General features: G+C 50.4%; 1 long non-coding RNA gene across 2 annotated transcripts; it reads left to right on the plus strand.

Moving 5' to 3' along the window:
* The first annotated feature begins 19,639 nt into the window (after positions 1-19,639).
* LOC144737510 (uncharacterized) lies at positions 19,640-100,979 on the plus strand. 2 transcript variants are annotated; one of them, XR_013589010.1, is made up of 10 exons: positions 19,640-19,841; positions 43,719-48,621; positions 48,851-48,937; positions 51,749-59,479; positions 59,771-59,837; positions 65,974-70,081; positions 70,452-70,518; positions 72,906-75,452; positions 83,479-83,545; positions 97,150-100,979. It is a non-coding gene; the product is annotated as an uncharacterized LOC144737510 (long non-coding RNA). The 2 variants fall into 2 exon arrangements; XR_013589009.1 differs by lacking the exon at positions 19,640-19,841 and adding an exon at positions 27,620-32,593.
* The last annotated feature ends 43,200 nt before the right edge of the window (positions 100,980-144,179 follow it).

The raw sequence follows: 144,179 nt of genomic DNA on the forward strand, positions 1-144,179 counted from the left end.
ACACACACAGCTCACTCACATACAGCTCACTCATACACACAGCTCACACTGACTCACACTGACTCACACACACAAAGCTCACACACAGCTCATTCTCTCAAACACACAGCTCTCCCTCACAGCTCAATCTCACAGCTCACACAGCTCACTCACACTGACTCACACTGACTCACAGCTCACTCACACACAGCTCACTCACACACAGCTCACACACAGCTCACACAGCTCACAGCTCACACAGCTCACACACACAGCTCACTCACACAAAGCTCACTTTCACACACAGCTCACTCACACAGCTTACTCTCACACGGATCACTCACATACAGCTCACTCATACACACAGCTCACTCACACTGACTCACTCATACTGACTCACTCTCACAAACAGCTCACTCACACTGACACACACACAGCTCACTCACACTGGCTCACTCACAGCTCACTCACACACACAGCTCACTCACACACAGCTCACTCACACAGCTCACTCACACAGCTCACCTTCACACAGCTTACTCTCACACACACAGCTCACTCACACTGACTCACTCACACAGCTCACTCACACTGACTCACACTGACTCACACACACAAAGCTCTCACACAGCTCATTCTCTCAAACACACAGCTCACCCTCAGCTCAATCTCACAGCTCACACAGCTCACTCACACTGACTCACACTGGCTCACAGCTCACTCACACACAGCTCACACACAGCTCACACAGCTCACACACAGCTCACACAGCTTACACACACAGCTCACACAGCTCACACACACAGCTCACTCACACAAAGCTCACTTTCACACACAGCTCACTCACACAGCTCACTCATGCACAGCTCACACACACAGCTCACTCACACAGCTCACACACACACAGCTCACTCTCACACAGCTCACTCACATACAGCTCACTCATACACACAGCTCACTCACACTGACTCACTCATACTGACTCACTCTCACAAACAGCTCACTCACACTGACACACATACAGCTCAGTCACACTGACTCACTCACACACAGCTCACTCACACACACAGCTCACTCACAGCTCACTCACACACAGCTCACTCACACACACAGCTCACTCACACTGACTCACGCACACTCACACGCAGCTCACACACAGCACATTCTCTCACACACAGCTCACACACAGCTCACTCACACTGACTCACGCACACTCACACGCAGCTCACACACAGTGCATTCTCTCACACACAGCTCACACACAGCGCACTCACACTGATTCACACACACTCACACGCAGCTCACACAGCTCATTCTCTCACACACCCAACTCACACACACAGCTCATTTTCACACACAGCTCTTTTTCACACACAGCTCACTCACACGCAGTTTCAATCACACACACAGCTCACACACACGGCTCACTCACACTGATTCACACACTCACGCAGCTCACACAGCTCATTCTCTCACACACCCAACTCACACACAGCTCACTCACACAGCTCATTTTCACACACAGCTCACTCACACACAGCTCAAACACACACAGCTCACTCACATACAGCTCACTCATACACACAGCTCACTCACACTGACTCACACACAGCTCACTCACACTGACTCACACTGACTCACACACACAGCTCACTCACACTGACTCACACACACATAGCTCACACTGACTCACACTGACACACACACAGCTCACTCTCACACACAGCTCGCTCACACACAGCTCACACACACAGCTCACTCACTGCTCACTCACACTGACACACAGCTCACACACACACAGCTCACTCTCACACACAGCTCAATCACACACACAGCTCACTCACACACAGCTCACTCACATACACAGCTCACTCACACTGACACACACAGCTCACTCTCACACACAGCTCACTCACACAGCTCGCTCACACACAGCTCACACACACAGCTCACTCACTGCTCACTCACACTGACACACAGCTCACACACACAGCTCACTCTCACACACAGCTCAATCACACACACAGCTCACTCACACACAGCTCACTCACATACACAGCTCACTCACACTGACACACACAGCTCACTCTCACACACAGCTCACTCACACAGCTCGCTCACACACAGCTCACACACACAGCTCACTCACTGCTCACTCACACTGACACACACACACAGCTCCTCACTCACACTTACACACACACGCAGCTCACACAGCTCATTCTCTCACACACAGCTCACTCACACACACAGCTCACACACAGCTCACTCACACACACAGCTCACTCACACTGACTCACGCACACTCACACGCAGCTCACACACAGCACATTCTCTCACACACAGCTCACACACAGCTCACTCACACTGATTCACACACACTCACACGCAGCTCACACACAGCGCATTCTCTCACACACAGCTCACACACAGCTCACTCACACTGACTCACGCACACTCACACGCAGCTCACACACAGTGCATTCTCTCACACACAGCTCACACACAGCTCACTCACACTGATTCACACACACTCACACGCAGCTCACACAGCTCATTCTCTCACACACCCAACTCACACACACAGCTCATTTTCACACACAGCTCTTTTTCACACACAGCTCACTCACACGCAGTTTCAATCACACACAGCTCACACACACGGCTCACTCACACTGATTCACACAGCTCATTCTCTCACACACCCAACTCACACACAGCTCACTCACACAGCTCATTTTCACACACAGCTCATTTTCACACACAGCTCACTCACACACAGCTCAAACACACACAGCTCACTCACATACAGCTCACTCATACACACAGCTCACTCACACTGACTCACACTGACTCACACACACAAAGCTCACACACAGCTCATTCTCTCAAACACACAGCTCTCCCTCACAGCTCAATCTCACAGCTCACACAGCTCACTCACACTGACTCACACTGACTCACAGCTCACTCACACACAGCTCACTCACACACAGCTCACACAGCTCACAGCTCACACAGCTCACACACACAGCTCACTCACACAAAGCTCACTTTCACACACAGCTCACTCACACAGCTTACTCTCACACGGATCACTCACATACAGCTCACTCATACACACAGCTCACTCACACTGACTCACTCATACTGACTCACTCTCACAAACAGCTCACTCACACTGACACACACACAGCTCACTCACACTGGCTCACTCACAGCTCACTCACACACACAGCTCACTCACACACAGCTCACTCACACAGCTCACTCACACAGCTCACCTTCACACAGCTTACTCTCACACACACAGCTCACTCACACTGACTCACTCACACAGCTCACTCACACTGACTCACACTGACTCACACACACAAAGCTCTCACACAGCTCATTCTCTCAAACACACAGCTCACCCTCAGCTCAATCTCACAGCTCACACAGCTCACTCACACTGACTCACACTGGCTCACAGCTCACTCACACACAGCTCACTCACACACAGCTCACACACAGCTCACACAGCTCACACACAGCTCACACAGCTTACACACACAGCTCACACAGCTCACACACACAGCTCACTCACACAAAGCTCACTTTCACACACAGCTCACTCACACAGCTCACTCATGCACAGCTCACACACACAGCTCACTCACACAGCTCACACACACACAGCTCACTCTCACACAGCTCACTCACATACAGCTCACTCATACACACAGCTCACTCACACTGACTCACTCATACTGACTCACTCTCACAAACAGCTCACTCACACTGACACACATACAGCTCAGTCACACTGACTCACTCACACACAGCTCACTCACACACACAGCTCACTCACAGCTCACTCACACACAGCTCACTCACACACACAGCTCACTCACACTGACTCACGCACACTCACACGCAGCTCACACACAGCACATTCTCTCACACACAGCTCACACACAGCTCACTCACACTGACTCACGCACACTCACACGCAGCTCACACACAGTGCATTCTCTCACACACAGCTCACACACAGCGCACTCACACTGATTCACACACACTCACACGCAGCTCACACAGCTCATTCTCTCACACACCCAACTCACACACACAGCTCATTTTCACACACAGCTCTTTTTCACACACAGCTCACTCACACGCAGTTTCAATCACACACACAGCTCACACACACGGCTCACTCACACTGATTCACACACTCACGCAGCTCACACAGCTCATTCTCTCACACACCCAACTCACACACAGCTCACTCACACAGCTCATTTTCACACACAGCTCACTCACACACAGCTCAAACACACACAGCTCACTCACATACAGCTCACTCATACACACAGCTCACTCACACTGACTCACACACAGCTCACTCACACTGACTCACACTGACTCACACACACAGCTCACTCACACTGACTCACACACACATAGCTCACACTGACTCACACTGACACACACACAGCTCACTCTCACACACAGCTCGCTCACACACAGCTCACACACACAGCTCACTCACTGCTCACTCACACTGACACACAGCTCACACACACACAGCTCACTCTCACACACAGCTCAATCACACACACAGCTCACTCACACACAGCTCACTCACATACACAGCTCACTCACACTGACACACACAGCTCACTCTCACACACAGCTCACTCACACAGCTCGCTCACACACAGCTCACACACACAGCTCACTCACTGCTCACTCACACTGACACACAGCTCACACACACAGCTCACTCTCACACACAGCTCAATCACACACACAGCTCACTCACACACAGCTCACTCACATACACAGCTCACTCACACTGACACACACAGCTCACTCTCACACACAGCTCACTCACACAGCTCGCTCACACACAGCTCACACACACAGCTCACTCACTGCTCACTCACACTGACACACACACACAGCTCCTCACTCACACTTACACACACACGCAGCTCACACAGCTCATTCTCTCACACACAGCTCACTCACACACACAGCTCACACACAGCTCACTCACACACACAGCTCACTCACACTGACTCACGCACACTCACACGCAGCTCACACACAGCACATTCTCTCACACACAGCTCACACACAGCTCACTCACACTGATTCACACACACTCACACGCAGCTCACACACAGCGCATTCTCTCACACACAGCTCACACACAGCTCACTCACACTGACTCACGCACACTCACACGCAGCTCACACACAGTGCATTCTCTCACACACAGCTCACACACAGCTCACTCACACTGATTCACACACACTCACACGCAGCTCACACAGCTCATTCTCTCACACACCCAACTCACACACACAGCTCATTTTCACACACAGCTCTTTTTCACACACAGCTCACTCACACGCAGTTTCAATCACACACAGCTCACACACACGGCTCACTCACACTGATTCACACAGCTCATTCTCTCACACACCCAACTCACACACAGCTCACTCACACAGCTCATTTTCACACACAGCTCATTTTCACACACAGCTCACTCACACACAGCTCAAACACACACAGCTCACTCACATACAGCTCACTCATACACACAGCTCACTCACACTGACTCACACTGACTCACACACACAAAGCTCACACACAGCTCATTCTCTCAAACACACAGCTCTCCCTCACAGCTCAATCTCACAGCTCACACAGCTCACTCACACTGACTCACACTGACTCACAGCTCACTCACACACAGCTCACTCACACACAGCTCACACAGCTCACAGCTCACACAGCTCACACACACAGCTCACTCACACAAAGCTCACTTTCACACACAGCTCACTCACACAGCTTACTCTCACACGGATCACTCACATACAGCTCACTCATACACACAGCTCACTCACACTGACTCACTCATACTGACTCACTCTCACAAACAGCTCACTCACACTGACACACACACAGCTCACTCACACTGGCTCACTCACACACAGCTCACTCACACACACAGCTCACTCACACACAGCTCACTCACACAGCTCACTCACACAGCTCACCTTCACACAGCTTACTCTCACACACACAGCTCACTCACACTGACTCACTCACACAGCTCACTCACACTGACTCACACTGACTCACACACACAAAGCTCTCACACAGCTCATTCTCTCAAACACACAGCTCACCCTCAGCTCAATCTCACAGCTCACACAGCTCACTCACACTGACTCACACTGGCTCACAGCTCACTCACACACAGCTCACTCACACACAGCTCACACACAGCTCACACAGCTCACACACAGCTCACACAGCTTACACACACAGCTCACACAGCTCACACACACAGCTCACTCACACAAAGCTCACTTTCACACACAGCTCACTCACACAGCTCACTCATGCACAGCTCACACACACAGCTCACTCACACAGCTCACACACACACAGCTCACTCTCACACAGCTCACTCACATACAGCTCACTCATACACACAGCTCACTCACACTGACTCACTCATACTGACTCACTCTCACAAACAGCTCACTCACACTGACACACATACAGCTCAGTCACACTGACTCACTCACACACAGCTCACTCACACACAGCTCACTCACAGCTCACTCACACACAGCTCACTCACACACACAGCTCACTCACACTGACTCACGCACACTCACACGCAGCTCACACACAGCACATTCTCTCACACACAGCTCACACACAGCTCACTCACACTGATTCACACACACTCACACGCAGCTCACACACAGCGCATTCTCTCACACACAGCTCACACACAGCTCACTCACACTGACTCACGCACACTCACACGCAGCTCACACACAGTGCATTCTCTCACACACAGCTCACACACAGCGCACTCACACTGATTCACACACACTCACACGCAGCTCACACAGCTCATTCTCTCACACACCCAACTCACACACACAGCTCATTTTCACACACAGCTCTTTTTCACACACAGCTCACTCACACGCAGTTTCAATCACACACACAGCTCACACACACGGCTCACTCACACTGATTCACACACTCACGCAGCTCACACAGCTCATTCTCTCACACACCCAACTCACACACAGCTCACTCACACAGCTCATTTTCACACACAGCTCACTCACACACAGCTCAAACACACACAGCTCACTCACATACAGCTCACTCATACACACAGCTCACTCACACTGACTCACACTGACTCACACACACAAAGCTCACACACAGCTCATTCTCTCAAACACACAGCTCTCCCTCCCAGCTCAATCTCACAGCTCACACAGCTCACTCACACTGACTCACACTGACTCACAGCTCACTCACACACAGCTCACTCACACACAGCTCACACACAGCTCACACAGCTCACACACAGCTCACACAGCTCACACACACAGCTCACTCACACAAAGCTCACTTTCACACACAGCTCACTCACACAGCTTACTCTCACACGGCTCACTCACATACAGCTCACTCATACACACAGCTCACTCACACTGACTCACTCATACTGACTCACTCTCACAAACAGCTCACTCACACTGACACACACACAGCTCACTCACACTGACTCACTCACACACAGCTCACTCACACACAGCTCACTCACACACACAGCTCACTCACACACAGCTTACACACACAGCTCACACAGCTCACACACACAGCTCACTCACACAAAGCTCACTTTCACACACAGCTCACTCACACAGCTCACTCATGCACAGCTCACTCACACACACAGCTCACTCTCACACAGCTCACACACACAGCTCACTCTCACACAGCTCACTCACATACAGCTCACTCATACACACAGCTCACTCACACTGACTCACTGATACTGACTCACTCTCACAAACAGCTCACTCACACTGACACACATACAGCTCACTCACACTGACTCACTCACACACAGCTCACTCACACACACAGCTCACTCACACACAGCTCACTCACACAGCTTCCACACAGCTCACTCACACTGACTCACACAGCTCACTCACACTGACTCACGCACACTCACACGCAGCTCACACAGCTCATTTTCACACACAGCTCATTTTCACACACAGCTCACTCACACACAGCTCACTCACACACAGCTCACTCACACAGCTTACTCTCACACACACAGCTCACTCATACTGACTCACTCTCACACACAGCTCACTCACACTGACTCACTCACACAGCTCACTCACACTGACTCACACTGACTCACACACACAAAGCTCTCACACAGCTCATTCTCTCAAACACACAGCTCACCCTCAGCTCAATCTCACAGCTCACACAGCTCACTCACACTGACGCACACTGACTCACAGCTCACTCACACACAGCTCACTCACACACAGCTCACACACAGCTCACACAGCTTACACACACAGCTCACACAGCTCACACACACAGCTCACTCACACAAAGCTCACCTTCACACACAGCTCACTAACACAGCTCACTCACACACAGCTTACACACACAGCTCACACAGCTCACACACACAGCTCACACAGCTCACACTCACACAAAGCTCACCTTCACACACAGCTCACTAACACAGTTCACTCATGCACAGCTCACCTTCACACTGCTTGCTCACACACACAGCTCACTCACACTGACTCACTCACACACAGCTCACTCACACTGACTCACGCACTCTCACACGCAGCTCACACACAGCTCATTCTCTCACACACAGCTCACACACACAGCTCACTCACACTGACTCACGCACTCTCACACACAGCTCACACACACAGCTCACTCACACTGATTCACACACACTCACACGCAGCTCACACAGCTCATTCTCTCACACACCCAACTCACACACAGCTCACTCTCACACACAGCTCATTTTCACACACAGTTCTTTTTCACACAGCTCACTCACACACAGTTTCAATCACACACACAGCTCACTCATGCACACAGCTCACTCACACTGACTCACTCATATTGACTCACTCTCACACACAGCTCACTCACACTGACTAACACACATAGCTCACTCACACTGACTCACACAGCTCACTCAGACTGACTCACGCACACTCACACGCAGCTCACACAGCTCATTTTCACACACAGCTCATTTCACACACAGCTCACTCACACACAGCTCAAACACACACAGCTCACTCACATACAGCTCACTCATACACACAGCTCACTCACACTGACTCATAATGACTCACTCTCACACATAGCTCACTCACACTGACTCACTCACACAGCTCACTCACACTGACTCACACCGACTCACACACACAAAGCTCACACACAGCTCATTCTCTCAAACACACAGCTCACCCTCACAGCTCAATCTCACAGCTCACACAGCTCACTCACACTGACTCACACTGACTCACAGCTCACTCACACACAGCTCACTCACACACAGCTCACACACAGCTCACACAGCTCACACACAGCTCACACAGCTCACACACACAGCTCACTCACACAAAGTTCACTTTCACACACAGCTCACTCACACAGCTTACTCTCACACGGCTCACTCACATACAGCTCACTCATACACACTGCTCACTCACACTGACTCACTCTCACAAACAGCTCACTCACACTGACACACACACAGCTCACTCACACTGACTCACTCACACACAGCTCACTCACACTGACTCACGCACTCTCACACGCAGCTCACACACAGCTCATTCTCTCACACACAGCCCACTCTCACACACAGCTCACACACACAGCTCACTCACACTGACTCACGCACTCTCACACACAGCTCACACACACAGCTCACTCACACTGATTCACACACACACGCAGCTCACACAGCTCATTCTCTCACACACAGCTCACTCTCACACATATCTCACTCACACACAGCTCACTCACACTGATTCACACACTCACACGCAGCTCATTCTCTCACACACAACTCACTCTCACACACAGCTCACTCACACACAGCTCACTCACACACAGCTCGCTCACACACATACACAGCTCACTCACACTGACTCAAACACACACAGCTCACTCACACTGACTCACCAACACTCACACGCAGCTCACACAGCTCATTTTCTCACACACAGCTCACACACACAGCTCACCCTCACACATTGCTTACACAGCTCACACTGACTCACAGCTCACTCACACTGACACACACACTCACACACAGCTCATTCTCTCACACACAACTCACACAAAAAGCTCACTTTCACACAGCTCACTCACACAGCTCACTCACACAGCTGACTTTCACAGCTCACACACAGCTCACTCACACACACAGCTCACTCTCACATACAGCTCACTCTCACATACAACTCACTCATACACACAGCTCACTCACACTGATTCACACTGACTCACACACACAGCTCACTCACACTGACTCACTTGCACTGACTCACATACACAGCTCACTCACACTGACTCTCACACACACATAGCTCACTCACTCTGAATCACACTGACACACACACAGCTCACTCTCACACACAGCTCACACACACAGCTCACTCACTGCTCACTTACACTGACACACAGCTCACACACACAGCTCACTCTCGCACACGGCTCAATCACACACAGCTCACTCTCACACACAGCTCACTCACATACACAGCTCACTCACACTGACTCACACTGACACACAAAGCTCACTCTCACACACAGCTCACTCTCACACACAGCTCGCTCACACACAGCTCACACACACAGCTCACTCACTGCTCACTCACACTGACACACACAGCTCACACACACAGCTCACTCTCACACACCGCTCAATCACACACACAGCTCACTCTCACACACAGCTCTCACACACACAGCTCACTCATACTCACAGCTCACTCACACACACAGCTCACTCACACTCACAGCTCACTCATGCACACAGCTCACTCACACTGACTCACTCATACTGACTCACTCTCACACACAGCTCACTAACACTGACTCACACACAGAGCTCACTAACACTGACTCACACACACACAAAGCGCACACACAGCTCACTCACAAACACAGATCACGTTCACACAGCTCACACACACAGCTCACACTCACAGCTCACTCACACACAGAGCTAACTCTCACATACAGCTCACTCATACACACAGCTTACTCACACTGACTCACTCATACTGACTCACTCTCACAAACAGCTCACTCACACTGACTCACACACACAGCTCACTCACACTGACTCACTCACACACAGCTCACTCACACACACAGCTCACTCACACACAGCTCACTCTCACACACAGCTCACTCACACACACAGCTCACCCTCACACACAGCTCAATCTCACACACAGCTCACTCACACTGACTCACTCATACACACAGCTCACTCACACTGACTGACACTGACTCACTCACACTGACTCACACACACAAAGCTCACACACAGCTCATTCTCTCACACACACAACTCACCCTCACACACAGCTCAATCTCACACACAGCTCACTCACACATTTCACTCACACTGACTCACTCACACTGACTCACTCACACACAGCTCACTCACACTGACTCACTCACACTGACTCACTCACACACAGCTCACTCACACAGACAGCTCACTCACACACAGCTCACTCTCACACACAGCTCACTCACACACAGCTCGCTCACACACATACACATCTCACTCACACTGACTCACTCATACTGACTCACACTCACACACAACTCAATCTCACACACAGCTCACTCACACAGCTCACTCACACTGACTCACTCACACTGACTCACTCACACACAGCTCACTCACACTGACTCACTCACACTGACTCACTCACACACAGCTCACTCACACACACAGCTCACTCACACACAGCTCACTCTCACACACAGCTCACTCACACACAGCTCGCTCACACACATACACAGCTCACTCACACTGACTCACACACACTCACGCAGCTCACACAGCTCATTCTGTCACACACACAGCTCACACACACACAGCTCACCCTCACACACAGCTCACTCACACACAGCTCACTCACACACAGCTCACTCGCACGGATTCACACACTCACGCAGCTCACACACAGCTCATTCTCTCTTACACACAGCTCACTCTCACACACAGCTCACTCTCACACACAGCTCACTCACACACACAGTCAGTGTGAGTGAGCTGTGTATGTGTGTGAGCAAGCTATGTGAGAGTGAGCTGTGAGTGAGCTGTGTGTGTGTGAGAGCTGTGTGTGTGAGCTGTGTTTGTGAGTGAGCTGTGTGTGTGAGTGAGCTGTGTGTGAGTGAGCTGTGTGTGAATGAGCTGTGTGTGAGTGAGCTGTGTGTGAGAGTGGGCTGTGTGTGAGTGATCTGTGTTCGTGAGTGAGCTGTGTGTGAGAGTGTGCTGTGTGTGAGAGTGAGATGTGTGTGTGAGTGAGCTGTGTGTGAGAGTGAGCCGTGTGTGAGCTGTGTGTGTGGGTGAGCTGTGTGTGAGTGAGTCAGTATGAGTGAGTCAGTGTGAGTGAGCTGTGTGTGAGTGAGTCAGTGTGAGTGAGTCAGTGTGAGTGAAATGTGAGATTGAGCTGTGTGTGAGTGAGCTGTGTGTGAATGAGCTGTGTGTGAGTGAGCTGTGTGTGAGAGTGGGCTGTGTGTGAGTGATCTGTGTTCGTGAGTGAGCTGTGTGTGAGAGTGTGCTGTGTGTGAGAGTGAGATGTGTGTGTGAGTGAGCTGTGTGTGAGAGTGAGCCGTGTGTGAGCTGTGTGTGTGGGTGAGCTGTGTGTGAGTGAGTCAGTGTGAGTGAGTCAGTGTGAGTGAGCTGTGTGTGAGTGAGTCAGTGTGAGTGAGTCAGTGTGAGTGAAATGTGAGATTGAGCTGTGCGTGAGGGTGAGCTGTGTGTGTGAGAGAATGAGCTGTGTGTGAGCTTTGTGTGTGTGAGTCAGTGTGAGTGAGTCAGTGTCAGTCAGTGTGAGTGAGCTGTGTGTGTGAGTGAGCTGTGTGTGTGAGTGAGCTGTGTGTGAGAGTGAGCTGTGTGTGAGGGTGAGCTGTGTGTATGAGAGTATGAGCTGTGTTTGAGCTTTGTGTGAGTGTGTGTGAGTCAGTGTGAGTGAGTGTGAGTGAGTGAGTCAGTGAGTGTGAGTGAGCTGTGTGTGAGTGAGTCAGTGTGAGTGAGTCAGTGTGAATGAACAGCTCACTCTCACACAGCTCGCTCACACACATACACAGCTCACTCACACTGACTCACACACACACACAGCTCACTCACTCACACGCAGCCCACACAGCTCATTCCCTCACACACACAGCTCACACACACACAACTCACTCTCACACACATCTCACTCGCACGGATTCACACACTCACGCAGCTCACACACAGCTCATTCTCTCACACACAACTCACACAAAGCTCACTTTCACACAGCTCACTCACACAGCTCACTCATACGCAACTCACTCACACTGACTCACACACAGCTCACACACACAGCTCACTCACACTGACTCACGCACTCTCACACACAGCTCACACACACAGCTCACTCACACTGATTCACACACACACGCAGCTCACACAGCTCATTCTCTCACACACAGCTCACTCTCACACATATCTCACTCACACACAGCTCACTCACACTGATTCACACACTCACACGCAGCTCATTCTCTCACACACAACTCACTCTCACACACAGCTCACTCACACACAGCTCACTCACACACAGCTCGCTCACACACATACACAGCTCACTCACACTGACTCAAACACACACAGCTCACTCACACTGACTCACCAACACTCACACGCAGCTCACACAGCTCATTTTCTCACACACAGCTCACACACACAGCTCACCCTCACACATTGCTTACACAGCTCACACTGACTCACAGCTCACTCACACTGACACACACACTCACACACAGCTCATTCTCTCACACACAACTCACACAAAAAGCTCACTTTCACACAGCTCACTCACACAGCTCACTCACACAGCTGACTTTCACAGCTCACACACAGCTCACTCACACACACAGCTCACTCTCACATACAGCTCACTCTCACATACAACTCACTCATACACACAGCTCACTCACACTGATTCACACTGACTCACACACACAGCTCACTCACACTGACTCACTTGCACTGACTCACATACACAGCTCACTCACACTGACTCTCACACACACATAGCTCACTCACTCTGAATCACACTGACACACACACAGCTCACTCTCACACACAGCTCACACACACAGCTCACTCACTGCTCACTTACACTGACACACAGCTCACACACACAGCTCACTCTCGCACACGGCTCAATCACACACAGCTCACTCTCACACACAGCTCACTCACATACACAGCTCACTCACACTGACTCACACTGACACACAAAGCTCACTCTCACACACAGCTCACTCTCACACACAGCTCGCTCACACACAGCTCACACACACAGCTCACTCACTGCTCACTCACACTGACACACACAGCTCACACACACAGCTCACTCTCACACACCGCTCAATCACACACACAGCTCACTCTCACACACAGCTCTCACACACACAGCTCACTCATACTCACAGCTCACTCACACACACAGCTCACTCACACTCACAGCTCACTCATGCACACAGCTCACTCACACTGACTCACTCATACTGACTCACTCTCACACACAGCTCACTAACACTGACTCACACACAGAGCTCACTAACACTGACTCACACACACACAAAGCGCACACACAGCTCACTCACAAACACAGATCACGTTCACACAGCTCACACACACAGCTCACACTCACAGCTCACTCACACACAGAGCTAACTCTCACATACAGCTCACTCATACACACAGCTTACTCACACTGACTCACTCATACTGACTCACTCTCACAAACAGCTCACTCACACTGACTCACACACACAGCTCACTCACACTGACTCACTCACACACAGCTCACTCACACACACAGCTCACTCACACACAGCTCACTCTCACACACAGCTCACTCACACACACAGCTCACCCTCACACACAGCTCAATCTCACACACAGCTCACTCACACTGACTCACTCATACACACAGCTCACTCACACTGACTGACACTGACTCACTCACACTGACTCACACACACAAAGCTCACACACAGCTCATTCTCTCACACACACAACTCACCCTCACACACAGCTCAATCTCACACACAGCTCACTCACACATTTCACTCACACTGACTCACTCACACTGACTCACTCACACACAGCTCACTCACACTGACTCACTCACACTGACTCACTCACACACAGCTCACTCACACAGACAGCTCACTCACACACATCTCACTCTCACACACAGCTCACTCACACACAGCTCGCTCACACACATACACATCTCACTCACACTGACTCACTCATACTGACTCACACTCACACACAACTCAATCTCACACACAGCTCACTCACACAGCTCACTCACACTGACTCACTCACACTGACTCACTCACACACAGCTCACTCACACTGACTCACTCACACTGACTCACTCACACACAGCTCACTCACACACACAGCTCACTCACACACAGCTCACTCTCACACACAGCTCACTCACACACAGCTCGCTCACACACATACACAGCTCACTCACACTGACTCACACACACTCACGCAGCTCACACAGCTCATTCTGTCACACACACAGCTCACACACACACAGCTCACCCTCACACACAGCTCACTCACACACAGCTCACTCGCACGGATTCACACACTCACGCAGCTCACACACAGCTCATTCTCTCTTACACACAGCTCACTCTCACACACAGCTCACTCTCACACACAGCTCACTCACACACACAGTCAGTGTGAGTGAGCTGTGTATGTGTGTGAGCAAGCTATGTGAGAGTGAGCTGTGAGTGAGCTGTGTGTGTGTGAGAGCTGTGTGTGTGAGCTGTGTTTGTGAGTGAGCTGTGTGTGTGAGTGAGCTGTGTGTGAGTGAGCTGTGTGTGAATGAGCTGTGTGTGAGTGAGCTGTGTGTGAGAGTGGGCTGTGTGTGAGTGATCTGTGTTCGTGAGTGAGCTGTGTGTGAGAGTGTGCTGTGTGTGAGAGTGAGATGTGTGTGTGAGTGAGCTGTGTGTGAGAGTGAGCCGTGTGTGAGCTGTGTGTGTGGGTGAGCTGTGTGTGAGTGAGTCAGTATGAGTGAGTCAGTGTGAGTGAGCTGTGTGTGAGTGAGTCAGTGTGAGTGAGTCAGTGTGAGTGAAATGTGAGATTGAGCTGTGTGTGAGTGAGCTGTGTGTGAATGAGCTGTGTGTGAGTGAGCTGTGTGTGAGAGTGGGCTGTGTGTGAGTGATCTGTGTTCGTGAGTGAGCTGTGTGTGAGAGTGTGCTGTGTGTGAGAGTGAGATGTGTGTGTGAGTGAGCTGTGTGTGAGAGTGAGCCGTGTGTGAGCTGTGTGTGTGGGTGAGCTGTGTGTGAGTGAGTCAGTGTGAGTGAGTCAGTGTGAGTGAGCTGTGTGTGAGTGAGTCAGTGTGAGTGAGTCAGTGTGAGTGAAATGTGAGATTGAGCTGTGCGTGAGGGTGAGCTGTGTGTGTGAGAGAATGAGCTGTGTGTGAGCTTTGTGTGTGTGAGTCAGTGTGAGTGAGTCAGTGTCAGTCAGTGTGAGTGAGCTGTGTGTGTGAGTGAGCTGTGTGTGTGAGTGAGCTGTGTGTGAGAGTGAGCTGTGTGTGAGGGTGAGCTGTGTGTATGAGAGTATGAGCTGTGTTTGAGCTTTGTGTGAGTGTGTGTGAGTCAGTGTGAGTGAGTGTGAGTGAGTGAGTCAGTGAGTGTGAGTGAGCTGTGTGTGAGTGAGTCAGTGTGAGTGAGTCAGTGTGAATGAACAGCTCACTCTCACACAGCTCGCTCACACACATACACAGCTCACTCACACTGACTCACACACACACACAGCTCACTCACTCACACGCAGCCCACACAGCTCATTCCCTCACACACACAGCTCACACACACACAACTCACTCTCACACACATCTCACTCGCACGGATTCACACACTCACGCAGCTCACACACAGCTCATTCTCTCACACACAACTCACACAAAGCTCACTTTCACACAGCTCACTCACACAGCTCACTCACACACACAGCTCACTCTCACATACAGCTCACTCATACACACAGCTCACTCACACTGACTCACACTGACTCACACACACAGCTCACACTGACTCGCACACACAGCTCACTCACACTGACACACACACTCACACGCAGCTCACACACAGCACATTCTGTCTTACACACAGCTCACTCACACACAGCTCACTCTCACACACAGCTCACTCACACTGACTCACACTGACACACACACAGCTCACTCTCACACACAGCTCAATCACACACAGCTCACTCTGACACACAGCTCACTCACACTCACAGCTCACACACACAGCTCACTCACACAGCTCACATGCACAGCTCACTCACACTGACTCACAAACAGCTCACTCACACTTACACACACTCACACGCGGCTCACACACAGCTTACACACAGCTCACTCACACTGACTCACACATAGCTCACTCACACTGACTCACACACACAGCTCACTCACACTGACTCACGCACCCTCACGCGCAGCTCACACAGCTCATTCTCTCACACACCAAAGTAACAGACAGCTCACTCACACATAGCTCATTTTCACACACAGCTCACTCACACACAGCTCAATCACACACACAGCTCACTCATGCACACAGCTCACACTGACTCACTCATACTGACTCACTCTCACACACAGCTCACCCACACTGACTCACACAGCTCACTCCCACTGACTCACTCACACTGACTCACACACAGCTCAATCTCACACACAGCTCACTCACATAGCTCACTCACACTGACTCACTCATACACAGCTCACTCACACTGACTCACTCACACACAGCTCACTCACACACAGCTCACGTTCACACAGCTCAAACACACCGCTCACACAGCTCACTCACAAAGCTCACCTTCACACACAGCTCACACAGACAGCTCACTCTCACACAGCTCACTTTCACACACAGCTCACACACACAGCTCACTCACACACACAGCTCACTTTCACACACAGCTCACACACACAGCTCACTCACACACACAGCTCACTCTCACACAGCTCACTCTCACACAGCTCATTCTCACAAACAGCTCACTCACACTGACTCACACACACAGCTCACTCACACTGACTCACTCACACACAGCTCACTCTCACACACAGCTCACTCACACACAGCTCACTCTCACAGACAGCTCACTCTCACACACAGCTCACTCTCACACACAGCTCACTCACACACAGCTCACTCACACACAGCTCACTCACACACACAGCTCACTCTCACACACAGCTCACTCACACACAGCTCACACACACACAGCTCAATCTCACACACAGCTCACTCTCACTCACAGCTCACTCACACACAGCTCACTCTCACTCACACCTCACTCACACACAGCTCACTCTCACACACAGCTCACTCACACACAGCTCACTCTCACACACAGCTCACTCTCACACACAGCTCACTCACACACAGCTCACTCACACACACAGCTCACTCTCACACACAGCTCACTCACACACAGCTCACTCACACTCACAGCTCACTCTCACAGCTCACTCTCACACACAGCTCACACACACAGCTCACTCACACACAGCTCACTCACACACAGCTAACACGCAGCTCATTCACACACAGCTCACTCACTCACATTGACTCACTCACACACACAGCTCACTCACACTGACTCTCACACACACACAGATCACTCACACTGACTCACACTCACATGCAGCTCACACACAGCTCACTCACACTGACTCACTCATACACACAGCTCACTCATACACACAGCTCACTCATACACACAGCTCACTCACACTGACTCACTCATACACACAGCTCACTCTCACACACAGCTCAATCTCACTCATTCTCACGCACAGGTCATACGCAGCACAACTCACACGCCGCCGCACACGCCGTTCGTGAGCACCTAACACAAAGATCCCTGTATAGCCTTAACAGACTGTAGGGGCAAGTGCTGTTAGCGAGCACCTAATAAGGGTGGGACGGCACACGAGGGGTGGGTGGCCAGCACAACGCCCGGCCGCCTTTGTCTCCCTCGTGGCGATGTTTACACACCGCACCGGGTCCTCGTTTGAGGCTGAGTCGACGTAGGGGAGGCTCAGGACCGGTTCAGAGACTCGTCACTGGCGGTGTTGGCCACGAGCCGGAATGGAACTCGGCTGGTCGGTGCGGAGCGCAGCGCTCACCACGACACTGCCGCTCCCCTTCTGTCAACAAACTTGAACTTTGACCCCGCTCTTTGACGTCACCGCTTAGCGTGACCTCATCGGCGTCAAACGCCCGCAGAAGTAGACCTTGCTAGTGACGTCATGTCACCCACTAACGACCATCGCGCTCTTGAGAGTGACGTCACCTCCGTTCGGCCACTGCCGATATCTGTTCCAGTGCCAATCCTTATTTGGGCATAGCTACGCCCAATTACTGGCCGCTCATTAACATAATATATTCGTGAAAGCCGTCGCGAGTTTATTGCGACGAGTTTGGCACCAGCGCCCCACCCCTCCGACGTATGGGCCGGGCTCATTAACATAATTCATTTAAGTTAACAGAGCCGCTCATTGTGGGAGGGGAGTGTATCGTACCCAGCAAGTGACGTCATGTCACCACCTGCTGCGTGACGTCACGCGGTAACAGGAAGTTTCCGCTCCGCCCGTCCACTGAAATCCGAGGTGAGAAATTCTCATCGCGGTTGTGGTTCTTGTGGTAGTGGTGGTGGTTGTGGTGGTGGTTGTGGTTATTTACCGAGGTAGAGCCTCGCTCTCTCTCGTAGGGATGTCAATTGAGTAGCAGCGAGCATGGAAGCGATGCCCTCGCCTGATCGCATTTGCTTCAATTCTCTCGCTTAAATTGAATTTGTCTTGACCTGGCTCACTACTTTGTAACTTTGTTTTACTTTAAATATTCACGCAGTTTTTTTCATATTTTACCAAGCCAAGCCCGCTTTAGCTGCTCTACCGCTCTTGTTTTCAGAAGCGACCTACCCACAACAACAACAAGGTGAGGCTTGTCATCAGCGTGGCGGTGTTCACTCTCTGCATGAGGAGTGGGGACAACAGGAGGATCCGGAGGGAAATCCACGCGACCACGGGGATAGAGAGAGACACGCAAACTCCAAATATACAGCAGGCTTCAGGGTCGGAGAGGTTGTTAACATTTCACCACGGGGAGATAAGAGAGACACGCAGCCTCGGCTGTGTTGATTGATCCTCAATGAATTACTTGGTGGAGTAAGGAAGCATTAATACTGACCGGAAGAAAGGTGGCCAGGCATGTGTCTGGACACACCACCACCTGTTAACCATGCCAGTGTGTGACAGCGTCAAGTGTGTGTTTGCAGTAAAGTCTATTAACTCTTGAACACGGAGGTTATATCAAAACAATTGTTTGTTTTTGTTTTCCTCTGGAACTCTTTGTAAGAATGGAAACAGTCAGGAAGTTAACACAGTACACACATGCAGCTGAAGTCAGATCTGTTCATCCCAGCATGCAAGGACATCGTGAGCCTGGCTGGCTTCACACCTCTAAGTTGCGATTGGACATTAATTTCTGCATAACACTATTAGTTTTATTTTCAACACCTTTTGCTATGTCAGTGGAATTTAGCTTTTAGAAATGTTTATTTTGTAGCCAGACAGCCAAAATTGTGTGCTTGGATTCATATTCTTAGGTGTTTTCGGTAAAGTCACGTAGGTAAAACATTAAAATTAATAAAAGTAAAATAAAATAAAAATCACGACGTTTCGGAGGCAACACAAGTCTCCGTCATCAGGTGGGACCGTCACAGCCAGATTCGCTGCATCAAGTGAGGCAATGATTTAAGATGTAATCCCTTAAAAGCAAGTTGAGGGGGGGAGGAGAGGGGGGGGGAGCTCATCAGAATGTGGTAGCCAATGAATGGAACGCATCGGGAGGGGGAGGGGGGGCGGGGCCAAAAGAATGGACGACGTGGTACACGAGAGCGGCGGCGTGGACGTGGTTGTGCGCAAGCAACTACTGCTGCACACGCCAACGCATTGGACAGAGAGGGGGAGGGGAGGCCAAAGGAGAGTTTGGGGTGTAAGTGTACGTTGACATGTGTGTGTACAAGCACCTGTTGATACACATGATAGAAAAGAACGAAAATGCCCATGTTTATACCAGTGCTGGCTGAACAATGAAGAGAGTACTGTTAAACACTGGGGATGTTAACACTCGGTAAAGTAAAATAGTGCCTGTCAGATAAGATGGTTCAAAAATGTGTAATTAAGTCTTTTTTGCGTGGTTGATAACATCTTTCCAATGATTACTAAGTTTGTACCCATCATCACGGTTGAAATTATGTCTGTGTTTGTATATTTGTATGGCCTCGTGTACAAACCTTTGATGGTAGCCAGGAGGTTTGCAGAGAACCTTGGTCTCGGAAAAGACAATTTCATGAGAGCCCACCGAGTTGTAGCAATGATCGGCAACGGCCGAAGAATCAGTTCTGCCGTGTTTCAGATCTAACTTGTGCTCGCGGACACGATCAGAAACATGACGTTTCGTTTCTCCAATGTAGCAATCACCACAAATGCAACTCAATTTATAGACTCCAGGATACTGTAAGTCAGGAACGACATACTTCACAGATGGAATCAGATCACGGATTTTATGCACTGTACTGAATCGGACTTGGATCTTATGTTTGTTTAGAATTTTGGAGATCTTTTTGGTCACGCCTGCTATGTAAGGTAATGTGATAGTTTTGGTCGGAGTTTCATGTGGCTGTTTCTGTGTGGTGGGAGAAACAGCTTGGCGGATAGTGCGGTCAGATTATCCGTTCATCCTGAGGGCCCAATGTACATGTCTTAATTCACCGGTCAGGTGGTGTTGGTCAGAAATGCCATGGGCTCTGTGGTATAGCGTTTTGATGAGAGAATTCTTTTGAGATGGGTGGTGGTGGGAATCCGGTTTCAAGTAAGAATCTGTGTGGGTGGCTTTCCTGTAGACAATGTCCCAAGGATCCGTCAGGCCTCCTCTCAAACAGAATATCCAAGAATGGTAGTTTACCGACTTTCTCCACTTCCATGGTGAATCTGATGGATGGGTGTCTAGAATTGATGTAGTCCAAGAAGTGGTTCAATGCTGGGAGGCCATGTGGCCAGATGACGAAAGTGTCATCCACATACCTCTTCCACAGGGAAGGATGCAGGGTGGATGTCTGGATGGCGTCTGATTCAAACTTTTCCATGAACATGTTGGCTATAACTGGTGACAAGGGGGAGCCCATAAGGGTACCCTCATTCTGTTTGTAGAAGGTGCCATTCCAGGTAAAATAGGTGTTTTACTTTAAATATTCACGCAGTTTTTTTCATATTTTACCAGGCCAAGCCCGCTTTAGCTGCTCTACCGCTCTTGTTTTCAGAAGCGACCTGCCCACAACAACAAGGTGAGGCTTGTCAACAGCGTGGCGGTGTTCACTCTCTGCATGTGGAGTGGGGACAACAGGAGGATCCGGAGGGAAATCCACGCGACCACGGGGATAGAGAGAGACACGCAAACTCCAAATATACAGCAGGCTTCAGGGTCGGAGAGGTTGTTAACATTTCACCACGGGGAGATAAGAGAGACACGCAGCCTTGGCTGTGTTGATTGATCCTCAATGAATTACTTGGTGGAGTAAGGAAACATTAATACTGACCGGAAGAAAGGTGGCCAGGCATGGGTCTGGACACACCACCACCTGTTAACCATGCCAGTGTGTGACAGCGTCAAGTGTGTGTTTGCAGTAAAGTGTATTAACTCTTGAACACGGAGGTTATATCAAAACAATTGTTTGTTTTTGTTTTCCTCTGGAACTCTTTGTAAGAATGGAAACAGTCAGGAAGTTAACACAGCACACACATGCAGCTGAAGTCAGATCTGTTCATCCCAGCATGCAAGGACATCGTGAGCCTGGCTGGCTTCACACCTCTAAGTTGCGATTGGACATTAATTTCTGCATTTCTGCATAACACTATTAGTTTTATTTTCAACACCTTTTGCTATGTCAGTGGAATTTAGCTTTTAGAAATGTTTATTTTGTAGCCAGACAGCCAAAATTGTGTGCTTGGAGTTTTGGGATAACATTCATTTTGAAGATACGAGGGCTTCCAGGCATGTTTGTGACCATTTGCCTTCTCATTGTGTGCCATAACAGCCCGTGTGATGAATTTGGGACACTTTTTCACTATATCATGAATATATGAATAGGTATAGACGTTTGACTGTATATATGCATTCCTCTGTGCATCGATACTGACGTGTAGATGGTGTTGATATTTTTTTTCTGTCTGCAGCTGTCACTTCTTCTGCATAATTAATCTAATGGAGCAAAGGCACTCTGCGCGGCTCGGTGCATACAGCACGGATCGTACTGGAAATTTGACACGGCACCAGAGAACTCGCACAAGAGAGAAACCCTTCAAGTGCAGTGTGTGTGGGAAGGCATTTTCACATCCATCTGCTCTTCAAAAACACCAGAGAACACACACAGGAGAGAAACCCTTCAAGTGCAGTGTGTGTGGGAAGGCATTTGCACGTTCATGTCCTCTTGTAATACACCAGAGAACACACACGGGAGAGAAACCCTTCAAGTGCAGTGTGTGTGGGAAGGCATTTGCACGTTCATGTTCTCTTGTAATACACCAGAGAACACACACGGGAGAGAAACCCTTCAAGTGCAGTGTGTGTAGGAAGGCGTTTGCACAGTCATCTACTCTTGCAATGCACCAGAGAACACACACGGGAGAGAAACCCTTCAAGTGCAGTGTGTGTGCGAAGGCATTTGCACATTCAATTTCTCTTGTAGCACACCAGAGAACGCACACATGAGAGAAACCCTTCAAATGCAGTGTGTGTGGGAAGGCGTTTGCACAGTCATCTACTCTTGTAGAACACCAGAGAACACACACGGGAGAGAAACCTCTCAAGTGCCGTGTGTGTGGGAAGGCGTTTGCACGGTCATCTACTCTTGGAAAACACCAGATAACACACACGGCAGAGAAACCCTTCAAGTGCAGTGTGTGTGGGAAGGGGTTTGCACGTTCATCTACTCTTGTAGACCACCAGAGAACACACACAGGAGAGAAACCCTTCAAGTGCAGTGTTTGTGGGAGGGCGTTTGCACTTTCATCTCCTCTTGTAGCACACCAGAGAACACACACGGGAGAGAAACCCTTCAAATGCAGTGTTTGTGGGAAAGCGTTTGCACAGTCATCTACTCTTGGAATACACCAGAGAACGCACACAGGAGAGAAACCCTTCAAATGCCGTGTGTGTGGGAAGGCGTTTGCACAGTCATCTACTCTTGTAGAACACCAGAGAACACACACGGGGGAGAAACCTCTCAAGTGCAGTGTGTGTGGGAAGGCGTTTACACGTTCATCTCGTCTTGTAGCACACCAGAGAACACACACGGGAGAGAACCCCTTCAGGTGCACTCCTTGCAGGAAGACGTTTGCACTTGCATCAAATCTTCATGCACACCAGAGAACACACAAGCATCAGAAGATCCAGAAGGAGTGGAGTCTGAAATTAGCTTGTGAAAGTCAAAGTGCCGCAATGAGCCCATCCCTCATTAAACAAGAACCGGAAGAAAATCCCAGCTTGGACACTTTTAAAGGTATCAAGGTGAAATATGAAGAGGTGAAGGTGAAATCTGAAGAAGTGTTGGTCAAGAGCGAAGAAGTGAAGGTAAAATGTGAAGATGAAGATTTAACTCCAAAATCAGACCTTCACATCGATAGAGGCAACATGAAGCAGGAGGAGAATTCTGACTGTGAGGCAGAGCGAGGCAACTCCCAGCAGTTTGTGGAAGTTGAGGTGTGGGTGGACTTCCTCTGTAACAATACAAAGTCAAATGTAGACCCGGTAGATGTGTAGCTTGAGATTATGTCGCTCCAATAGACGCACCTTTGTCACAGGCCTTTAATGACAATAATGTGAAGTTGAATGCACAATTCCTAGGTTCAACCTGCAGGGTAAGAGCGGCCAGTCTTTGTGGACCTGTGGGTTGCGTAGATCTCTAACCAGGAGCATTCGCTATGTAATCATAATTGCATTTACATGGTGCTTGTTTAATCGCCTCAGCAACTTGGAGTTTTGTATCGTATCTCGTCTCAAACACTCGAAGAGCATCCCCAAGTAGCAACTGCCCCTGTGTGGCACAAGGAGGTGGCCCTGCACCGGCCTGCATGTGGACAAGAGCCTGTCAGTAGGGGGCGGTGGTTGATGTGGCATCTTAGTTGTGGAGTTTGTAGGTAATGTTTTAGAATTTGATAAATTTTGACCCAGATGCCAGCATGCAATGGCCTCGTTTTAAATTACACAATATTATGTTGTACATATGTAATGCGGGCGAAAGCGACCTTCCGGATGTGACGTCACGAGGAGGCGGAGCCAGGTGACGTGGGTGAAAGGTAGGGGGTCCTTAAGCGGGTAAACCGGAAGGAGAAGTCAGTCGGGGTGTGAATGGAAAGGTGTGGGGCCACGCGGGCGTACGAGCCGAGGGGGCACCGTCAGAAGCGGGAGCCAACCCTGGGAACAGTAGGGAGCTACTGGGAGGTGTAAAGCTGCAGATAGAGATAGGCAGTAAGGCTGTGTGTGAGGGGCAGCGGGGTGGCTGCCAAGAGTCGCAGGAGCGACGAGAAGGCGAGACAGCACGAGGCTGTCAGAGCTGCAGCAGGAACAGCCAAGGGAGCTGTGTGAGAGTACAGCAGCGGAGCTGCTGTGGGGCTGCAAGAGCGACAAGAACAGCAGCGGGGCTGCTGATGTGGACTGGAGTGACATCGGAACCAGCACAGAGAGAATAAGAGAGACAGCCGTGTGGGAACGCAGTACGGACCGAATAAAGGACACCGAGCCAGAGATCGTGGTCAAGTCTTTTATTACACTGGGGTCAGAAGTGAAACGGCATGTCTAAGCAAGTAAGGAAGAAACTTCCCCCGGCGCCAGCATCGGCTTCTTCGTCCGACGACGACGAATTCCCTCCGACCACGGATTCTGCTGGGGTGGTGGAGGAGAGCCCTGCTGAGGCGAGCACGGGGACGGGCGTGGAAGATGTCGGCGCGATGGCGGGTCCGTCAACAACATCGGACACTGACCAAAGATGGCAACAGGTGGCAGAACAACTGGAGACACTCAAGGACGTCCTGGCGCATCTATGTCACCTCGTTACGCCAAGGACGACGATGGAACGAGAAGGTGCTCCACGGGCCGCCACGTTGCCTGCCCTGCCGCCGCCATTGGCCACGCGGCAAGAAGACGCCATCTTGCGCGCTCCGCGGCGCCAAACCGCCATCTTGGCCACGCCGCGGGCCGACGCCATTTTGAATTTGCCTCCAGAACAACCATCATTGGAAGACGGCGTAAAGAGGAGTCGGAGTCGCCACCTTACTACAGTTAAGGAATTCTCTATCGGGGGCGATTGGAGCGCTTTCGCCTGCCGATTTTTGGCGGCGGTTCGTTCAGCAAGATGGACCGATGCGGAGGCCTTGGAAGTGTTGCCGACTCTACTGGACGACGAATCTGTTCGATTTTTCCGTTCCATAACGGCCGATAAGAAGAAGACTTTATGTGGAGTTTTTGAGGAAATGGCCGACGCCTATGAGCCACCTGACGACGCGCATCGGCGATTCGCTCAACGACAACGAGCACCCGAAGAATCGCCCGTGGCGTTCAGGGGTGCGGTGTTGGAGCTGGCCATGGCAGCATATCCTGACACGCCACAGGATCTGCTCGAGCCTCTCATATTGGGAAAAATGCTGGAGCTGTCTCGGGATCTGGGGATCCCCATGCCTGTGTGTGGGCATGAGAAGCTCACGTCCCGGGCGGCAGCAAAGTGTCTGGATGCGCAGTTTAATCTCCGTCGCTGGAAGCAAGTGGCGGCATGGACGGGTGGGCCCGTCAAGGAAGGAGGCGCGATGGGGTGGGACCCCACAAGGGCGATCTATGTGCCGGATGAGCGGGGTCCACAGGAGCTGACGGCTGCCTCCTCTCCATGGTCGGGACGCGGAAGGCCGGGGCCGCGCGCTACGCCATCGGGACGGGGCCGCCGGGATGCAAGACCTGCGCTTCGGCGCAACGAGGCCGATTGCTTCCGCTGCGGCCGTAGGGGCCATTACGCCAAAGATTGCTGGGCCCGCTTCCCGGGTCCGCCGCAGCAGGAGCCCACAACACCGGACAAGCCGACCAAGGAACCTCCGAAACAGGCATGTCGGCACGCACCAGACACTCGGCAAGGCTTTACACCTCACCCACCACCTTTGTTGCGCGATCCTATTGTTGTTGTTAAAGAAAGGCCATCGACGGGGCCTTGTCATTCAGTTACGCAGTGGCGCAAATTGGCACGGAGAGTTGTCGCGGCCGCTACGGGTTCGTCCACTGTACCGGGGTCCATACAAGGTGTGGACGTGCGCATTTTGGTCGACTCGGGAGCGTCTGCGACTATTATATCGGATGTCATTTTCCATCTGTTGGGCATTCCGCCGGGGGCTGTGCGTCCGGTTTATGGGTCTTGCGTCGCTGCGAACGGGGGTAGTATGGGTATCGTGGGCCAGGTGGATGCTAAGATATCTATAGGGGATGTGTCGGCTTCGGGCGTTGTGTTAATATCGAGATCTTTGGCGGTTCCTTGCTTACTAGGCACGGATTTTTTGGCTAAGATGCCCATTTTGATTAAAATCAATGAGAATTGTATTGAATTGCCGGGGGGGCCGTCGAATCTCGTTTCTGCCGTCGCCCTGGGGGCGACCTGCTTCGGCCGTACAGGTGCAGGCGCTGTCCGTCGCATCTGTGGACATCCCACCTGGTTCACAGATGCTTATACCCTTGCGGTATCGGAAGCCCCTGCCCAATCGGCTAGGAGCATTAGGGGTCTTGTCACCATCCGCCACGATAACAACGGGATTGGCGTTAGTTGGGGCACAGACCATCGTCCGGCCGGATCAATTACCGGTTTTACAGGTGCTTAATGCGGGGGTGGAAAACATCCGTGTTCCGGCCGGTACGGTTGTGGCACATGCCACTACGGCGTTTGCGACGCACGATTGTCCGCATCGCCGGGGAGTGGTCGCTGGTGTTTCCGAGCCAAGGGGTTCGGATAATCGTTGGATCGCTACCTTATGTGACGAAAATTCTTCCCTGTCCGTGGGGCAACGTGATGCGCTGCGTAAATTGTTGCTGACGTATTCGGATGTGTTCAGCTCCGACGATTTGGATTTGGGACGCACATCGTTGCTTTCCCATCACATTGAGACGGGCGACGCTGCCCCTATTCGGTTAAATTCGCATCGGATGAGTCCAGCGGAGCGAGAACACGTTCGGGGGGCGGTGGAAGACATGTTGGCTGCGGACATTATATCGCCATCTAACAGCCCATGGGGCGCTCCTGTGGTCTTGGTTAAGAAAAAGGATGGCAACTTGCGATTTTGTGTCGATTTCCGGAAATTGAATAAGATATCGGTGGCAGATGCGTACCCCCTGCCGCGTATGGACGACTCCCTTGACGCATTGTCGGGGGCTAAGTTCTTTTCCACACTGGACCTCTCTTCGGGATTTTGGCAGCTTCCCCTTGACGAGTCCTCACGGGAGACAACCGCATTCCGTACGCCGCAGGGGTTATTTCAATTCAACTGCCTCCCGATGGGATTGAATGCGGCCCCTGCTACATTTCAAAGATTGATGGAGCTCGTTTTGACGGGGTTGCAGTGGGAGACGTGTCTTATATATTTGGACGATATTATTGTGTTCAGCCGCACATTTGAGGAACATTTAACGCGGCTGGAGACAGTGTTCACGAGGATGCGCTCTGCCAATTTGAAATTCAAACCAAAGAAATGCCACCTACTGCAACGGTCCGTCCGTTATTTGGGGCACATTGTGAGTGCAGAGGGGGTCTCCACGGATCCGGAAAAGACGGCGTGTGTCCGGGATTGGCCGACTCCGGCCTCTGTGGGGGATGTTCGGCGGTTTTTGGGATTTGCCTCGTATTACCGAAGATTTGTGCCGGGGTTTGCGACGATTGCGAGGCCCTTGCATCTCCTTACGGGTAAAGGACGGAAATTTGTTTGGGGAGAGCCGGAAGAGGCGGCCTTTCGGAGTCTGCGTGATCTATTGGCTACGGCCCCGACATTGGATTATCCCGATTTTGATCGCCCTTTCATTCTTGATACGGACGCGAGTGACACAGGTATTGGGGCGGTATTATCACAGTCTAAAGGGGGCGTAGAGCGCGTCGTGGCGTATGGTAGCCGAGTCTTGTCGCCTGCGGAAACACGCTACTGCGTCACTCGTAGAGAACTTTTGGCGGTTGTTTTTTTCCTACGGCAATTTCGACCGTACCTTTACGGTCGTTCTTTTATTGTGCGTACGGATCATGCGGCCTTGCAATATGCACTTAAAATGGACCAGCCATCGGGACAGTGGGCACGTTGGTTGGACACGCTGCAGGAATTTTCCTTCCAAATTCAACATCGGAAGGGAGTGCGCCATGCGAACGCTGACGCACTTTCCAGATTACCAGGGCGCGCCCCTTGTAAATGTGCGTCGGGGACGCATAGGTGTTCGCCGATTCTGAACCCCCCTCAGCCGCTTACGTTGGCCGTCGGGAAGTCGGATACTCCGATGGAACCGGGACCGACTGATGGGGTTTTGAATCTGCCGCGGTCTGTCTGGATTCGGGAACAGATGATGGACGAGTCGTTGTTGTCCATGCGGAAGCGGTCTATGAGGGACAATGGGAGTCCGAGTTCGGCTGTGGGGCCGCGAACCGCTCTCCGAGATGGTCTGCTTATGTGGCAAGAAAGGTTCCAGGAAAGCTGGCGTGTGGTGGTACCAACGTCCTTGCGATTTGAGTTGATTAGAACTCTCCATTGTGACACACTATTGCATTTAGGGGTGCAGAAGACCTTGTTGACGTTACAACGTCATTATTTTTGGCATGGCATGGCGACAGATGTCGTAGGGCACGTGCGCGCGTGCCCTGAATGCGCCCGGCGTAAGCCGCCTAAACATCCTTACGTGCCGCCTCTCCAGTCGATTCAGGTGTCTCGAGTCAATGAATTGGTGGCACTGGACATATTGGGACCCTTCCCACCATCGGCGAGGGGGAATAAATATTTGCTGGTAGGGGTTGAGTATCTCTCCCGTTGGCCGATGGCCTGGCCGTTGCCCGATCAGTCGGCCGCAGCCATCACCGACGCCTTTTTGTTTGGGTACATTATGGACAAGGGGGCGCCGGAGAGACTCCTCACGGACCAGGGCCGAAATTTCTCTTCTAAATTATTGGCTGAAGTGTGCGCAGGCCTTGGGACTAAGAAGATACGGACATCTCCATACCATCCGCAGACGGATGGTATGGTTGAGCGGCTGAACAGGACATTGTCTGCCATGCTTTGCCATACTGTGAGTGAACAGCAATCGGATTGGGATCTGCACATCCCCGGAGTGCTTTCGGCGTACAGGATGACGCCCCATGCGGCTACAGGGTATTCGCCGTTTTACCTTATGTATGGTCGGGAAAACGTGCCTCCGGTGGATGTGCAATTGGGTACTGGGGTGAAGGGACCTCGTAAACCACTCCCTGAATACATTCGGGACACGGTTCGCCGGGTTACGGAGGCGCGGGAAAACGCCCGCGTGGCTACGGCCAAAGCCCAGGCCCGGAACGAGCGGTATGCTCGGCGGTCTGAGGGGGAGTGCCCCTGGAAGGTGGGAGACCTGGCCTGGCTCCATTGCCCGCAGGTGCGGCCGGGGACCTCTCCTAAATTGCACAAACCTTGGCATGGTCCTGTGCGCCTCATTGAGGTTCCCAATCCACAGTCGGCGCGCGTTCAGTTTGGTTCTCGCCGTTGGTTTGTTCATACGTCGCGGTTGAAACCATATGTTGCTCCCCTACGTGATGCGTCATCTCCCAATGTTGCCTTGCCGGGGTCTGTTGCTGCTGACTCTGACTCTTCCCCGCCTGCGTCCATTGATCTTGCTAGAGCGCCTGTCGTACCTGTTCCAGACAGGCCGACCGTGACACCGCGGGGGAGGAGTGGGCCTGTTCGGAGGGCGCCTGCCAGGGCTGCGGTACCTTCAAGCCCGGCGACCCTTCCGACCCCGCTGCAGGCGCATTCGCGGAATACGACCAAGACTGATTCGTCAGGGACACGAGATGTCGGTGGACTTCCAATCGCAGCAGGGGAATTACCCCCTGTCATTTCTCGTGTTCCATCGCGTCCCCGTTCTACAAGTGGGCCGCCGACCGTCCGGGACGGGCCGGCGACCCGCACTCGTTCCAAATCGCTTACGTTTCGTTGATTGTATGTTGTTATTGTTCTTGTTCTTGCCGTCGTATTTATCGCATGCTTTCGTACGTTCGTCGATGTTACTTGTGTGTTGTTCTTGTTGTTATATTGCATGCTTAGTGTCCTTTAAGGGGGAAGGTCGGTTCACCGCATTACGCTTTGGTGTTGTTCAGCCGAGGTCGGCTGGGTTTTTTCTATGGGGGAGGGTGGTGTAATGCGGGCGAAAGCGACCTTCCGGATGTGACGTCACGAGGAGGCGGAGCCAGGTGACGTGGGTGAAAGGTAGGGGGTCCTTAAGCGGGTAAACCGGAAGGAGAAGTCAGTCGGGGTGTGAATGGAAAGGTGTGGGGCCACGCGGGCGTACGAGCCGAGGGGGCACCGTCAGAAGCGGGAGCCAACCCTGGGAACAGTAGGGAGCTACTGGGAGGTGTAAAGCTGCAGATAGAGATAGGCAGTAAGGCTGTGTGTGAGGGGCAGCGGGGTGGCTGCCAAGAGTCGCAGGAGCGACGAGAAGGCGAGACAGCACGAGGCTGTCAGAGCTGCAGCAGGAACAGCCAAGGGAGCTGTGTGAGAGTACAGCAGCGGAGCTGCTGTGGGGCTGCAAGAGCGACAAGAACAGCAGCGGGGCTGCTGATGTGGACTGGAGTGACATCGGAACCAGCACAGAGAGAATAAGAGAGACAGCCGTGTGGGAACGCAGTACGGACCGAATAAAGGACACTGAGCCAGAGATCGTGGTCAAGTCTTTTATTACACATACACTGTTAAGCAGACGGTGCGTATTTTTTTAAATAACTTATTGTTAATACGATATAACCTGATTCAGCATAATTAGGTGCAGTAATTAAATTTTGTTAAAATGACTCAATAATTTAGAATTAATACTTGTCTTATTTTGTCTATAAGGGTCAAACATTGATTAAGTGATGTTAGGACAAAGTGTGTGTTTTGGAAGTAACCTGGATAGTTCACTCTGGTGAGACCCGTTGTTTTTGTGATACAGGTCAAAGGGTACTTTTGTGTTTTCAGGAAGCATCTCCCTTTGGAGCAACTCATTGTCTTTGAAATAGGGAGCTCATTCGGATCATTCATCAGTTACAACGCATACCACTCAAAAGTTACACGAATAGGAGGTACATTCTCTACAACACTAATTATAATTTTGTATTACATGTTGATGTAGATTTTGTCGAACTAGGACTAGAAATTCTCCTTGCTGATTAACGTCTGAATGTTCACAACCATGGGTTGAAGCAAGCCCCTCACAACCTTTTACGGCCTTGGGCCAGGAAAGTCATGAAAAAAAACTGCGCACGAACGACGCATCCACGCAAGCTCCCGATGGTCCGTTTTGAAGTTTGAAAATGAAACAACGTTGAATTGTATTATATTTTGAATTAGATAATTGTATTTCTTCATTAAAAGCTTATATCATTTTACATCTGGTAGACTTAATCGAAAACGACATTTCGTGTAAATTTCCTCTCGTCGTTAAGTAGATGGCCTTGCCGGGGATTTGGTTCAATGCGGACTTTCACCTTGTTGGGATCGCGGGATCGAGATAAGGCGACACAGAGCTGGCTGTGCAATAAGACCGCCGTCCGTAGATAGATTCCAACGTGATCGAACGTCTGTCCCTGCGCCTCCGTCGTTCATACAGGGGGTGTGTAGGTTTCAGCGCCCCCTGCATGAAAACGACGGAAAATGCAGCGTTCGTCACAGATAGATGAAGTTGTGCGCTTATATAAGAGTATAGCCAGTGGGTTTCAAAGTACCTTCGTCTTACAGCAATCAATTTCGCGTGAGCCCAACGCATTAAACAATGCTCAGCTGAGCGGGGCAAGCCACGGTGTGGGGGGGGGGAGGCACCTTATATATGTCGCGTGCCGTAGCTCACGTGACTTCTGCCGCGAAAATGTCTGGATGTTTTAATCTGATGACGACTGCTTGTGTTGTGATCAAAACGTCGCGATTTATTTTATTATTTTATTTTTTCTATGTACGTGACTTTACCGAAAGAACCAAAGAGTATGAAAGACGTCTTGTCTGCTGATCTTGTTCATATCTGTGTACATCGATATCCCACATTGCTTATGAAGTACCGGTGAAGACGCTGGACACCCAGGTTGAGGCACACGTATATTTATTTCAGCTTGTCGGTACAGGACAACACTAGAGGGGGTAGCGGCCCCCTCACCCGGCTGACTGGGGATATCCCCTAGCTAACCTCACCTATCCCCAAGTCCTCCTCTAACGAGCTAGGGGAGGCTAACTGGCCCGACACTGGTGAGTCGGGCTACGGTCTCCGGAGTCCCAGGGTCTAACCCCGGTTCACGGAACCACGCCTCTGGCTCGATCCTCTGCAGCCCTGACAAGGGCGGCGTCGAGGGGAGTCCAGGGCTCTAGCTAGAGGATCTTCACTCTTCCTCCTTCGTTCCCAGACTGAGCCCCGAGCTCTCTCTGTCCTCCCCCTTTATACTCCTCACCAGGATCCCAACCCCCCAGGCTGCCTGACGCGGACGTCGTTGCGGGCACCCCCCGTGTACTCCCGTAACTCCGCCCACTGTGTTTGTTACCCATTGGATCGTATGCACTTACAGCCCTCCCGTAACAGCCCTACATCACCCCCCCCATTACAGCTCGCAGCCGTCCCGGCTGCAACAATTCCAAATAAAGGAACATTTACCCCTCGACCCCGTGTGTGCCTCATTTTTTTTTTTCAACAAAATGCAAATTGAAGAACAACAACAAGAACAACAACCATACCCCCGAAAGGAATGTCCGACGCACCCCCCCCCCCCGCATAAATACGAAATCCGTAAAAGCACGTATATACAACTAGCCAGGAACTCCCCCCAGCACACACACAGCACACCCACGACACACAACGCACCCACAACACACACACCGCGCCCACACAACACAACACACACAGTGTGCAAGGAGCACACCACCGACGCAGCATACAGTGACCATGACACGTGAAGGAAAATAAATAAAAAAAGTTTTTTTCTTTTTCTTCCTGCTGTATATCATAAGAGTCTGCGCATTTTAGCGCGCGTCCTTGCCGCAGGCCCGTCACACGGGGCAACCCCGGACGGCGGACCATCCGGTGGCGGCTGTCCCATTCGAGGTGAGGTCGCGATTGAAGTCGCGCGACTGTCGGCATCACCTGTGTGGGTTCCAGGGCGTGAGCCCGTCATTCCCGGTGCACCTGTGGGTGGGACAGCCGGCAACACATCAGGCGAGAGCAGCGACGGACCCTCCGAGTCGGTCGACCCCCCACATGCTTGGCCTCGCGTGCGTGGCGTGGGCCCCCGCACCGCAACAAACGGCTTCAGCCTAGAGGGGTGTACAAACCACCGGCGCCTCCCCCATTGGATTCGAACGCACTGAGGCCTCAAAACCTCAACAACCTCGACGGGGCCCCGCCACGGGCGTACGAGTTTAGAGGAGGTCGCGAGTGGTACCTGGGGACAGTGCAGCCATGCCCTGTCCCCCGGCTTCCACTGCAGCACGTGCGCGCGAGCCAGTCTGAGGCGCTCGTTCGCCTTCTGACGCCTGTCAGAATTTAGCCTCGCCGCATCCCGCGCCTCAGTCAGTTTGTCAAGGTTAAATTTAACGTGATCGTCCAATTTAGATTTGCCCAGCGGCACGGGGATCTGCAGCTGTGCCCGAACAGGTGGGTCGGGTTCGCGGCCATACATAAGAAAGAAAGGTGAAAACCCCGTCGCAGCATGGGGAGCCAATCTGTATGCCGCTAGAACCCCTTGAATTTGTAAGTCCCAATCAGCCTGTGAGTCCGAAACTTGCTGCGACAACATAGACGTGATGGTGCGATGCAGACGCTCGACCATCCCGTCCGTTTGCGGGTGATAGGGAGAGGTTCGAATTTTTTTCGTTCCTAGGAGATCACAGACTTGTTTTAGGAGTTTCCCCGAAAAATTTCTACCCTGGTCGGTCAACAACCGCTCCGGGGCACCTTTGTCCATGACATAACCTTGGACAAAGGCGTCGACGATGGCTGCTGCCGACTGATTCGCCAGGGGCCAGGCCATAGGCCAGCGCGTAAAATATTCGACCCCAGTAAGCAAATATTTATTTCCCCTGGAGGTGGCGGGGAATGGCCCCAGAATGTCCAGTGCGACCAGTTCATTTATTCTGGAGACCTGGATGGATTGCAAGGGCGGGTTCGACTCCCGTGCCGGTGGTTTGCGCTGCGCACACTGAGGGCATGCCGCCAACAGATCAGCGACATCCCTTGTCATACCCGGCCAAAAAAAATTCAGCTGGAGCAAGGCGAGTGTTTTCTGGGTACCTAGGTGGAGGAGGCGCTCATGAGCAGCCCACACCACCTTACCCCGTAGGCCAGAAGGGACCACCAGCCGGTGACGCTGGGATTTCCCGTCCCAATGCATAAGCAAGCCCGCATGGGTTTCCCATGCGTCGGCATGACCCGTCACACGCCCCCTCTCCCCGGCGCGACGACGCAACGCGAGGAGGGAGGCATCCTCCAACTGGAGGCGCCCCCATTCATCAACGGGCAATCCAAGCAGGGAATCTCTCCCCTGTTCGGCGATATCAATGGGGACTACCGTTTCATCGTCGGCGGCCGCCGCCAGGACCGGAACCATCATGTCCCCTACTGGCTTGCAACGCCCCGACCCCAGGAGGCATGCGCATTCGGAGGCGGTTGGCATCCGCGACAGAGCGTCAGCGTTGGTGTGGCGGACGCCCTTACGATAAGTGGTTTCAAAACTGAAATCCTGGAGGACCTCCAACCATCGGGACAATTGTCCCGATGGCTGTTGAACCTTCAGGGCGTACTGCAGTGCCGCATGATCTGTGCGGACGGTGAAATGCCGACCGTACAGATATGGGCGATACTGTTGGATGAAATAGACGATTGCCAACAGTTCCCTACGGGTGACACAATATCTTTGCTCCGTTGGAGACAACACCCGACTGCCGTACGCGACCACCCGTTCCACGCCGTCAACCACCTGGGAAAGCACGCCTCCAATACCTGTGTTGCTCGCGTCGGTGTCGAGCAAAAACGGCCTCGAAAAATCTGGGTAAATCAAGGGAGGAGCCTTCACCAGCGCGTCCCGAAGGGAGCAGAAAGCGGCTTCCTCATCCTGACCCCAGTGGAACCGGACCCCTTTTGATGTTAACGCGTGTAGGGGTTTTGCAATCGTTGCAAAATTAGCGACGAAGCGTCGGTAATATGATGCGAAGCCAATAAAACTCCTGACCTCTCCCACCGTGGTGGGAGTCGGCCAGGAGCTGACACACTGCGTTTTGGCGGGATCGGTAGCAATACCCGAGCGCCCTACGATGTGCCCCAGATAACGCACCGACTCGCGTAACAAATGGCATTTCTGGGGCTTAAATTTCAAATTAGCAGCCCGCATCTTTAGGAAAACCGCCCGCAACCTCTGGAGATGTTCGTCAAAAGTTTTACCAAAGACAATAACGTCATCCAAATAAATCAGGCACGACTCCCATTGCAATCCAGCCAAAACCAATTCCATCAATCGCTGGAAAGTTGCCGGCGCTGAGTGTAAGCCCATCGGCAACCGGTTGAATTGGAACAGGCCGTGCGGTGTACGGAAAGCAGTTTTAGGCTTAGAATCATCGTCCAGAGGAAGCTGCCAGAATCCCGAAAGTAAATCTAGAGTGGAGAAGAATCGCGCTCCCGCCAAGGCGTCCAGCGATTCGTCCATCCGTGGGAGCGGGTATGCGTCGGCGACCGAAATTTTATTAAGGCGCCGAAAATCCACGCAAAACCGCAACGAGCCGTCCTGTTTTTTAACCAGGACGATCGGCGCTCCCCAAGGGCTGGTGGAGGGAGAAATGATGTCGGCGGCTAACATGTCATCAACAGCCGATTTGACATGGTCCTTTTCGGCGGGACTTAACCGAAACGGATTTTGGCGAATTGGCGGGCTGTCACCCGTGTCAATATGGTGACGCAGCAGGTGAGTGCAACCCAAATCATATTTATCTCGACTGAAAACGTCGGAAAATTCCCTCAGTAGCGTTCTAAGCTGTTGGCGCTCTGAATTTGTCAGGTCCGTCGATCCCGCACAAAGCGCGTCGATCCACCCTTCATCGCTGTCCGAATGTGGGAGCATCCGGGAAGCAGTGTCAACGAGGTTCGCGACAGGTTCCTCGCAGGGCACTGGCGTCGCGTGAGCGAGCACCGTCCCTTGAGGAACCACCACCGTCTGCGATCCCACATTGAGGACCGCGATGAAAGGGTCCCCGTCCCCTCTTACGACGGTCTGGGCCGGAATCAAATGAGGCCCATTAACCCCGGCCCTAGACGGTCCCAGCAAAACACCCTGATCCCCTATGCCCTTCGCGAAGGGCTTACGAAGTTTCAGAGGCACTAGCATTTGAGCTCCCGGCGGCACACGAACAGTTTGAACGACGAACGCCGGTACCGTCGCGAACGCCGACCGAGCCGCCGCAGGGGATGGCAGGAACGCCATGCGCCGCCCCGATGGAAGCTCAATGCATCCTTGGTCGATCAAAATACGAATGGGCATTTTCCCTAAGAAATCCGTCCCCAGCAGGCACGGAACCGCCAGCGAGGAGGAAACGAAAATCGGCCCCGACAATTTGATGTCCCCAATAGAAATTTGCGCTCGAATCTGTCCCATGATGCCGAGAGAGCCCCCGTTAGCGGCATAGAATGGGACGTTAACCGGCAGTAAAGGCCGGCTTTGTACGGGCAGAATATTGTAAATTAATTCCGAAATGATTGTCGCCGATGCCCCCGTATCGACCAAGATGCGTACTTCTACCCCGTCAATGTGTCCGACCACGGCCGACGACCCTGACGACGCGGCTACCACGCGATGGGCCAACACGGACCACTGTTTGGGCTCGATTTGAGTCCCCGCAGTGATCCGCGTTGGCCCCTCGCAACGCGACATCGGCCCCCCGTTTGTTGCGGTGCGAGAGCGTGCAACGGGTAGGTGCTTTGGCCAAACATGTGTGGTGCCGCGACTCGCCGGGTCATGTTGCTGGAGCTTGGGAGGAGGAGGCCCGGCGTCCCGTCGAGGCGTCGTCCCGCGCTGTCGAGGAGAGCGGCACCCCGAGGCGACGTGGCCCCGGACGCCGCAGTTGAAACACCGCGGGAGCCCCGGTGGAGACGACGGGCGGTTGAAACGGCTTGACCCGTCCCGGGCCGACCGTACTTCTTGCGCCTGTTGCCGTCGATGGTCGACGGCGAAGAGCTCCTCCGTCGGAAGGGTGGCTGCAGCCACCGCACGCCCTGCCGATGCCCTGCTGGCTTTCCGCCGCAGGGACAGAAGGTTGGCGTGAAGGAGGCGCGCCGCCTGAAGAGAGGTCATCTCGGCGTCCTCCTGTGCGACGACAGCGATGTCCAGGTCGTCTGCCAGGAGGAGTATTTTCTCCGTGACCATCGCGTCCACGCCATCGTCGTCCATACGGGGAAAAGCCGTCTTAGCCAGCGCTAGGAGGCTCGTCCTGTATGCCAGGGGCGACTCCTTCTCACCCCGCTTGCGCTCGTAGAACTGCTCTCTGCATTCCGCTGAAGGTCCATAGACCCCGGCCAGCAGTTGTAGTGCCTTCGGCAGAGTAGACCGCTTCTCTTTCGGCGCCGATGTGAGGGCGGCGAGCGCGTCTGCGTCGAGGAGCGCCGGCAGCGCGCAGAGGGCTTCATCGTCGGACCACCTTGCCATTTCTTGGTGGGCGATGAAGCGTCGCTGGAAGCCGCCCCAGTCGCCCTCTGCACCAACAAATTCTTTCAGCGGAGGCAGCCGTTGTTGCAGCGCAGCGTTCGCCTTGGAAGTCCGTAGGCTGCTATCCCCGGGACTCGGCTGTGCGTCGGCGCGAATGGCAGATGGAATCGCCTGTCGCGGATGTGATGACGCTCCCTCCGCTGGAGATGACGCAGCTGTCCCAGCGAGAGCGGTGTCGGACCCGAGGTTGAGCCCGGCCACGCCCTCCGCAGCTGCCGTGACGTTGGCGGGAAATTCAAAGTTGGAGTCTTCAGAAATGGCGGGAAGGCGCTCAGGTCGACGACTCCCCTCGCCCCGTGGTGGACCACCAGCCCCCAGCCGCGTGATGTTTTCCAGTGTGGCGGCAGCGGCGTACAGTAGCTCCGCCAGTCTCTCGTGAGCCAGCCGTAGCGCGTCTGGCTGCGGCCCCTCTTCATGCCGATGCCCCGGTAGGAACGCGTCGGCCCCCGGCTGCGCCATGTCTTGGTGAGCCGCCTCGGGCTCAACGACTTCAGGAGTGTCCTCCTCCGGTACTCTGGCTCGAGCTGTCTGACGTGTTTCCATGTCCGTAGTACTTCTGACACCAGATGAAGTACCGGTGAAGACGCTGGACACCCAGGTTGAGGCACACGTATATTTATTTCAGCTTGTCGGTACAGGACAACACTAGAGGGGGTAGCGGCCCCCTCACCCGGCTGACTGGGGATATCCCCTAGCTAACCTCACCTATCCCCAAGTCCTCCTCTAACGAGCTAGGGGAGGCTAACTGGCCCGACACTGGTGAGTCGGGCTACGGTCTCCGGAGTCCCAGGGTCTAACCCCGGTTCACGGAACCACGCCTCTGGCTCGATCCTCTGCAGCCCTGACAAGGGCGGCGTCGAGGGGAGTCCAGGGCTCTAGCTAGAGGATCTTCACTCTTCCTCCTTCGTTCCCAGACTGAGCCCCGAGCTCTCTCTGTCCTCCCCCTTTATACTCCTCACCAGGATCCCAACCCCCCAGGCTGCCTGACGCGGACGTCGTTGCGGGCACCCCCCGTGTACTCCCGTAACTCCGCCCACTGTGTTTGTTACCCATTGGATCGTATGCACTTACAGCCCTCCCGTAACAGCCCTACACTTACATGTACACGCCACACTGAAATTAATATAAACTAGAACGACTTCCGGGGATGGGCAAAGATCGAGAAAACTCTTTCCATGGAGCGAGTTCAGTGTTTTCGATTCAACATCTCTGTCCGTCTTTGTCTCTGTTGCCTCTGTGTGTCTCTCTCTGTCTCCTCTATCTTTCTCTGTCTCTGTATTCATCTTGTCTGTGTCTGTCCGCCTGTCTTGTCTGTCTGTGTGTGTCTGTCTATCAGCATCTGTCACACCGGAGTCAACGACTGTCAATAGCAGCACACGCCCGTTTAACTCCCACGGCTACACGCCACTCAAACTTGCTCCGAACACACAAAGACAAAGATCCCCCGTATAGCCTGGACAGAATGTCGGGGCAAGTGCCCAATCCTTGTCCCTCGTTTTCATGAGCTTAGTAATCAAAGGATCAAACCATGGTGGGCGGTTCCCTTTAGTTTTAAATCTAACCAACGGAGCATGTTTGTCAAGAATTTGGAGAAACGTGTACCTGAAGATCTCCCAAGCCGTAGTCAGGTTTGGGATTTCAGAGACCTTGTCAATATCCAAGTGAAGCACATCATTAGTAAATGCCTGAATGCTCAAGTGTCTCATGGAGTGCTTCTCAAACAATTTAGGGGGGGCTTTGGGTCTGGCTGATGATCTCACCCCAAATATGAAGGAGTGATCACTAAGGTTATTACCCAGAACACCAGTCAGTGCGATATTGTGAGGGTCATTTGTCAATAGGACGTCAAGCAGACATGACTATCCCGGATTTTTTAGGTTGGGTCTTGTGGGGACATTTATTAATTGAAATAGGTTAAATTCATCTGTAAAATGTGTGGCCACAGCCTGCGATTTTAGCCAATTCCAATTTAGATCACCCACTAAAACGATTTCACCTTTAGGGAGGCCCCCAAGAAGCTCTCTCAGTGCAGACGCAGCTTCAACATCCCTACCACTAGGTGGTCTATAGCAGCACACTACCAATATCTGTTGATTATTTGGGAGAGTTATTCTGAGAGCAAGACCTTCAAAGCAAGTTTTTTTAAACAAGGAGTGAGCTGGTGAACATGCAATAGTATTACAAATATAGATGGCAATTCCACCTCCTTTAGATCCTCGGTCAAGCCCAAAAAGGTTGTAGTTGTCAATCGTAATCTGCAAGTCATTTACAGCAGGAGTGAGAAATGTTTGTTAGGCAAAAAATGTCCGGGTCCAGACTTGCCACTTCTAGTTTTAGTTGACTTAATTTAATCACAAGCCCTCTGATGTTGACGTGTAGAACACCAACACCTTTTCTGCCAGAAAAATCTACGTAATTATACGTTTTCTTTGAGCCAGGATGAAGCTCAATACCACACAGAAATACGAAAATTAGAATTAATAGTTTGCACAGGTATTTTCTGTGAAAGGATGAAGAGAACCTTGGACGAATATCAGCAACTCGCAGATGGTGATAGTCTTAAGAGCAGAATGAAGTTTGGAAGGAGTGCTGGTGAAGTAATGGGACAAAGATAGGGTTGAAAAGGATTCAATGGAGTGTATAATTGTCTATACGCTGTTTCATTAGCAGGTGTAGTGGCAAATTGAGCAACAAGTATGGACGCGAAGTAACGAGGGTAGCCGTTTGTAGAGTTGAGTGTGGCACTAGATATGGCCGGGAGGGACAACAGTAGGATATACAGCAGGAGAATTGCCATCTTTAAAATATCAGGGGTATACTCTTAGTTCTTTCGGTAAAGTCACGTAGGTAAAAAATGAAATAAAAATGTATAAAAATAAAACAATGAAAATCACGACGTCGTGCTTTTCATTGTTTTATTTGTATTAATTTTTATTTCATTTTTTACCTACGTGACTTTACCGAAATAACTAAGAGTATGAATCCTTGCAGTCACGAAAGCTTCAAATCTAGAATGAATATCAGGGGTACACACAGTTTAACACATAAGCGAAAAATATATATACTTGTAGGCCGAGCGCGAGAAACGTCTTGCCGCACTCGCCACACATGCACGGCTTCTCACCCGTGTGCTCGAGTTTTTGGAGATGAGCACCGCCCTCAATGTGACATCCGAGCAAGAGATCACTATTGGCCACAACATTGGAGGTGACGCGGAAGAGGTTGGCGCGCTCATTTATGGCCTTGAGCTTCTCGCTGCACTCGGGCGGCAGCTGAAGGTTTTCCAGGTCGTTGAACGAGCGCTGGAGGGCAGCTCCGTGCTTGCCGATCAGGTCGTTGCATGTGCTCATATCCTCGAGCTTGGAAGACAGCGAGCGGAGCGTGGTCTGCAGTTCCCTCTTTGCCGGCCTGTGCGCCTGATTTCTCATCGCCCGAGTCATAAGCTTGCAGCACGCTTGTAGAGCCAGCCCTCCTTCACCACTGTCACCTCTGCCATGGCGACGATGGCGTTGTAGTCCTTCTGCCTTGGCTCTCTCGGTCTGCTCAAGCACTCCGCCACAGACTCTCCGTGCACTTCACACGAGCATGAGCGATGCGTCACTCCTCACCACCACGACCACGGCGGTCCGTAGGGCCCTGGGTGCTGCTCCCTGTGACTTCGGGAGACAAAGGCGGCCGGGCCTGGTTCTACCCACACACCTCCTCCTGTGCCATGCCAGCCCCTATTTATATTACTCGGGAACAGCACGTTAAGGCTAAATGTGGGTCTTCGTCGAGTGTGGTTGTGTGCAAGTCAACCCGTGGCACCTGGGTCGTGCACATAGCCTGGCACAAGCGTCGTGGTGACATCACCGCCACTTAGCGGCAAATTGCGGTTGTCACCATTTGTGTGTGGGTGTTTGTGAGTGTTGAGTTGAATATCTGCGCTTTTTGTTACGTCCTGGGAGTCCTGCCTACAACCCGTCCTGGGTGTCACCAGGCCGCCTCGTGTGAGCAGCTCACAAACCTACGTTGAACTTCTTTCGCACCGTACACAGCTGACCGCGATAATCGGAGGTGCGGGGGAAGGACAACAAACTAAGCACGCAAACAAACTGTTCTAGAGAAAATAGTTTTCAATCTGCCCCAGTGGCTTCCTCATATTCATTCATAAACTGTAAAAGATAATACATTCGCAATATGAAAAGCTTGTAGCCTAGGGCTTTAGACAATGCGCTGGCGAACTAGCTGTTTTAGACTAATTTCCGGGTGCTGATTCCAAATCTGATCTCAGATTTGCTCTATCACATCTCATTTTTATGCTATCGGCATACCCCATTTTCATTGATTTTACCCGAAATTAACTCTGTCACTTATGATTGCAAGTTGTTGCGAGTCAGTGACTGCTTTAGTGTTAAAATATGGTGCTGTATTTTTAGGATAGTGTGTTTATAATATCATTTTATGTAGATATCCACATTTATTTAATATTTTTCTTCTGCAGGACGTGATCGAACAATGGCTACAACATCCGAAAGGAAATGCAGTAATGGCCCAGATATCTTCTACTACATCTGTGGCAGCTTCACTTTGCAGGATCAAAGGTGCAACATCAATACCTTTGTCAAGAAGGTTTATCTTGCCTACTTAAAAAATTGGGCTCCTCACAAAGTGTGTAAAATCTGTGTTGAAACTTTGCGATCATGGTCTAAAGGAAAGAATGCTAAGCTGAAGTTTGGTGTGCCAATGGTTAGGAGAGAACCTACAAACCATTTGGATAACTGCTACTTCTGCCTTGTCAATGTAAAAGGTTTCAATAAGAAAAACAAACAACATTTACAATACCCAGATATCCCATCTACCAGATGACCAGTTGAGCACTGTGAGGAAATACTTGTGCCTGTATTTACTGAGCTACCAGAGATTTATGCTGAATCCCTCAGTTTACCTGTTTATACAGATGATGATGATGCTCAGATAGAATATACGTCATCTGATGCAGATTGTGATAAAATGTATCTGTTTAGTCAGCCTGAATTGAATGATCTTGTAAGATATTTGTATTTGCCAAAGCAGTCTGCTGAATTGTTGGCTTCCAGGCTGCAAGAGAAAGGACTACTCAGACCTGGTACTACTGTCCCCTTTTATCGTAACAGAGAAGCAGTACTTCCATTCAGATGGTCAACTTGTTTATTGTAATGATGTTGAAGGGCTTCTTCTCAATATGGGACTGCCCGTATATGATTAAAGTGAATGGAGACTTTTTATTGACAGTAGTAAAAGGAGTTTGAAATGTGTTACTTCACAACAGAAATATATATGGTTCAATCCCAATAGGACACTGTAAAAATGAATGAAGAATATGCCAACATCAAGATTGTTCTGGATAGATTGGAATACCATGTTCATGGATGGCTAATTTGTGTTGATTTGAAAATGGTTAATTTTCTGCTGGGTCAGCAAGGAGGTCACACCAAATACCCTTGTTTCCTGTGCTACTGGGACAGTAGGGCTACATTAGAATACTGGGTTAAACAGAACTGGCCATCAAGAATCAGTTTGACGCCTGGTGACAAGAACATCAAGAATGAGCCTCTGGTTGATAGGAATAAAATTGTATTTCCCCCACTGCACATAAAACTTGGGTTAATGAAGCAATTCGTCAAAGCTCTTGATCACACTGGAGACTGCTTCAGCTATATATGTTCAACCTTTTGAAGTCTCAGTGCCGAGAAGAAAAGGCAGGAATATTTGTTGGCCCTCAAATAAGAACACTCATCAGGGATCCACACTTTGTTACAACAACGACTGCGGCAGAGGCTAGAGCTTGGAATGCATTATCTGATGTGGTGCGGAATTTCCTTGGGAACAGGAAAGTGGACAACTATCGAGAGATTGTGGAGGAGCTGCTCTTGAGTTTCCAAGCACTTGGATGTAGAATGAGAATCAAGGTTACATAGTCACTTGGCTCAGTTTCCAGAGAACATGGGTCACGTGAGCAAAGAGCAAGGTGAACGCTTTCGTCAAGACATTAAAGTTATGGAAGAACGTTACCAAGACCATATGGGACTCAAACATGATGGCAGATTAATGCTGGTCCTTGATGAGAGACATTCCACAAGCTGTACATCGGAGATCGTCAAAGAAGAGGTCGTTTATGGAGATGTAACATCACTATTGTGAATGACCTTTTTGTACATATTTTTATTATCTTCACAATTCAATTCTTACATCTATATATATAAAATCGCAAATCTGTCTGTCTGTCTGTGTGTCTGTGTGTCGCCGGACCATACGCAGTTTCATTGGACGGCGGTTGCCCCTGGCAACGGGTAGCGACGCATTCGCTGCGGGGTGGACGCCATTTTTAATTCCCGTTAAAATATGCGCACGCATTAACACGCGACTCTGAGGTAAATTCATCAAAGTTTCACGTCCTCTTCACTCCCCCCCCCACCACAATGTGTGCAATTACTATTATAGGGTCGGTAGATAATAAAATTATAGCGATTAGACAGTATTATTGTAGCGCAGGGGGGGGGGGGGGTACCGGACCCAGTACCCAGCCTCAGCCGGGTGGGCAATTTAGGCGAGGCCGGAGGCTCTGCACGGTACTAGGCCTCGACACCCCACCACACTATAGGCCGTACATATTACTGCACAGAGGCCCAGGAGATCGTGGCTGGTGGGGGGTGTGGTAGCAGCCCATCTGTGTATATATGTAAGGTTATTAAGAAATATATTTTTCACCCGGGCAACGCCGGGTACTTATGCTAGTGGTAATATACATTCACTCACATTGATATGCAGTCACTCTCACAACTTTGTGCTACGGCTCATTAAATGTTTGTTTCATTATTATTGTATCTTATCTTATTCTTGTATGGATGATTGAACATGCAATATTTCATATCCCAAAAATCTGATGTGATAGACAAAAACTGATGCCAGATTTGGAATCAGCACCCCAAAATTACCTTAAAACCGTTGGAATACCTTATGCCAGAAAAAGTGTGACCAGTGTAATTTTTTACTCAATAAACAAATAAAAATAAACCCAACATTTCAATAAATATCCTTGTATTTGTATTACAATAAATATAGACACGTACATTTATATTTGAAAGTGCATAAATGTACACAAATTAACAAAAAAACAATACAAAAGCGGAGTGCTTTAGTCAAGGCACTAACGGACTAGGCCCTAAATCACATTCAAACTCATTAACACTAAATAAACGTAATCTTGTTCTCTCTGCCTGTGTCCTTTCTTTGGAATTTTCACACTTAAATTCTAACTTAGCAATCTTTGAAATACGTAATCAACCGGGCTATGCGTTAATTGTGTGCTGACCGACTCTCTGTGTTGCATTACATTACATTTCGATATTTTACTAGGTTATTTAATTTTAGTGTGCCTTTCTAATTTTCAAGCTTGTGTACCGTACCACGTTGCCATCTTGCTTACCGCTGTCTGTTCTCTCTGCCTGGGTCCTCTCTGGAATTTTCACACTTAAATTCTAACTTAGCAATCTTTCAAATACGTAATCAACCGGGCTATGCGTTAATTGTGTGTTGACCGACTCTCTGTGTTGCATTACATTACATTTCGATATTTTACTAGGTTATTTAATTTTAGTGTCTTTCTCCTGATTTTCAAGCTTGCATGCCATGCCGCGTCGTCATCTTACTTGCAGCAGCATCACGTTGCCGTCCACTCATTGACATGCTAATTTTTTCTCTGCCCCCTCCCTCTCTCCGCCCCCGCCCCCCTCTCTATATTTAAGGCACCGTCACAGAAACGACCTCTCTCTTTGTGCCGATATGTGTCCTCTCTCTGTGTCCTTGTGATGTCTGTCTGCTTGTATGTCTATAGTTTTCTAGTTAGATTTTTGTTGCTATTTCTTTTATGCCTGATGATGATTGCTTGTGTTGCAATCGAAACGTCGTAATATGGTATTATTTAATTTATTATTTTATCTTTAGACGTGACTTAACCGAAAGAACCAAAGAATAAATAAACGTAGTTAATAAAACTTACAATTAGAATAAATAAACATTCATTTGTATTGTAATGAATACCGTAATGAATACAGACACGTACATTTATATTGACATTCACGAGAGAGATGAAGGAAAGTCATGATTACGGACAAATGGAAAAAGAACACGATTAAACCCCCCTGCACGCGCCAATGTAAACACACACAGCTCACTCACACAGCTCACTCACACTCACTCACACTGACTCACTCACACTGACTCACTCAAACTGACTCACTCACACAGCTCACTCACACAGCTCACTCACACTGACTCACTCACACTGACTCACACTCACTCACACTGACTCACACTCACTCACACTGACTCACTCACACAGCTCACTCACACAGCTCATGCACACAGCTCACACAGCTCACTCACACAGCTCACTCACACAGCTCACTTACACTGACTTACTCACACTGACTCACTCACACTCACACAGCTCACTCACACACAGCTCACTCACACACACAGCTCACTCTCACTCACAGCTCACTCACACATGCAGCTCATTCTCACTCATTCTCACACACATGTTATACAGTTATACTCACGCAGCACAACTCACGCCGCCGCACACGCCGTTCGTGAGCACCTAACACAAAGATCCCTGTATAGCCTTAACAGACTGTAGGGGCAAGTGCTGTTAGCGAGCACCTAATAAGGGTGGGACGGCACACGAGGGGTGGGTGGCCAGCACCACGCCCGGCCGCCTTTGTCTCCCTCGTGGCGATGTTTACACACCGCACCGGGTCCTCGTTTGAGGCTGAGTCGACGTAGGGGAGGCTCAGGACCGGTTCAGAGACTCGTCACTGGCGGTGTTGGCCACGAGCGGGAATGGAACTCGGCTGGTCGGTGCGGAGCGCGGCGCTCACCACGCCACTGCCGCTCCCCTTCTGTCAACAAACTTGAACTTTGACCCCGCTCTTTGACGTCACCGCTTAGCGTGACCTCATCGGCGTCAAACGCCCGCAGAAGTAGACCTTGCTAGTGACGTCATGTCACCCACTAACGACCATCGCGCTCTTGAGAGTGACGTCACCTCCGTTCGGCCACTGCCGATATCTGTTCCAGTGCCAATCCTTATTTGGGCAAAGCTACGCCCAATTACTGGCCGCTCATTAACATAATTTATTCGTGAAAGCCGTCGCGAGTTTATTGCGACGAGTTTGGCACCAGCGCCCCACCCCTCCGACGTATGGGCCGGGCTCATTAACATAATTCATTTAAGTTAACAGAGCCGCTCATTGTGGGAGGGGAGTGTATCGTACCCAGCAAGTGACGTCATGTCACCACTTGCTGCGTGACGTCACGCGGTAACAGGAAGTTACTGCTCCGCCCGTCCACTGAAATCCGAGGTGAGAAATTCTCATCGCGGTTGTGGTTCTTGTGGTAGTGGTGGTGGTTGTGGTTGTTTACCGAGGTAGAGCCTCGCTCTCTCTCGTAGGGATGTCAATTGAGTAGCAGCGAGCATGGAAGCGATGCCCTCGCCTGATCGCATTTGCTTCAATTCTCTCGCTTAAATTGAATTTGTCTTGACCTGGCTCACTACTTTGTAACTTTGTTTTACTTTAAATATTCACGCAGTTTTTTTCATATTTTACCAAGCCAAGCCCGCTTTAGCTGCTCTACCGCTCATGTTTTCAGAAGCGACCTACCCACAACAACAACAAGGTGAGGCTTGTCATCAGCGTGGCTGTGTTCACTCTCTGCATGTGGAGTGGGGACAACAGGAGGATCCGGAGGGAAATCCACGCGACCACGGGGATAGAGAGAGACACGCAAACTCCAAATATACAGCAGGCTTCAGGGTCGGAGAGGTTGTTAACATTTCACCACGGGGAGATAAGAGAGACACGCAGCCTCGGCTGTGTTGATTGATCCTCAATGAATTACTTGGTGGAGTAAGGAAGCATTAATACTGACCGGAAGAAAGGTGGCCAGGCATGGGTCTGGACACACCACCACCTGTTAACCATGCCAGTGTGTGACAGCGTCAAGTGTGTGTTTGCAGTAAAGTCTATTAACTCTTGAACACGGAGGTTACATCAAAACAATAGTTTGTTTTTGTTTTCCTCTGGAACTCTTTGTAAGAATGGAAACAGTCAGGAAGTTAACACAGCACACACATGCAGCTGAAGTCAGATCTGTTCATCCCAGCATGCAAGGACATCGTGAGCCTGGCTGGCTTCACACCTCTAAGTTGCGATTAATTTATGCATTTCTGCATAACACTATTAGTTTTATTTTCAACACCTTTTGCTATGTCAGTGGAATTTAGCTTTTAGAAATGTTTATTTTGTAGCCAGACAGCCAAAATTCTATGCTTGGATTCATATTATTAGGTGTTTTCGGTAAAGTCACGTAGGTAAAACATTAAAATTAATAAAAGTAAAATAAAATAAAAATCACGACGTTTCGGAGGCAACACAAGTCTCCGTCATCAGGTGGGACCGTCACAGCCTGATTCGCTGCATCAAGTGAGGCAATGATTTAAGATGTAATCCCTTAAAAACAAGTTGAGGGGGGGAGGAGAGGGGGGGGGAGCTCATCAGAATGTGATAGCCAATGAATGGAACGCATCGGGAGGGGGAGGGGGGGCGGGGCTTAAAGACGGCACGAAGTGCCAAGTAGAACGCATCGGGAGGGGGGGCGGGGCCAAAAGAGAGTTTGGGGTGTAAGTGTACGTTGGCATGTGTGTGTACAAGCACCTGTTGATACACATGATAGAAAAGAACGAAAATGCCCATGTTTATACCAGTGCTGGCTGAACAATGAAGAGAGTACTGTTAAACACTGGGGATGTTAACACTCGGTAAAGTAAAGTAAAATAGTGCCTGTCAGATAAGATGGTCCAAAAATGTGTAATTAAGTCTTTTTTGCGTGGTTGATAACATCTTTCCAATGATTACTAAGTTTGTACCCATCATCACGGTTGAAATTATGTCTGTGTTTGTATATTTGTATGGCCTCGTGTACAAACCTTTGATGGTAGCCAGGAGGTTTGCAGAGAACCTTGGTCTCGGAAAAGACAATTTCATGAGAGCCCACCGAGTTGTAGCAATGATCAGCAACGGCCGAAGAATCAGTTCTGCCGTGTTTCAGATCTAACTTGTGCTCGCGGACACGATCAGAAACATGACGTTTCGTTTCTCCAATGTAGCAATCACCACAAATGCAACTCAATTTATAGACTCCAGGATACTGTAAGTCAGGAACGACATCCTTCACAGATGGAATCAGATCACGGATTTTATGCACTGTACTGAATCGGACTTGGATCTTATGTTTGTTTAGAATTTTGGAGATCTTTTTGGTCACGCCTGCTATGTAAGGTAACGTGATAGTTTTGGTCGGAGTTTCAAGTGGCTGTTTCTGTGTGGTGGGAGAAACAGCTTGGCGGATAGTGCGGTCAGAGTATCCGTTCATCCTGAGGGCCCAATGTACATGTCTTAATTCACCGGTCAGGTGGTGTTGGTCAGAAATGCCATGGGCTCTGTGGTATAGCGTTTTGATGAGAGAATTCTTTTGAGATGGGTGGTGGTGGGAATCCGGTTTCAAGTAGGAATCTGTGTGGGTGGCTTTCCTGTAGAAAATGTCCCAAGGATCTGTCAGGCCTCCTCTCAAACAGAATATCCAAGAATGGTAGTTTACCGACTTTCTCCACTTCCATGGTGAATCTGATGGATGGGTGTCTAGAATTGATGTGGTCCAAGAAGTGGTTCAATGCTGGGAGGCCATGTGGCCAGATGACGAAAGTGTCATCCACATACCTCTTCCACAGGGAAGGATGCAGGGTGGATGTCTGGATGGCGTCTGATTTAAACTTTTCCATGAACATGTTGGCTATAACTGGTGACAAGGGGGAGCCCATAGGGGTACCCTCATTCTGTTTGTAGAAGGTGCCATTCCAGGTAAAATAGGTGTTGGTGAGGCAATGCCTAACCAGCGCAGGTACATCAGAATTCAATCCATGTTGGACTAAGTCCTCAAATATTGTTAGGGTGTCCGGTACTGGGACTTTGGAAAACAAAGATACTACATCAAAGCTGACGAGGATGTCATCAGGAGATAGTACCATGTCTCTAACCATAGAGACCAATTGGGTTGAGTTGAGTACTGCCGAAGAGGTCTTGCCTGTGAAGGGGAGCAGAGTATCTGATAGAAAACGGGCCAGTTTGTACGTAGGAGAGTTTATCGTCGACACGATGGGTCGTAGCGGGGTGCCTTCTTTATGGATTTTGGGAAGACCATAGAGTCTGGGAGGTCTTGCCGCCGATGGTTTTAGAGAGGGCTTCCAGGCATGTTTGTGACTATTTGCCTTCTCATTGTGTGCCATAACAACCTGTGTGATGAATTTGGGACACTTTTTCACTATATCATGAATATATGAATAGGTATAGACGTTTGACTGTGTATATATGCATTCCTCTGTGCATCGATACTGACGTGTAGATGGTGTTGATATTTTTTTTCTGTCTGCAGCTGTCACTTCTTCTGCAGAATTAGTCTAATGGAGCAAAGGCACTCCGCGCGGCTCGGTGCATACAGCACGGATCGTACTGGAAATTTGACACGGCACCAGAGAACACACACGGGAGAGAAACCCTTCAAGTGCAGTGTGTGTGGAAAGGCGTTTGCACAGTCATCTACTATTGTAATGCACCAGAGAACACACACGGGAGAGAAATCCTTCAAGTGCAGTGTGTGTGGGAAGGCATTTGCACATTCAATTTCTCTTGGAGCACACCACAGAACACACACAGGAGAGAAACCCTTCAGGTGCAGTGTGTGTGGGAAGGCGTTTGCACATTCATCTACTCTTGTAATACATCAGAGAACACACACAGGAGAGAAACCCTTCAGGTGCAGTGTGTGTGGGATAGCGTTTACAATTTCATCTACTCTTGTAACACACCAGAGAACACATACTGGAGAGAAACCCTTCAGGTTCAGTGTGTGTGGGAAGGCGTTTGCACAGTCATCTGTTCTTAAAACACACCAGAGAACTCACACGGGACATAAACCCTTCAAGTGCAGTGTGTGTGGGAAGGCGTTTGCACAGTCATCTGTTCTTAAAACACACCAGAGAACTCACACGGGACATAAACCCTTCAAGTGCAGTGTGTGGGAAGGCGTTTACAGTTTCATCTGCTCTTGTACAACACCAGAGAACACACACAGGAGAAAACCCCTTCAGGTGCAGTGTGTGTGGGAAAGCGTTTGCACAGTCATCTGCTCATGTAGAACACCAGAGAACACACACGGGAGATAAACCCTTCAATTGCAGTGTATGTGGAAAGGCGTTTACAGTTTCATTTGCTCTTGTACAACACCAGAGAACGCACACAGGAGAGAAACCCTTCAAGTGCAGTGTGTGTGGGAAGGCGTTTGCACAGTCATCTGCTCTTGTACAACACCAGAGAACACACACAGGAGAGAAACCCTTCAGGTGCAGTGTGTGCGGGAAGACGTTTTCACAGTTATCAAATCTTCAAAGACACCAGAGAACACACAAGCATCAGAAGATTCACAAGGAGTGGAGTCTGAAATCCGCTTGTGAAAGTCAAAGTGCCGCAATGAGCCCATCCCTCATGAAACAAGAACCGGAAGAAAATCCCAGCTTGGGCACTTTTAAAGGTATCGAGGTGAAATATGAAGAGGTGAAGGTGAAATATGAAGAAGTGATGGTGAAAAGCGAAGAAGTGAAGGTAAAATGTGAAGATGAAGAGTCAACTCAAAAATCGGACTTTCACATCGATGGAGGCAACGTGAAGCAGGAGGCTAATTCTCACTGCGAGGCAGAGCAAGGCAACTCCTAGCAGTTGGTGGAAGTGGAGGTGTGGGTGGACTTCCTCCGAGACAATACAAAGTCAAATGGAGACCCGGTAGATGTGTAAGTGTGAGACGATGTCGCTCCAATAGACGCACCTTTGTCACAGGCCTTTAATTACAAGAATGTGAAGTTGAACTCAATTTCTAGGTGCAACCTGCAGGGTAAGAGCAGCCAGTCTTTGTGGACCTGTGGGTTGCGTAGATCTCTAACCAGGAGCGATAGCCAATAAGCTCCCAAGCTTTTGCTATGTTATCATGATTGCATTTTTATTGTGCTTGCTTAATCGCCTCGGAAATTCTGAGTTTTTTTTATCGTATATCGTCTCAAACACTCGAAGAGCATCCCCAAGTAGCAGCTGCCTCTGTGTGGCACAAGGAGGTGGCCCTGCACCGGTGGCCCTGCACCGGTGGCCCTGCACCGGTGGCCCTGCACCCGCCTGCATGTGGACAAGAGCCTGTCAGTAGCGGGCAATGGTTTGTGGCATCTTGGTTGTGGAGTTTGTTGGTAATGTTTAGAATTTCATCAATTTTGACCCAGACGCCAGCATGCAATGGCCTACTCGTTTTGAATGACACAATAGTATGTTGTACATATACTGGTAAGCAGACGGTGTGTATTTTTTTAAATAGCTTCTTGTTAATTCGATGTAACCTGATGCAGCGTATTTCAGTGCAGTAATTAAATTTGGTTAAAATGACTCAATAATTTAGAATGAATACTTATCTGATTTTGTCTATAAGGGTAAAACATTGAATAAGTGATGTTAGATTTGAAGTTTTCGTGACTGCAGGTATCCATACTCTTTGGTTCTTTCGGTAAAGTCACGTAGGTATAAAATGAAAATAAATTAAATCACAACGTCTTGGGCTCAACACAAGCGTCCGTCATCAGGTGGGACAACCACAGCAAGAAGCAACTGCTGAAGTGGGCAAAAGAGGTGCTATTGTCTTCCTAAGATGCGTAAAGAAGGCTCTTCATTTCGGCCCACACACAAAGCTCACTTTCACACAGCTCACACACACAGCTGACTTTCTCACAGCTCACTCATACACAGCTCACTCACACTGACTCATACTGACTCACTCTCACAAACAGCTCACACAGCTCACTCACACGGACTCACACACAGCTCACTCACACTCTCACAGCTCATTCTCTCACACAGCTCACTCACACTGACTCACACTGACTCACACTCTCACAGCTCATTCTCTCACACAGCTCACGCTCACGCAGTTCACTCTCACACCCAGCTCACAGCTCGCTCACACTGACTCACACAGCTCACACACAGCTCACTCACACAGCTCACTCACATACACAGCTCACTCGCACAGCTCACACAGCTCGCTCACACACAGCTCGCTCACACACAGCTTGCTCACACACAGCTCGCTCACACACACAGCTCACTCACACTGACACACACGCAGCTCACACTGACACAGCTTACAGCTCACACTGACACAGCTCACTCTCAGACAGTTCACTCACACAGCTCACTCGCACTGATTTACACTCATGCAGCTCGCACACAGCTCATTCTCTCACAACTCGCACACACACAAAGCTCACACACAGCTCACTCACACACACAGCTCACTCATACACACAGCTCACAGCTCACTCTCACATACAGCTCACTCATACAGCTCACACTCACTCATACTGACTTACTCTCACACACAGCTCACTCACACTGACTCACACTGACTCACAGCTCACTCGCACACAGCTCACTCACACACAGCTCACTCACTCAGCTCACCTTCACACAGCTCACACAGCTCACTCAAACTGACTCACACACAGCTCACACTGAATCACGCACTCTCACATACAGCTCATACACACAGCTCACTCACACTGACTCACACACACAGCTCACACTGACTCGGACACACGGCTCACTCACACTGACACACACACTCGCACGCAGCTCACACACAGCTCATTCTCTCTTACAAACAGATCACTCTCACACAGCTCACTCACACAGCTCACTGACCCTGACTCACACACAGCTCACTCGCACTGACTCACACACTCACGCAGCTCACACAGCTCATTCTCTCTTACACACAGCTCACTCACACACAGCTCACTCTCACACACAGCTCACACACACAGCTCACTCACACTGACACACACACAGCTCACTCTCCCACACAGCTCAATCACAGCTCACTCTCCCACACAGCTCAATCACAGCTCACTCTCACACAGCTCACACTCACAGCTCACTCACACACAGCTCAATCACACACAGCTCACTCACAGCTCACATGCACAGCTCACTCACACTGACTCACAAACAGCTCACACACACTCACACGCGGCTCACACACAGCTCATTCTCTCACAGCTCACACACAGCTCACACTGACTCACACACAGTCACTCACACTGATTCACACACACACACACGCAGCTCACACAGCTCATTCTCTCACACACCCAAGTCACACACAGCTCACTCAAACACAGCTCATTTTCACACACAGCTCACTCACACACAGCTCAATCACACATACAGCTCACTCATGCACACAGCTCACTCACACACCTCTCACACACAGCTCAATCACACACACAGCTCACTCTCACACACAGCTCACTCACACACAGCTCACTCACACTCACAGCTCACATGCACAGCTCACTGACACACGCAGCTCACACAGCTAATTCTCTCACACACAGCTCACTCACACACACAGCTCACCCTCACACAGCTCACTCTCACATACAGCTCACTCATACACACAGCTCACTCACACTCACACAAACAGCTCACACAGCTCACTCACACTGACTCACTCACACTGACTCACTCACACACAGCTCACTCACACTGACTCACTCACACTGACTCACTCACACAGCTCACACACACAGCTCACTCTCACACACAGCTCACTCACACACAGCTCACTCACATACACAGCTCACTCACACAGCTCACTCACAAACACAGCTCACTCACAGCTCACTCTCACACATACACAGCTCACTCACACTGACTCACACACACAGTTCACTCACACTGACACACACACACGCAGCTCACACAGCTCATTCACACACACAGCTCACTCTCTCACACAGCTCACTCCCACACACAACTCACTCACACACAGCTCACTCTCACACACAGCTCACTCTCACACACAGCTCACTCACACACAGCTCACTCACACACACAGCTCACTCACACTGACTCACACACACACACAGATCACTCACACTGACTCACACACACTCACATGCAGCTCACATACAGCTCATTCTCTCACACACAGCTCACTCACAGCTAACTCAAACACAAAGCTCACTCTCACACACAGCTCACTCTCACATGCAGCTCACTCATACACACAGCTCACTCACACTGACTCACACTGACTCACTCACACACACAGCTCACTCACACTGACTCACTCACACTGACTCACTCACACTGACTCACTCATACACACAGCTGACTCACACTGACTCACACACACAGCTCACTCACACTGACTCACACTGACTCACTCATACACACAGCTCACTCTCACACAGCTCACACACAGCTCACTCACACACACAGCTCACTCACACAGCTCACTCACACTGACTCACACTGACTCACTCATACACAGCTCACTCTCACACACAGCTCACACACAGCTCACTCACACACACAGCTCACTCACACACAGCTCAATCACACACACAGATCACTCACACACAGCTCACTCACACTAACACACACTCACAGCTCATTCTCTCACACACACAGCTGACTCACACACACAGCTCACTCACACACAGCTCACTCACACACAGCTCACTCACACACAGCTCACTCACAGCTCACTCTCTCACACACACAGCTCACTCACACACACACAGCTCATTCTCTCACACACACAGCTCACTCACAGCTCACACTGACTCATACACACACACAGCTCACTCTCACACACAGCTCACTCTCACATGCAGCTCACTCATACACACAGCTCACTCACACTGACTCACTCACACTGACTCACTCACACACAGCTCACTCACACTGACTCACTCACACTGACTCACTCATACACACAGCTCACTCACACTGACTCACTCACACACACAGCTCACTCACACTGACTCACACTGACTCACTCATACACACAGCTCACTCTCATACAGCTCACACACAGCTCACTCACACACAGCTCACTCACACAGCTCACTCTCACACACAGCTCAATCACACACACAGCTCACTCACACTGACTCACGCACACTCACACACAGCTCATTCTCTCACAGACAGCTGACACACACACAGCTCACCCTAACACACAGCTCACTCTCACATACAGCTCACTCACACTGACTCACACAAACAGCTCAAACAGCTCACTCACACTGACTCACACTGACTCACTCGCACACAGCTCACTCACAATGACTCACTCACACACAGCTCACTCACACACAGCTCACTCACACAGCTCACTCACACACAGCTCACTCTCACACACAGCTCACTCACATACACAGCTCACTCACACAGCTCACTCACACACAGCTCACTCACACACAGCTCACTCTCACACACAGCTCACACACATACACAGCTCACTCACACTGACTCACACACACAGTTGACTCACACTGACTCACACACACACGCAGCTCACACAGCTCATTCTCTCACACACACAGCTCACTCTCTCACACACCTCACTCCCACACACAGCTCACACACACACAGCTCACACACAGCTCACTCACACACACAGCTCACTCACACACAGCTCACTCTCACACACATCTCACTCACACACACAGCTCACTCACTCACATTGACTCACTCACACACACATCTCACTCACACTGACTCACACACACACACAGATCACTCACACTGACTCACACACATATGCAGCTCACATACAGCTCATTCTCTCACACACACAGCTCACTCACACTGACTCACACTCACTCATACACAGCTCACTCTCACACACAGCTCACACACAGCTCACTCACACACAGCTCACTCACACACAGCTCACTCACACACAGCTCAATCACACACAGCTCAATCACACACACAGATCACTCACATAGAGCTCACTCACACTGACTAACACACACTCACAGCTAATTCTCTCACACACACAGCTGACACACACACAGCTCACCCTCACACACAGCTTACTCACACACACAGCTCACTCACACACAGCTCACTCACAGCTCACTCTCTCACACACACAGCTTACTCACACACACAGCTCACTCACAGCTCACTCACACTGACTCATTCACACACACAGCTCACTCACACTGACACACACACTCACACGCAGCTCACACACAGCTCATTCTCTCACACACACAGCTCACTCACACACAGCTCACTCACACACAGCTCACTCTCACACACAGCTCACTCACACACACAGCTCACTCACATTGACTCACACACACAGCTCACTCAAACAGCTCACTCTCACACACAGCTCACTCTCACATACAGCTCACTCTCACATACAGCTCATTCTCACTCATTCTCACGCACAGGTCATACGCAGCACAACTCACACGCCGCCGCACACGCCGTTCGTGAGCACCTAACACAAAGATCCCCGTATAGCCTTAATAGACTGTAGGGGCAAGTGCTGTTAGCGAGCACCTAATAAGGGTGGGACGGCACACAAGGGGTGGGTGGCCAGCACCACGCCCGGTCGCCTTTGTCTCCCGCGTGGCGATGTTTACACACCGCACCGGGTCCTCGTTTGGGGCTGAGTCAACGTAGGGGAGGCTCAGGACCGGTTCAGAGACTCGTCACTGGCGGTGTTGGCCACGAGCGGGAATGGAACTCGGCTGGTCGGTGCAGAGCGCAGCGCTCACCACGACACTGCCGCTCCCCTTCTGTCAACAAACTTGAACTCTGACCCCGCTCTTTGACGTCACCGCTAAGCGTGACCTCATCAACGTCAAACGCCCGGGGAAGTAGACCTCGCTAGGGACGTCATGTCACCCACTACCGACCACCGCGCTCTTGAGAGTGACGTCACCTCCCCTCAGCCGCTGCCGATATCTGTTCCAGTGACAATCTTTATTCGGGCAAAACTACGCCCGGTGACTGGCCGCTCATTAACATAATATATTCGTGAAAGCAGTCGCGAGTTTATTGCGACGAGTCCGTCACCCGCGTCCCACCCCTCCTACAGATGGGCCGGCTCATTAGCATAATTTATTTAAATTAAACCGCTCATTGTGGGAGGGGAGTGTTTTCGTACCCCGCAAGTGACGTCATGTCACCTCCTACTGCCGCGTGACGTAGTAAGGTAACAGGAAGCTGCCGTTCCGCCCGTGCACTGAAATCCGAGGTGAGAAATTCTCATCGCGGTTGTGGTGGTTGTGGTTGTTTTGATGGTGATGGTTGTTGTTTACCGAGGTAGAGACTCGTTCTCTCTCTTGTTGGGATGTCAATTGAGTAGCAGCGAGCATGGAAGCGATGTCCAGGTAGTAACTTTACAACGCGGGGCCTTGCCTCCTGCCCTCGCCTGATCGCATTTGCTTCAATTCTCTTGCTTAAGATAATTTGTCTTGACCTGGCTCACTACTTTGTAACTTTGTTTTACTTTAAATATTGACACAGTTTTTTTATATTTTACCAGGCCAAGCCCGCTTTAGCTGCTCTACCGCTCTTGTTTTCAGAAGCGACCTGCCCACAACAACAACAAGGTGAGGCTTGTCAACAGCGTGGCGGTGTTCACTCTAGACGCGTGGCGGTGCTCACTCTCTACATGTGGAGGGGAAACCGGGGGATCGGGAAGGAAATCCACGCAACCACGGGGAGAGAGAGACACGCAGCCTCGGCGATGTTAATTGTACCTCAATGAATTACTTGGTAGAGTGAGGAAGCATTAATACTGAGCAGGTGAAGGTGGCCAGGTGTGGGTCTAGACACACCACCACCTGTGAACCATGCCAGTGTGTGACAGTGGTGAAGCCAGTGGGGGTGGGGTGGCACATGCCCCCCAACGATCCGATCGAAATCCCAAATTTCGATTGGATCATTGGGGTTTAATAGTAACTAGCGTCACTACCCGGCTTCGCCCGGGACTTGGATTCTTGTCTTGAATTCATTTAATATTCCCTTATTTCACTGAAATATTTTTTTATTATTGAAAGAATGAAAAAAGCCAAAACAAATCAATTTACCTAAATCGGATATTTTCACTCAATTCAACCTTGACCCACTTTTACGTAAACTCGATTTGGCCACTCGGTAAGGGAATGACAAGGTGAGCTGAAAATAGTCGCGTTCACTTAGAAATTCCAGACAGTAAATGCTGTGAAAATTTCATGATGCCAGAGCTCAGCGTTGTAGAGGTGTTGCTGCTTCAAACAAACAGATGTAAATTCTGCTTTATATTTAAGACTAGCAGTCGCCGCCCGCTTCGCGGGCGGTGTGCATATACTTGGTTGGTGGGGAGTTGAAAGTGGCTGGACACAATATACATATTTTGGTGATCGTTTTATGTTTATTTTTGTGAGGTTATATTATTTTAATGAGACGCTCAATCGACGGTATTCAAGAATACAACTTATTCAAATATAGAATGCAACTTATTCAAATATATCTGGCGATACACGATATTCTTCGTGTACACTCCGTCTTCCTCCTCGTCGTCAGGTCCCTCAATAAGCGCCTTGATGTTGGATCTTGCCGTGACTCGCGATAGTGCCACGTAAAGTTGGCCGTGCGAGAAGCATGGCGTTGGTAGATATAATCCCAGGTTGTGAACAGTTTGCCCTTGCGCCTTGTTGATGGTCATCGCGAAGGCTGGGACAATGGGGAACTGTTTGCGCCGAAGTCGAAATGGGAAGTCCTTCATGTCCAATTCGCGGCGGATATGGTTGTTCTCAAGCAGTGAGTCCAAGACCAAGTGTGGGTACTCGGAAAGCTGCAGGGGGTCGTCAAAGTCCGACAGAGCGATCCCACCTGCCGTGAGGAACTCGTGGAGGCTGTGAAGAGTCTTGAACTTTACCATTTCTTTTATTTTCTTTGATGCTGCTAATCCTGCATAATGCACGGGTATAAGTAGTACTAATCACATACCTGCATTTCCCATATCCCCTCCCTTTGATGCTGCTAATCCTGCATAATGCACGGGCATAAGTAGTACTAATCACATACCTGCATTTCCTATATCCCCTCCCTTTGATGCTGCTAATCATGCATAATGCACGGGCATAAGTAGTACAAATCACATACCTGCATTTCCCATAAATATGCTAAATTCCTCTTGATATGCACATTTTATTGTGAAGTCGCCATTTCCCCCCCTTCCAACCCAGCTTATATATATGCTCCAAGCACGTGTGCTGTTTCATTCAGACGCTGTCGCCTCGACAGATCTGGTTTTCACCTGAGGACGGCTGCTTGCGTTGTGGCCGAAACGTCGTGAGAATTATTTTATTATGTTTAAATTTTTTTATTGTATTACTTCCCTTCTACGTGACTTTACTGAAAGAACCAAGAAGATTTACCATTTCTTCTTTGTTGGTCAGCTGGCGGTACTGGTACTCGTAATCCCGAGCCAATTCGTCGTAGAATTTATCCCAGAGAGCCTTCGTATCTGCTGGCATGGAATACAGCAGTATCGTAGCGAAGAGTTGACGAAGCTGGTACTGCATCTGAAAGAGCGAGGCTTCTTCCAGACACGCAACCCATTCGGAGGATGCCCCTGCATCCTCCGTCTTTATGTACACACACACAGACAGATGCGCTATGGGGCCACCTATTTTTTTCTTATATTAAAATGTATTTTGTTGGTGTGTTTACGTTTACGTATTCCCATTGTGGGTGTTGTACGCATGCATCAGATTTTTGGGTTCCTCACATATGGTATCAGAGGTGTGGGTCACTCCATTTCTCAATCGAACAATAACGGGGATCGTTTAAGTTATGGCAGCTTGCAGATAGAAACATTGCATGATCGTATATTAATAATGACAAAATTTGTACCCCAGTGGAGGGCATCCCCCACCCGGCGCTTCTTACCGGTACTGTGAGACTTACAAATCCAGACCTCTCCTCCTCCTGAAGCGTTCACAATACCCTGTGGTAGTACCATAATCATCTCAATAAAGCGATCACTTTCCAATGCCAATTTTGATCCCGGGAGTTACCCGGGTGGTGTCACACTGTACTCATTGTTTTAGCATGTCGCAAATTCCGATATGGCTTGTGCAACGGCCAGAGAGTGACAGCGGCGGGGGGCGGGCTGCAACCTTTTTAGACAGTGTATTACATTTCAAAGTGCATGGGATTGGCACTCCAAAACATGAAAAATGTACAGTAATGCCAACTGCATCCGTGGCAAACATGATACGCGGACACATGCTGCATATTATGCAACACATGCCCTTACCAGCAGCAGCATGCCGTCCATGGAGACGTGATGAACGTCAATACATAATAATGGTTATAAGCCGGATAGTACCCATTGTACCCATGAATCAGTCAACTCGGTTGCCCCATGGGGGTATTGACCCATGGGCGAAACTATAGGGGGCGCTACGCAACTGGCCGTGGTCCCGGCAGGTGAAGCTGGCAGCTCAGTCCGCTAAGACTCACTGTATAGCGACCCCTGCCTACTCGTAAGGTAAAGTTGTTTGGTGACTCCACTAATCGCAACACGCAGCACCCATTTTTTACATAAATAAACGTAATATTAGCGTAAATACCATTCGCACACTTGCATACACACCACACTCACACAGCACAGGGTCTGCGCCCACAGTGCACTGCAGCACTGCGGCGCAGACCTTGCCAAACATATGATATCGCTCTCTTTCAGGCGTGTTAATTATTTATTTTTATCGAATCAAAGTGAGCTGTGGCTTTTTGCCGGCTGTTTTATTTTCATCGAATCAGAGCGAGCTGTTTGGACGGGTCCGTAAATAAATTAACGTCCAGATACGCACGCAGACGACCAAACCACCGTAGTTGTTTAAGATAGCAGTTGTACCCGTTCTTTGCACGGATATGTATTGAACTCCAGGGGCGGTTTCTTCATTAGGGCGATTGGGCGACGCACCACCAATGTCATTCAACCACAGAGTCACGCTAGCCGTCACTGTCAGCCTCTGGATATAGTCCAATCAGCGTCATGTCACGTTCTGTGGAGTACCGCCTCTTTTTGGGCGATTTCACTCCGGCTGAGAATCGCCCCGAGTGGCCCCATAGACTTACATTCAAAGATGTTTTTTTTGAACGGGGGCACTGCAATGCATTCTCTATTGCTTCCGGGAGGACATGCACTAACGTGCTTACGTCATCATACGTGCTAACGTCATCATACGTAAGCACGTTTCATCCAACAATATAATTTATCGCCACCTAGTGGAATCTTTAATAAAATAAACTTGAGTGGTTTGTTTTAATAGTGAGTATATAAACAAATAAGATGTATTGTAAGAGTCACTTTATTTTTCATTAATATTAAAGAAGTGAAGTTGCCTTTACATGCTTAAGCTGTTAATTTATTCATTGCATGGGTGGACCTTATCCTTATCAATCATCCAGACATTTGCCCCCCCTGAGAGATTTTGCAGGAGCCGCCACTGTTGAACTCCGAGAAGCCAATGGCCTCATCGGCCAGGAGCGAAACGCCACCTAAAATCTCCCGGCACGCTGTTAACAGCTCTATGCATTGCAGAGCGCTTAACTCAGGTGTGTTGCGGGTTGATGCCACACACTTCATGGTCATTCCCCCCCCCCCAAAATACAAAAGTCTATTATTATGCTTTTTACATTGTGTATAGTATGGAACCTACCCACATGCCAAATTTCAAGTGTGTTGCATGTTGGGAACTATGCTAAACATTTCGAAAAGACACACGTATCCACACATTTCCATTTTATATATAGACTAGCATAAGTACCCGGCGTTGCCCGGGTGAAAAATATATTTCTTAATAACCTTACATATATACACAGATTTCATTGTTATGTAATGTTTGAAAGTTTTCAGAAGATTTTAAATGTATTTTCCCCCCGGGCAACGCTGGGTATATCGAGTTTATACCACAAAGTCGTCGCTTGACACGGGTGGGGTGTCGAGGCCTAGTACCGTGCAGAGCCTCCGGCCTCGCCTAGATTGCCCAATCGGCTGAGGCTGGGTACTGGGGCCGTTACCCCCCCCCCCGCGCTACAATAATACTGTCTAATCGCTATGAAAAATATATTTCTTAATAACCTTACATATATACACAGATGGGCTGCTACCCCTGCCCCCCCCCCCCCCAGCCACGATCTCCTCGGCCGCTGTGCAGTAATATGTACGGCCTATAGTGTGGTGGGGTGTCGAGGCCTAGTACCGTGCAGAGCCTCCGGCCTCGCCTAGATTGCCCACCCGACTGAGGCTGGGTACCGGGGCCGTTACCCCCCTCCCCCCCGCGCTACAATAATACTGTCTAATCGCTATAATTTTATTATCCACCGACCCTATAACAGTAATTACACACATTGTGGTGGGGGGGGGAGTGAAGAGGACGTGAAACTTTGATGAATTTACCTCAGAGTCGCGTGGTGGGTGTCGAGGCCTAGTAGCGTGCAGAGCCTCCGGCCTCGCCTAAATTGCCCACCCGGCTGAGGCTGGGTACGGGTGCCGTCCCCCCCCCCCCCCCGCGCTACAATAATACTGTCTAATTGCTATAATTTTATTATCTACCGACCCTATAATAGTAATTGCACACATTGAGGTGGGGGGGGGAGTGAAGAGGACGTGAAACTTTGATGAACTTACCTCAGAGTCGCGTGTTAATGCGTTCGCATATTTTTTACGGGAATAAAAAATGGCGTCCACCCCGCAGCGAATGCGTCGCTACCCGTTGCCAGGGGCAACCGCCGTCCAATGAAACTGCGTATGGTCCGGCGACACACAGACAGACAGACAGATTTGCGATTTTATATATATATAGATAAATCGGCATTTTGCGACCCCCACTGCCACCGTGTGGCATATTACGTGCCAGGGACTCTAAGAGAGGACAACGGTCTGAGTCCATAATTGGCAATAAGTAACGGCAAAGCAGTTGCAAGCGACTCAGAATTGTGCGCAGTTGCGTATACAGTACACGACTTCCCTGAAGGCAAACACCTTCAGCGAGCGCCATGCCGATCACACGCTTCGAATAAAAAGCATGGGATAAGTCCTTGCTTAATAACAACTCCTTACATACTAACAACTCCTATCATTTTTCATTGCTGGAGGGGTTGCCCCCCCTACTTGAAAATCCTGGCTCTGCCTATGAGTGTGGGACAGTGTCAAGTTTGTATTTGCAGTAACGTCTATTAACTCTATTGAGCATGGAGGTTATATCAAAATTGTAGTTTGTTTTTATTTTCCTCTGGAACTCCTTGTACGAATGGAGTCAGGAAGTTATCACAGCACACATGCAGCTGATGTTGGAACTGTTCATCCCAGCATTCAAGGACATCTGTGCCTGGCTTCACACCTCTAAGTTGCGATTGAACATTAATTTATGCATTTCTGCATAACACAAATAACACAAATAGTATTATTCTCAACACCATAGGCTATTCCTTTTGGAGCCAGACAGCCGAAATTGTGTGCTCGGAGTTTTGGGTTAACATTAATTTTGAAGATACGAGGGCTTCCAGGCATGTTTGTGACCATTTGCCCTCTCATTGTGTGCCATAACAGCCTGTGTGAGGAATTTGGGACACTTTTTCACTATATCATGAATATATGAATAAGTATATACACGTGTGACTATATATATGCATTCCTCTGTGCATCAATACTGACGTGTAGATGGTGTTGATATTTTTTTCTGTCTGCAGCTGTCACTTCCTCTGCAGAATTTGTCTGATGGAGCAAAGGCACTCGGCACGGCTCGGTGCAAAAAGGCAACAATGCGACCAGCGTGCATACAGCACGGATCGTACTGGAAATTTGACACGGCACCAGAGAACTCGCACAGGAGAGAAACGCTTCAAGTGCAGTGTGTGTGGGAAGGCATTTGCATATTCATCTCTTCTTGTAATACACCAGAGAACACACACGGGAGAGAAACCCTTCAAGTGCAGTGTGTGTGGGAAGGCATTTGCAGAGTCATCTACTCTTGTAGAACACCAGAGAACACACACGGGAGAGAAACCTTTCAAGTGCAGTGTGTGTGGGAAGGCATTTGCACATTCAGATTCTCTTGTAGCACACCAGAGAATGCACACAGGAGAGAAACCCTTCAAGTGCAGTGTGTGTGGGAAGGCATTTGTACGTTCATCTCCTCTTGCAATACACCAGAGAACACACACAGGAGAGAAACCCTTCAAGTGCAGTGTGTGTGGGAAGGCGTTTGCACAGTCATCTGCTCTTGTACAACACCAGAGAACACACACAGGAGAGAAACCCTTCAGGTGCAGTGTGTGCGGGAAGACGTTTTCACAGTCATCAAATCTTCAAAGACACCAGAGAACACACAAGGAGTGGAGTCTGAAATCCGCTTGTGAAAGTCAAAGTGCCGCAATGAGCCCATCCCTCATGAAACAAGAACCGGAAGAAAATCCCAGCTTGGACACTTTTAAAGGTATCGAGGTGAAATATGAAGAGGTGAAGGTGAAATATGAAGAAGTGATGGTGAAAAGTGAAGAAGTGAAGGTAAAATGTGAAGATGAAGAGTCAACTCAAAAATCGGACCTTCACATCGATGGAGGCAACGTGAAGCAGGAGGATAATTCTCACTGCGAGGCAGAGCAAGGCAACTCCCAGCAGTTGGTGGAAGTGGAGGTGTGGGTGGACTTCCTCTGAGACAATACAAAGTCAAATGGAGACCCGGTAGATGTGTAAGTCTGAGACAATGTCGCTCCAATAGACGCACCTTTGTCACAGGCCTTCAATTACAAGAATGTGAAGTTGAACTCAATTTCTAGGTGCAACCTGCAGGGTAAGAGCGGCCAGTCTTTGTGGACCTGTGGGTTGCGTAGATCTCTAACCAGGAGTGATAGCCAATAAGCTCCCAAGCTTTGGCTATGTTATCATAATTGCATTTTTATTGTGCTTGCTTAATCGCCTCGGAAATTCGGAGTTTTTTTTATCGTATCTCGTCTCAAACACTTGAAGAGCATCCCCAAGTAGCAGCTGCCCCTGTGTGGCACAAGGAGGTGGCCCTGCACCGGTGGCCCTGCACCGTTGGCCCTGCACCGGTGGCCCTGCACCGGTGGCCCTGCACCGGTGGCCCTGCACCGGCCTGCATGTGGACAAGAGCCTGTCAGTAGCGGGCAATGGTTGATGTGGCATCTTGGTTGTGGAGTTTGTTGGTAATGTTTAGAATTTCATCAATTTTGACCCAGACGCCAGCATGCAATGGCCTACTCGTTTTGAATGACACAATAGTATGTTGTACATATACTGGTAAGCAGACGGTGTGTATTTTTTTAAATGGCTTCTTGTTAATTCGATGTAACCTGATGCAGCATATTTCAGTGCAGTAATTAAATTTGGTTAAAATGACTCAATAATTTAGAATTAATACTTATATGATTTTGTCTATAAGGGTCAAACATTGAATAAGTGATGTTAGATTTGAAGTTTTCGTGGCTGCAGGTATCCATACTCTTTGGTTCTTTCGGTAAAGTCACGTAGGTATAAAATAAAAATAAATTAAATCACAACGTCTTGGGCTCAACACAAGCGTCCGTCATCAGGTGGGACAACCACAGCAAGAAGCATCTGCTGAAGTGGGCAAAAGAGGTGCTATTGTCTTCCTAAGATGCGTAAAGAAGGCTCTTCATTTCGGCCCACACACAAAGCTCACTTTTCACACAGCTCACACAGCTCACTCACACACAGCTGACTTTCTCACAGCTCACTCATACACAGCTCACTCACACTGACTCATACTGACTCACTCTCACAAACAGCTCACACAGCTCACTCACACTGATTCACACTGACTCACACTCTCACAGCTCATTCTCTCACACAGCGCACTCTCACAGTTCACTCTCACACCCAGCTCACAGCTCGCTCACACTGACTCACACAGCTCACACACAGCTCACTCACACAGCTCACTCACATACACAGCTCACTGGCACAACTCACAAACAGCTCACACAGCTCGCTCACACACAGCTCGCTCACACACAGCTTGCTCACACAGCTCCCTCACACACAGCTCACTCACACTGACACACACGCAGCTCACACTGACACAGCTTACAGCTCACTCACACAGCTCACTCACACAGCTCACTCGCACTGATTCACACTCATGCAGCTCGCACACAGCTCATTCTCTCACAAATCGCACACACAAAGCTCACACACAGCTCACTCACACACAGCTCACTCTCACAGCTCACTCTCACATACAGCTCACTCAAACAGCTCACACTCACTCGTACTGACTCACTCTCACACACAGCTCACTCACACTGACTCACACACAGCTCACTCGCACACAGCTCACTCGCACACAGCTCACTCGCACACAGCTCACTCGCGCACAGCTCACTCGCAAACACAGCTCACTCACACTGACTCACACACAGCTCACACTGAATCACGCACTCTCACACGCAGCTCACACACAGCTCATTCTTTCACACACACAGCTCGCTCTCAAACACAACTCACACACAGCTCACTGTCACACAGCTCGCTCACACACATACACAGCTCACTCACACTGACTCGCACACACACAGCTCACACACGCAGCTCACACAGCTCATTCCCTCACACACACAGCTCGCACACACACAGCTCACTCTCACGCACAGCTCACTCACACAGCTCACTCTCACATACAGCTCATACACACCGCTCACTCACACTGACACACACAGCTCACACTGACTCGCACACACAGCTCACTCACACACACAGCTCACTCACACTGACACACACTCGCACGCAGCTCACACACAGCTCATTCTCTCTTACACACAGATCACTCACACACAGCTCACTCTCACACACAGCTCACTCACACACAGCTCACTGACACTGACTCACACACACAGCTCACTCGCACTGACACACACTTACACGCAGCTCACACAGCTCATTCTCTCTTACACACAGCTCACTCACACACAGCTCACTCTCACACACAGCTCACACACAGCTCACTCACACATAGCTCACTCACACACAGCTCACTCACACACACAGCTCACTCACACACACAGCTCACTCTCACACAGCTCACTCTCACACACAGCTCACTCACACACACAGCTCACTCACACAGCTCAATCACACACACAGCTCACTCTCACACAGCTCATTCACACACACAGCTCACTCACACACAGCTCACTCACACACAGCTCACTCACACACACAGCTCACTCACACAGAGCTCACTCTCACACACAGCTCACTCACACACACAGCTCACTCACACAGCTCAATCACACACACAGCTCACTCTCACACAGCTCATTCACACACACAGCTCACTCACACACACAGCTCACTCACACAGAGCTCACTCTCACACACAGCTCACTCTCACACACAGCTCACTCACACTGATTCACACACACTCACACGCAGCTCACACACAGTTCATTCTCTCACACACACCTCACTCCCACACACAGCTCACTCACACACTGCTCACTCTCACAAAGCTCACTCATACACAGCTCACTCACACTGACTCTCACACACAGCTCACTCACACTGACTCACGCACATACATTAACATAATATATTCGTGAAAGCCGTCGCGAGTTTATTGCGACGAGTTTGGCACCAGCGCCCCACCCCTCCTACGTATGGGCCGGGCTCATTAACATAATTCATTTAAGTTAACAGAGCCGCTCATTGTGGGAGGGGAGTGTATCGTACCCAGCAAGTGACGTCATGTCACCACCTGCTGCGTGACGTCACGCGGTAACAGGAAGTTTCCGCTCCGCCCGTCCACTGAAATCCGAGGTGAGAAATTCTCATCGCGGTTGTGGTTCTTGTGGTGGTGGTGGTTGTGGTGGTGGTTGTGGTTGTGGTGATGGTTGTGGTGATGGTTGTGGTGGTGGTTGTGGTGGTGGTTGTGGTGGTGGTTGTGGTGGTGGTTGTGGTTGTTTACCGAGGTAGAGCCTCGCTCTCGTAGGGATGTCAATTGAGTAGCAGCGAGCATGGAAGCGATGTCCAGGTTGGAATATTACAACGCGGGGCCTTGCCTCTTGCCCTCGCCTGATCGCATTTGCTTCAATTCTCTCGCTTAAATTGAATTTGTCTTGACCTGGCTCACTACTTTGTAACTTTGTTTTACTTTAAATATTGACACAGTTTTTTTATATTTTACCAGGCCAAGCCCGCTTTAGCTGCTCTACCGCTCTTGTTTTCAGAAGCGACCTGCCCACAACAACAACAAGGTGAGGCTTGTCATCAGCGTGGCGGTGTTCACTCTGCATGTGGAGTGGGGACAACAGGAGGATCCGGAGGGAAATCCACGCGACCACGGGGATAGAGAGAGACACGCAAACTCCAAATATACAGCAGGCTTCAGGGTCGGAGAGGTTGTTAACATTTCACCACGGGGAGATAAGAGAGACACGCAACCTCGGCTATGTTGATTGATCCTCAATGAATTACTTGGTGGAGTAAGGAAGCATTAATACTGACCGGAAGAAAGGTGGCCAGGCATGTGTCTGGACACACCACCACCTGTTAACCATGCCAGTGTGTGACAGCGTCAAGTGTCTTCTTGGTTCTTTCGGTAAAGTCACGTAGAAGGGAAGTAATAAAATAATAAAAATAAAACATAATAAAACAATTCTCACGACGTTTCGGCTACAACGCAAGCAGCCGTCTTCAGGTGAAGAATGAGACACTACCAAGCTAGGAGCTTATATATAAACTGGGTTGGAGGTGGAAGAGCGCCTTAACAGAAGGAATGTGCATATGAAGAGGAATTTAGCATATTCATGGAAAATGCGTAGGAGGTGGGAGGGGGGGTTTCAAAGTCATTATCAAGAAGGATCCTGTTGAGGAGCCTTTCAAGACCATCACCTTACCCTACATTGCTGGGGTCACTAAAAAGATCTCCAAAATCCTGATTAAACACAAGATCCAGGTCCGATTCAACACAGTACATAAAATCCGTGATCTGGTACCGTCTGTAAAAGATGTGGTTCCAGACATACAGTACCCTGGTGTCTACAAACTAAGTTGCCTCTGTGGTAGCAGTTACATTGGGGAAACTAAACGACATGTCTCGGACCGCATCCGTGAACATAAAGCTGACCTGAAACACGGTAGGACAAACACCTCAGCCGTGGCAGATCACTGTTACAACTCAGTGGGCTCACATGACATTGACTTCTCCAAGACAGAGGTTGTCTGCAAGCCATCTGGCTATCATGAGAGATTCGTTCATGAGGCGATCCACATATACAAACACAGAGACAATTTTAACCGAGAAGATGGATTCTGGCTTAGCAATCACTGGAAGGACTTAATAAACCATTTCGATACACATTAGGGTGGGTAGAATAATACATAGTGTTATGTTGAAATGTATAAGGTATAGGGTGGTTTATAGCAATACAGTATATAATTTAACGTTGGGTTTATCTATGGCAGTATATAGTACGGTATATGCTCGTGTGATGTAAGAGAATAAAGTTCAGATGGAAGCATATATAATTTTTACGACGTAGAATTGTAATGTATTACTTGCTGTTAGTAACTCAGCTTATTGTAGAGTATAGTAAGTATACTGATGGTGCTATGCAGTTTATACTTGAGTTTTTTATGTAGTTCATACTTTAGTTTTCTACGTGGTTGTTTAGTAACTGCAGCTACATTTCATTAACATTCCTTTCCTTTGTTAATGCTACTCCCTGCACCCCCCCTTGGTGCTGTTGATCCTGCATAATGCATAGGCATAATGACTTTGAAACCCCCCCTCCCACCTCCTACGCATTTTCCATGAATATGCTGAATTCCTCTTCATATGCACATTCCTTCTGTTAAGGCGCTCTTCCACCTCCAACTCAGTTTATATATAAGCTCCTAGCTTGGTAGTGTCTCATTCTTCACCTGAAGACGGCTGCTTGCGTTGTAGCCGAAACGTCGTGAGAATTGTTTTATTATGTTTTATTTTGATTATTTTATTACTTCCCTTCTACGTGACTTTACCGAAAGAACCAAGAAGATGAATCCCTGCAGTCACGAAAGCTTTAAAGCGTCAAGTGTGTGTTTGCAGTAAAGTCTATTAACTCTTGAACACGGAGGTTATATCAAAATAATAGTTTGTTTTTATTTTCCTCTGGAACTCTTTGTAAGAATTGAAACAGTCAGGAAGTTAACACAGCACACACATGCAGCTGAAGTCAGATCTGTTCATCCCAGCATGCAAGGACATCGTGAGCCTGGTTGGCTTCACACCTCTAAGTTGTGATTGGACATTAATTTATGCATTTCTGCATAACACTATTAGTTTTATTTTCAACACCTTTTGCTATGTCAGTGGAATTTAGCTTTTAGAAATGTTTATTTTGTAGCCAGACAGCCAAAATTGTGTGCTTGGAGTTTTGGGTTAACATTCATTTTGAAGATACGAGGGCTTCCAGGCATGTTTGTGACCATTTGCCTTCTTATTGTGTGCCATTACAGCCCGTGTGATGAATTTGGGACACTTTTTCACTATATCATGAATATATGAATAGGTATAGACGTTTGACTGTGTATATATGCATTCCTCTGTGCATCGATACTGACGTGTAGATGGTGTTGATATCTTTTTTTCTGTCTGCAGCTGTCACTTCTTCTGCATAATTAATCTAATGGAGCAAAGGCACTCTGCGCGGCTCGGTGCATACAGCACGGATCGTACTGGAAATTTGACACGGCACCAGAGAACTCGCACAAGAGAGAAACCCTTCAAGTGCAGTGTGTGTGGGGAGGCATTTTCACATCCATCTGCTCTTAAAAAGCACCAGAGAACACACACAGGAGAGAAACCCTTCAAATGCAGTGTGTGTGGGAAGGCATTTTCACATCTATCTGCTCTTCAAAAACACCAGAGAACACACACAGGAGAGAAACCCTTCAAGTGCAGTGTGTGTGGGAAGGCATTTGCACGTTCATGTCCTCTTGTAATACACCAGAGAACACACACGGGAGAGAAACCCTTCAAGTGCAGTGTGTGTGAGAAGGCATTTGCACGTTCATGTTCTCTTGTAATACACCAGAGAACACACACGGGAGAGAAACCCTTCAAGTGCAGTGTGTGTAGGAAGGCGTTTGCACAGTCATCTACTCTTGCAATGCACCAGAGAACACACACGGGAGAGAAACCCTTCAAGTGCAGTGTGTGTGCGAAGGCATTTGCACATTCAATTTCTCTTGTAGCACACCAGAGAACGCACACAGGCGAGAAACCCTTCAAATGCAGTGTGTGTGGGAAGGCGTTTGCACAGTCATCTACTCTTGTAGAACACCAGAGAACACACACGGGAGAGAAACCTCTCAAGTGCCGTGTGTGTGGGAAGGCGTTTGCACGGTCATCTACTCTTGGAAAACACCAGATAACACACACGGCAGAGAAACCCTTCAAGTGCAGTGTGTGTGGGAAGGGGTTTGCACGTTCATCTACTCTTGTAGACCACCAGAGAACACACACAGGAGAGAAACCCTTCAAGTGCAGTGTTTGTGGGAGGGCGTTTGCACTTTCATCTCCTCTTGTAGCACACCAGAGAACACACACGGGAGAGAAACCCTTCAAATGCAGTGTTTGTGGGAAAGCGTTTGCACAGTCATCTACTCTTGGAATACACCAGAGAACGCACACAGGACAGAAACCCTTCAAATGCCGTGTGTGTGGGAAGGCGTTTGCACAGTCATCTACTCTTGTAGAACACCAGAGAACACACACGGGAGAGAAACCTCTCAAGTGCAGTGTGTGTGGGAAGGCGTTTGCACGTTCATCTCGTCTTGTAGCACACCAGAGAACACACACGGGAGAGAACCCCTTCAGGTGCACTCCTTGCAGGAAGACGTTTGCACTTGCATCAAATCTTCATGCACACCAGAGAACACACAAGCATCAGAAGATCCAGAAGGAGTGGAGTCTGAAATTAGCTTGTGAAAGTCAAAGTGCCGCAATGAGCCCATCCCTCATTAAACAAGAACCGGAAGAAAATCCCAGCTTGGACACTTTTAAAGGTATCAAGGTGAAATATGAAGAGTTGAAGGTGAAATCTGAAGAAGTGTTGGTCAAGAGCGAAGAAGTGAAGGTAAAATGTGAAGATGAAGATTTAACTCCAAAATCAGACCTTCACATCGATAGAGGCAACATGAAGCAGGAGGAGAATTCTGACTGTGAGGCAGAGCGAGGCAACTCCCAGCAGTTTGTGGAAGTTGAGGTGTGGGTGGACTTCCTCTGTAACAATACAAAGTCAAATGTAGACCCGGTAGATGTGTAGCTTGAGATTATGTCGCTCCAATAGACGCACCTTTGTCACAGGCCTTTAATGACAAGAATGTGAAGTTGAACGCACAATCCCTAGGTTCAACCTGCAGGGTAAGAGCGGCCAGTCTTTGTGGACCTGTGGGTTGCGTATATCTCTAACCAGGAGTGAGAGCCAATAAGCTCCCAAGCATTCGCTATGTAATCATAATTGCATTTACATGGTGCTTGCTTAATCGCCTCAGCAACTTGGAGTTTTGTATCGTATCTCGTCTCAAACACTCGAAGAGCATCCCCAAGTAGCAGCTGCCCCTGTGTGGCACAAGGAGGTGGCCCTGCACCGGCCTGCATGTGGACAAGAGCCTGTCAGTAGGGGGCGATGGTTGATGTGGCATCTTAGTTGTGGAGTTTGTAGGTAATGTTTTAGAATTTGATAAATTTTGACCCAGACGCCAGCATGCAATGGCCTCGTTTTCAATTACACAATATTATGTTGTACATACACTGTTAAGCAGACGGTGCGTATTTTTTTAAATAACTTATTGTTAATACGATGTAACCTGATTCAGCATAATTAGGTGCAGTAATTAAATTTTGTTAAAATGACTCAATAATTTAGAATTAATACTTGTCTGATTGTGTGTGTACATGTAGCATTTTGTCTAAGGGTCAAACATTGATTAAGTGATGTTAGGACAAAGTGTGTGTTTTGGAAGTAACCTGGATAGTTCACTCTGGTGAGACCCGTTGTTTTTGTGATACAGGTCAAAGGGTACTTTTGTGTTTTCAGGAAGCATCTCCCTTTGGAGCAACTCATTGTCTTTGAAATAGGGAGCTCATTCGGATCATTCATCAGTTACAAGGCATACCACTCAAAAGTTACACGAATAGGAGGTACATTCTCTACAACACAAATTATAATTTTGTATTACATGTTGATGTAGATTTTGTCCAACTAGGACTAGAAATTCTCCTTGCTGATTAACGTTTGAATGTTCACAACCATGGGTTGAAGCAAGCCCCTCACAACCTTTTACGGCCTTGGGCCAGGAAAGTCATGAAAAAAACTGCGCACGAACGACGCATCCACGCAAGCTCCCGATGGTCCGTTTTGAAGTTTGAAAATGAAACAACGTTGAATTGTATTATGTTTTGAATTAGATAATTGATTTCTTCATTAAAAGCTTATATCATTTTACATCTGGTAGACTTAATCGAAAATGACATTTCGTGTAAATTTCCTCTCGTCGTTAAGTAGATGGCCTTGCCGGGGATTTGGTTCAATGCGGACTTTCACCTTGTTGGGATCGCGGGATCGAGATAAGGCGACACAGAGCTGGCTGTGCGAGAAGACCGCCGTCCGTAGATCGATTCCAACGTGATCGAACGTCTGTCCCTGCGCCTCCGTCGTTCATACAGGGGGTGCGTAGGTTTGCAGCGCCCCCTGCATGAAAACGACGGAAAGTGCAGCGTTCGTCACAGATAGATGAAGTTATGCGCTTATATAAGAGTATAGCCAGTGGGTTTCAAAGTACCTTCGTCTTACAGCAATCAATTTCGCGTGAGCCCAACGCATTAAAACAATGCTCAGCTGAGCGGGGCAAGCCACGGTGTGGGGGGGGGCACCTTATATATGTCACGTGCCGTAGCTCACGTGACTTCTGCCGCGAAAATGTCTGGATGTTTTAATCTGATGACGACTGCTTGTGTTGTGATCGAAACGTCGCGATTTATTTTATTATTTTATTTTTTCTACGTACGTGACTTTACCGAAAGAACCAAAGAGTATGAAAGACGTCTTGTCTGCTGATCTTGTTCATATCTGTGTACATCGATATCCCACATTGCTTACATGTACACGCCACACTGAAATTAATATAAACTAGAACGACTTCCGGGGATGGGCAAAGATCGAGAAAACTCTTTCCATGGAGCGAGTTAAGTGTTTTCGATTCAACATCTCTGTCTGTCTTTGTCTCTGTTGCCTCTGTGTGTCTCTCTCTGTCTCCTCTATCTTTCTCTGTCTCTGTATTCCTCTTGTCTGTGTCTGTCCGCCTGTCTTGTGTCTGTGTGTGTCTATCAGCGTCTGTCACACTGGAGTCAACGACTGTCAATAGCAGCACACGCCCGTTTAACTCCCACGGCTACACGCCACTCAAACTTGCTCCGAACACACAAAGACAAAGATCCCCCATATAGCTTGGACAGAATGTCGGGGCAAGTGCCCAAGCCATGTCCCTCGTTTTCATGAGCTTAGTAATCAAAGGATCAAACCATGGTGGGCGGTTCCCTTTAGTTTTAAATCTAACCAATGGAGCATTTTTGTCAAGAATTTGGAGAAACGTGTACCTGAAGATCTCCCAAGCCGTAGTCAGGTTTGGGATTTCAGAGACCTTGTCAATATCCAAGTGAAGCACATCATTAGTAAATGCCTGAATGCTCAAGTGTCTCATGGAGTGCTTCTCAACCAATTTAGGGGGGGCTTTGGGTCTGGCTGATGATCTCACCCCAAATATGAAGGAGTGATCACTAAGGTTATTACCCAGAACACCAGTCAGTGCGATATTGTGAGGGTCATTTGTCAATAGGACGTCAAGCAAACATGACTATCCCGGATTTTTTAGGTTGGGTCTTGTGGGGACATTTATTAATTGAAATAGGTTAAATTCATCTGTAAAATTTGTGGCCACGGCCTGCGATTTTAGCCAATTCCAATTTAGATCACCTACTAAAACGATTTCACCTTTAGGGAGGCCCCCAAGAAGCTCTCTCAGTGCAGACGCAGCTTCAACATCCCTACCACTAGGTGGTCTAAAGCAGCACACTACCAATATCTGTTGATTATTCTGAGAGCAAGACCTTCAAAGCAAGTTTTTTTAAACAAGGAGTGAGCTGGTGAACATGCAATAGTATTACAAATATAGATGGCAATTCCACCTCCTTTAGATCCTCGGTCAAGCCCAAAAAGGTTGTAGTTGTCAATCGTAATCTGGAAGTCATTTACAGCAGGAGTGAGAAATGTTTGTTAGGCAAAAAATGTCCGGGTCCAGACTTGCCACTTCTAGTTTTAGTTGACTTAATTTAATCACAAGCCCTCTGATGTTGACGTGTAGAACACCAACACCTTTTCTGCCAGAAAAATCTACGTAATTATACGATTTCTTTGAGCCAGGATGAAGCTCAACACCACCCAGAAATAAGAAAAGTAGAATTAATAGTTTGCACAGGTATTTTCTGTGAAAGGATGACGAGCAGCGAACATTGGACGAATATCAGCAACTCGCAGATGGTGATATTCTTAAGAGCAGAATGAAGTTTGGAAGGAGTGCTGGTGAAGTAATGGGACAAAGATAGGGTTGAAAATGATTCAATGATGGAGTGCATAATTGTCTATACGCTGTTTCATTAGCAGGTGTAGTGGCAAATTGAGCAACAAGTATGGACGCGAAGTAACGAGGGTAGCCGTTTGTAGAGTTGAGTGTGGCACTAGATATGGCCGGGAGGGACAACAGTAGGATATACAGCAGGAGAATTGCCATCTTTAAAATATCAGGGGTATACTTTTAGTTCTTTCAGTAAAGTCACGTAGGTAAAAAATGAAATAAAAATGTATAAAAATAAAACAATGAAAATCACTACGTCGTGATTCACTTTGCAGGATCAAAGGTGCAACATCAATACCTTTGTCAAGGTTTATCTTGCCTACTTAAAACATTGGGCTCCTCACAAAGTGTGTAAAATCTGTGTTGAAACTTTGCGATCATGGTCTAAAGGAAAGAATGCTAAGCTGAAGTTTGGTGTGCCAATGGTTAGGAGAGAACCTACAAACCATTTGGATAACTGCTACTTCTGCCTTGTCAATGTAAAAGGTTTCAATAAGAAAAACAAACAACATTTACAATACCCAGATATCCCATCTACCAGATGACCAGTTGAGCACTGTGAGGAAATACTTGTGCCTGTATTTACTGAGCTACCAGAGATTTATGCTGAATCCCTCAGTTTACCTGTTTATACAGATGATGATGATGCTCAGATACAATATACGTCATCTGATGCAGATTGTGATAAAATGTATCTGTTTAGTCAGCCTGAATTGAATGATCTTGTAAGATATTTGTATTTGCCAAAGCAGTCTGCTGAATTGTTGGCTTCCAGGCTGCAAGAGAAAGGACTACTCAGACCTGGTACTACTGTCCCCTTTTATTGTAACAGAGAAGCAGTACTTCCATTCAGATGGCCAACTTATTCTAGATTTGAAGCTTTCGTGACTGCAAGGAATCATCTTCTTAGGTTTTTTCGGTAAAGTCACGTAGAAAGTAAAACTTGTTTATTGTAATGATGCTGAAGGGCTTCTTCTCAATATGGGACTGCCCGCATATGATTAAAGTGAATGGAGACTTTTTATTGACAGTAGTAAAAGGAGTTTGAAATGTGTTACTTCACAACAGAAATATATATGGTTCAATCCCAATAGGACACTGTAAAAATGAATGAAGAATATGCCAACATCAAGATTGTTCTGGATAGATTGGAATACCATGTTCATGGATGGCTAATTTGTGTTGATTTGAAAATGGTTAATTTTCTGCTGGGTCAGCAAGGAGGTCACACCAAATACCCTTGTTTCCTGTGCTACTGGGACAGTAGGGCTACATTAGAATACTGGGTTAAACAGAACTGGCCACCAAGAATCAGTTTGACGCCTGGTGACAAGAACATCAAGAATGAGCCTCTGGTTGATAGGAATACAATTGTATTTCCCCCACTGCACATAAAACTTGGGTTAATGAAGCAATTCGTCAAAGCTCTTGATCACACTGGAGACTGCTTCAGCTATATATGTTCAACCTTTTCAAGTCTCAGTGCCGAGAAGAAAAGGCAGGAATATTTGTTGGCCCTCAAATAAGAACACTCATCAGGGATCCACACTTTGTTACAACAACGACTGCGGCAGAGGCTAGAGCTTGGAATGCATTATCTGATGTGGTGCGGAATTTCCTTGGGAACAGGAAAGTGGACAACTATCGAGAGATTGTGGAGGAGCTGCTCTTGAGTTTCCAAGCACTTGGATGTAGAATGAGCATCAAGGTTACATAGTCACTTGGCTAAGTTTCCAGAGAACATGGGTCACGTGAGCAAAGAGCAAGGTGAACGCTTTCGTCAAGACATTAAAGTTATGGAAGAACGTTACCAAGACCATATGGGACTCAAACATGATGGCAGATTAATGCTGGTCCTTGATGAGAGACATTCCATAAGCTGTACATCGGAGATCGTCAAAGAAGAGGTCGTTTATGGAGATGTAACATCACTATTGTGAATGACCTTTTTGTACATATTTTTATTATCTTCACAATTCAATTCTTACATTCACTCACATTGATATGCAGTCACTCTCACAACTTTGTGCTACGGCTCATTAAATGTTTGTTTCATTATTATTGTATCTTATCTTATTCTTGTATGGATGTCTGTTTAGCTATTCGTATATGAGCATACATTTGCTGATTTGATTGAAAATGCAATATTTCATATCCCAAAAATATGATGTGATACACAAAAACTGATGCCAGATTTGGAATCAGCACCCCAAAATTACCTTAAAACCGTTGGAATACCTTATGCCAGAAAAAGTGTGACCAGTGTAATTTTTAACTCAATAAACAAATAAAAATAAACCCAACATTTCAATAAATATCCTTGTATTTGTATTACAATAAATATAGACACGTACATTTATATTTGAAAGTGCACAAATGTACACAAATTAACAAAAAAACAATACAAAAGCGGAGTGCTTTAGTCAAGGCACTAACGGACTAGGCCCTAAATCACATTCAAACTCATTAACACTAAATAAACGTAATCTTGTTCTCTCTGCCTGTGTCCTTTCTTTGGAATTTTCACACTTAAATTCTAACTTAGCAATCTTTCAAATACGTAATCAACCGGGCTATGCGTTAATTGTGTGTTGACCGACTCTCTGTGTTGCATTACATTACATTTCGATATTTTACTAGGTTATTTAATTTTAGTGTCTTTCTCCTGATTTTCAAGCGTGCCGCGTCGTCATCTTACTTGCAGCAGCATCACGTTGCCGTCCACTTATTGACATGCTAATTTTTTCTCTACCCCCTCCCTCTCTCCGCCCCCGCCCCCCTCTCTATATTTAAGGCACAGTCACAGAAACGACCTCTCTCTTTGTGCCGATATGTGTCCTCTCTCTGTGTGTCCTTGTGATGTCTGTCTGCTTGTATGTCTGTCTATAGTTTTCTAGTTAGATTTTTGTTGCTATTTCTTTTATGCCTGATGATGATTGCTTGTGTTGCAATCGAAACGTCGTAATATGGTATTATTTAATTTATTATTTTATCTTTAGACGTGACTTAACCGAAAGAACCAAAGAATAAATAAACGTAGTTAATAAAACTTACAATTAGAATAAATAAACATTCATTTGTATTGTAATGAATACCGTAATGAATACAGACACGTACATTTATATTGACATTCACGAGAGAGATGAAGGAAAGTGATGATTACGGACAAATGGAAAAAGAACACGATTAAACCCCCCTGCACGCGCCAATGTAAACACACACAGCTCACTCACACAGCTCACTCACACTCACTCACACTGACTCACTCACACTGACTCACTCAAACTGACTCACTCAAACTGACTCACTCACACAGGTCACTCACACAGCTCACTCACACAGCTCACTCACACTGACTCACTCACACTGACTCACACTCACTCACACTGACTCACACTCACTCACACTGACTCACACAGCTCACTCACACAGCTCACGTACACAGCTCACTCACACAGCTCACTCACACAGCTCACTTACACTGACTCACTCACACTGACTCACTCACACTCACACAGCTCACTCACACACAGCTCACTCACGCACACAGCTCACTCACACAGCTCATTCACACACACAGCTCACTCTCACTCAGCTCACTCACACATGCAGCTCATTCTCACTCATTCTCACACACATGTTATACAGTTATACTCACGCAGCACAACTCACGCCGCCGCACACGCCGTTCGTGAGCACCTAACACAAAGATCCCTGTATAGCCTTAACAGACTGTAGGGGCAAGTGCTGTTAGCGAGCACCTAATAAGGGTGGGACGGCACACGAGGGGTGGGTGGCCAGCACCACGCCCGGCCGCCTTTGTCTCCCTCGTGGCGATGTTTACACACCGCACCGGGTCCTCGTTTGAGGCTGAGTCGACGTAGGGGAGGCTCAGGACCGGTTCAGAGACTCGTCACTGGCGGTGTTGGCCACGAGCGGGAATGGAACTCGGCTGGTCGGTGCGGAGCGCAGCGCTCACCACGACACTGCCGCTCCTCTTCTGTCAACAAACTTGAACTTTGACCCCGCTCTTTGACGTCACCGCTTAGCGTGACCTCATCAACGTCAAGCGTCCGGGGAAATAGACCTTGCTAGTGACGTCATGTCACCCACTACCGACCACCGCGCTCTTGAGAGTGACGTCACCTCCCCTCATCCGCTGCCGATATCTGTTCCAGTGACAATCTTTATTTGGGCAAAACTACGCCCGGTGACTGGCCGCTCATTAACATAATGTATTCGTGAAAGCAGTCGCGAGTTTATTGCCTGATGATGATTGCTTGTGTTGCAATCGAAACGTCGTATTCTATTATTTTATTTAATTTATTATTTTATCTTTAGACGTGACTTAACCGAAAGAAACAAATCATAATTCCTGCAGTCACGAAAGTTCTAAAATTAAGATTGAACCACTTCTACGGGGAAGTTTTAAGCTTATCTTTTTTCTCTCTCTCTCTGGCGACTTGTTTTCTCTGCCTGTGTCCTCTCTTTAGATTGTTCACACTTAAATTCTAACTTAGCAATCTTTGAAATACGTAATCAACCAGGCTATGCGTTAATTGTGTGTTGACCGACCCTCTGTGTTGTATTACATTACATTTCGATATTTTACTAGGTTATTTAATTTTAGTGTGTCCTCCTGATTTTCAGGCTTGCTTGCCGTGCCATCGCATTCGCAGCACCACGTCTGTTGACCACTCATTGATATGCTAATTTGTTCTCTAACCCTCCTCCCTCTCTCTGCCTCCGCCCCCCCCCCTCTGTCTATTTAAGGCCACCACACAGAGACGATCACCCCTCTCTGTTACCTGTGTTGCTCTCGCTATGTATCTTGGTGATATCTGTCTGCTAATATGTCTGTCTATAGTTTTCTGGTTAGATTTTATGTCGCTATTTCATTATACCTGATGATGATTGCTTGTGTTGCAATCGAAACGTCGTATTCTATTATTTTATTTAATTTATTATTTTATCTTTAGACGTGACTTAACCGAAAGAAACAAATCATAATTCCTGCAGTCACGAAAGTTCTAAAATTAAGATTTATTGCGACTAGTTCGGCACCCGCGCCCCACCCCTCCTACAGATGGGCCGGCTCATTAGCATAATTTATTTAAATTAAACCGCTCATTGTGGGAGGGGAGTGTTTTCGTACCCCGCAAGTGACGTCATGTCACCTCCTACTGCCGCGTGACGTAACGAGGTAACAGTAAGCTGCCGTTCCGCCCGTGCGCTGAAATCCGAGGTGAGAAATTCTCATCGCGGTTGTGGTGGTTGTGGTTGTTTTGATGGTGATGGTTGTTGTTTACCGAGGTAGAGACTCGCTCTCTCTCTTGTTGGGATGTCAATTGAGTAGCAGCGAGCATGGAAGCGATGTCCTGGTAGGAACTTTACAACGCGGGGCCTTGCCTCCTGCCCTCGCCTGATCGCATTTGCTTCAATTCTCTTGCTTAAGATAATTTGTCTTGACCTGGCTAACTACTTTGTAACTTTATTTTACTTTAAATATTGACACAGTTTTTTTTATATTTTACCAGGCCAAGCCCGCTTTAGCTGCTCTACCGCTCTTGTTTTCAGAAGCGACCTGCCCACAACAACAACAAGGTGAGGCTTGTCAACAGCGTGGCGGTGTTCACTCTAGACGCGTGGCGGTGCTCACTCTCTACATGTGGAGGGGAAACCGGGGGATCGGGAAGGAAATCCACGCAACCACGGGGAGAGAGAGACACGCAGCCTCGGCGATGTTAATTGTACCTCAATGAATTACTTGGTAGAGTGAGGAAGCATTAATACTGAGCAGGTGAAGGTGGCCAGGTGTGGGTCTAGACACACCACCACCTGTGAACCATGCCAGTGTGTGACAGTGGTGAAGCCAGTGGGGGTGGGGTGGCACATGCCCCCCAACGATCCGATCGAAATCCCAAATTTCGATTGGATCATTGGGGTTTAATAGTAACTAGCGTCACTACCCGGCTTCGCCCGGGACTTGGATTCTTGTCTTGAATTCATTTAATATTCCCTTATTTCACTGAAATATTTTTTTATTATTGAAAGAATGAAAAAAGCCAAAACAAATCAATTTACCTAAATCGGATATTTTCACTCAATTCAACCTTAACCCACTTCTACGTAAACTCGATTTGGCCACTCGGTAAGGGAATGACAAGGTGAGCTGAAAATAGTCGCGTTCACTTAGAAATTCCAGACAGTAAATGCTGTGAAAATTTCATGATGCCAGAGCTCAGCGTTGTAGAGGTTTTGCTGCTTCAAACAAACAGATGTAAATTCTGCTTTATATTTAAGACTAGCAGTCGCCGCCCGCTTCGCGGGCGGTGTGCATATACTTGGTTGATGGGGAGTTGAAAGTGGCTGGACACAATATACATATTTTGGTGATTGTTTTATGTTTATTTTTGTGAGGTTATATTATTTTAATGAGACGCTCAATCGACGGTATTCAAGAATACAACTTATTCAAATATAGAATGCAACTTATTCAAATATATCTGGCGATACACGATATTCTTCGTGTACACTCCGTCTTCCTCCTCGTCGTCAGGTCCCTCAATAAGCGCCTTGATGTTGGATCTTGCCGTGACTCGCGATATTGCCACGTACAGTTGGCCGTGCGAGAAGCATGGCGTTGATAGATATAATCCCAGGTTGTGAACAGTTTGCCCTTGCGCCTTGTTGATGGTCATCGCGAAGGCTGGGACAATGGGGAACTGTTTGCGCCGAAGTCGAAATGGGAAGTCCTTTGTGTCCAATTCGCGGCGGATATGGTTGTTCTCAAGCAGCGAGTCCAAGACCAAGTGTGGGTACTCGGAAAGCTGCAGGAGGTCGTCAAAGTCCGACAGAGCGATCCCACCTGCCGTGAGGAACTCGTGGAGGCTGTGAAGGGTCTTGAACTTTACCATTTCTTTTATTTTCTTTGATGCTGCTAATCCTGCATAATGCACGGGTATAAGTAGTACTAATCACATACCTGCATTTCCCATATCCCCTCCCTTTGATGCTGCTAATCCTGCATAATGCACGGGCATAAGTAGTACTAATCACATACCTGCATTTCCTATATCCCCTCCCTTTGATGCTGCTAATCATGCATAATGCACGGGCATAAGTAGTACAAATCACATACCTGCATTTCCCATAAATATGCTAAATTCCTCTTGATATGCACATTTTATTGTGAAGTCGCCATTTCCCCCCCTTCCAACCCAGCTTATATATATGCTCCAAGCACGTGTGCTGTTTCATTCAGACGCTGTCGCCTCGACAGACCTGGTTTTCACCTGAGGACGGCTGCTTGCGTTGTGGCCGAAACGTCGTGAGAATTATTTTATTATGTTTACATTTTTTAATTGTATTACTTCCCTTCTACGTGACTTTAACGAAAGAACCAAGAAGATTTACCATTTCTTCTTTGTTGGTCAGCTGGCGGTACTGGTACTCGTAATCTCGAGCCAATTCGTCGTAGAATTTATCCCAGAGAGCCTTCGTATCTGCTGGCATGGAATACAGCAGTATCGTAGCGAAGAGTTGACGAAGCTGGTACGGCATCTGAAAGAGCGAGGCTTCTTCCAGACACGCAACCCATTCGCCATCGCTCCCAAGGTAGCCTGCTCGCATGGCTGCTTCCAGCGGTTTGTTTTATTTTATTTTATTCGTAACGCACCATCCATATGCGCTCCACCATCCACCATGCCCTTGCATCGCAAAGACACAGCTCCGGTGTGCGTCAGCGTGTGCGCCATCCACAGTGACATTGGTCAGCAATTGCACCGTTCCGATCGCACACAGGTTGGCCCCTGCATCCTCCGTCTTTATGTACACACACAGACAGATGCGCTATGGGGCCACCTATTTTTTTCTTATATTAAAATGTATTTTGTTGGTGTGTTTACGTTTACGTATTCCCATTGTGGGTGTTGTACGCATGCATCAGATTTTTGGGTTCCTCATATGGTATCAGAGGTGTGGGTCACTCCATTTCTCAATCGAACAATAACGGGGATCGTTTAAGTTATGGCAGCTTGCAGATAGAAACATTGCATGATCGTATACTAATGAAGTATTGGAAAATGACGGCAGGAAACTCCTTGACGGGAACACACTTCTTTTATTAAATCTTGACTTGTAACAATACAACGCGTGGCCTCTCTTCTTCACAATGCGTTTCTCTTGACTCTGAATTCTGTGCTGCCGGCTCTCTGTGCCTCGTGTAGACTCCGCGCCTCGGCTACACTCCTCTCTCGCCTCGTGTAGACTCTGCGCCTCTGCTACACTCTCCACTCGCCTCGTGTAGACTTTGCATCTCTCTCTCTGGCTACACCGTATGCATACTCGGCTCGTGTAGACCTTCCTCTCTCGCTGGCTACACCGTATGCATACTCGGCTCGTGTAGACCGTTCTCTCTCGCTGGCTACACACTATACATTACTCAGCTCGTGTAGACCGTTCTCTCTCGCTGGCTACACACTTATACCTTACTCTCCTCTACTCTCCATTACTCTCCTCTCCGGGCTCTATCTCTGCACCTTCGTCTTCATTCTTAGATGGTTCCACTTCCCCCCTGCTCCTCTGTGCATCACCTTATATACCCCTTCTTCCCGGGAGACGGAGCGGATGCGGACCTCAACGTCGGCACCGCTCCTCAGTTACCCAATCCCCACGCGCTATCCCTACGATCCGGTTCCGCTCAGCGCGTGTTTCCACTCCCCGACCAATCACACCGCGCTGCTACCCGATCACTCCCTCTGGGCGCGTCACCGGCACACAGCCAATCAGCAGCACTACCCCCACCCGCGCACTGACGCCTGCTCCTCCCCGTCAGCGCGCGTCACCACACACACACCCGTACATACGCGCTGGCACACGACATATACACCCAGCGCGTATCACCACTACATCACCCCCTCCCACATAGCTCGCAGCCGGCCCGGCTGCTAACAACAACCAACCGCGACGATAAAACGACAACCAACAAAAAAAAACCCCGTAACCCCCCGAGTGTGCCCCGTAACATAACACAACAACAACAACAACAAGAATAACTATGTACAGATTGACAATGAACCCGAAAAGTCAACAATAACACGATACGAGCAAATTCGAAACGAACGCGCCCCACGTCCCTGCGACTACACGCAGTGACGAGGCGCTCCAACTGCCCCGACTCCTCACGAGGCAGGTCATGCAAAGTAGCACGACCTGGCGCGAGTCCGTCTGGCTGGTCCATCGTATGGGGCGGGACACTGACGACCGTCCGGCGGTTCCGGCTGCTCCAGACGGCGCGGAACGGGCCTGAAAGGGCCGGCCCCGCCGCGGAGATCCGGCCGCCGGTGATCGGCAGCTGTCAGTTCCGAGACACCTGGGAGCAGATCAGGCGAAAATACGTGTGGATCAGGCAGAGACATTTCCCCCTCTGGGTCGCCGGTCACGTCACACGCCCGGCCATCACGACACAAGGGGAGGCCATATGGAGGCGAGAACGGTTTCAGTCGGGAGGGGTGAACGTACCACCGGCGCTTTCCCCACTTTATCTGAACGCACTGGGGCCGTGCAACGCGCACGACCTCCACGGGTCCCCTCCACGGTCTCAACAATTTAGGCGACGTAGCCAAGGGTGCCTGAGGGCAATGCAGCCAGGCCCTGTCACCTGGTTTCCATTCGTGCATGGACACCTTCCGTGCCCGCAACCGTTCATTAGCAATTTGGCGAGCCCGCGAATTAAGCCGCGCGGCCTCCCTCGCCTCTGTCAGCTTGTGAATATTAAACTTAATATGTTCTACCAAATTAGAATTAGTTCGTGGAGCGGACAGGCCAAGTTGCGTTTCTATTGGCGGGTCAGCTTGCCGACCGTACATCAAATAGAATGGGGAAAACCCCGTAGCTGCATGGGGGGCCATTCTATACGCGGCAAGGACTCCCGGGACCTGCAGGTCCCAATCTACATGTGCCTCGCACACCTGCTGGCACAGCATGGAAGTCAAGGTTTTGTGGAGTCTCTCCACCATCCCGTCAGTCTGCGGGTGGTACGGGGAGGTACGCACCTTCTTGGTACCCAACAGATCGCACACCTCTTGCAACAATTTACTCGAAAAATTTTTACCTTGGTCGGTCAGCAGGCGTTCGGGAGCCCCCTTGTCCAGGACATAGCCCTGGACGAAGGCATCCGTCACAGCCGCTGCCGACTGGTTAGCGAGAGGCCACGCCATAGGCCATCGGGTAAAGTATTCGACCCCCACTAACAAATATTTATTCCCTCTCGGCGTGACTGGGAAGGGCCCCAAAATATCGAGTGCAACGAGCTCGTTGGTACGCGAGACCTGAATAGATTGCAGCGGTGGATTAGCTGCCACGGCCGGTGGTTTACGCCTGGCGCACTCAACGCACCCCTTCAGAATATGCACCACATCACTTCCCATTCCCGGCCAGTAATAGTCACGCTGAAGCAGGGCAAGCGTCTTGTTAACTCCCAAGTGCAAGAGGCGTTCGTGTGCCGCCAAGACAACCCTCCCCCTCACAGCGGAAGGCACCACGAGTGCGTTCCGCCGGGACAAACTGTCCCATTTCAATAACACGCCCCGCTCAAGTACATAGGAGCCGGTACGCTCCTGGTCCCCCTCGGGACCCCCAACCTTGCGGCGCAATGCTAGCAGCGAGCTGTCCGCCATCTGGAGGCGGCCCCATTCGCTGAGCGACAGCGAGAGCAGCGAGTCCCGACCCTGAGAGGCAGTGGAATCATCCCCGATCGGTGCGCCCGCTGTCGCAGCCAGTGCCCCCATCTCCCCCGCAAGCGTCGGTTTACAGCGCGCCGATCCCGACAAACACGCGCATTCATCACAAGGCAACAACCGCGACAAGCAATCGGCATTCGTGTGTCGCAACCCCTTACGGTACGTAGTCGTAAACTGATAGTCCTGGAGGACTTCCAACCAACGCGACAACTGGCCCGAGGGCTGGGCGACCCTCAATGAATACTGTAGCGCCGCGTGGTCCGTTCGGACTGTAAAGTGACGACCATAAAGATATGGCCTAAACTGCTGCACAAAAAAAACAATGGCAAGCAGCTCGCGACGGGTGACACAGTAGCGCTGCTCCGCCGGAGACAACACCCTACTACCGTAGGCGACAACTCTTTCGACACCCCCAACGACTTGGGATAGCACCCCCCCAATGCCCGTGTTGCTAGCATCCGTGTCCAGCAAAAAGGGACTGGCAAAATCGGGATAACACAAGGGTGGGGCACCCACCAAGGCGTCCCGGAGGGAGCGAAACGCGGCCTCCTCCTCCGGTCCCCATTTGAACTTCACTCCCTTCGCCGTTAGAGCGTGCAAGGGTTTTGCAATAGTGGCGAAGTGCTCAACGAACCGCCGATAATAAGAAGCAAACCCGATGAAACTACGCACGTCGGAAACGGACGTAGGTGTCGGCCACGAACCGACACAATCCGTCTTCGCGGGATCGGTGGAGATCCCCGAAGAATCGACAATGTGACCCAAGTATCTAACGGACCTACGAAGGAGGTGACATTTGGCCGGTTTAAATTTCAACTTAGCCGATCGCATTCGCAAGAACACCCCTCTCAATCGCCGGAGGTGTTCCTCAAACGTTTTACTGAAAACAATGACATCGTCCATATAAATCAAGCATGTATCCCACTGCAAGCCCGACAAAACCAGCTCCATAAGTCGCTGAAACGTCGCTGGAGAGGAGTGAAGTCCCATGGGTAACCGGTTAAACTGGAACAGCCCCCCTGGAGTCCGAAATGCTGTCTTAGGTTTCGACTCTTCGTCGAGCGGCAACTGCCAAAACCCCGATAACAAATCAAGAGTCGAAAAATATCGCGCACCAGACAATGCATCGAGGGACTCATCCATCCTGGGGAGCGGATACGCGTCAGCCACAGAGATCTTATTCAGGCGACGGAAATCAACGCAGAATCGCAGGGACCCGTCCTGCTTCTTAACCAGCACAATAGGCGCTCCCCACGGGCTAGAGGAGGGCGAAATAATATCGGCTTCTAGCATATCGTTAACAGCCGACTGAACATGTTCCTTCTCCACGGGACTCAGTCGGAAGGGATTTAGCCTGACCGGCGCCGCATCGCCCGTTTCAATGTGATGGTGCAACAAATCCGTGCACCCAATGTCATACTTATGTTTACTGAATACATCAGAGAATTCAATGAGCAACTCGCGCAGCGCACCCAACTGCGCCGCCGACAAATCGTCCGAGGCGGCACATAACGAATGGACCCACTCAAGGTCTTCCCTTGGCTCAACGTTCCGCGCGGGGCTCGAGCCCACCTGCGCAACCAACCCATCATCCCCAGGGACCTGCGCCGCGTGAGCCAGCACGGTGCCCTGCGGAATGACAGCTGGTCGCGACCCCGCGTTCAAAACCATCACAAACGGATCCCTGTCAGCCCGCACCAAAGTGTGAGCCACCGATAAATCAAGACCCCCGACAGCCTTGTTAGAAGGACCCAAAAGCATACTCTGTCCCGAAGCCTCCCTCACCCATGGTTTCCGCAACCGGAGGGGAATCAACATCTGTGAACCCGGGGGCACTTGCACTGTCTGCGTCGCCACCGCTTGTATCGTAGCGCACGCCGTCCGAATGTCAGTAGGGCCCGTCAAAAATGAAATCCGGCGACCCGATGGCAGTTCAATGCATCGTTGATCGATAAGAATTTTAATGGGCATTTTAGCCAAAAAGTCAGTGCCCAAAAGACACGGAACTGCCAAAGAAGACGAAACGAAAACGGGTCCCGACAATTTGATATCTCCAATGCAAATGGACGCCCTAACCTGACCGATAATGCCCAACGATCCCCCATTAGCGGCGTAAAATGGCACATCCACTGGAAGCAGCGGACGACATTGGACCGGAAGAATATTATAAATGAGGTCCGATATAATAGTTGCCGATGCCCCCGTGTCCACTAACACCCTAATCTCAACCCCATCAATAGATCCCGTAACAACGGACGAACCCGCCGAAGCAGCCACAATTCTATGCCCCAATTCCGCCCATTCAATGTCTCCCTGGTCCCGGCCGAACCCCCCTCGCCGAACCGAATCCCCGAACCTTAACCGGCCCTCCTCCGCCGCAACGCGGCGTCCCATGTGTGCCGAATAAACAGGCCGAGCGTGTGAGGTGCCGCGACTTGCCGGGGATTGTAGAGATGACTTGGGCTCTCGGTCGTCGTCCAGCCGAGCTCCCATGGCGCGCTGCCGCGGAGCGCGGCACCCGGACGCCACGTGGCCCCGGAGGCCGCAGTTATAGCACGTGACGAGGGTCGGAGTAGATCTTGGTTGCTCCGACTTTCGGCCCGATCGCAGAGGCGACCGGGCCCCCGGCCTCCAGTCCCCTGGTCGTCCCGTGGCGAACGCCTCCTCTCGTGGGCTGACGACTTGGGGTTCGGCGACCACCAAACCCGGGGCTGCGACGACAGCAGCGTTGCAACCAACGCCTTGCTTCCGTTGTAGGGCCTCGTGCGCTTGAATACTCGTGGCGACTCTCAAAGAAGAAATATCAATCTCGTCAGCTGTGTTGATAGGGACCCCCAGGTCCTGCGCCAACTTGAGCAGCTGCTCCAAAACCATCGCGTCTTGGCCCTCCTCGTCCATCCGAGGGAACGCAGCATCAGCAAGAGCCAGCAACGCCGTGCGATAGGCCAGCGCGGTCTCCGTGGCCGCTTTCCGTCTTGCGTAGAACTGATGGCGGCACGTAGAGGGAGGCCCGTAGACCCTGGCCAACAACCCCAGCGCATCCTTCAGCGTGGAGCGGTCCGACTTCCGTGCAGCCCTGAAGGCCGCGAGCGCATCGTCGTCCAGCATGGCGGGCAATGCCCGCAGCGCCGTAGCATCGGACCACGCTGACATCTCTTGATGGGCCAAAAACCTTCGCTGAAATTGGCCCCAGTCTCCGCCTTCCGCCTTGAAGGCTGACAACGTGGGCAGGCGCTGCTGAAAAATGAAGTCATCCGCCTCGTGGTTCCTCTCCGCCTGTCCGTCGGTGTCTAAGATGGCGGCTCCAGCAGCAGACGTAAGATGGCGGACCCCCTCGCGCGCTGATGACGTCGATGCGCGCGCTTGGGAACCCACCACCACGTGGCGCTCGCCGTTCCCGCCAAAAGTAGGCCCAGGCGCAATGGCGGGAATCCCCCATTCGTTTTGGCGGGAATCTGCGGGGCGACCTTGTAAAATGTCCCCCACCGTCCCCGCTCCTCCCGACGAGCTGATCTCCGCCAAGATGGACGCGGCGGCGAGCAGCAGCTCCGCCAGTCGGGAGTGCGCCTCACGAAGCCCGGCGTCTGTCCCCGGTCGCTCGGCCGGCGCCGTCGACGGACCCTGCAGCGTGGGCAAGTCCTCTTCCTCACCCCCCGCCACCAGCGGCCCCGAGTCGTCCAGGTCTTCCTCGCGGTCAATCCCGTGGGTCCTACGGGTCTTCCTCGTCTCCATACTTGGAAGCCCGTTTCACTTCTGACGCCAGATGAAGTATTGGAAAATGACGGCAGGAAACTCCTTGACGGGAACACACTTCTTTTATTAAATCTTGACTTGTAACAATACAACGCGTGGCCTCTCTTCTTCACAATGCGCTTCTCTTGACTCTGAATTCTGTGCTGCCGGCTCTCTGTGCCTCGTGTAGACTCCGCGCCTCGGCTACACTCCTCTCTCGCCTCGTGTAGACTCTGCGCCTCTGCTACACTCTCCACTCGCCTCGTGTAGACTTTGCATCTCTCTCTCTGGCTACACCGTATGCATACTCGGCTCGTGTAGACCTTCCTCTCTCGCTGGCTACACCGTATGCATACTCGGCTCGTGTAGACCGTTCTCTCTCGCTGGCTACACACTATACATTACTCAGCTCGTGTAGACCGTTCTCTCTCGCTGGCTACACACTTATACCTTACTCTCCTCTACTCTCCATTACTCTCCTCTCCGGGCTCTATCTCTGCACCTTCGTCTTCATTCTTAGATGGTTCCACTTCCCCCCTGCTCCTCTGTGCATCACCTTATATACCCCTTCTTCCCGGGAGACGGAGCGGATGCGGACCTCAACGTCGGCACCGCTCCTCAGTTACCCAATCCCCACGCGCTATCCCTACGATCCGGTTCCGCTCAGCGCGTGTTTCCACTCCCCGACCAATCACACCGCGCTGCTACCCGATCACTCCCTCTGGGCGCGTCACCGGCACACAGCCAATCAGCAGCACTACCCCCACCCGCGCACTGACGCCTGCTCCTCCCCGTCAGCGCGCGTCACCACACACACACCCGTACATACGCGCTGGCACACGACATATACACCCAGCGCGTATCACCACTACACTAATAATGACAAAATTTGTACCCCAGTGGAGGGCATCCCCCACCCGGCGCTTCTTACCGGTACTGTGAGACTTACAAATCCAGACCTCTCCTCCTCCTGAAGCGTTCACAATACCCTGTGGTAGTACCATAATCATCTCAATAAAGCGATCACTTTCCAATGCCCATTTTGATCCCGGGAGTTACCCGGGTGGTGTCACACTGTACTCATTGTTTTAGCATGTCGCAAATTCCGATATGGCTTGTGCAACGGCCAGAGAGTGACAGCGGCGGGGGGCGGGCTGCAACCTTTTTAGACAGTGTATTATATTTCAAAGTGCATGGGATTGGCACTCCAAAACATGAAAAATGTACAGTAATGCCAACTGCATCCGTGGCAAACATGATACGCGGACACATGCTGCATATTATGCAACACATGCCCTTACCAGCAGCAGCATGCCGTCCATGGAGACGTGATGAACGTCAATACATAATAATGGTAATAAGCCGGATAGTACCCATTGTACCCATGAATCAGTCAGCTTGGTTGCCCCATGGGGGTATTGACCCATGGGCGAAACTATAGGGGGCGCTACGCAACTGGCCGTGGTCCCGGCAGGTGAAGCTGGCAGCTCAGTCCGCTAAGACTCACTGTATAGCGACCCCTGCCTACTCGTAAGGTAAAGTTGTTTGGGGACTCCACTAATCGCAGCACGCAGCACCCATTTTTTACGTAAATAAACGTAATATTAGCGTAACTACCATTCGCACACTTGCATACACACCACACTCACACAGCGCAGGGTCTGCGCCCACAGTGCACTGCAGCACTGCGGCGCAGACCTTGCCAAACATATGTTATCGCTCTCTTCCAGGCGTGTTAATTATTTAATTTTATCGAATCAAAGTGAGCTGTGGCTTTTTGCCGGCTGTTTTATTTTCATCGAATCAGAGCGAGCTGTTTGGGCGGGTCCGTAAATAAATTAACGTCCAGATACGCACGCAGACGACCAAACCAGCGTAGTTGTTTAAGATAGCAGTTGTACCCGTTCTTTGCACGGATATGTATTGAACTCCAGGGGCGGTTTCTTCATTAGGGCGATTGGGCGACGCACCACCAATGTCATTCAACCACAGAGTCACGCTAGCCGTCACTGTGCCTCTGGATATAGTCCAATCAGCGTCATGTCACGTTCTGTGGAGTACCGCCTCTTTATGGGCGATTTCACTCCGACTGAGAATCGCCCCGAGTGGCCCCATAGACTTACATTCAAAGATGTTTTTTTTCGAACGGGGGCGCTGCAATGCATTCTCTATGGCTTCCGGGAGGGCATGCACTAACGTGCTTACGTCATCATACGTGCTAACGTCATCATACGTAAGCACGTTTCATCCAACAATATAATTTATCGCCACCTAGTGGAATCTATAATAAAATAAACTTGAGTGGTTTGTTTTAATAGTGAGTATATAAACAAACAAGATGTATTGTAAGAGTAACTTTATTTTTCATTAATATTAAAGAAGTGAAGTTGCCTTTACATGCTTAAGCTGTTAATTTATTCATTGCATGGGTGGACCTTATCCTTATCAATCATCCAGACATTTGCCCCCCCTGAGAGATTTTGCAGGAGCCGCCACTGTTGAACTCCGAGAAGCCAATGGCCTCATCGGCCAGGAGCGAAACGCCACCTAAAATCTCCCGGCACGCTGTTAACAGCTCTATGCATTGCAGAGCGCTTAACTCAGGTGTGTTGCGGGTTGACGCCACACACTTCATGGTCATTCCCCCCCCCCAAAATACAAAAGTCTATTATTATGCTTTTTACATTGTGTATAGTATGGAACCTACCCACATGCCAAATTTCAAGTGTGTTGCATGTTGGGAACTATGCTAAACATTTCGAAAAGACACACGTATCCACACATTTCCATTTTATATATAGACTAGCATAAGTACCCGGCGTTGCCCGGGTGAAAAATATATTTCTTAATAACCTTACATATATACACAGATTTCATTGTTAGGTAATGTTTGAAAGTTAAATGTATTTTCCCCCCGGGCAACGCTGGGTATATCGAGTTTATACCACAAAGTTGTCGCTTGACACGGGTGGGGTGTCGAGGCCTAGTACCGTGCAGAGCCTCCGGCCTCGCCTAGATTGCCCACCCGGCTGAGGCTGGGTACTGGGCCCGTTAACCCCCCCCCCCCCGCGCTACAATAATACTGTCTAATCGCTATGAAAAATATATTTCTTAATAACCTTACATATATACACAGATGGGCTGCTACCCCTGCCCCCCCCCCCCCCCAGCCACGATCTCCTCGGCCGCTGTGCAGTAATATGTACGGCCTATAGTGTGGTGGGGTGTCGAGGCCTAGTACCGTGCAGAGCCTCCGGCCTCGCCTAGATTGCCCACCCGACTGAGGCTGGGTACCGGGGCCGTTACCCCCTCCCCCCCCCGCGCTACAATAATACTGTCTAATCGCTATAATTTTATTATCTACCGACCCTATAATAGTAATTGCACACATTGTGGTGGGGGGGGAGTGAAGAGGACGTGAAACTTTGATGAATTTACCTCAGAGTCGCGTGGTGGGTGTCGAGGCCTAGTAGCGTGCAGAGCCTCCGGCCTCGCCTAAATTGCCCACCCGGCTGAGGCTGGGTACGGGTGCCGTTCCCCCCCCCCCCCCCCCCCCGCGCTACAATAATACTGTCTAATCGCTATAATTTTATTATCTACCGACCCTATAATAGTAATTGCACACATTGAGGTGGGGGGGGAGTGAAGAGGACGTGAAACTTTGATGAACTTACCTCAGAGTCGCGTGTTAATGCGTGCGCATATTTTTAACGGGAATAAAAAATGGCGTCCACCCCGCAGCGAATGCGTCGCTACCCGTTGCCAGGGGCAACCGCCGTCCAATGAAACTGCGTATGGTCCGGCGACACACAGACAGACAGACAGATTTGCGATTTTATATATATAGATAAATCGGCATTTTGCGACCCCCACTGCCACCGTGTGGCATATTACGTGCCAGGGACTCTAAGAGAGGACAACGGTCTGAGTCCATAATTGGCAATAAGTAACGGCAAAGCAGTTGCAAGCGACTCAGAATTGTGCGCAGTTGCGTATACAGTACACGACTTCCCTGAAGGCAAACACCTTCAGCGAGCGCCATGCCGATCACACGCTTCGAATAAAAAGCATGGGATAAGTCCTTGCTTAATAACAACTCCTTACATACTAACAACTCCTATCATTTTTCATTGCTGGAGGGGTTGCCCCCCCTACTTGAAAATCCTGGCTCTACCTATGAGTGTGGGACAGTGTCAAGTTTGTATTTGCAGTAATGTCTATTAACTCTATTGAGCATGGAGGTTATATCAAAATAGTAGTTTGTTTTTATTTTCCTCTGGAACTCCTTGTACGAATGGAGTCAGGAAGTTATCACAGCACACATGCAGCTGATGTTGGAACTGTTCATCCCAGCATTCAAGGACATCTGTGCCTGGCTTCACACCTCTAAGTTGCGATTGAACATTAATTTATGCATTTCTGCATAACACAAATAACACAAATAGTATTATTCTCAACACCCTATGATATTCCTTTTGGAGCCAGACAGCCGAAATTGTGTGCTCGGAGTTTTGGGTTAACATTCATTTTGAAGATACGAGGGCTTCCAGGCATGTTTGTGACCATTTGCCCTCTCATTGTGTGCCATAACAGCCTGTGTGAGGAATTTGGGACACTTTTTCACTATATCATGAATATATGAATAAGTATATACACGTGTGACTGTATATATGCATTCCTCTGTGCATCAATACTGACGTGTAGATGGTGTTGATATTTTTTTTCTGTCTGCAGCTGTCACTTCCTCTGCAGAATTTGTCTGATGGAACAAAGGCACTCGGCACGGCTCGGTGCAAAAAGGCAACAATGCGACCAGCGTGCATACAGCACGGATCGTATTGGAAATTTGACACGGCACCAGAGAACTCGCACAGGAGAGAAACGCTTCAAGTGCAGTGTGTGTGGGAAGGCATTTGCCTATTCATCTCTTCTTGTAATACACCAGAGAACACACACGGGAGAGAAACCCTTCAAGTGCAGTGTGTGTGGGAAGGCATTTGCACATTCATCTTCTCTTGTAATACACAAGAGAACACACACAGGAGAGAAACCCTTCAAGTGCAGTGTGTGTGGGAAGGCATTTGCAGAGTCATCTACTCTTGTAGAACACCAGAGAACACACACGGGAGAGAAACCTTTCAAGTGCAGTGTGTGTGGGAAAGCATTTGCACATTCAGTTTCTCTTGTAGCACACCAGAGAATGCACACAGGAGAGAAACCCTTCAAGTGCAGTGCGTGTGGGAAGGCATTTGTACGTTCATCTCCTCTTGCAATACACCAGAGAACACACACAGGAGAGAAACCCTTCAAGTGCAGTGTGTGTGGGAAGGCGTTTGCACAGTCATCTACTCTTGTAATGCACCAGAGAACACACACGGGAGAGAAACCCTTCAAGTGCAGTGTGTGTGGGAAGGCATTTGCACATTCAATTTCTCTTGTAGCACACCAGAGAATGCACACAGGAGAGAAACCCTTCAAGTGCAGTGTGTGTGGGAAGGTGTTTGCACAGTCATCTGCTCTTGTACAACACCAGAGAACACACACAGGAGAGAAACCCTTCAGGTGCAGTGTGTGCGGGAAGACGTTTTCACAGTCATCAAATCTTCAAAGACACCAGAGAACACACAAGCATCAGAAGATTCACAAGGAGTGGAGTCTGAAATCCGCTTGTGAAAGTCAAAGTGCCGCAATGAGCCCATCCCTCATGAAACAAGAACCGGAAGAAAATCCCAGCTTGGACACTTTTAAAGGTATCGAGGTGAAATATGAAGAGGTGAAGGTGAAATATGAAGAAGTGATGGTGAAAAGTGAAGAAATGAAGGTAAAATGTGAAGATGAAGAGTCAACTCAAAAATCGGACCTTCACATCGATGGAGGCAACGTGAAGCAGGAGGATAATTCTCACTGCGAGGCATAGCAAGGCAACTCCCAGCAGTTGGGGGAAGTGGAGGTGTGGGTGGACTTCCTCCGAGACAATACAAAGTCAAATGGAGACCCGGTAGATGTGTAAGTCTGAGACAATGTCGCTCCAATAGACGCACCTTTGTCACAGGCCTTTAATTACAAGAATGTGAAGTTGAACTCAATTTCTAGGTGCAACCTGCAGGGTAAGAGCGGCCAGTCTTTGTGGACCTGTGGGTTGCGTAGATCTCTAACCAGGAGCGATAGCCAATAAGCTCCCAAGCTTTTGCTATGTTATCATAATTGCATTTTTATTGTGCTTGCTTAATCGCCTCGGAAATTCGGAGTTTTTTTTATCGTATCTCGTCTCAAACACTCGAAGAGCATCCCCAAGTAGCAGCTGCCCCTGTGTGGCACAAGGAGGTGGCCCTGCACCGGTGGCCCTGCACCGGCCTGCATGTGGACAAGAGCCTGTCAGTATCGGGCAATGGTTGATGTGGCATCTTGGTTGTGGAGTTTGTTGGTAATGTTTAGAATTTCATCAATTTTGACCCAGACGCCAGCATGCAATGTCCTACTCGTTTTGAATGACACAATAGTATGTTGTACATATACTGGTAAGCAGACGGTGTGTATTTTTTTAAATAGCTTCTTGTTAATTCGATGTAACCTGATGCAGCATATTTCAGTGCAGTAATTAAATTTGGTTAAAATGACTCAATAATTTAGAATTATTACTTATCTGATTTTGTCTATAAGGGTCAAACATTGAATAAGTGATGTTAGATTTGAAGTTTTCGTGACTGCAGGTATCCATACTCTTTGGTTCTTTCGGTAAAGTCACGTAGGTATAAAATAAAAATAAATTAAATCACAACGTCTTGGGCTCAACACAAGCATCCGTCATCAGGTGGGACAACCACAGCAAGAAGCAACTGCTGAAGTGGGCAAAAAAGGTGCTATTGTCTTTCTAAGATGCGTAAAGAAGGCTCTTCATTTCGGCCCACACACAAAGCTCACTTTCACACAGCTCACTCACACACAGCTGACTTTCTCACAGCTCACTCATACACAGCTCACTCACACTGACTCATACTGACTCACTTTCACAAACAGCTCACAGCTCACTCACACTCTCACAGCTCATTCTCTCACACAGCTCACACTGACTCACACTGACTCACACTCTCACAGCTCATTCTCTCACACAGCTCACTCTCACAGTTCACTCTCACACCCAGCTCACAGCTCGCTCACACTGACTCACACAGCTCACACAGCTCACTCACACAGCTCACTCACATACACAGCTCACTCGCACAACTCACAAACAGCTCACACAGCTCGCTCACACACAGCTCGCTCACACAGCTTGCTCACACAGCTCGCTCACACACACAGCTCACTCACACTGACACACGCAGCTCACACTGACACACAGCTTACAGCTCACACTGACTCCCACAGCTCACACTGACAGCTCACTCTCACACAGCTCACTCGCACAGCTCACTCGCACTGATTCACACTCATGCAGCTCGCACACAGCTCATTCACAACTCGCACACACACAAAGCTCACACAGCTCACACACACAGCTCACTCCCACACACAGCTCACTCTCACAGCTCACTCTCACATACAGCTCACTCATACAGCTCACACTCACTCATACTGACTCACTCTCACACACAGCTCACTCACACTGACATTGACTCACACACAGCTCACTCACACAGCTCACTTGCACACAGCTCACTCGCACAGCTCACAAACAGCTCACTCACACAGCTCACCTTCACACAGCTCACACACACAGCTCACTCTCACGCACAGCTCACTCACACACACAGCTCACTCTCACATACAGCTCATACACACAGCTCACTCACACTGACTCACACACAGCTCACACTGACTCGCACACACAGCTCACTTACACTGACACACACACACTCGCACGCAGCTCACACACAGCTCATTCTCTCTAACACACAGATCACTCTCACACACAGCTCACTCTCACACACAGCTCACTCACACACAGCTCACTGACACAGACTCACACACACAGCTCACTCGCACTGACTCACACGCAGCTCACACAGCTCATTCTCTCTTACACACAGATCACACACAGCTCACTCTCACACAGCTCACTCACACACAGCTCACTCACACTGACTCACACTGACACACACACAGCTCACTCACACTGACTCACACTGACACACACACAGCTCACTCACACTCAGCTCACAAACAGCTCACTCACACCTCACTCTCACACACAGCTCAATCACACACAGCTCACTCTCACAGCTCACATACACAGCTCACTCACATTGACTCACAAACAGCTCACACACACACACGCGGCTCACACACAGCTCATTCTCTCACACAGCTCACACACAGCTTACACACAGCTCGCACACAGCTCACTCACACTGACACACACAGCTCACACTGACTCACGCACACTCACACGCAGCTCACTCACACTGATTCACACACACACACGCAGCTCACACAGCTCATTCTCTCACACACCCAAGACACACACAGCTCACTCACACACAGCTCATTTTCACACAGCTCACTCACACACCGCTCAATCACACACACAGCTCATTCATGTGTAATAAAAGACTCGGACGCTTCTCTCTGTCCTGTGTCCTTTATTTGGGTTCGATCTCTTTTCCGTCACGGCACTCCCCCTTACTCTTCGCTCTGCAGCCCCAGGCTGCTATCGCTCACGTAGCCCACTTCCCTCCTTGCAGACCCGCTGCTGTCTCGTCGTGCAGACCCCGCTGCCCAACTCCACCCTTGCAGACCCGCTGCTCTCTCTGCAGCCTCCTCGCTGCTCCTCCAGCCCCGGGGTCGGTCACCGCTGGCCGACGGTGCCGATCCTCGGGGTCTGTGTGTGTGGCGATCTCGCCACCCTCTCTCTTCCCCACTCCGCCCTGCGTGGCCTTACACTTTCCCAGTCTCCGATCACTCCCCTACTGCTTCCGGTTTCTCCCCTTATAACCCTGAACCCTTTCCCCCACGTGACGTAACTCCTCCCCCCATGACGTCACTTCCGGGAGGTCGTTTACGCCCGCATTACACCACCCTCCCCCGTAGAGAAAATCCAGCCGACCTCGGCTGAACACAACTCCAACAAGCAATGCGAGCGAACACGACCGAATACGAAAAAGGACACAGAACACACAATAAAATACCGAAAGAACAAGAACACAACACAATAATTAACAAAATGTGAGGGATTTTGAGCGGGTGCGGGTCGCCGGACCGTCCCGGACGGTTGGCGGCCCTCCCGCCGAGCGGGGACGTGGCAGGATTTTAAGAGCGACAGGCTGAAGTTTGTCTGTCGCTATTGGAGGCCTGGCAACGTCCCGGTCCCCTATTCTCGAAGGCGCAGTATCAGAGGCGTCCCGCAATCGCGTCCGCGGCGGGGTTGGAAGGGCTGCGGGCCTCAAGGGTTCCGCAGCCGTGGTAGGCGCACCCTGAGCTTAGTCTTCTTTCCCCTGCCGCGTCACGGCCGGCTCGTCTGTAAAAGGCACGACAGGCGCTCTTGCAAGGTCAGCAGGCACAGGCAAGGGCGAGTCGGCAGCAACAGACCCCGGCAAGGCAATCTCAGGAGATGACGCATCAGGTCGTGGGGCCACATATGGTTTCAACCGAGATGTGTGGACGAACCAACGCCGAGATCCAAACCGAACACGCGCCGATTGTGGGTTGGGAACCTCGATGAGGCGAACCGGCCCTTGCCATGGTTTATATAACTTAGGAGAGGTACCTGGCCGCACCTGTGGACAATGAAGCCAGGCCAGGTCCCCCGGTTTCCAGGGGCATTCCCCTTTTGAACGTCGTGCACACCTCTCATTCCGAGCCTGGGATTTGGCCGTAGCCATGCGGGCCCCTTCCCGCGCCACAGTGACTCGGCGAACGGTGTCCTGAATATAGTCAGGAAGAGGCTTGGCAGGTCCCCTCGCTCCGGTTCCCAACTGTTCATTAATCGGCGGTACGTTTTCACGACCGTACATTAGAAAGAACGGCGAATATCCTGTAGCCGCGTGCGGCATCATTCGGTACGCAGAAAGCACCCCAGGGATATGCAAATCCCAATCCGATTGTTTTTCACTAACCGTATGGCACAACATGGCGGACAGAGTCCGATTTAGCCGTTCCACCATACCATCCGTTTGCGGGTGGTAGGGAGATGTCCGAATTTTCTTTGTTCCAAGAGCCGCACACACCTCCCCCAACAATTTAGACGGCCTTGGTCCGTAAGGAGCCTCTCCGGCGCCCCCTTGTCCATAACATACCCAAAAAGAAAGGCGTCTGTGATAGACGCCGCTGACTGGTCAGGCAACGGCCAGGCCATCGGCCAGCGGGAGAGATACTCCACCCCTACCAGCAAATATTTATTTCCCCTAGCGGATGGCGGAAAGGGTCCCAAAATATCTAACGCCACCAACTCATTAACTCGAGACACCTGGATAGATTGTATCGGCGGCACATATGGATGTTTAGGTGGCTTACGGCGGGCACAATCGGGACACGCACGAACGTGTCCGACGACATCCGTCGTCATGCCGTGCCAATAGTAATCTCGCTGCAGCGTCAATAGGGTCTTCTGCACCCCCAGATGTAAAAGCGTGTCACAATGCAGAGTTCTAATCAATTCGTACCGCAATGATGCCGGTACAACAAGACGCCAGCGTTCCTGTAACCCTTCCCTCCACATCAGCAAGCCATCACGGAGAGCAGTTTCCGGCACACCCCCCTCTCCCTTCACTGGCCGCTTACGTAATGTCACCAAAGAATCATCTAACATTTGTTCTCGGATCCACACGGACCTCGGAAGATGTAAAATGCCATCAGCCGGTCCCCCATCAGCCGGCCCCGGCTCAAGTGGAGCTTCAGGCACCTCGACTGCCAATGCAGTCGAGGTGCCCACACATATGCGTCCCCGACGCACACGCGCGTCCGCATTAGCGTGACGCACTCCCTTCCGATGGTGAATTTGGAAGGAAAATTCTTGCAGCGTGTCCAACCACCGCGCCAGCTGGCCGGATGGTTGGTCCATTTTAAGAGCATACTGCAAGGCCGCATGATCCGTGCAAACAATAAACGAACGACCGTACAAGTACGGTCGAAATTGGCGGAGAAAAAAAACAATAGCCAAAAGTTCCCTGCGTGTGACGCAGTAGCGGGTCTCAGCGGGAGACAAAACCCGGCTACCATACGCCACAACGTGTTCCACACCACCCTTGGACTGAGACAACACCGCCCCAATACCCGTGTCACTCGCGTCCGTATCCAGAATAAAGGGATGTTCAAAATCCGGATAATCCAACGTCGGCGCCGTAGCCAATAGATCGCGTAAGCTTCGAAACGCTGCCTCCTCTGGCGGTCCCCAAGCAAATTTATGTCCTTTTCCCGTAAGGAGATGTAGCAAAGTTTGGGACAAACCTCCGATAGTATGAGGCGAACCCCAAAAACCGACGCACATCCCCCACCGTGGCAGGGGTTGGCCAGTCACGGACGCACGCAGTCTTGTCCGGATCCGTGGCCACCCCATCCGCACTGACGATGTGCCCCAGATAACGCACGGAGTGTTGCAGTAGGTGACATTTCTTAGGCTTAAATTTCAAATTAGCAGAACGCATCCTGGTGAACACAGCCTCCAACCGCGATAAATGCTCGTCAAACGTGCGGCTGAAGACGATAACATCGTCTAGATATATAAGACACGTCTCCCACTGCAACCCCGTTAATACCAACTCCATTAACCTCTGAAAAGTGGCAGGGGCCGCATTCAGCCCCATCGGAAGGCAGTTAAATTGGAATAACCCCTGCGGCGTACGGAAAGCAGTTTTTTCTCGCGAGGACTCATCAAGGGGAAGCTGCCAGAAGCCCGAAGAGAGATCTAGCGTTGAGAAAAACTTCGCCCCCGACAAGGCATCGAGAGAGTCGTCCATACGCGGCAGGGGATACGCATCTGCTACCGACACTTTATTTAATTTACGAAAATCTACACAAAACCGCAATTTGCCATCTTTCTTTTTGACCAAAACAACAGGCGCACCCCATGGGCTGTTAGACGGAGATATTATGTCCGCAGCCAACATGTCATCCACTGCCCCTCGAACATGCTCGCGCTCCGCCGGACTCATCCGGTGCGAGTTTAACCGAATAGGGGCAGCGTCCCCTGTGTCAATATGATGGTAAAGCAACGAGGTGCGTCCCAAGTCCAAATCGTCAGAGCTAAACACAGAATAGCTCAATAATAATTTACGAATCGCACAACATTGTTCCCCGGAAAGAGCCGAATTTTCCGCACACAATTCAGCGATCCAGCGATCATCTGCAGCTCCGGCCCCCGAAACACCTCCGACAACCCCCCGGCTGGCCAGATTATCATGAGCTGTAAACGCAGTAGTGGCATGTGCCACAACAGTACCCGCCGGCACACACACGCTTTCGGTACCCGCGTTAAGCACTTGCAAAAAAGGCTGTTGGTCTGGCCGGACAATAGTTTGTGCCCCAACCAGCGCCGATCCACCCGTAATAGCGGCGGACGGCGACAACAAAACACCAATCGCTCCTTGACGACCAGGTACAGGCTTCCGATAACGCAAGGGAATGAGTATCTGTGAGCCAGGTGGAATATCGACAGACACCTCGGACAACGCCTGCACCTGGCCGACAGGATCAGGTCGCCCCCAGGCCGACGGCAAAAACGCAATTTTCCGGCCTTCCGGTAGTTCAATGCAGTTCTCATTAATTCGAATCAGAATGGGCATTTTGGCCAGAAAATCGGTCCCTAACAAACAAGGAACCGCAAGAGACCTCGAAATTAACACAATTCCCGAGGCAGACACTCCCCCGATAGCGATGTTAGCGTTCACCTGGCCCACAATGCCCATGCTACCCCTGTTCGCGGCGACGCAGGAAGCGTAAGCTGGACTCACGGCGTCTGGTGGGATGTTCAAGAGATGAAATATTACATCAGAAATAATGGTCGCGGACGCTCCAGAATCTACCAAAATCCGCACGTCCACCCCTTGTATCGACCCAGGTACGGTGGACGAACCGGTAGCGGCCGCGACAACCCGCCGAGCCAGCTTACGCCACTGCGTCACCGAGCGACAAGGTGCAGTCAATGGCCTCCCGTTCTTAACAACACCCGGATCGCATGACAACGGTGATGAATGAGGTGTCAAGCCTTGCCGGGTGTCTGGTGCTAACTGACTTGCCTGTGCTTTCTTGGAGCGGCCTCAGTCGAGGCCTCCTGCTGGGGCGGACCCGGAACGCGGGCCCAGCAGTCCCGAGCGTAATGGCCCTTACGCCCGCAGCGGAAACAGTCAATGTCGTTACGGCGCGCTGCAGACGCCCCGTCCCGACGCGGCCGTGTCGGCGGCGCAGCCCGTGGCCCCGGCCCCCCTCGGGCCGTCCATGGAGTCGCGGCAGCCGACAGCTCCTGCGGGCCCCTGTCGTCTGGCACATAAACTGCCTTTTTGGGGTCCCAACCCAAGGCTCCCCCTTCGACGATAGGCCCCCCCCGTCCACGCCGTGACCTGCTTCCACCGGCGCAGGTTGAACTGGGAATCTAGACATCTGGCCGCAGCCCGGGAGGTGAGCTTCTCATGCCCACACACCGGCATAGGAATGCCGAGATCCCGGGACAGCTCCAGCATCTTCCCCAGGATGAGAGGTTCCAGCAGGTCAGGTTCCGTTTCCGGGTATGCAGCCATAGCCAGTTCCAGCACCGCGCCCCTATACGCCACCGGAGACTCCTCGGGTGCGCGCTGTCATTGCACAAACCGGCGATGAGCGTCGTCCAGTGGCTCGTAAGCGTCAGCCATTTTGTTGAATACACCTCGCAACGTTTTCTTCTTTGCGGCTTTTATCGAGCGAAAGAATCTAACAGACTCGTCATCGAGAAGAGTCGGAAGAACTTCTAATGCCTCGGCGTCAGTCCACCTCGCCGTGCGTACCGCTGCCAAAAATCTGCAGGCGAACGCACTCCAATCGCCCCCGATGGAGAATTCTTTTACAGTCGGTAAGTGACGACTGCGACCTCTTGGCGCGCTCCCTCCAGCCGCTGACTCATCGGGTGGCAGATTCAACATGGCGTCGCAACGTGGTGTCGACAAGATGGCGGCCTTACGCCGCGAAGGGCCCAAAATGGCGGCTTCCCGCCTTTCCTCGTGCGCCACGCCCAAGATGGCGTCCTCACGCCGCGTGGCTGATGGCGTCGACAGCGAAGACAACCCGGGCTCCTGCGGACCACCAACATCTCCTCCAGACGCCTATCTCGGCGTGACGAGCTCACACAACTGTGCAAGTACGTTCTTGAGAGTTTCAAGTTGCTCCGCCATCTGACTCCATCTTAAATCCACGTCCTTTGGTGCAGACGGGTCCGCCGACGCGACGACCTCTTGGACCCCCGGACCAGCACTCGTCCCAGCACGGATCTCGTCGTCTGCCGGAGTCAGGTCCACCGTAGGAGGAAGGTCTTCGTCGTCGGAAGAAGAAGCCGATGCCGGAGACGGAATATTCTTTTTTCTCAGTTGTTTTGCCATGCCGTTAACACTTCCAACACCAGTGTAATAAAAGACTCGGACGCTTCTCTCTGTCCTGTGTCCTTTATTTGGGTTCGATCTCTTTTCCCTCACGGCACTCCCCCTTACTCTTCGCTCTGCAGCCCCAGGCTGCTATCGCTCACGTAGCCCACTTCACAGCACTCCCCTATATACTCTTCGCTCTGCAGCCCCCAGGCTGCTATCGCTCACATAGCCCACTTCCCTCCTTGCAGACCCGCTGCTGTCTCGTCGTGCAGACCCCCGCTGCCCAACTCCACCCTTGCAGACCCGCTGCTCTCTCTGCAGCCTCCTCGCTGCTCCTCCAGCCCCGGGGTCGGTCACCGCTGGCCGACGGTGCCGATCCTCTGGGTCTGTGTGTGTGGCGATCTCGCCACCCTCTCTCTTCCCCACTCCGCCCTGCGTGGCCTTACACTTTCCCAGTCTCCGATCACTCCCCTACTGCTTCCGGTTTCTCCCCTTATAACCCTGAACCCTTTCCCCCACGTGACGTAACTCCTCCCCCCATGACGTCACTTCCGGGAGGTCGTTTACGCCCGCATTACACATGCACACAGCTCACTCACACACCTCACACACAGCTCAATCACACACACAGCTCACTCTCACACAAAGCTCATTTTCACACAGCTCACTCACACACAGCTCAATCACACACACACAGCTCACTCTCACACACAGCTCACTCACACAGCTCACTCACAGCTCACATGCACAGCTCACTCACACTGACACACGCAGCTCACACAGCTCATTCTCCCACACACACAGCTCACACACACAGCTCACCCTCACACACAGCTCACTCTCACATACAGCTCACTCATACACACAGCTCACTCACACTGACTCACACAAACAGCTCACACAGCTCAATCACACTGACTCACTCACACTGACTCACTCACACACAGCTCACTCACACTGACTCACTCACACTGACTCACTCACACACAGCTCACTCACACACAGCTCACTCACACACAGCTCACTCTCACACAGCTCACACACTCACATACACAGCTCACTCACACAGCTCACTCACAAACACAGCTCACACACACAGCTCACTCTCACACAGCTCACTCCCACACACAGCTCACTCACACACAGCTCACTGACACACAGCTCACTCTCACACACAGCTCACTCACACACACAGCTCAATCACTCTGATTCATACACACTCACACGCAGCTCACACACAGTTCATTCTCTCACACACACCTCACTCACACAGCTCACTCACACACACTCACACGCTCTCACACACACAGCTCACTCACACGTACAGCTCACTCACACACACAGCTCACTCACACTGACACACACAACTCACACTCAAACATACACGGCTCACTCACACAGCTCACTCTCACACACAGCTCACTCTCACACACAGCTCACTCACACACAGCTCACACACACTCACTCACACACTCACATGCACTCACACACAGCTCACTTACATGGCTTACTCACACTCACTTACAGACTCACACACACACAGCTCACACTAACTCACACACACAGCTCAGTCACACAGCTCACTCTCACACAAAGCTCACTCTCACACACAGCTCACTCACACACACAGCTCACTCACGCACAGCTAACTCACACACACTGACTCACTCACACACACAGCTCACTCTCACACACAGCTCACTCACACACACAGCTCACACTCACTCACACAAACAGCTCATTCACACTGACTCACACACACACAGCTCACACTCATTCACGCAGCTCACTCTCACACAGCTCACTCTCACACACAGCTCACACACACAGCTTACTCTCATACACAGTTCACACTGATTCACACACACTCACACGCAGCTCACACACAGCTCATTCTCTCACACACACATCTCACTCTCACACAGCTCACTCACACACACAGCTCACTCACACTGAGCTCACGCACACAGCTCACTCTCACACACAGCTCATTCACACACACAGCTCACTCACACACACAGCTCACTCATACAGAGCTCACTCATACAGAGCTCACTCTCACACACAGCTCACTCTCACACACAGCTCACTCACACACACAGCTCACTCATACAGAGCTCACTCTCACACACAGCTCACTCTCACACACAGCTCACATTGATTCATACACACTCACACGCAGCTCACACACAGTTCATTCTCTCACACACACCTCACTCACACACACAGCTCACTCACACACTGCTCACTCTCACACAGCTCACTCATGCACAGCTAACTCACACTGACTCACACACAGCTCACTCACACACACTCACACGCACTCACACACACAGCTCACTCACACGTACAGCTCACTCACACACACACAGCTCATTCACACTGACACACACACACAGCTCACACTCACTCAAACACACACGGCTCACTCACACAGCTCACTCTCACACACAGCTCACTCTCACACACAGCTCACTCACACACACAGCTCACTCACACACAGCTCACTCACACACACTGACTCACTCACACATACAGCTCACTCATACATACAGCTCACTCACACACAGCTCATTCACACACACAGCTTATTCACACACACAGCTCACTCACACACACAGCTCACACACATAGCTCACTCTCACACACAGCTCACTCTCACACACAGCTCAGTCACACACACAGCTCACTCTCACACACAGCTCACTCACACACACAGCTCACTCACACACACAGCTCACTCTCACACACAGCTCTCTCACACACACAGCTCACTCACAAACACAGCTCACTCTCACACACAGCTCACTCACACACACAGCTCATTCACACACACAGCTCACACACACACACACACAGCTCACTCACACACAGCTCATTCACATACACAGCTCACTCTCACACACAGCTCATTCACACACAAGAGCTCACTAACACACACAGCTCACTCACACAGCTCACTCATACAGAGCTCACTCTCACGCACAGCTCACTCTCACACACAGCTCACTCATACGCAACTCACTCACACTGACTCACACACACAGCTCACTCACACACACTCACACGCTCTCACACACACAGCTCACTCATACGTACAGCTCACTCACACTCACACACACAGCTCACTCACACTGACACACACACACAGCTCACACTCACTCAAACATACACGGCTCACTCACACAGCTCACTCTCACACACAGCTCACTCTCACACACAGCTCACTCAAACACAGCTCACTCACACACACTCACTCACACACACTCACATGCACTCACACACACAGCTCACTCACATAGCTTACTCACTCACTTACAAACACAGCTCACTCGCACTGACTCACACACACAGCTCACACTAACTCACACACACAGCTCAGTCACACTGCTCACTCTCACACACAGCTCACTCTCACACACAGCTCACTCACATTGATTCACACACACTCACACGCAGCTCACACAGAGTTCATTCTCTCACACACACCTCACTCACACACACAGCTCACTCACACACTGCTCACTCTCACACAGCTCACTCATGCACAGCTAACTCACACTGACTCACACACACAGCTCACTCACACACACTCACACGCACTCACACACACAGCTCACTCACACGTACAGCTCACTCACACACACACAGCTCACTCACACTGACACACACATACAGCTCACACTCAAACACACACGGCTCACTCACACAGCTCACTCTCACACACAGCTCACTCACACACACAGCTCACTCACACACACTGACTCACTCACACACACAGCTCACTCACACACACAGCTCATTCACACACACAGCTCATTCACACACACAGCTCACACACACACAGCTCACTCACACACAGCTCATTCACATACACAGCTCACTCTCACACACAGCTCACTCACACACACAGCTCACACACACAAAGCTCATTCACACACAGCTCATTCACACACACAGCTCACTCTCACACACAGCTCATTCACACACAGCTCTCATTCACAGCTCACTCTCAGCTCACTCTCAAACACAGCTCACTCACACACAGCTCAATCTCACACAGCTCAATCACACACAGCTCACTCACACACAGCTCACTCACACAGCTCACTCACAACAACAACAACCGCCATTCGCCACTAAGTGGCGGTGACGTCACCACGACGCTTGTGCCAGGCCATGTGCACCTTGAGGCCACGTGAAGTGTCGAACGCCCGCTGGCAGGAGGTCACGGGGCAGACCCAGGTGCCACGGGTCGACTGACCGAGATGACCGAGATGACTGACTGATGCACCACCTGTGCCCCCTACTGTGCCAACTTGCTGTGCTTTAGCCACCCGGCGCTCTGCTCGTTGTTGTGAGCGTCGCTCCTCCGCCCTCCGTTGTTGTTGGAGGGCGACTGCCTCCAACTGCCCAGTAGCGTCCTTCACGAGCCTCCTCCACTGAGGCCGATCTTGACACCGCTGGTACCAGTCATCGGCAAGTCCACTCAGCTCCACGTCCTCCTGTACCACATCACTCCATCTCTTCTCTAGCCCGTGCCGCGCCCGTTTAGCCCCCTCGATCCGGCCGAACAAAAGCTGCTTAGGCATGCGGTGGCTGGGCATGCGGGCTACATGACCCAGCCAACGCAGCCTTGCCTGCCGGAGGAGCTCACTGATGGGACTTTGCCCAGATCTTTCAAGGACTTGTGAGCTCCTAACAATCCAGCCTGGTTAAACCCAGGATGGATCGTAGGCAGGCCAGCCTAAATGTTTCCAACCGGCGAAGATGCTCCACTAGGGGGGTCCACGTTTCGCAAGCGTAGAGAAGGGAGGGAATGACCGTGGCCGAAAAGACCTGAAGCTTCGTGCGGAGCGACAGACCAGGTAGCTTCCACACAGCGTTACGCAACCGATGAAAAGATATTGCCGCTCGACTGATTCGGAGTGAGACCTCTGCTGATAAACTGGAGCCGGTCATAAGCACACTGCCCAGGTATGGGAAACTCTCCACTCTCTCCACAACTGCCCCATCACCAATTGGGAGTTGTGGGGGTGGAGTGTCCGATGGTACAAAATACCCAGGCAGGTGCTTAGTTTTGGTGGGGCTGATGGTAAGGCCCCACCTCTTAGTGGCACGCTCCAGTCTCAGCAGCAGCGTCTCCAACTCCTCTTCTGAATGAGCAGCTATTACCAAATCATCGGCATACATAACGTGGTTGACCAATAGGGAGCCATCCCTTGATCGCACCCGGGCGTCGATCAGCCTCCCATTATATCTGTACCAAATGGAAATTCCCCCGGTACAGCTATTGAAGGCTTCACGAACTACGCAGTCGAAATAGATGTTAAATAATGTGGGAGCCAGAGGACATCCCTGTCGCACCCCAAGGTGTACAGGGAAAGGCTCCGACTCCCGGCCATGTAGTTTTACCCGGGCCCGCTCACCATCATGAAGGTCCTTAATAATCGTGAGCAGAGGGTCAGGGACTCCGAAAGCACGAAGAACAACCCAGAGCCCAGTCCTACTGATGGTATCATAGGCCTTGACCAGGTCAATAAAGCAGAGATGTAGGTCTTTTTGGAATTCCCTACACCTCTGCTGTAGCAGACGGACAGAAAATATGGCATCTGTGCAGGACCGCCCTTTCCTGAAACCGCATTGGGGCTCCGCAAGCCTCTCCTCAGCGTGCCTAGCAAGGCGATGTTGAATAATCCTTGCCAGGACCTTACCCGGCACACTGAGGAGTGAGATGCCCCTGTAGTTGTTACAGTTGGTACGGTCCCCCTTCTTAAAGAGGGGGACCACCAGGGGATCCTTCCAGTCCTGCGGAACCCGTCCAGTGGTCCAGACTGTTGTTATGATGTCATGTAGGGCAGTCTGTGCACAAACGCCACCCTCCCTCAGCATTTCGCTTGGGAGATCATCTCTGCCCGGTGCCTTCCCTGGTCTCAGACTCCGGATCGCCCTCAGTACTTCCTCAACAACTGGCACCTCAGCCAGCCACTCACAGGGGGTGACCTCTTCCAATATTTGAGGCACCGCAGCCTCAGCAGGGTTATCCCCACTTTGTGCCATGATGTTTTCCTGGCTGAGAGATTTTCCCTCCCCCAGGACCTCACAGAAATGCTCAGCAAATCTGCAAACCTGTTCCTGGGGGTCGGAGATTGGATCACCGTTTTTTCCTCTAATGATGGTAATAGGTGTGGCGCTGCAGGTTACTTTTTTGATGGAGTTAAATAGTGATTTGTGATCGCGGGCCACTGAGGCAGACTCCATCTCCTCAGCAACCCGCGACCACCACCCATCCTTACAGCGCCTCACGGCTCTCCGAACCTCCGAGCGAAGGCTGCGGTAAACCTCCTCATTCTCTGACGTGGGATGCTGTAGGCGATGAGAGTGCGCCTGTCGCTTTTTCTCAATTAACCTGAACACCTCCTCCGTCAGCCAGGGTTTCTGGGGAGGTCTGGACCGCGTACCCAAAGCAGCCATTGCAGCTGCATGAGTCACAGTCTTAAACCTCGCCCATTTACCCTCGACATCAGGTGGAGTGGGGGACGATGCCAACCCCAGCTGCAAGCAATGATGAAATTCTCGCTTGCAACTTTCATCAGCTAGCTGAGACCAGGCCACTTTTGGTTGGAATGGGGTCCTGGGTGTACACCCACCACCGGAGTGGAAGAATGGCAGGCGCATCTTACAGATGACTAGTCGATGGTCAGAGGTCAGATCAGCTCCACGGTAGGTCCTGGTGTCAAGGACATGGGCTCGCATCCGCTGGTCCGTCACTATGTAGTCCAGCAGATGTTCTTGCTTGGACTCGGCATGTATCCATGATGTTGTGTGGATGCGCCGATGCCGGAAGAGCGTGTTGGTAATTACAAGCCCATGGGCTGCACAAAAATCTAGCAGCCTCCTACCGTTATTATTGAGCTGATCTGGCCCATGCCTTCCAATCACTCCAGACCAGGTGCCAGCATCATGACCAACTCGGGCATTGAAGTCACCCAACAAGATGACTCTGTCCCGAGTGGCCACTTTAGCCAGCACCTGTGACAGGAGGTCATAGAAAGCGTCTGACTCATCGACTTTGCCTGCATCCCTCCACGGATGTTCGTCTTCGGTGGGGGCGTAAGTAACCACGACCACCACTCCTCGCCTCTGGTTGATGGGAAGGCGAGCCCAAAGTATCCTGGGGCTTACAGCTTCCCACACCTCACCGCCACGCTCCCACGCCCCCTTCATTCTTTTGTTCAGAAGAAGAGCCACACCCTGTTGTTTGGCAGTCTCCTGCCCCGAGTAGAGGACTGTCCACCCCTCATGGTTGCAGGAGCCAGAACCGGTCCACCGGACCTCCTGAATGCCACAGAGATCCAGGCGGTACCGGTCCAGCTCCCGACAGAGGAGTGGCAGCCTCTCCTCGGCAGTGAGCGTTCGAACATTCCACGTGGCCATCCGCAATGGTTTTTCGTTGTTTCTGGAGGAGCCCCGAGGGTGAAAATTCAATCTCCTGGCTCCGACAAATGGGGTTTGGTCAGGAGACGTCATAAAAGCCTGACCCCCCGGGGCCTCCGGTACAAGCTTATTAATTACAGGTTTATGTTTAATTCGTAGTTTAGTGGTGGTTAATTGAAGGTGGAGGGGTTACCAGCCCCTCGCACCCGTCCAGAGCCCCCGTTTAGCCACTGTGGTGGTCACAGACGCCATGAGGGGAGAGGGCCAATGGGCATTGGCCCTCCCCCCACAGCACTGCCCACGACAGTGTTGCCCGTCCGGCACCGCGAGGAGGTAGGAGGTTGTTTTGCCGGACAGCTCACTCACAAACACTCACTCACACACACTCACACACACTCACATGCACTCACACACAGCTCACTCACACAGCTTACTCACACTCACATATACAGCTCACTTGCACTGACTCACACACACACAGCTCACACTCACTCACACACACAGCTCAGTCACACAGCTCACTCTCACACACAGCTCACTCTCACACACAGCTCACTCACACACACACCTCACTCACACACAGCTCACTCACGCACAGCTCATTCACACACACAGCTTATTCACACACACAGCTCACTCACATACACAGCTCACTCTCACACACAGCTCACTCACACACACAGCTCACTCACACACAGCTCACTCACACACACTGACTCACTCACACACACAGCTCACTCTCACACACAGCTCATTCACACACACAGCTCACTCACACACACAGCTCACTCATACAGAGCTCACTCATACAGAGCTCACTCTCACACACAGCTCACTCTCACACACAGCTCACTCACACACACAGCTCACTCTCTCACACAGCTCACTCACACACACAGCTCACTCTCACACACAGCTCACTCACACACACAGCTCATTCACACACACAGCTCACACACACACAGCTCACTCACACACAGCTCATTCACATACACAGCTCACTCTCACACACAGCTCACACACACAGCTCACACACACACAGCTCATTCACACACACAGCTCACTCTCACACACAGCTCACTCACACACTGACTCACTCACACACACACAGCTCACTCACACACACAGCTCATTCACACACAGCTCTCATTCACAGCTCACTCTCAGCTCACTCTCAAACACAGCTCACTCACACACAGCTCACTCTCACACAGCTCAATCACACACAGCTCACTCACACAGACTCAAACACACAGCTCACTCACACACACTCACTCACACACACTCACACACACTCACATGCACTCACACACAGCTCACTCACACAGCTTACTCACACTCACACATACAGCTCACTCGCACTGACTCACACACACAGCTCACACTCACTCACACACACAGCTCAGTCACACAGCTCACTCTCACACACAGCTCACTCTCACACACAGCTCACTCACACACACAGCTCACTCACACACAGCTCACTCACACACACTGACTCACTCACACACACAGCTCACTCACACACAGCTCATTCACACACACAGCTTATTCACACACACAGCTCACTCACACACACAGCTCACACACAGAGCTCACTCTCACACACAGCTCACTCTCACACACAGCTCACTCACACACACAGCTCACTCACACACAGCTCACTCACACACACTGACTCACTCACACACACAGCTAACTCACACACAGCTCATTCACACACAGCTTATTCACACACACAGCTCACTCACACACACAGCTCACACACAGAGCTCACTCTCACACACAGCTCACTATCACACAGCTCACTCACACACACAGCTCACTCTCTCACACAGCTAACTCACACACACAGCTCACTCACACACACAGCTCACTCTCACACACAGCTCACTCACACACACAGCTCATTCACACACACAGCTCACACACACACAGCTCACTCACACACAGCTCATTCACATACACAGCTCACTCTCACACACAGCTCACTCACACACACAGCTCACACAAACAAAGCTCATTCACACACAGCTCATTCACACACACAGCTCACTCTCACACACAGCTCACTCACACACTGACTCACTCACACACACACAGCTCACTCACACACACAGCTCACTCACACAGCTCTCATTCACAGCTCACTCTCAGCTCACTCTCAAACACAGCTCACTCACACACAGCTCACTCTCACACAGCTCAATCACACACAGCTCACTCACACTGACTCAAACACACAGCTCACTCACACACACTCACTCACACACACTCACACACACTCACATGCACTCACGCACAGCTCACTCACACAGCTTACTCACACTCACTCACACATACAGCTCACTCGCAATGACTCACACACACACAGCTCACACTCACTCACACACACAGCTCAGTCACACAGCTCACTCTCACACAAAGCTCACTCTCACACACAGCTCACTCACAAACACAGCTCAATCACACACAGCTCACTCACACACAGCTCACTCACACACAGCTCACTCACACACACTGACTCACTCACACACACAGCTCACTCTCACACACAGCTCACTCACACACACAGCTCACTCACACTCACTCACACACACAGCTCATTCACACTGACTCACACACACACAGCTCACACTCATTCACACAGCTCACTCTCACACACAGCTCACTCTCACACAGCTCACACACACAGCTCACTCTCATACACAGTTCACACTGATTCACACACACTCACACGCAACTCACACACAGCTCATTCTCGCACACACACAGCTCACTCACACACAGCTCACTCACACTGAGCTCACTCACACAGCTCACTCTCACACGCAGCTCATTCAAACACAAGAGCACACTCACACACACAGCTCACTCACACACATAGCTCTCTCATACAGAGCTCACTCTCACACACAGCTCACTCTCACACACAGCTCACTCACATTGATTCACACACACTAACACGCAGCTCACACACAGTTGATTCTCTCACACACACCTCACTCACACACACAGCTCACTCACACACTGCTCACTCTCACACAGCTCACTCATGCACAGCTCACTCACACTGACTCACACACACAGCTCACTCACACACACTCACACGCACTCACACACACAGCTCACTCACACGTACAGCTCACTCACACACACACAGCTCACTCACACTGACACACAAACACAGCTCACACTCACTCAAACACACACGGCTCACTCACACAGCTCACTCTCACACACAGCTCACTCTCACACACAGCTCACTCACACACACAGCTCACTCACACACACTGACTCACTCACACACACAGCTCACTCACACACAGCTCATTCACACACACAGCTTATTCACACACACAGCTCACTCACACACACAGAGCACACACAGAGCTCACTCTCACACACAGCTCACTCTCACACACAGCTCACTCACACACACAGCTCACTCTCACACACAGCTCACTCAGACACACAGCTCATTCACACACACAGCTCACACACACACACACAGCTCACTCAGACACACAGCTCATTCACACACACAGCTCACTCACACACACTGACTCACTCACACACACAGCTCACTCACACACAGCTCATTCACACACACAGCTTATTCACACACACAGCTCACTCACACACACAGCTCACACACAGAGCTCACTCTCACACACAGCTCACACTCACACACAGCTCACTCACACACACAGCTCACTCTCACACACAGCTCATTCACACACACAGCTCACTCACACACAGCTCACTCTCACACACAGCTCTCTCACACACACAGCTCACTCACACACACAGCTCACTCTCACACACAGCTCACTCACACACACGGCTCACTCACACAAACAGCTCACTCACACACACAGCTCACTCACACACACAGCTCACTCTCACACACAGCTCACACACACAAAGCTCATTCACACACACAGCTCATTAACACACAGCTCTCATTCACAGCTCACTCTCAGCTCACTCTCAAACACAGCTCACTCACACACAGCTCACTCTCACACAGCTCACTCTCACACAGCTCAATCACACACAGCTCACTCACACTAACTCAAACACACAGCTCACTCACACACACTCACACACACTCACATGCACTCACACACAGCTCACTCACACAGCTTACTCACACTCATACACACAGCTCACTCGCACTGACTCTCACACACACAGCTCACACTCACTCACACACACAGCTCAGTCACACAGCTCAGTCTCACACAAAGCTCACTCTCACACACAGCTCACTCACACACATAGCTCACTCACACACAGCTCACACACACACACAGCTCACTCACACACAGCTCATTCACATAAACAGCTCACTCTCACACACAGCTCACTCACACACACAGCTCACTCACACACACAGCTCACTCACACTCACTCACACACACAGCTCATTCACACTGACTCACACACACACAGCTCACACTCACTCACACAGCTCACTCACACACACAGCTCACTCACATTGAGCTCACTCACACAGCTCACTCTCACACACAGCTCATTCACACACAAGAGCTCACTCACACACACAGCTCACTCATACGGAACTCACTCTCACACACAGCTCACTCACATTGATTCACACACACTCACACGCAGCTCACACACAGTTCATTCTCTCACACACACCTCACTCACACACACATCTCACTCACACACAGCTCACTCACACTGACTCACACTCACACACAGCTCACTCACACACAGCTCACTTACACAGCTCACTCTCACACACAGCTCATTCACAAACACAGCTCACTCACACACACAGCTCACTCACACAGAGCTCACTCTCACACACAGCTCACTCTCACACACAGCTCACTCTCACACACAGCTCACTCACATTGATTCACACACACTCACACGCAGCTCACACACAGTTCATTCTCTCACACACACCTCACTCACACACACAGCTCACTCACACACTGCTCACTCTCACACAGCTCACTCATGCACAGCTCACTCACACTGACTCACACACACAGCTCACTCACACACACTCACACGCACTCACACACACAGCTCACTCACACGTACAGCTCACTCACACACACACAGCTCACTCACACTGACACACAAACACACAGCTCACACTCACTCAAACACACACGGCTCACTCACACAGCTCACTCTCACACACAGCTCACTCTCACACACAGCTCACTCACACACACAGCTCACTCACACACACTGACTCACTCACACACACAGCTCACTCACACACAGCTCATTCACACACACAGCTTATTCACACACACAGCTCACTCACACACACAGAGCACACACAGCTCACTCTCACACACAGCTCACTCTCACACACAGCTCACTCACACACAGCTCACTCTCACACACAGCTCACTCACACACACAGCTCACTCACACACACAGCTTACTCTCACACACAGCTCTCTCACACACACAGCTCACTCACACACACAGCTCACTCTCACACACAGCTCACTCAGACACACAGCTCATTCACACACACAGCTCACACACACACACACAGCTCACTCACACACAGCTCACTCACACACACAGCTCACTCTCACACACAGCTCTCTCACACACACAGCTCACTCACACACACAGCTCATTCACACACACAGCTCACTCACACACACTGACTCACTCACACACACAGCTCACTCACACACAGCTCATTCACACACACAGCTTATTCACACACACAGCTCACTCACACACACAGCTCACACACAGAGCTCACTCTCACACACAGGTCACACTCACACACAGCTCACTCACACACACAGCTCACTCTCACACACAGCTCATTCACACACACAGCTCACTCACACACAGCTCACTCTCACACACAGCTCTCTCACACACACAGCTCACTCACACACACAGCTCACTCTCACACACAGCTCACTCACACACACAGCTCACTCACACACACAGCTCACTCACACACACAGCTCACTCACACACACAGCTCACTCTCACACACAGCTCACACACACAAAGCTCATTCACACACACATCTCATTCACACACAGCTCTCATTCACAGCTCACTCTCAGCTCACTCTCAAACACAGCTCACTCACACACAGCTCACTCTCACACAGCTCACTCACACTGACTCAAACACACAGCTCACTCACACACACTCACACACACTCACATGCACTCACACACAGCTCACTCACACAGCTTACTCACACTCACACACACAGCTCACTCGCACTGACTCTCACACACACAGCTCACACTCACTCACACACACAGCTCAGTCACACAGCTCACTCTCACACAAAGCTCACTCTCAAACACAGCTCACTCACACACATAGCTCACTCACACACAGCTCACACACACACACAGCTCACTCACACACAGCTCATTCACATACACAGCTCACTCTCACACACAGCTCAATCTCACACACAGCTCACTCACACACACAGCTCACTGACACTCACTCACACACACAGCTCATTCACACTGACTCACACACACACAGCTCACACTCACTCACACAGCTCACTCACACACACAGCTCACTCACATTGAGCTCCCTCACACAGCTCACTCTCACACACAGCTCATTCACACACAAGAGCTCACTCACACACACAGCTCACTCACACACACAGCTCACTCATACAGAGCTCACTCTCACACACAGCTCACTCACATTGATTCACACACACTCACACGCAGCTCACACACAGTTCATTCTCTCACACACACCTCACTCACACACACAGCTCACTCACACACAGCTCACTCACACTGACTCACACTCACACACAGCTCACTCACACACAGCTCACTTACACAGCTCACTCTCACACACAGCTCATTCACACACACAGCTCACTCACACAGAGCTCACTCTCACACACAGCTCACTCTCACACACAGCTCACTCACATTGATTCACACACACTCACACACAGCTCACACGCAGTTCATTCTCTCACACACACCTCACTCACACACACAGCTCACTCACACACTGCTCACTCTCACACAGCTCACTCATGCACAGCTAACTCACACTGACTCACACACACAGCTCACTCACACACACTCACACGCACTCACACACACAGCTCACACTCACTCAAACACACACGGCTCACTCACACAGCTCACTCTCACACACAGCTCACTCTCACACACAGCTCACTCACACACACAGCTCACTCACACACAGCTCACTCACACACACTGACTCACTCACACATACAGCTCACTCATACATACAACTCACTCACACACACATCTCACTCATACAGAGCTCACTCTCACACACAGCTCACTCTCACACACAGCTCACTCACACACACAGCTCACTCTCACACACAGCTCACTCACACACACAGCTCACTCACACACACAGCTCACTCTCACACACTGCTCTCTCACACACACAGCTCACTCACACACACAGCTCACTCTCACACGCAGCTCACTCACACACACAGCTCATTCACACACACAGCTCACACACACACACAGCTCACTCACACACAGCTCATTCACATACACAGCTCACTCTCACACACAGCTCATTCACACACAAGAGCTCACTAACACACACAGCTCACTCACACAGCTCACTCATACAGAGCTCACTCTCACGCAAAGCTCACTCTCACACACAGCTCACTCACATTGATTCACACACACTCACACGCAGCTCACACACAGTTCATCCTCTCACACACACCTCACTCACACACACAGCTCACTCACACACTGCTCACTCTCACACAGCTCACTCATACGCAACTCACTCACACTGACTCACACACACAGCTCACTCACACACACTCACACGCTCTCACACACACAGCTCACTCACACGTACATCTCACTCACACTCACACACACAGCTCACTCACACTGACAAACACACACAGCTCACACTCACTCAAACATACACGGCTCACTCACACAGCTCACTCTCACACACAGCTCACTCTCACGCACAGCTCACTGAAACACAGCTCACTCACACACACTCACTCACACACACTCACATGCACTCACACACAGTTCACTCACATAGCTTACTCACACTCACTTACAAACACAGCTCACTCGCACTGACTCACACACACACAGCTCACACTAACTCACACACACAGCTCAGTCACACAGCTCACTCTCACACAAAGCTCACTCTCACACACAGCTCACTCACACACACAGCTCACTCACACACAGCTCACTCACACACACTGACTCACTCACACACACAGCTCACTCTCACACACAGCTCACTCACACACACAGCTCACTCACACTCACTCACACAAACAGCTCATTCACACTGACTCACACACACACAGCTCACACTCATTCACACAGCTCACTCTCACACACAGCTCACTCTCACACACAGCTCACACACACAGCTTACTCTCATACACAGTTCACACTGATTCACACACACTCACACGCAGCTCACACACAGCTCATTCTCTCACACACACAGCTCACTCTCACACACAGCTCACTCACACACAGCTCACTCACACTGAGCTCACTCACACAGCTCACTCTCACACACAGCTCATTAACACACACAGCTCACTCACACACACAGCTCACTCATACAGAGCTCACTCTCACACACAGCTCACTCTCACACACAGCTCACTCACATTGATTCACACACACTCACACGCAGCTCACACACAGTTCATTCTCTCACACACACCTCACTCACACACACAGCTCACTCACACACTGCTCACTCTCACACAGCTCACTCATGCACAGCTAACTCACACTGACTCACACACACACAGCTCACTCACACACACTCACACGCACTCACACACACAGCTCACTCACACGTACAGCTCACTCACACACACACACACAGCTCACTCACACTGACACACACACACACAGCTCACACTCAAAAACACACGGCTCACTCACACAGCTCACTCTCACACACAGCTCACTCTCACACACAGCTCACTCACACACACAGCTCACTCACACACAGCTCACTCACACACACTGACTCACTCACACACACAGCTCACTCACACACAGCTCATTCACACACACAGCTTATTCACACACACAGCTCACTCACACACACAGCTCACACACAGAGCTCACTCTCACACACAGCTCACTCTCACACACAGCTCACTCACACACACAGCTCACTCTCACACACAGCTCACTCACACACACAGCTCACTCACACACACAGCTCACTCTCACACACAGCTCTCTCACACACACAGCTTACTCACACACACAGCTCACTCACAAACACACAGCTCACACACACAAAGCTCATTCACACACACAGCTCATTCACACACACAGCTCACTCTCACACACAGCTCACTCACACACTGACTCACTCACACACACACAGCTCACTCACACACACAGCTCATTCACACACAGCTCACTCTCAGCTCACTCTCAAACACAGCTCACTCACACACAGCTCACTCTCACACAGCTCAATCACACACAGCTCACTCACACTGACAAACACACACAGCTCACACTCACTCAAACATACACGGCTCACTCACACAGCTCACTCTCACACACAGCTCACTCTCACGCACAGCTCACTCAAACACAGCTCACTCACACACACTCACTCACACACACTCACATGCACTCACACACAGCTCACTCACATAGCTTACTCACACTCACTTACAAACACAGCTCACTCGCACTGACTCACACACACACAGCTCACACTAACTCACACACACAGCTCAGTCACACAGCTCACTCTCACACAAAGCTCACTCTCACACACAGCTCACTCACACACACAGCTCACTCACACACAGCTCACTCACACACACTGACTCACTCACACACACAGCTCACTCTCACACACAGCTCACTCACACACACAGCTCACTCACACTCACTCACACAAACAGCTCATTCACACTGACTCACACACACACAGCTCACACTCATTCACACAGCTCACTCACACACAGCTCACTCTCACACACAGCTCACACACACAGCTTACTCTCATACACAGTTCACACTGATTCACACACACTCACACGCAGCTCACACACAGCTCATTCTCTCACACACACAGCTCACTCTCACACACAGCTCGCTCACACACACAGCTCACTCACACTGAGCTCACTCACACAGCTCACTCTCACACACAGCTCATTAACACACACAGCTCACTCACACACACAGCTCACTCATACAGAGCTCACTCTCACACACAGCTCACTCTCACACACAGCTCACTCACATTGATTCACACACACTCACACGCAGCTCACACACAGTTCATTCTCTCACACACACCTCACTCACACACACAGCTCACTCACACACTGCTCACTCTCACACAGCTCACTCATGCACAGCTAACTCACACTGACTCACACACACACAGCTCACTCACACACACTCACACGCACTCACACACACAGCTCACTCACACGTACAGCTCACTCACACACACACAGCTCACTCACACTGATACACACACACACAGCTCACACTCAAACACACACGGCTCACTCACACAGCTCACTCTCACACACAGCTCACTCTCACACACAGCTCACTCACACACACAGCTCACTCACACACAGCTCACTCACACACACTGACTCACTCACACACACAGCTCACTCACACACAGCTCATTCACACACACAGCTTATTCACACACACAGCTCACTCACACACACAGCTCACACACAGAGCTCACTCTCACACACAGCTCACTATCACACAGCTCACTCACACACACAGCTCACTCTCTCACACAGCTAACTCACACACACAGCTCACTCACACACACAGCTCACTCTCACACACAGCTCACTCACACACACAGCTCATTCACACACACAGCTCACTCTCACACACAGCTCACTCACACACACAGCTCACTCACACACACAGCTCACTCTCACACACTGCTCTCTCACACACACAGCTCACTCACACACACAGCTCACTCTCACACGCAGCTCACTCACACACACAGCTCATTCACACACACAGCTCACACACACACACAGCTCACTCACACACAGCTCTTTCACATACACAGCTCACTCTCACACACAGCTCATTCACACACAAGAGCTCACTAACACACACAGCTCACTCACACAGCTCACTCATACAGAGCTCACTCTCACGCAAAGCTCACTCTCACACACAGCTCACTCACATTGATTCACACACACTCACACGCAGCTCACACACAGTGCATTCTCTCACACACACCTCACTCACACACACAGCTCACTCACACACTGCTCACTCTCACACAGCTCACTCATACGCAACTCACTCACACTGACTCACACACACAGCTCACTCACACACACTCACACGCTCTCACACACACAGCTCACTCACACGTACATCTCACTCACACTCACACACACAGCTCACTCACACTGACAAACACACACAGCTCACACTCACTCAAACATACACGGCTCACTCACACAGCTCACTCTCACACACAGCTCACTCTCACGCACAGCTCACTGAAACACAGCTCACTCACACACACTCACTCACACACACTCACATGCACTCACACACAGCTAACTCACATAGCTTACTCACACTCACTTACAAACACAGCTCACTCGCACTGACTCACACACACACAGCTCACACTAACTCACACACACAGCTCAGTCACACAGCTCACTCTCACACAAAGCTCACTCTCACACACAGCTCACTCACACACACAGCTCACTCACACACAGCTCACTCACACACACTGACTCACTCACACACACAGCTCACTCACACTCACTCACACAAACAGCTCATTCACACTGACTCACACACACACAGCTCACACTCATTCACACAGCTCACTCTCACACACAGCTCACTCTCACACACAGCTCACACACACAGCTTACTCTCATACACAGTTCACACTGATTCACACACACTCACACGCAGCTCACACACAGCTCATTCTCTCACACACACAGCTCACTCTCACACACAGCTCACTCACACACACAGCTCACTCACACTGAGCTCACTCACACAGCTCACTCTCACACACAGCTCATTAACACACACAGCTCACTCACACACACAGCTCACTCATACAGAGCTCACTCTCACACACAGCTCACTCTCACACACAGCTCACTCACATTGATTCACACACACTCACACGCAGCTCACACACAGTTCATTCTCTCACACACACCTCACTCACACACACAGCTCACTCACACACTGCTCACTCTCACACAGCTCACTCATGCACAGCTAACTCACACTGACTCACACACACACAGCTCACTCACACACACTCACACGCACTCACACACACAGCTCACTCACACGTACAGCTCACTCACACACACACAGCTCACTCACACTGATACACACACACACAGCTCACACTCAAACACACACGGCTCACTCACACAGCTCACTCTCACACACAGCTCACTCTCACACACAGCTCACTCACACACAGCTCACTCACACACAGCTCACTCACACACACTGACTCACTCACACACACAGCTCACTCACACACAGCTCATTCACACACACAGCTTATTCACACACACAGCTCACTCACACACACAGCTCACACACAGAGCTCACTCTCACACACAGCTCACTATCACACAGCTCACTCACACACACAGCTCACTCTCTCACACAGCTAACTCACACACACAGCTCACTCACACACACAGCTCACTCTCACACACAGCTCACTCACACACACAGCTCATTCACACACACAGCTCACTCTCACACACAGCTCACTCACACACACAGCTCACTCACACACACAGCTCACTCTCACACACTGCTCTCTCACACACACAGCTCACTCACACACACAGCTCACTCTCACACGCAGCTCACTCACACACACAGCTCATTCACACACACAGCTCACACACACACACACAGCTCACTCACACACAGCTCATTCACATACACAGCTCACTCTCACACACAGCTCATTCACACACAAGAGCTCACTAACACACACAGCTCACTCACACAGCTCACTCATACAGAGCTCACTCTCACGCAAAGCTCACTCTCACACACAGCTCACTCACATTGATTCACACACACTCACACGCAGCTCACACACAGTTCATTCTCTCACACACACCTCACTCACACACACAGCTCACTCACACACTGCTCACTCTCACACAGCTCACTCATACGCAACTCACTCACACTGACTCACACACACAGCTCACTCACACACACTCACACGCTCTCACACACACAGCTCACTCACACGTACATCTCACTCACACTCACACACACAGCTCACTCACACTGACAAACACACACAGCTCACACTCACTCAAACATACACGGCTCACTCACACAGCTCACTCTCACACACAGCTCACTCTCACGCACAGCTCACTCAAACACAGCTCACTCACACACACTCACTCACACACACTCACATGCACTCACACACAGCTCACTCACATAGCTTACTCACACTCACTTACAAACACAGCTCACTCGCACTGACTCACACACACACAGCTCACACTAACTCACACACACAGCTCAGTCACACAGCTCACTCTCACACAAAGCTCACTCTCACACACAGCTCACTCACACACACAGCTCACTCACACACAGCTCACTCACACACACTGACTCACTCACACACACAGCTCACTCTCACACACAGCTCACTCACACACACAGCTCACTCACACTCACTCACACAAACAGCTCATTCACACTGACTCACACACACACAGCTCACACTCATTCACACAGCTCACTCTCACACACAGCTCACTCTCACACACAGCTCACACACACAGCTTACTCTCATACACAGTTCACACTGATTCACACACACTCACACGCAGCTCACACACAGCTCATTCTCTCACACACACAGCTCACTCTCACACACAGCTCACTCACACACACAGCTCACTCACACTGAGCTCACTCACACAGCTCACTCTCACACACAGCTCATTAACACACACAGCTCACTCACACACACAGCTCACTCATACAGAGCTCACTCTCACACACAGCTCACTCTCACACACAGCTCACTCACATTGATTCACACACACTCACACGCAGCTCACACACACAGCTCACTCACACGTACAGCTCACTCACACACACACAGCTCACTCACACTGATACACACACACAGAGCTCACACTCAAACACACACGGCTCACTCACACAGCTCACTCTCACACACAGCTCACTCTCACACACAGCTCACTCACACACACAGCTCACTCACACACAGCTCACTCACACACACTGACTCACTCACACACACAGCTCACTCACACACAGCTCATTCACACACACAGCTTATTCACACACACAGCTCACTCACACACACAGCTCACACACAGAGCTCACGCTCACACACAGCTCACTCTCACACACAGCTCACTCACACACACAGCTCACTCTCACACACAGCTCTCTCACACACACAGCTCACTCACACACACAGCTCACTCACACACACAGCTCACACACACAAAGCTCATTCACACACACAGCTCATTCACACACACAGCTCACTCTCACACTGACTCACTCACACACACACAGCTCACTCACACACACAGCTCATTCACACACAGCTCTCATTCACAGCTCACTCTCAGCTCACTCTCAAACACAGCTCACTCACACACAGCTCACTCTCACACAGCTCAATCACACACAGCTCACTCACACTGACTCAAACACACAGCTCACTCACACACACTCACTCACACACACTCACACACACTCACATGCACTCACATACAGCTCACTCACACAGCTTACTCACACTCACTCACACATACAGCTCACTCACACTAACTCACACACACACAGCGCACACTCACTCAAACACACACGGCTCACTCACACAGCTCACTCTCACACACAGCTCACTCTCACACACAGCTCACTCACACACACAGCTCACTCACACACAGCTCACTCACACACACTGACTCACTCACACACACAGCTCACTCACACACAGCTCATTCACACACACAGCTTATTCACACACACAGCTCACTCACACACACAGCTCACACACAGAGCTCACTCTCACACACAGCTCACTCACACATACAGCTCACTCACACACAGATCACTCTCACACACAGCTCACTCTCACACACAGCTCACCCTCTCACACAGCTCACTCACACACACAGCTCACTCACACACACAGCTCACTCTCACACACAGCTCACTCACACACACAGCTCAATCACACACAGCTCACTCACAATGACTCAAACACACAGCTCACTCACAACAACAACCGCCATTCGCCACTAAGTGGCGGTGACGTCACCACGACGCTTGTGCCAGGCCATGTGCACCCTGAGGCCACGTGAAGTGTCGAACGCCCGCTGGCAGGAGGTCACGGGGCAGACCCAGCAGGTGCCACGGGTCGACTGACCGAGATGACCGAGATGACTGGCTGATGCACCACCTGTGTCCCCTACTGTGCCAACTTGCTGTGCTTTAGCCACCCGGCGCTCCGCTCGTTGTTGTGAGCGTCGCTCCTCCGCCCTCCGTTGTTGTTGGAGGGCGACTGCCTCCAACTGCCCAGTAGCGTCCTTCACGAGCCTCCTCCACTGAGGCCGATCTTGACACCGCTGGTACCAGTCATCGGCAAGTCCACTCAGCTCCACGTCCTCCTGTACCACATCACTCCATCTCTTCTCTAGCCCGTGCCGCGCCCGTTTAGCCCCCTCGATCCGGCCGAACAAAAGCTGTTTAGGCATGCGATGGCTGGGCATGCGGGCTACATGACCCAGCCAATGCAGCCTTGCCTGCCGGAGGAGCTCACTGATGGGACTTTGCCCAGATCTTTCAAGGACTTGTGAGCTCCTCACACAATCCAGCCTGGTTAAACCCATGATGGATCGTAGGCAGGCCAGCCTAAATGTTTCCAACCGGCGAAGATGCTCCACTAGGGGGGTCCATGTTTCGCAAGCGTAGAGAAGGGAGGGAATGACCGTGGCCGAGAAGACCTGAAGCTTCGTGCGGAGCGACAGACCAGGTAGCTTCCACACAGCGTTACGCAACCGATGAAAAGATATTGCCGCTCGACTGATTCGGAGTGAGACCTCTGCTGATAAACTGGAGCCGGTCATAAGCACACTGCCCAGGTATGGGAAACTCTCCACTCTCTCCACAACTGCCCCATCACCGATTGGGAGTTGTGGGGGTGGAGTGCCCGATGGTACAAAATACCCAGGCAGGTGCTTAGTTTTGGTGGGGTTGATGGTAAGGCCCCACCTCTTAGTGGCACGCTCCAGTCTCAGCAGCAGCGTCTCCAACTCCTCTTCTGAATGAGCAGCTATTACCAAATCATCGGCATACATAACGTGGTTGACCAATAGGGAGCCATCCCTTGATCGCACCCGGGCGTCGATCAGCCTCCCATTATATCTGTACCAAATGGTAATTCCCCCGGTACAGCTATTGAAGGCTTCACGAACTACGCAGTCGAAATAGATGTTAAATAATGTGGGAGCCAGAGGACATCCCTGTCGCACCCCAAGGTGTACAGGGAAAGGCTCCGACTCCCGGCCACGTAGTTTTACCCGGGCCCGCTCACCATCATGAAGGTCCTTAATGATCGAGAGCAGAGGGTCAGGGACTCCGAAAGCACGAAGAACAACCCAGAGCCCAGTCCTACTGATGGTATCATAGGCCTTGACCAGGTCAATAAAGCAGAGATGTAGGTCTTTTTGGAATTCCCTACACCTCTGCTGTAGCAGACGGACAGAAAATATGGCACCTGTGTAGGACCGCCCTTTCCTGAAACCGCATTGGGGCTCCGCAAGCCTCTCCTCAGCGTGCCTAGCAAGGCGATGTTGAATAATCCTTGCCAGGACCTTACCCGGCACACTGAGGAGTGAGATGCCCCTGTAGTTGTTACAGTCGGTACGGTCCCCCTTCTTAAAGAGGGGGACCACCAGGGCATCCTTCCTGTCCTGCGGAACCCGTCCAGTGGTCCAGACTGTTGTTATGATGTCATATAGGGCAGTCTGTGCACAAACGCCACCCTCCCTCACCATTTCGCTTGGGAGATCATCTCTGCCCGGTGCCTTCCCTGGTCTCAGACTCCGGATCGCCCTCAGTACTTCCTCAACAGCTGGTACCTCAGCCAGCCACTCACAGGGGGTGACCTCTTCCAATATTTGAGGCACCGCAGCCTCAGCAGGGTTATCCCCACTTTGTGCCATGATGTTTTCCTGGCTGAGAGATTTTCCCTCCCCCAGGACCTCACAGAAATGCTCAGCAAATCTGCAAACCTGTTCCTGGGGGTCGGAGATTGGATCACCGTTTTTTCCTCTAATGATGGTAATAGGTGTGGCGCTGCAGGTTACTTTTTTGATGGAGTTAAATAGTGATTTGTGATCGCGGGCCACTGAGGCAGACTCCATCTCCTCAGCAACCCGCGACCACCACCCATCCTTACAGCGCCTTACGGCTCTCCGAACCTCCGAGCGAAGGCTGCGGTAAACCTCCTCATTCTCTGACGTGGGATGCTGTAGGCGATGAGAGTGGGCCTGTCGCTTTTTCTCAATTAACCTGAACACCTCCTCCGTCAGCCAGGGTTTCTGGGGAGGTCTGGACCGCGTACCCAAAGCAGCCATTGCAGCTGCATGAGTCACAGTCTTAAACCTCGCCCATTTACCCTCGACATCAGGTGGAGTGGGGGACGATGCCAACCCCAGCTGCAAGCAATGATGAAATTCTTGCTTGCAACTTTCATCAGCTAGCTGAGACCAGGCCACTTTTGGTTGGAATGGGGTCCTGGGTGTACACCCACCACCGGAGTGGAAGAATGGCAGGCGCATCTTAAAGATGACTAGTCGATGGTCAGAGGTCAGATCAGCTCCACGGTAGGTCCTGGTGTCAAGGACATGGGCTCGCATCCTCTGGTCCGTCACTATGTAGTCCAGCAGATGTTCTTGCTTGGACCCGGCATGTATCCATGATGTTGTGTGGATGCGCCGATGCCGGAAGAGCGTGTTGGTAATTACAAGCCCATGGGCTGCACAAAAATCTAGCAGCCTCCTACCGTTATTATTGAGCTGATCTGGCCCATGCCTTCCAATCACTCCAGACCAGGTGCCAGCATCATGACCAACTCGGGCATTGAAGTCACCCAACAAGATGACTCTGTCCCGAGTGGCCACTTTAGCCAGCACCTGTGACAGGAGGTCATAGAAAGCGTCTGACTCATCGGCTTTGCCTGCATCCCTCCACGGATGTTCGTCTTCGGTGGGGGCGTAAGTAACCACGACCACCACTCCTCGCCTCTGGTTGATGGGAAGGCGAGCCCAAAGTATCCTGGGGCTTACAGCTTCCCACACCTCACCGCCACGCTCCCACGCCCCCTTCATTCTTTTGTTCTGAAGAAGAGCCACACCCTGTTGTTTGGCAGTCTCCTGCCCCGAGTAGAGGACTGTCCACCCCTCATGGTGGCAGGAGCCAGAACCGGTCCACCGGACCTCCTGAATGCCACAGAGATCCAGGCGGTACCGGTCCAGCTCCCGACAGAGGAGTGGCAGCCTCTCCTCCGCAGTGAGCGTTCGAACTCAAACACACTCACTCACACACACTCACATGCACTCACACACAGCTCACTCACACAGCTTACTCACACTCACACATACAGCTCACTCGCACTGACTCACACACACACAGCTCACACTCACACACACAGCTCAGTCACACAGCTCACTCTCACACACAGCTCACTCTCACACACAGCTCACTCTCACACACAGCTCACTCACACACACACCTCACTCACACACAGCTCGCTCACACACACTGACTCACTCACACACACAGCTCACTCACACACAGCTCATTCACACACACAGCTTATTCACACACACAGCTCACTCACACACACAGCTCACACACAGAGCTCACTCTCACACACAGCTCACTCTCACACACAGCTCACTCACACACACAGCTCACTCACACACAGCTCACTCACACACACTGACTCACTCACACACACAGCTCACTCACACAGCTTATTCACACACACAGCTCACTCACACACACAGCTCACACACAGAGCTCACTCTCACACACAGCTCACTCTCACACACAGCTCACTCACACACACAGCTCACTCTCTCACACAGCTCACTCACACACACAGCTCACTCTCACATACAGCTCACTCACACACACAGCTCATTCACACACACAGCTCACTCACACACAGCTCATTCACATACACAGCTCACTCTCACACACAGCTCACTCACACACACAGCTCACATACACAAAGCTCATTCACACACAGCTCATTCACACACACAGCTCACTCTCACACACAGCTCACTCACACACTGACTCACTCACACACACACAGCTCACTCACACACACAGCTCATTCACACACAACTCTCATTCACAGCTCACTCTCAGCTCACTCTCAAACACAGCTCACTCACACACAGCTCACTCTCACACAGCTCAATCACACACAGCTCACTCACACTGACTCAAACACACGGCTCACTCACACAAACTCACTCACACACACTCACACACACTCACACACAGCTCACTCACACAGCTTACTCACACTCACACATACAGCTCACTCGCACTGACTCACACACACACAGCTCACACTCACTCACACACACAGCTCAGTCACACAGCTCACTCTCACACACAGCTCACTCTCACACACAGCTCACTCACACACACAGCTCACTCACACACAGCTCGCTCACACACACTGACTCACTCACACACACAGCTCACTCACACACAGCTCATTCACACACACAGCTTATTCACACACACAGCTCACTCACACACACAGCTCACACACAGAGCTCACTCTCACACACAGCTCACTCTCACACACAGCTCACTCACACACACACCTCACTCACACACAGCTCGCTCACACACACAGCTCACACACAGAGCTCACTCTCACACACAGCTCACTCTCACACACAGCTCACTCACACACACACCTCACTCACACACAGCTCGCTCACACACACTGACTCACACACACAGCTCACTCACACACAGCTCATTCACACACACAGCTTATTCACACACACAGCTCACTCACACACACAGCTCACACAGAGCTCACTCTCACACACAGCTCACTCTCACACACAGCTCACTCACACACACAGCTCACTCTCTCACACAGCTCACTCACACACACAGCTCACTCACACACACAGCTCACACACAGAGCTCACTCTCACACACAGCTCACTCTCACACACAGCTCACTCACACACACACCTCACTCACACACAGCTCGCTCACACACACTGACTCACACACACAGCTCACTCACACACAGCTCATTCACACACACAGCTTATTCACACACACAGCTCACTCACACACACAGCTCACACACAGAGCTCACTCTCACACACAGCTCACTCTCACACACAGCTCACTCACACACACAGCTCACTCACACACAGCTCACTCACACACACTGACTCACTCACACACACAGCTCACTCACACAGCTCATTCACACACACAACTTATTCACACACACAGCTCACTCACACACACAGCTCACACACAGAGCTCACTCTCACACACAGCTCACTCTCACACACAGCTCACTCACACACACAGCTCACTCTCTCACACAGCTCACTCACACACACCGCTCACTCTCACACACAGCTCACTCACACACACAGCTCATTCACACACACAGCTCACTCACACACAGCTCATTCACATACACAGCTCACTCTCACACACAGCTCACTCACACACTGACTCACTCACACACACACAGCTCACTCACACACACAGCTCATTCACACACAACTCTCATTCACAGCTCACTCTCAGCTCACTCTCAAACACAGCTCACTCACACACAGCTCACTCTCACACAGCTCAATCACACACAGCTCACTCACACTGACTCAAACACACAGCTCACTCACACACACTCACTCACACACACTCACACACACTCACATGCACTCACACACAGCTCACTCACACAGCTTACTCACACTCACACATACAGCTCACTCGCACTGACTCACACACACACAGCTCACACTCACTCACACACACAGCTCAGTCACACAGCTCACTCTCACACACAGCTCACTCTCACACACAGCTCACTCACACACACAGCTTACTCACACACACAGCTCACTCACACACAGCTCACTCACACACACTGACTCACTCACACACACAGCTCACTCACACACAGCTCATTCACACACACAGCTTATTCACACACACAGCTCACTCACACAAACAGCTCACACACAGAGCTCACTCTCACACACAGCTCACTCTCACACACAGCTCACTCACACACACAGCTCACTCACACACAGCTCACTCACACACACTGACTCACTCACACACACAGCTCACTCACACACAGCTCATTCACACACACAGCTTATTCACACACACAGCTCACTCACACACACAGCTCACACACAGAGCTCACTCTCACACACAGCTCACTCTCACACACAGCTCACTCACACACACAGCTCATTCTCACACACAGCTAACTCACACACACAGCTCACTCACACACACAGCTCACTCTCACAAACAGCTCACTCACACACACAGCTCATTCACACACACAGCTCACTCACACTGACTCAAACACACAGCTCACTCACACAAACTTACTCACACACACTCACACACACTCACATGCACTCACACACAGCTCACTCACACAGCTTACTCACACTCACACATACAGCTCACTCGCACTGACTCACACACACACAGCTCACACTCACTCACACACACAGCTCACTCTCACACACAGCTCACTCTCACACACAGCTCACTCACACACACAGCTCACTCACACACACAGCTCACTCACACACAGCTCACTCACACACACTGACTCACTCACACACACAGCTCACTCACACACAGCTCATTCACACACACAGCTTATTCACACACACAGCTCACTCACACAAACAGCTCACACACAGAGCTCACTCTCACACACAGCTCACTCACACACACAGCTCACTCACACACAGCTCACTCACACACACTGACTCACTCACACACACAGCTCACTCACACACAGCTCATTCACACACACAGCTTATTCACACACACAGCTCATTCACACACACAGCTCACACACAGAGCTCACTCTCACACACAGCTCACTCTCACACACAGCTCACTCACACACACAGCTCATTCTCTCACACAGCTAACTCACACACACAGCTTACTCACACACACAGCTCACTCTCACACACAGCTCACTCACACACACAGCTCATTCACACACACAGCTCACACACACACAGCTCACTCACATACAGCTCATTCACATACACAGCTCACTCTCACACACAGCTCACTCACACACACAGCTCACACACACAAAGCGCATTCACACACAGCTCATTCACACACACAGCTCACTCACACACACAGCTCACACACAGAGCTCACTCTCACACACAGCTCACTCTCACACACAGCTCACTCACACACACAGCTCACTCTCTCACACAGCTCACTCACACACACAGCTCACTCTCACACACAGCTCACTCACACACACAGCTCATTCACACACACAGCTCACTCACACACAGCTCATTCACATACACAGCTCACTCTCACACACAGCTCACTCACACACACAGCTCACATACACAAAGCTCATTCACACACAGCTCATTCACACACACAGCTCACTCTCACACACAGCTCACTCACACACAGCTCATTCACATACACAGCTCACTCTAACACACAGCTCACTCACACACACAGCTCACATACACAAAGCTCATTCACACACAGCTCATTCACACACACAGCTCACTCTCACACACAGCTCACTCACACACTGACTCACTCACACACACACAGCTCACTCACACACACAGCTCATTCACACACAACTCTCATTCACAGCTCACTCTCAGCTCACTCTCAAACACAGCTCACTCACACACAGCTCACTCTCACACAGCTCAATCACACACAGCTCACTCACACTGACTCAAACACACAGCTCACTCACACACACTCACTCACACACACTCACACACACTCACATGCACTCACACACAGCTCACTCACACAGCTTACTCACACTCACACATACAGCTCACTCGCACTGACTCACACACACACAGCTCACACTCACTCACACACACAGCTCAGTCACACAGCTCACTCTCACACACAGTTCACTCTCACACACAGCTCACTCACACACACAGCTCACTCACACACAGCTCACTCACACACACTGACTCACTCACACACACAGCTCACTCACACACAGCTCATTCACACACACAGCTTATTCACACACACAGCTCACTCACACACACAGCTCACACACAGAGCTCACTCTCACACACAGCTCACTCTCACACACAGCTCACTCACACACAGCTCACTCACACACACTGACTCACCCACACACACAGCTCACTCACACACAGCTCATTCACACACACAGCTTATTCACACACACAGCTCACTCACACACACAGCTCACACACAGAGCTCACTCTCACACACAGCTCACTCTCACACACAGCTCACTCACACACACAGCTCACTCTCTCACACAGCTAACTCACACACACAGCTCACTCACACACACAGCTCACTCTCACACACAGCTCACTCACACACACAGCTCATTCACACACACAGCTCACACACACACAGCTCACTCACATACAGCTCATTCACATACACAGCTCACTCTCACACACAGCTCACTCACACACACAGCTCACACACACAAAGCTCATTCACACACAGCTCATTCACACACACAGCTCACTCTCACACACAGCTCACTCACACACACAGCTCACTCTCTCACACAGCTAACTCACACACACAGCTCACTCACACACACAGCTCACTCTCACACACAGCTCACTCACACACACAGCTCATTCACACACACAGCTCACTCACACACAGCTCACTCACACAGCTTACTCACACTCACACATACAGCTCACTCGCACTGACTCACACACACACAGCTCACACTCACTCACACACACAGCTCAGTCACACAGCTCACTCTCACACACAGCTCACTCTCACACACAGCTCACTCACACACACAGCTCACTCACACACAGCTCACTCACACACACTGACTCACTCACACACACAGCTCACTCACACACAGCTCATTCACACACACAGCTTATTCACACACACACAGCTCACTCACACACACAGCTCACACACAGAGCTCACTCTCACACACAGCTCACTCTCACACACAGCTCACTCACACACAGCTCACTCACACACACTGACTCACTCACACACACAGCTCACTCACACACAGCTCATTCACACACACAGCTTATTCACACACACAGCTCACTCACACACACAGCTCACACACAGAGCTCACTCTCACACACAGCTCACTCTCACACACAGCTCACTCACACACACAGCTCACTCTCTCACACAGCTAACTCACACACACAGCTCACTCACACACACAGCTCACTCTCACACACAGCTCACTCACACACACAGCTCATTCACACACACAGCTCACACACACACAGCTCACTCACATACAGCTCATTCACATACACAGCTCACTCTCACACACAGCTCACTCACACACACAGCTCACACACACAAAGCTCATTCACACACAGCTCATTCACACACACAGCTCACTCTCGCACACAGCTCACTCACACACACTGCTCACTCTCTCACACAGCTCACTCACACACAGCTCATTCACATACACAGCTCACTCTCACACACAGCTCACTCACACACACAGCTCACACACACAAAGCTCATTCACACACAGCTCATTCACACACACAGCTCACTCTCACACAGCTCACTCACACACTGACTCACTCACACAGCTCACTCACACACACAGCTCATTCACACACAGCTCTCATTCACAGCTCACTCTCAGCTCACTCTCAAACACAGCTCACTCACACACAGATCACTCTCACACAGCTCAATCACACACAGCTCACTCACACTGACTCAAACACACACTCACTCACACACACTCACACACACTCACACACACTCACATGCACTCACGCACAGCTCACTCACACACACAGCTCACTCACACACACAGCTCACTCTCACACACAGCTCACACACACAAATCTCATTCACACACACAGCTCATTCACACACAGCTCTCATTCACAGCTCACTCTCAGCTCACTCTCAAACACAGCTCACTCACACACAGCTCACTCTCACACAGCTCACTCTCACACAGCTCAATCACACACAGCTTACTCACACTGACTCAAACACACAGCTCACTCACACACACTCACACACACTCACATGCACTCACACACACCTCACTCACACAGCTTACTCACACTCACACACACATCTCACTCGCACTGACTCACACACACACAGCTCACACTCACTCACACACACAGCTCACTCACAAACACAGCTCACTCACACACAGCTCACTCACACACACAGCTCACTCACACACAGCTCACTCACACACACTGACTCACTCACACACACAGCTCACTCTCACACACAGCTCACTCACACACACAGCGCACTCACACTCACTCACACACACAGCTCATTCACACTGACTCACACACACACAGCTCACACTCATTCACACAGCTCACTCTCACACACAGCTCACTCTCACACACAGCTCACACACACAGCTCACTCTCATACACAGTTAACACTGATTCACACACACTCACACGCAACTCACAAACAGCTCATTCTCGCACACACACAGCTCACTCTCACACACAGCTCACTCACACACAGCTCACTCACATTGATTCACACACACTCACACGCAGCTCATTCACACACAAGAGCTCACTCACACACACAGCTCACTCACACACACAGCTCACTCATACAGAGCTCACTCTCACACACAGCTCACTCACATTGATTCACACACACTCACACGCAGCTCACACACAGTTCATTCTCTCACACACACCTCACTCACACACACAGCTCACTCACACACAGCTCATTCACACACACAGCTTATTCACACACACAGCTCACTCACACACACAGCTCACACACAGAGCTCACTCTCACACACAGCTCACTCTCACACACAGCTCACTCACACACACAGCTCACTCTCACACACAGCTCACTCACACACACAGCTCACTCACACACAGCTCACTCTCACACACAGCTCTCTCACACACACAGCTCACTCACACACACAGCTCACTCTCACACACAGCTCACTCACACACACAGCTCACTCACACACACAGCTCACTCACACACACAGCTCACTCACACACACAGCTCACTCTCACACACAGCTCACACACACAAAGCTCATTCACACACACAGCTCATTCACACACAGCTCTCATTCACAGCTCACTCTCAGCTCACTCTCAAACACAGCTCACTCACACACAGCTCACTCTCACACAGCTCAATCACACACAGCTCACTCACACTGACTCAAACACACAGCTCACTCACACACACTCACACACACTCACATGCACTCACACACAGCTCACTCACACAGCTTACACTCACACACATCTCACTCGCACTGACTCACACACACACAGCTCACACTCACTCACACACACAGCTCAGTCACACAGCTCACTCTCACACAAAGCTCACTCTCACACACAGCTCACTCACACACATAGCTCACTCACACACAGCTCACACACACACACACAGCTCACTCACACACAGCTCATTCACACACACAGCTTATTCACACACACAGCTCACTCACACACACAGCTCACACACAGAGCTCACTCTCACACACAGCTCACACACACAGCTCACTCACACACACAGCTCACTCTCACACACAGCTCACTCACACACACAGCTCACTCACACACAGCTCACTCTCACACACAGCTCTCTCACACACACAGCTCACTCACACACACAGCTCACTCTCACACACAGCTCACTCACACACACAGCTCACTCACACACACAGCTCACTCACACACACAGCTCACTCACACACACAGCTCACTCTCACACACAGCTCACACACACAAAGCTCATTCACACACACAGCTCATTCACACACAGCTCTCATTCACAGCTCACTCTCAGCTCACTCTCAAACACAGCTCACTCACACACAGCTCACTCTCACACAGCTCAATCACACACAGCTCACTCACACTGACTCAAACACACAGCTCACTCACACACACTCACACACACTCACATGCACTCACACACAGCTCACTCACACAGCTTACTCACACTCACACACACATCTCACTCGCACTGACTGACACACACACAGCTCACACTCACTCACACACACAGCTCGTCACACAGCTCACTCTCACACAAAGCTCACTCTCACACACAGCTCACTCACACACATAGCTCACTCACACACAGCTCACACACACAGCTCACTCACACACAGCTCATTCACATACACAGCTCACTCTCACACACAGCTCACTCTCACACACAGCTCACTCACACACACAGCTCATTCACACTGACTCACACACACACAGCTCACACTCACTCACACAGCTCACTCACACACACAGCTCATTCACATTGAGCTCACTCACACAGCTCACTCTCACACACAGCTCATTCACACACAAGAGCTCACTCACACACACAGCTCACTCACACACACAGCTCACTCATACAGAGCTCACTCTCACACACAGCTCACTCACATTGATTCACACACACTCACACGCAGCTCACACACAGTTCATTCTCTCACACACACCTCACTCACACACACAGCTCACTCACACACTGCTCACTCTCACACAGCTCACTCATGCACAGCTCACTCACACTGACTCACACACACAGCTCACACTCACTCAAACACACACGGCTCACTCACACAGATCACTCTCACACACAGCTCACTCTCACACACAGCTCACTCACACACACAGCTCACTCTCACACACAGCTCACTCACACACACAGCTCACTCACACACACAGCTTACTCTCACACACAGCTCTCTCACACACACAGCTCATTCACACACACAGCTCACTCTCACACACAGCTCACTCAGACACACAGCTCATTCACACACACAGCTCACTCACACACACTGACTCACTCACACACACAACTCACTCACACACAGCTCATTCACACACACAGCTTATTCACACGCACAGCTCACTCACACACACAGCTCACACACAGAGCTCACTCTCACACACAGCTCACTCTCACACACAGCTCACTCACACACACAGCTCACTCTCACACACAGCTCACTCACACACACAGCTCACTCACACACAGCTCACTCTCACACACAGCTCTCTCACACACACAGCTCACTCACACACACAGCTCACTCTCACACACAGCTCACTCACACACACAGCTCACTCACACACACAGCTCACTCACACACACAGCTCACTCTCACACACAGCTCACACACACAAAGCTCATTCACACACACAGCTCATTCACACACAGCTCTCATTCACAGCTCACTCTCAGCTCACTCTCAAACACAGCTCACTCACACACAGCTCACTCTCACACAGCTCAATCACACGCAGCTCACTCACACTGACTCAAACACACAGCTCACTCACACACACTCACACACACAGCTCATTCACACTGACTCACACACACACAGCTCACACTCACTCACACAGCTCACTCACACACACAGCTCATTCACATTGAGCTCACTCACACAGCTCACTCTCACACACAGCTCATTCACACACAAGAGCTCACTCACACACACAGCTCACTCACACACACAGCTCACTCATACAGAGCTCACTCTCACACACAGCTCACTCACATTGATTCACACACACTCACACGCAGCTCACACACAGTTCATTCTCTCACACACACCTCACTCACACACACAGCTCACTCACACACTGCTCACTCTCACACAGCTCACTCATGCACAGCTCACTCACACTGACTCACACACACAGCTCACACTCACTCAAACACACACGGCTCACTCACACAGATCACTCTCACACACAGCTCACTCTCACACACAGCTCACTCACACACACAGCTCACTCTCACACACAGCTCACTCACACACACAGCTCACTCACACACACAGCTTACTCTCACACACAGCTCTCTCACACACACAGCTCATTCACACACACAGCTCACTCTCACACACAGCTCACTCAGACACACAGCTCATTCACACACACAGCTCACTCACACACACTGACTCACTCACACACACAACTCACTCACACACAGCTCATTCACACACACAGCTTATTCACACGCACAGCTCACTCACACACACAGCTCACACACAGAGCTCACTCTCACACACAGCTCACTCTCACACACAGCTCACTCACACACACAGCTCACTCTCACACACAGCTCACTCACACACACAGCTCACTCACACACAGCTCACTCTCACACACAGCTCTCTCACACACACAGCTCACTCACACACACAGCTCACTCTCACACACAGCTCACTCACACACACAGCTCACTCACACACACAGCTCACTCACACACACAGCTCACTCTCACACACAGCTCACACACACAAAGCTCATTCACACACACAGCTCATTCACACACAGCTCTCATTCACAGCTCACTCTCAGCTCACTCTCAAACA

Source organism: Lampetra planeri, chromosome 71 (assembly GCF_965212315.1).
Source record: "Lampetra planeri chromosome 71, kcLamPlan1.2.h2, whole genome shotgun sequence".
NCBI classification, from domain to species: Eukaryota; Metazoa; Chordata; class Hyperoartia; order Petromyzontiformes; family Petromyzontidae; genus Lampetra; species Lampetra planeri.